Below are 129,382 nucleotides of genomic sequence, written 5' to 3'. Positions count from 1 at the left end.
AATATGGAAATGTGACACATTTAGAGCATAATTTCACTTTTAACAACTTCTCACAGTTTAAATTTACATAAAAATGGAAATACATTTTCTGGGATGGAAGGCAATGTTTTTCTTATCACAACTCAAAACTCTGGTCAGAGGGTGACAAAAAATGCTATAGGGACGTCATAAACAAATTTGTGGAATGAAGTGAAGGTAACAATCTCCTAAAATGCTCATAGACCCACGGAGGGAAAAAAAAGCAGCCCATGATATTATCTTAATGAAAGGTAGGGCCATCGACCATATAAGTATCTCTGTGTCGTAATCAATGATAAGCTAGAATGGACGGTGAACAATTACATGGCACTCAAAAGAAGCTTCCTCTAGAATGTACTTCCTCAGGAAACTTAAATCATTCAACTTCTGCAACAAAATCCTAAAACAGTTCTACAGATCTACCATCGTAAGTATTATATGCGATGCCATTATCTACTGGGGAGGTTCAATCATAAAAAGGAATGGAACAGGAAAATCACCAAAAGGTCACAAAGCATTATGGGAGATAGTCTGAGCCCATTGCAGAAAATGCATTACTCCCATTGCACCGAATACTACTCCAACAACTGAGCACAAGCAAAGACTGGTATATCCGGATCTGCTGCCGGACAACGAGGTTTCAGATCATCTTTATACCAAAAGCCATCGATTTCTACAATAAATGCACCCAAGGATCAGCCAAATCAACTCAATTACCACTCCCCCCCCCCCTCACCAGCCATAATATAGTCTTATTTCCTGTGTTGTGTCTGTGTTCCTATATATGTCTGTGATTGTTTTCTACACTACATGCCAGAGCTATGTACACCACAATTTCCTCAAGGTTCAATAAAGCTTTGTTGTATTGTATCATTATATTGCATCCTGGAAAACATATATGCATATTTCCCAGAATCCCCCAGTGGAGCACCAATGACTGTAGGTCTCCACAGGCCTGCAAGGTGGCCTTTATTGACAAAGTATCTGTAAGGAGAACTATCAGGCGGCTGTGTCGCTGCTGATTACATCATAGTGTGCGCTGGCCAGCAGAATGCATGACGCACCTCTGCCAGCTGTTACAGCAGAGAGAAGAAAGAAGAAGAGCCATGGAGACTGGAGCATTTGGGACTGCCAGACGGTGAGTATGTAAGCTTACTTTTTTATGTGCTGGGCCAACTGTGGGCTGGCTATATACTAAAGGGGGCTGGATATATACTACAGGGGCTGGCAGGCTATACACAAAAAGGGGCTTGCTGTATACTACAGGGGACTGGCTTGCTTCATACTAAAGGAGGTTGGCTATATACTACAGGGGACTGACTGGCTATATACTAAAGGGGGCTGTCTGGCTATATACTAAATTGAGCTGTCTGGTTATATACTACAGAGAGGTGGCTAGCTATATGCTACTGGGGGCTGGCTGGCTATATACTACAGGGGACTGGATGGCTATACACAACACGGGGCTGGTATGCTATATACTACTGGGGGCTGGCTGTATACTATAGGGGGCTGGCTATATACTACAGCGGACCGGCTGCCTATACACAACACAGGGCTGGCTGTATACTACAAGGGGGCTGGCTGGCTGTATACTATGGCAGAGGGCTGGCTGGCTATATACTGGGAGGTGACCAATGCATTTCCCACCCTCGGCTTATACTCAAATCAATGGGTTTTCCCAGTTTTTGGTGTTAAAAATAGGGGTCTTGGCTAATACTTAAGTATATACAGTATAATACGATGTGATGATTCTACAGTTTACCATCCCCCGATGACTTGTTAGTTGCGTGACTCACACTGAGAGCTCCAGTTATGGAATGTGTAATCTGTCAATAAAGGTCAGACCAGCTGGTAACAATGGATCAGTCTCTACAACAGGAAAGGAGTTTCAACCGATCACATGAAGTATCCATAAGAATCTAATATTGTGGCTTTTGTTCCTTACAAAACCATATATCACACATTTAAAGATTTTATATATTAAATATATAACAGGATAAAACTTCACAGGACTTTATTATATTTTTTAGACATTCTTACTTTTCAATTGTTAGGGTAGGATTCAAGACATCCTCTTTTAGTGTGCGTTGGCTGCGTGTTTCTAATCAATAAGCATGTGTGCATGCTGACACATTTGCTGATTTAAATCTCACTCATGCGATCTGCACTGCTAGAGCTTTATTTGGTTTCACAAAACTATATAGAAATTATGAAGGAAGCAGAAGGGGGCGGAGAATTCCCAGCTCATGTGGTCTCTTGATTGGAGAACTCCCTTTGACGTCAGGATTGAAGTCTTGTTGACATTCCTTTAGCTTCAATTGTTTTCGTTAGGATCACGATGCCGGCGCCATCTTATAATGAAGTCTCAGTCACAATGCTTTTAGGAAAATAGAACAAGTAGAAATGACAGGATTTGATCTATCAGCAGGATTACCTTAACAGTCCCCCCTAAATCCTGGAATTTCTCTTCGCTACTCTTAGTCTAGAAGGACCTACAGATTTGCCCATATGTGCTTCGCTCTCCTCTTCACCAGTTGGATGACAGCAGACCCCTGTTGGGTGTGCTCCCATTTAGTGGACTTTCACATATGGGAATCAAATCTCTACTCTACCGTTCCCTACTCCGGGGGGCTGCTTGATATGTTTCAGGGGTGGTTGATCTTAGAGGGATATCTTGATTATGCAAATTTAGGTAACTTGAGTAAGGGGTCTTTGGCTTTTCTAACTCCTGATACTTGGTGGACTTGATGAGGGGGACCACATAACACGCAATAAATGACAAGAGCAAAATCACAATCCCCAATGTCACCCCCACTTAAAGGAAACCCTTCCAATCCCCCAGCCACAAAGTGAAGGATACAGCGTCCACTTCCAAGTTTCTCTTGGGTTTCCTGGACAGTCCTTCAATCTCTTCAAGTGCATGGGTAATGGATCGATCCATAGGGGGCAATGTCATCCAGGGATGTAACAAGCCACTCCCACCATCTTACAGACTCCTCCCTTCTCAGCAAGGATCATGTCCAAAGCCATGCGGTTCTGGGAAGCATCTCCGATATAATTCACAAATCTCTGTTGACTACAATAAAAACAGTTAACCCAATCAACATCTTTGCTCATAGCTATCTGGGGAATAATGGACTCTAGACCTGCCCCTATCTGATTATGGGCCTTGAACTCATCTGGGACCCCCCTTGGTGTTCCCACTGTATCCATATAAACGTTGTCATCTAGGTGCTTCTCTCGGACCTTCAGAATCCTTTGGGATTCTCTACCTTTCCTTATGTGTCTGATCAACCTTATCACTGGGGATCACACTCACCTTCCCAGCCTCTAGGCCTGACCTGACTCTCCTATCCCCACAAATCCTGTACACATCAGACACTGCTAATACAGGGTTACCTGTGCTGTCAATGTTAAAGAAGGTCATTGTCTTGTTGCACCAACCGTAGGTAAAGTCTGCTATCCTTGGGACATCCTGGTCACCCCTATAGATACAGTGATAGTCATGGTTGGGGTGTCCCTGAGCATACAATCAGTCAGAAGAGACCAGATAGCAAGAAGAATAAGTAAGCATGGAATAGAAAGCGTGGAAGTGTGCTGACTTCCCTCTAGCTTCACAGACATGGCACTGGTCAGCAGGACCATCGTAGCGAGGCTCCAGACTCTCTCTCTGGTGTCTCTTTACCACCACGTAGTCTCCAGGCTTCAGGTTATGCGTACTGAGGTCTCTGTCTGCATCTGAAAAAGGAATCAGAAACACTTTTGCCGACCTTTTTCAAGGCCTGGCTCAATAGTGTGGCATGTTCCACCTGGTTTCCTGCCATCATCTCTAGGGTCTGTGGGAAGTAGGGGCCTAGTCTGGGTGCACAGCCAAAAAGTACTTCAAAGGGGGACAATCCCATCTTTCTGTTGGGTGTGGTCCTAACTGAAAGGTGGGCAGCAAGAAAGCACTTGTGCCATGGTATCCCTGTCACTTCCATGGCCTTCTGGATCTCTAACTTAAGAGTGCCGCTTAGTCTTTTAATCCCACCACTAACTTGGGAAGGGCAAGGGGTGTACAGGGCCTGTTCTACACCCAGGAGGGACCAGGTTTCAGGTCTTTACCTGTCCAGTGAAGTGGGTTCTGCCACCGGACTCTATGGTTTCTGGAAGTCCAAACCTGCAGAAAAAACTCACCAACTTCTTGGCCTCAGCTCTGGCAATAGCCTTGGTCATGGGAGAAGCTTCTGGCCACCCTGGAAAGAGATCAATGCACACAAGCACGTACTCCTACGTGCAGTCTTTGGAAGGGATACAGCAGCTTGGGTGTCACCTTCTGTGGGGTCTTTACCACCTTACCCGGGTTGTGGCAGGCACAGACTATAAAGGCTTTCACTAGTCTAGTGACAGGGGTAGTAATGCCGGGGCAAACCACTGGTGGTTTATGAGCATTAGCATGGCCATTTTGGATAAGTGTGTGTTCGTGGGCTACTTGACTTACTGTCGGGTGCAGGGCTCTGGGCAGGCACACCCTCTCTCTCAGCATCCAGGTCCCATCGGCATCTGGGCCCCAGCTTTCCTCCACACTTCCTTCACTTCTGATGACTCTCGGGCCACCAGGGACTGGAGCACCTGTGGATCAAACTTTTAGCTCAGAACTCACCGCTGAGACTTCAGGACAGTCTCTGGGTTCCATCTGTGCAGCTACCTTTGCCATCCCGTCAGCCACATACTTGCCCTTGGCTTGTGGAGTTACCAAATTGTGTGTGCTTTTACTTTTACTATTCCCACCTCTTGTGGAAGTAAGAGAGCATCCATGAGCTCATTAACCAGCGTGCCATGCTTAAAGGGGGTCCCTGTAGAGGTGAGGAAATCTCTAGCCTTCCATATGGGTTCATAGTCGTGTTTAGACCCCAGAACTATACCTTGAGTATAGATGTTTGCCCTTTTACATTCCACCAGCTGTAGCGCTTCCCTGAGTGCCATCACTTCACCTCCTGCTGTGCTGACCTGTGTGGAGGGAGTGGTTCTGCTTGTACTGCCTCATGTGCGCCACTGACCACTGTATATCCAGTGTAGAACCGTCTGTCTTCTCCTGCAGACCTGGAGCCATCTATGAGAAAAAAACTCAACATCTGGGTTACTCACCCTTCTCCCCCCCCCTCTGAATCCTGGAAGACTGGTGACAGAACGGCAGGATTCAGAGCTGTGCACCTTATCAGTGTATCCTGGGGCATCAGGAGTGCACACTGGAGTCTGAGCTGTCTGGCCTTTGCTCAGATGCTTGGGCTGTACTTGGGCTGTACCTGTGCAAGGTATGTGGGGTTTGCACAGTAACTGAGTGATCTAGGATCTGGGATCAACTCCCTGGCCCTGCTGAGCAGATTGCTGGCTGCAGCTACTGACACATGAGGGGCTCCCTCACGACTGAGTCTAACCGGGCCTAATAATGGGCCAATGGGGAGGCCACCACGTTCCTGGGCTAGGATACCTGTGGCCTAGATACTCGATGCAAAATAAAATAAAAGGTCTTGTTCAGTGGCATGTGCCTAGGGCCGGGGCATACAGGATTTGCCAGCTTAAGGCTATAGAATGCATCAATTGCCTCCTGACTAAGGGCAAAGAAGTCCTAGAAACATGTGAAGAGGCTTTTAGGGCCTCAGAACAGGGGCACATTCTGGACTGCCAGCTTTCTTTCCTCTGTCAGGTGTCTGCCTGTGGCTGAGAAGCAGTGGCCTAGGAAGACCACCTTCTCCTGGCAGTTCTGGAGTTTGTCTCCGGAAACTTTGCAACCCTTTTGGAACAGAAAACACATAATGTCAATACATGCATTCCGGCTAATCTGTAAAAATGGAAGGACAGAAACAGTAGGTCATCCGCATACTGTAAAAGGACATCATCCAGTTAGGGGCTAGTCTAGCAGTCTACTCCCTGTAGGGCTGTGGGGTACTGGCTGGGTGAGTTTTACCCCCCCCTACATCAGGTATACTGGAATACAGAACTGGTAAAGGCAAATAGATACTGGCAATCTTCATGTAGCGGCACAGAGAGGAAAACATTTGCCAAATCAATAACAGTGAATAATATGTCACTCTCAAAGACTGCTGCCAGTTTGGGCTAGGGACCACTGGGCTTCAGTACACTCATTGGCAGCTTGGAGGTCATAGACCATCCTATATGTATCCGGCTGTCCTTTCTGGGTCTTTTTCTTGACTGGAAATGGGTTAAAATCATCATCGGACTAGCAGGGGAGAGTCACACATCAATTCTTGTGCGTTCTCATTCGTTACCACTAGAGATGAGCGAACATGCTCGTCCGAGCTTGATGCTCGGTCGAGCATTAGGGTACTCGAAACTGCTCGTTACTCGGACGAATACTTCGCCCGCTCGAGAAAATGGCAGCTCCCGCCGTTTTGCTTTTTGGCGGCCAGAAACAGAGCCAATCACAAGCCAGGAGACTCTGCACTCCACCCAGCATGACGTGGTACCCTTACACGTCGATAGCAGTGGTTGGCTGGCCAGATCAGGTGACCCTGGGATAGACTAGCCGCTGGCCGCGCTGCTCGGATCATTCTGTCTCTGGATGCCGCTAGGGAGAGAGCTGCTGCTGGTCAGGGAAAGCGTTAGGGTGTTCTATTAGCTTACTGTTAGGCAGGAGTGATTCTCAAAGAACCCAACAGCCCTTCTTAGGGCTACAATAACGTTCTACTTTTTTTATTTTAATTTGCATCTTTTACCATTTTGTGAGGAATTAGCAGGGGGACTTGCTACCGTTGTGTTTAGCTCTTAGTGGCACACATATCCATAGCAAAGACCGAAGTGGGAAAATTCAGTAGGGGTTGGATTTCTATTAGGCAATAACTCAGTGTCATCTCATCTGGCATAGTAGTGTGCTTCCTTTGATACTTGGCTAGAAAATAGCCATAGGAGAATACAAACAGCTTCTTGAAGCCTACAGTAGCGTTCTATATATTTGATTTCTGGTTGATCTGCTGGTGGCTGTAGTTTCTGCAGTGCATGTACTTGCCAATTCTGAGCAATTTGTAGTGAGACTTGCGACCGCTGTGTTCTGCGCTTAGTGGCGCACATATCCATAGCAAAGGCCGAAGTGGCAAAATTCAGTAGGGGTTGGATTTCTATTAGGCAATAACTCAGTGTCATCTCATCTGGCATAGTAGTGTGCTTCCTTTGATACTTGGCTAGAAAATAGCCATAGGAGAATACAAACAGCTTCTTGAAGCCTACAGTAGCGTTCTATATATTTGATTTCTGGTTGATCTGCTGGTGGCTGTAGTTTCTGCAGTGCATGTACTTGCCAATTCTGAGCAATTTGTAGTGAGACTTGCGACCGCTGTGTTCTGCGCTTAGTGGCGCACATATCCATAGCAAAGGCCGAAGTGGCAAAATTCAGTAGGGGTTGGATTTCTATTAGGCAATAACTCAGTGTCATCTCATCTGGCATAGTAGTGTGCTTCCTTTGATACTTGGCTAGAAAATAGCCAGAGGAGAATACAAACAGCTTCTTGAAGCCTACAGTAGCGTTCTATATATTTGATTTCTGGTTGATCTGCTGGTGGCTGTAGTTTCTGCAGTGCATGTACTTGCCAATTCTGAGCAATTTGTAGTGAGACTTACGACCGCTGTGTTCTGCGCTTAGTGGCGCACATATCCATAGCAAAGGCCGAAGTGGCAAAATTCAGTAGGGGTTGGATTTCTATTAGGCAATAACTCAGTGTCATCTCATCTGGCATAGTAGTGTGCTTCCTTTGATACTTGGCTAGAAAATAGCCAGAGGAGAATACAAACAGCTTCTTGAAGCCTACAGTAGCGTTCTATATATTTGATTTCTGGTTGATCTGCTGGTGGCTGTAGTTTCTGCAGTGCATGTACTTGCCAATTCTGAGCAATTTGTAGTGAGACTTGCGACCGCTGTGTTCTGCGCTTAGTGGCGCACATATCCATAGCAAAGGCCGAAGTGGCAAAATTCAGTAGGGGTTGGATTTCTATTAGGCAATAACTCAGTGTCATCTCATCTGGCATAGTAGTGTGCTTCCTTTGATACTTGGCTAGAAAATAGCCAGAGGAGAATACAAACAGCTTCTTGAAGCCTACAGTAGCGTTCTATATATTTGATTTCTGGTTGATCTGCTGGTGGCTGTAGTTTCTGCAGTGCATGTACTTGCCAATTCTGAGCAATTTGTAGTGAGACTTGCGACCGCTGTGTTCTGCGCTTAGTGGCGCACATATCCATAGCAAAGGCCGAAGTGGGAAAATTCAGTAGGGGTTGGATTTCTATTAGGCAATAACTCAGTGTCATCTCATCTGGCATAGTAGTGTGCTTCCTTTGATACTTGGCTAGAAAATAGCCATAGCAATAGGATAGGATTGTTTGGTTTTAAAAACTCAAAAAAAAACAAAAAACACAAAAAAACACCAAAAAAAACAAAAAGAAGTAAAAAAAAAAAAAAAGTTATAACTCTCATTTTAAAAATGTTTAACCCGAGGGCTAGGGGTAGAGGACGAGGGCGGGGACGTGGGCGTCCAACTACTGCAGGGGTCAGAGGCCGTGGTCCTGGGCGGGGTGAGACACCACCTGCTGATGAGGGAGCAGGGGAACGCCGCAGAGCTACACTCCCTAGGTTCATGTCTGAAGTTACTGGGACTCGTGGTAGAGCACTGTTGAGGCCAGAACAGTGCGAACAGGTGATGTCGTGGATTGCTGACAATGCTTCGAGCAATTTGTCCACCACCAGTCAGTCTTCCACGCAGTCCACCCATGTCACCGAAATCCCCACTCCTCCAGCTCCTGCACCTCAGCCTCCTCCCCCCCAGTCTGCCCCCTCCCAGGAAAATTTGGCATTTGAACCGGCATACTCTGAGGAACTGTTTTCTGGACCCTTCCCACAGTCACAAACCACTTGTCCGGTTGCTGCTGAGCAATTTTCCGATGCCCAGGTTTTCCACCAGTCACAGTCTGTGGGTGATGATGACCTTCTTGACGTAGTGGAAGTGTGTAAAGAGGTGTCCGACGATGAGGAGACACGGTTGTCAGACAGTGGGGAAGTTGTTGTCAGGGCAGGAAGTCCGAGGGGGGAGCAGACTGAGGGATCGGAGGATGATGAGGTGACAGACCCAAGCTGGGTTGAGAGGCCGGGTGAACACAGTGCTTCTGAGACGGAGGAGAGTCCTCGACCTGAACAGGTTGGAAGAGGCAGTGGTGGGGCCAGACGGAGAGGCAGGGCCAGAGCTGGTGCATCAGCGCCACTGTCAACTAGTGAAGCTCCCGTGGTGAGGGCTCTTGCGGCGAGGGCTAGATCTTCAGAAGTGTGGAGGTTCTTTAAGGAAACACCGGATGACCGACGGACTGTGGTGTGCAACATTTGCCAAACCAGGCTCAGCAGGGGTTCCACCACTACTAGCTTAACTACCACCAGTATGCGCAGGCATATGAATGCTAAGCACCCCACTCAGTGGCAACAAGCCCGTTCACCTCCGGCCGTGCACACCACTGCTCCTTCCCCTGTGTCAGCTGCTAGTCAGCCCCCTGCCCAGGACCCTGGCACAAAAACCCCATCGTCGCCTCCACGATCCTCCACAGCATCCACCAGCGTTCAGCTCTCCATACCCCAGACGCTGGAGCGGAAACGCAAATATAGTGCAACCCACCCGCACGCCCAAGCCCTTAATGTGCACATCTCCAGATTGCTTAGCCTGGAGATGCTGCCCTATAGGCTAGTAGAGACCGAGGCCTTTCGCAACCTCATGGCGGCGGCCGCCCCTCGGTATTCGGTCCCCAGCCGCCACTACTTTTCCCGATGTGCCGTCCCAGCCCTGCACCAGCACGTGTCAGACAACATCATCCGTGCCCTGACCAACGCCGTTTCTGACAAGGTCCACCTGACCACGGACACGTGGACGAGTGCTGCCGGGCAGGGCCACTATATATCGCTGACGGCACATTGGGTTAACTTGGTGGAGGCTGGGACCGAGTCTGACCCTGGGGCTGCTCATATACTGCCGACGCCGAGGATTGCGGGGCCTACCTCGGTCCAGGTGTTTCAGGCCTACTATGCCTCCTCCTCCTCCCACCCCTCCTCCACCTCCTCCTCCGAACTACCATCCGTGGGCACGGCGCCATCAGTCGGTAGCTCTAGGCACAGCAGCAGTGCCGTCGCTAAGCGACAGCAGGCGGTGCTCAAACTGCTGAGCCTAGGCGACAAAAGGCACACCGCCCAAGAGCTATTACAGGGCATCACGGCGCAGACTGATCTGTGGCTGGCACCGCTGAACCTCAAGCCGGGAATGGTTGTGTGTGACAACGGCCGTAACCTGGTGGCGGCTCTGCAACTCGGCAGACTGACACATGTGCCATGCCTGGCCCATGTGTTAAATCTGATAGTGCAGCGTTTCCTCAAGACATACCCCAATCTGTCTGATTTGCTCACGAAGGTGCGCCGCATCTGTGCGCATTTCAGGAAGTCCAGCCCAGATGCTGCCACTCTCAGGGCAGCGCAGCGCCGCCTCCAACTGCCCGCTCACCGACTGTTGTGCGACGTGCCCACGAGGTGGAATTCAACACTGACCATGTTATCCAGAGTTTACCAGCAGCGCAGAGCGATTGTAGACTGCCAGATGTCAACTTCCACCAGAACTGGTAGTCAGGTCAGTCAGCTTCCTCAAGTCTACAATGAGGAGTGGACGTGGATGTCTGATATCTGTCAGGTGCTGAGTAACTTTGAGGAGTCAACACAGATGGTCAGTGGCGATGCCGCCATCATCAGCCTCACCATCCCGCTGCTTGGCCTGTTGAAAAACTCTCTGGTCAGCATGAAGTCGGAAGCTTTGCGCTCGTCACAAGAGACGGGGGAAGAATATTCCCTTGTTGATAGCCAAAGCACCCTGAGGTCTGTTTCTCAGCGCATATCGGAGGAGGTGGAGGTGGAGGAGGATGAGGAGGAAGAGGAGGAGAATGTTGGCGAGACACAAGAGGGGACCATTGTTGAGTCCTTCACTGTTCAGCGTGTATGGGCAGAAGAAGAGGAGTTGGAGGAGTTGGAGGAGGAGGAAATGGACAGTCAGGCCAGTGAGGGGAGTGAATTCTTACGCGTTGGTACTCTGGCGCATATGGCAGATTTCATGCTAGGCTGCCTATCCCGTGACCCTCGCGTTCAAAGAATTTATTCCAGCACCGATTACTGGGTGTTCACTCTCCTGGACCCACGGTACAAGCAAAATCTTCCCACTCTCATCCCTGGAGAGGAAAGGAGTGTGAGAATGCATGAATACCAGCAGGCCCTGGTGCACAAGCTGAAACAGTATTTCCCTTCTGACAGCGCTAGCGGCAGAGTGCGTAGTTCTGCGGGACAAGTAGCGAGGGAGAGTAGGCGAGCAGGCAGCTTGTCCAGCACTGGCAAGGGTACGCTTTACAAGGCTTTTGCCAGCTTTATGTCACCCCAGCAAGACACTGTCACCTGTCCCCAGTCTCGGCAGAGTAGGGCTGATCTTTACAGAAAGATGGTGAGGGAGTACGTAGCTGACCATACCATCGTCCTAAATGATCACACAGCTCCCTACAACTACTGGGTTTCAAAGCTGGACATGTGGCACGAACTGGCGCTGTACGCCTTGGAGGTTCTTGCCTGCCCTGCCGCTAGCGTCTTGTCCGAGCGGGTTTTCAGTGCAGCTGGTGGCATCATCACCGATAAGCGTACACGCCTGTCGACTGACAGCGCTGACAGGCTGACGCTTATTAAAATGAATAAAGGCTGGATTTCTCAGAATTTCCAATCTCCACCAGGTGAAGGAAGCTCAACCTGAATAATTGATCCACTCCTCCTCCTCCTCCTCATTTTCCTCCTTCTCCTCCTCTTTGTACAGTAAAGCAGAGGAAAATGGCTATTTTTTGACAGGGCCCACTGGCTCTTGCTATAGTACTTCATGCATTTAATTTTTCTGGAGGGCCACCTACCCGGTCCTCTGTTTGAAACAATTTTTGTGAGTGCCACATACAGGCACTCAATCTATTCCATTTTTCTGGAGGGCCACCTACCCGGTCCTCTGTTTTAAAAAATTTTTGGGACTGCCACATACAGGCACTCAATCTATTCCATTTTACTGCAGGGCCACCTACCTGCTCCTCTGGTTTGAACAATTTTTGGGACTGCCACATACAGGCACTCAATCTATTCCATTTTACTGGAGGGCCACCTACCTGCTCCTCTGGTTTGAAACATTTTTGGGACTGCCACATACAGGCACTCAATCTATTCCATTTTACTGCAGGGCCACCTACCTGCTCCTCTGGTTTGAACAATTTTTGGGACTGCCACATACAGGCACTCAATCTATTCCATTTTACTGCAGGGCCACCTACCTGCTCCTCTGGTTTGAACAATTTTTGGGACTGCCACATACAGGCACTCAATCTATTCCATTTTACTGGAGGGCCACCTACCTGCTCCTCTGGTTTGAAACATTTTTGGGACTGCCACATACAGGCACTCAATCTATCCCATTTTACTGGAGGGCCACCTACCTGCTCCTCTGGTTTGAAAAATGTTTGGGACTGCCACATACAGGCACTATCCAAATTAAATTGTCTCCATAGCAGCCTCCACACGTTGTCTCCATTGCTACCTCCAAAAGTCGTCCATATAGCTGCCTCCATACATCGTCCCTTTATCAAACGAGGTGTGTCAGGCAGAAATTTGGGTTGTTTTCATGGATTCCACATCAAAGTTGTTAACTTTGTCGCCACCCTGCTGTGTTATCCACAAAATATACTGGCAAACTTTTACCATTTAGGGATATTATTTCAGCGCTTCTTGCGCATCTGTTTACATTCCCCTCACCCGGCATATCCTAAACTTATAAGAACGCTACTACACTTGATCTTATACAAAAGGTTCTTAGAAGTGCTGTTTGGGGAGTAGCCTAGAGACAGGGGCTTGGATTGGCGAAAGCTCGCCTGGCAGCGGAACGCCAGCTCCATGCGCATCATGCGCTTCTTGCGCATCTGTTTACATTCCCCTCACCCGCCATATCCCAAACTTATAAGAACGCTACTACACTTAACTTGGTGCAGGCTGGGACCGAGTCTGACCCTGGGGCTGGTCATATACTGCCGACGCAGAGAATTGCGGGGCCTACCTCGGTCCAGGTCTCAAAGGCCTACTATACCTCCTCCCACCCCTCCTCCACCTCCTCCTCCTCCGAATTACCATCCGTGGGCATGGCGCCATCAGTCGGTAGCTCTAGGCACAGCAGCAGTGCCGTCGCTAAGCGACAGCAGGCGGTGCTGAAACTGCTGAGCCTAGGCGATAAAAGGCACACCGCCCAAGAGCTATTACAGGGCATTCCACATCAAAGTTGTTAACTTTGTCGCCACCCTGCTGTGTAATCCCCAAAATATACTTGCAAACTTTTACCATTTAGGGATATTATTTCAGCGCTTCTTGCGCATCTGTTTACATTCCCCTCACCCGCCATATCCTAAACTTATAAGAACGCTACTACACTTGATCTTATACAAAAGGTTCTTAGAAGTGCTGTTTGGGGAGTAGCCTATAGACAGGGGCTTGGATTGGCGAAAGCTCGCCTGGCAGCGGAGCGCCAGCTCCATGCCAAGATCCAACTAACATAGTTTTAACTGCAGCACCTTTAATCTACTACTAGTTCACTGCCTCCATACATGGTCCCCTTATCAAACGAGCTGTGTCAGGCAGAATTTTGGGTTGTTTTCATGGCTTCCATGTTAACTTTGTCGCCACCCTGCTGTGTAATCCACAAAATATACTGGCAAACTTTTATCATGTACCGATATTATTTGAGCGCTTCTTGCTCACCTCCTTTGGTTCCTCTCTGCCACCCATTGGTTTGAAGCCTGAGTCCATTTAGGGTATGTCGCCATGACACTCTCTAGCCTGCTGCCGCTGCCTCTGCATGCCGTCCCCTATAGTGTCAGGGTCAATTATTGGATGTTTTAGATGCTATCTAGCTTCATTCTGTCACTCTGTCATGGCCATGCTGTTGCCCATAATTTTGGCATAATGGTGCGATTATGCAGCCTCAGAGGCATCCATGCATGCTGCCCCTGCTGTTTCCTGTCCATTTCCGTGGTGTTTCCATCCTTTTCTGAGGTTCCCAGGTGTTTGGCCAAGCTTCCCTGTGCAGAGCCTTGGTCCCCTTGAAAAATGCTCGAGTCTCCCATTGACTTCAATGGGGTTCGTTATTCGAGACGAGCACTCGAGCATCGGGAAAAGTTCGTCTCGAATAACGAGTACCCGAGCATTTTAGTGTTCGCTCATCTCTAGTTACCACCCCCCCTATTAGAATATGGCCACTCACTTTAGTCACCTCAGTCGCATCATCTCCCCACAGTCGAAAACACGCCCACTTGGGTCGTTCGGTTGAGACTTCCGGAAATGTTGTCAGTGTCACTTTGCCGTGGTCTGTGGAACTGGTCTCTGTTTCCCACAATCTTATCAGTCCCTGTATATGCAAGTCTGGTAGAGATGTCTCCAGTCCGTTAACACCTTTGGTAACAACCCATTACAAAACAGATGTACACTACACTCTCAGGTCATCATCCCATGTGTCCCAAAGCTGCAACCTGTTGCCATGGAACTCTTCTATTACCATGTGCGTCTCCGCTTTATCTCAGCCAGACATATAGGATTCTCTTAACTATCTATAAACTTTTGGCCAGACTCCAACATCTCAACAAAATCCAGGTACACTTATGTTGGTTTTTAATCAAAAAGGAACAAAAGTCAGTCATAGACTCTGTAATACAGTCGGGGGGCTCATTCTTGCTTAGTCTGTTCATGGGGGTACACAGGAGGACATCATATCATACTGTATTCTTGTTCCACAACCAAATAAATTCCTTCAAGTCTTTTTTTTTGATTGTCAGGGAGAACTCTAAATGCAGCGATCTACCCCTCCCAATTGAAAATATTAGCAGTAGCCTGTGAACCATGAGATAACAGAACACAGATTCCAAGCATCTCAATATGGAGAAATTCAGTTTTCCGCGAACGTCAAGGTCACTGTCGTCTCTCTCGTAGATAAGACAGACACAGCATTCAGGAAAAGCCTTAGACATGTCAGTTCTTCACAAAACAAAACGAATCTCCAACAGCCCCCACCCTTTTGTTAACCCCTTAAATGCCAGAAAGCAGGTACCAGAGACATTGCAACACTTTTTCATAGTAATTTTTCTCTAATTGTCGGGATCAAATAAACTTTAATAATACTGAAACAAACCAACATCCCACACTCCAAGACCCTTAACAGACGCCCGAAACGGTGAAATATCACCAGCCGGCATTTTTTTTTTTTTCAAACGTCTGGCAGGACGCCTCAAGCATGGTCAGCTGTTATCCTACAAAGCCCCACCACCAGCCTTTATGGCTGCCAATAGAGTAGAGTCATAGGCAATTAATTTTCAGGGACTTGAAGGGAATATAACTTAAGATGGCCGCCACTGAAAAATAAACTGTCTTAAGATGGCCCCCACTGAAGGCTGGTAGGGCGTGTCATCTTCTCTAACCACCAGATACAGGGGTGGAGTCTGGATTACAGGGGCCATTTTTCACTCCAAGGAAAATATAATTGAATCTCTTTTTCTCAAATTCTTTCCACATCAAAAACTTTGAAATGTCCCTTATCACCTGTCTCTTTCTTAAACGGGCACTCTGAAGAATCCCTGTGACTCTGTCTTGGTCCGTCAGTCAAAGTCAGAGGCTCTCAGAGTCTGTTTGCGAATCTGATCAAGTTTTCTCACTTGTACAATCATCAGATCCTCTAACACATCCCAAAACTCTCAAACCTTCATTATTACTTTTCATTTCACAGCAAACCTACCAGTGCTTCTGTTCCATTATATCAAATTGCACTTTTCCAACAGTCCTACCTAATTCATCCTACTTGACTCAACAACCTTCTCTCTACTTACATCAAGCCAATCTTCTGTCTACTTCATCTTTCCCTTCTTTGCACTGACCTATCGCTAGCGCACCAATGTTTCGCTCCGGGAGGACGTCATTTCTATTCCGAAACCGCAGCATAATTTTTCCGAGACCCTTACCGTGCAGCTACTCACGGCTTAAGGGCTGACCTTCAAGCTCCCCGATCACCAGTTATAGAGACTTAGCTCGCCGCGTGTCAGTTACAGAGGTTTATCAGAAGGTCCCCGCTTAATGATCTCCCTTTTTCTCCTAATTCCTGTCAAAATCCCCAGACACCCGTTCTTTACCCGTTCTCCTATTCTGGCGGCCTATGTTTGGCGGGCAAACATCCGTCCTTTTGCTCCTTATTCTGGCGGTCTATGTCTGATGTGCAGACATCCGTCCTTTTTCTCCTAATTCTAACGGCCCATATGTCTGATCTTCACAGCGGCTTCGCTATACTCCTCTCTATATGAACTTCAAACGTCCTCCCCCTCACTTTCTGTTCACGCTCAGAAAAGCGCATACACACAGCAGCCAAGGCACTTCTCATACAGAGCTAAATAACAATTCAGACCCCGATGCAGGACACCAGGTGGCTATACATATTTACCCTCCAATCCCAGCTGTCTACAGCCACAGGTATCACCACTCCCCGAATCACAGGCAAGTCACAGGTTAACATATGTAATCCGAAACTTACCGTGATCATGGGCTGATCAGACCCCATCGGGAAGTGGTCACCCCGAGGCTGCAAACGGTGCTGGAACGAGGGGGCGTCCTGGTCATCCTGATCACGAAATCTCAGCAGTGCCTCCAATGTTAGGGTAGGATTCAAGACATCCTCTTTTAGTGTGCGTTGGCTGCGTGTTTCTAATCAATAAGCATGCATGCACATCATAAAAAATTAATTCAGACACATTTGCTGATTTAAATCTCACTCATGCGATCATGGCCATGGCAAATCTGTACTGCCATAGCTTTATTTGGTTTCACAAAACTATATAGAAATTATGAAGGAAGCAGAAGGGGGCGGAGAATTCCCAGCTCATGTGGTCTCTTGATTGGAGTACTCCCTTTGACGTCAGGATTGAAGTCTTGTTGACATTCCTTTAGCTTCAATTGTTTTCGTTAGGATCACGATGCCGGCGCCATCTTATAATGAAGTCTCTGTCATAATGCTTTTAGGAAAATAGAACAAGTAGAAATGACAGGATTTGATCTATCAGCAGGTTTACCTTAACACAATGTACAGTAACTTTTCTTAGGAAACCTACTGTATAGCAGCATATTATGTACAGTTTCCTTAGGTCCCACTCACACAAAAAATTAACAACTGATACCGCAGGCAATTAAAGGGAACCTGTTACCACATTTTTCACAAATACAGATAGTTGTCACTAACTGTTACCCGGCTTTAAGCTAAAAATTTCCCACAGATCCACATGAAATCTATTTTATAACCTTGCCTGGTATTCAGGAATATCTATAGCAAGTCAAAGTGAGGGCGTGTCCTTCTCCGGCTGAATCCAGAAGCTCCTCCCCATGCCTTCTCAGCATCAGCAAAAATGTCATGTGACCAGGGTGACATCATCTATGGACCTTAAGGCTCCCTGCCAACATTTAGAATACTGTACCTCATGCATATCTCTGATCACAGCAGCCTGCATGGACTTATATTCCTCCCCATCCTCCGAGCCCCAAGATCACTGTGGCTGAGCTCCAGAGATGCAGTAAGGAGATGGGAAAAGGTTCTACAAAGTCAACTATCACTCCAGCCCTCCACTACTCAGGGGTTTATGGCAGAATTTGCTGACAGAAGCCTTTCCTTAGTGGAAGACATGAAAGCTGCATACACATGAAGGGCTCCCAGATTATGAGAAACAACATCCTCTGGTTTGATGAGACAAAAGATAAAACTTTTTGGAGTTAATTCTAAGTGGTATGTATGGAGACATCACCCGCCAAATACAATCCCAACAGTGACACATGGTGGTAGCAGCATCATGCTATGGGGGTGTTTTTCAGCTGCAGGGACCGGACAACAGGTTGTAATTGAAAGATAGAAGAATGCAGTAAAGAGATATCCTGCATGAAAACCTCTTCCACTCTGGATCTCCGACTGAGCCAAAGTTTCACCTTCCAACAAGACAATGATCTAAGCACACAGCTAAATAACTAAGCAGTGGCTTCAGGACAACTATGTGACTATTCCTGACTGGCCCAGCCCAAGCCCTGACCTATACCCAATTGAGCATCTCTAGAGAGACTTGAAAATGGCCTCCACCAACATTCACCATCCAACCTGAGGGAACTGGAGAGGATCTGCAAGGAAGAGGCCGAGGATCCCCAAATCCAGGTGTGAGAAACTTGCTGCATCATTCCCAAGAAGACTCATGGTTGTACTAGCCCAAAAGGTGCTTCTACCTAATATTGGGTCCGAATACTTATCACCATGTGATATTTCAGTTTTTCTTGTTTAATAAATTAGCAAAAATATGCAGAGTGCAAATTAATAGAACTTTTCTGATCTTACCAGTTGCCTGCAGTGAAATATTTTGAAGTGGAAAATTTAAAGGGGTCTGAATAATTTCTGTACCCACGGTAAGTTTCCTTTTGGTCCTCAGGAAACTAATATTGACACAGTTGTTTAAGACAGTTTTCAGGAATTTTCTTTTGTGTAAAGGACTTTTCTATATACCTGCCCTGTACATGTATCCAAGCGGATGACCCCTAGTTAAAGAAGGACCTCTCTGACCACTGTGACCTCTGGTGAAGATCTCTGGATGTTACTATAGTCCCAGGCTGCAATGATCAGATGTAAGGGTTCTGATATGAAGTTTTATTGATAATCCTTGGTCCAATTACAGCAAAAGATTTTTAAACTCCAATTGCTACTGGGGCAAAAAAATTTTTTGTTTGGATCTACAAAATATACAGTTTTGACTTGCATACAGATTCGACTTAAGAAGAAAACCATGGAACCCATCTTTGTATGTAACCCGGGGACTGCCTGTAAAGGGTTTTTAGATACTTCAACAATTCATATGACAAAAGTTTGGTATGGTTTCTCGGAAAAGGTTAGGCAAATGCAGCAAAATTTGACTGCTTGCTTGTTTCTGGTTAAAAATAATCCAACTTATAGAAGGTGCAAAGTTAGACTGGAGAGTCTTCAACTATTCAAGATGAATCCTTTAGACACGGTGATTGATGGAAACTTTCTAACTATGCTATATATTATACTATCTAACTCATGTTTTATTTTTAGACACCTTTGATAAATCATTTACACCTTCCTATGAGGCTTATGTTGAGGTTTTTTCTATTAAGAATCAATTACTAGTCACTAGTACAGCCACTGGTACTAAGTGTCATGCAAACTACTGTACTGGGGCTGCATCTCCCCGTAGAAATTGTAAGATCATGGCCCCATAGTGATCTCAATGAAGCACGACGAGTGGGGAGGCCACACCACAAAGTATTGTGCGGTTCCTATTCCTTCCTCGATTTGCGATGTGACCACTCAGCTCCCTATGGAGAGGGGAGGGGTAAGGGGCGCTGCCAGGATTAATATCGGTCATGTGAATGGAGCCTAAGACTGGTGAGGACCCACAAATGAAACTGTCAATGAGAAAGCTCTTGTTAGCTACCGATATGCCTTGATGTTTAATGATCTAGAGCAGTGATGGTGAACCTGGCAGCCGAGTGCCCAAACTGCAACCCAAAACCGCCCTTATTTATCGCAAGGTGCCAACAAAGAATTAAAGCAGTAACTTATTGCTCCCTGTTCTTTAACAACTTTCGATCATATTGGCCTCCTGAGGACAAGATGGAAAATTTGCATCACTTTAGCTTCTTTCCAGTGTCCCTCTGTACACAGAGAATCGTGGGGCCAGCAGAAGGTCCTCAAAAGATAATTTGTCACTCATTCTCCCTCTTCCTACAGTCCCAAGCAGTGAAATAAGTATCACTTTAATATATGACCGAAAGCAGCATCTTTTAAGTTGCTTGGAACTGCAGGAAGAGTCTTTGAATCCTATGTGATGCGCTGGGGTGATGGCCCTGGTGCCCACAGAAAGGGCTCTGAGTGCCGCCTCTGGCACCCATGCCCATAGGTTCGCCACCACTGAGCTAGAGTCTGGTATACAGAATTAAGAAGCAATGATAGGTTTTGTTCATACCTCATTGTTTTAGCAAAGACTATGGCAGTGTCAGGATTGGTAAAGAGCGGTGTAAATCACTGTCAGAAGCGACAATTAACTGTAATGACGACTTCCACCACTAGGTGGCTCACTCCCACTATAAACCCAATTGTTATTTGAGCAACGCAGTTCGCAACTCGTCCTTCAGTCTCTATTTTATTTTAGGCCACAAAAAAAAAAAAAAAGACTCCTGATGTCACTAATGCAGAATGATTATTTCCCGGTCTCATTCAGACGGGTGTTTTGACATCACTATGCTATCCGTTTTTTTGTGGATAGTATAATAATGACCCATTGTGTTCACATGTCCTTTTATTTATTGAATCAATGTGTATATTGTGAGAAAAAAAATTGCAGCATGCAATATTTTTTTCTCACATGCAGACCAAGGACCTCCATAGAAGTCAATGGATCTGCATAAAACAAACAATGGCACACGGATGGCATCGGTATGGGGTCCGTTTTTTCTCAAATGTTGTTAGATAACCAACTGGGCAGGGCAGAAAAAAACATTAGTAATCCATTCATGAAAAAAATGTATGTGGATACAATACGGACAGCAGGGGCGTAACTACAGTGGTATCAGCGTTAGCAGCTGCTATGGGGTCCACAGTGTCAAGGGGCCCTAGCATCTGGGGTTTTGGGTGTGTATATGTATATGATACACACACACACATCACACACGTGTGTGTATATAAGGTAGTGCATGTATTATATATACTGTATGTATATACTATATGTACACTCACTGGCCACTTTATTAGGTACACCTGTCCAACTGCTCGTTAACACTTAATTTCTAATCAGCCAATCACATGGCGGCATTTAGGCATGTAGACATGGTCAAGACAATCTCCTGCAGTTCAAACCGAGCATCAGTATGGGGAAGAAAGGTGATTTGAGTGCCTTTGAACGTGGCATGGTTGTTGGTGCCAGAAGGGCTGGTCTGAGTATTTCAGAAAGTGCTGATCTACTGGGATTTTCACGCACAACCATCTCTAGGGTTTACAGAGAATGTTCCGAAAAAGAAAAAACATCCAGTGAGCAGCAGTTCTGTGGGCGGAAATGCCTTGTTGATGTCAGAGGAGAATGGGCAGACTGGTTCGAGCTGATAGAAAGGCAACAGTGACTCAAATCGCCACCCGTTACAACCAAGGTAGGCAGAAGAGCATCTCTGAACGCACAGTACGTCGAACTTTGAGGCAGATGGGCTACAGCAGCAGAAGACCACACCGGGTGCCACTCCTTTCAGCTAAGAACAGGAAACTGAGGCTACAATTTGCACAAGCTCATCGAAATTGGACAGTAGAAGATTGGAAAAACGTTGCCTGGTCTGATGAGTCTCGATTTCTGCTGCGACATTCGGATGGTAGGGTCAGAATTTGGCGTCAACAACATGAAAGCATGGATCCATCCTGCCTTGTATCAACGGTTCAGGCTGGTGGTGGTGGTGTCATGGTGTGGGGAATATTTTCTTGGCACTCTTTGGGCCCCTTGGTACCAATTGAGCATCGTTGCAACGCCACAGCCTACCTGAGTATTGTTGCTGACCATGTCCATCCCTTTATGACCACAATGGACCCAACATCTGATGGCTACTTTCAGCAGGATAATGCGCCATGTCATAAAGCTGGAATCATCTCAGACTGGTTTCTTGAACATGACAATGAGGTCACTGTACTCAAATGGCCTCCACAGTCACCAGATCTCAATCCAATAGAGCATCTTTGGGATGTGGTGGAACGGGAGATTCGCATCATGGATGTGCAGCCGACAAAACTGTGTGATGCCATCATGTCAATATGGACCCAAATCTCTGAGGAATGCTTCCAGCACCTTGTTGAATCTATGCCACGAAGAACTGAGGCAGTTCTGAAGGCAAAAGGGGGTCCAACCCGTTACTAGCATGGTGTACCTAATAAAGTGGCCGATGAGTGTATGTTTATGCTGTATCTGTGTATGATGTATGTATGTACATGTGTGATTGTAACCCACATATGTGAGCACACAAATATTTCTATTTTTTAAGGGGCCCCATTTAGAAGTTTGCTATGGGGCCCTACAGCTCATAGTTACGTCGCTGATGGACTATACACAGATATAAACTGTCCACATTTTTCGGAAATGTGCAATGGACAGGTTTGTCTAAATGAGCCTTAAACCTTTCAGAAGCCAATTATTTTATCAATCCACCACTTTTTTTGGCAACATAGCCATACGAGGGCTGTGTTTTGTAGGGCAGCATTTAATAGTAGTACAGAACAGTTAATAAACTTTTGGGGGTTGAAATTCTACCACAGTTTCCTGCATTTAGTGTTTACTTTTAATTATTGGTAAAATTTACATGTTAACTGTTAGGTAGCCACTGAAGCCCCTCATGTTTTCCAGCCTCTTAGTATATCTGACCCACAGCTGAATTCAGCTATAACCTGCACAAGGATTGCAGGTACATTCAGCAGGCAGGGTGTCCCCATGCCTTCACTTTTCTAAAGAGTCGCAAGAGAGTTAAAAAAGTGGCCAATCAGGGATGTGCTCCAGCCAACTGCAGGACCTATTCCTGTCAGAGTTTGCGGCTCGGACAGCCTACGCTTCTGTCATTGGCATGGATCTCAAACGCCATTGACAGGAGGGAAGACTGTTAGAGCACAAAACTCTGACAGGAATCTGCTTGTAGACCAGCGCTACACAGTCTGCAAACAATGGACCTTGCCCCTATGAATGGACACGTCTGTCTGCAGAAGGACTTAAACCAAGAGTCCACCATGTACCAGAAAAACCAGTCAGATTTCTCCACACAAAAGTTGTTTAACACCTTCTAAAAGCTTTTCCTTTTCCAGAATGACTTTTCTTCATGTTGGGAAACAACAAAAATAAGTTATTGCGTCAGTTGACAGGTATTCTACAGCGCGGTGTTTATATAGGACTCTACAATAATAGTTATATAAAGAGAGACTGGGATATACACTACTCACATACAGTTAGGGATCTGCCTGGAGGGTGACATTTCTGGATGAACCTGAAATGCAATGATCTTTACAGGTGACATTATTGTGATCTTCTCTAAAATTTTGAATGTACGTATAAATCTGTTCAATGTTTCCTTACTTTTTGCACAGCTTTCAGTTCTCTAACAAGGAGCATAACAGAAAAATGCACAACAGGTGCTGGATCCATAAAATGCACCCAAGATTTTCTGGTTCACTTAGATTTGGAATTTTAAAAGTCCTCCTCATCATGCTGATCACATTTTGACATAATGAGATCAAGTTGGCACTTTAGAATTGATCATCAGTTCCTCATCATTGCGCGGATTCAAGCAGGACGTTCACAGATGAAAGTGGTCACTGAGCTTTAGGGGTCACAGGGTATCATCAGCAGGTTGTAACAGAGAGACTGTAAGAGTCACAGAAATGCAAAGAAGTGGGTGATCTTTAGTCACATCCCACCCTGATAGCCAATTTATCGTGAACAATATGGATCCAGATGATGAACGTCAGTCACATTTAAATGAGGCGAGAGGCACCCAAGTATCGCGTCCAGGGGAGGATTAAGACCGTCATGGGCCCTGGGCTGTATGAGTACTATAGCCCCTATAAGTCTTTAAAAACCATTAACATCAGCAAGGTCTGTGTGCTAGACGACCTGCAAGGCTACCCGAGCACCAGGCACAAGTGTACACATGGAGCATGTACGCTGGGACCAGGGACCGGTGGGCCTCAGCGCTGTTCACTGAGCAGAAATAATAGACCCCAGTTTTTTCATACTAGTTGGGAAAGTAATGAAAAACTGTAAAACCCTTTATAAAAGACCTAGCTAATTCCATAGTCTCGCTTTTATTCTCCAATATTTTGGGCCAGATAGCTTGATTGATCTCCCCCATTGTGCACCAATCTAAATAATCAGTGTTGAAACCAAATTGAAATGTATGCCAATTCTGGATTCAGCTATATCCTCTCTCCAGAAAAGACGAAGCATACAGTGGGGAAATATTTCATACAATGACAATTTTTTTTTCCACTTACAAAGAATGGAGATGTCTATTTTATCGTAGGTGCACTTTAACTGTGAGCAGTCCTGTTTCTTCCACCAGATAGGTCGGGTAACAGCCCCGTGTGCAAGGCAGTTGAAGAAATTGAGAGCGCTAGCAGCCGCCCCCTGCCCCCAGTGAAAAAAAAACATAAAAAAAAAAAATCTATAAATAAACTAAGTACCTTCCAGGCTCTTCAGCAGAAAACACAACATAAACACCACGTTAACGCATGCGTTAACATCACATTTACTATGCGTTTTGTAAATGCAAATGTTAACAGTAATGTAATTAGGCAATTTACCTCTCCTCCGCTGTTGTAATGTAGTGCTTCAAAATGCAATGTGTGACTGCAGCCTCATATGTTGTCATCTCCCAGGGGTGTGACTAGAGGGCTTTAAAATGCAGGACACTGCCTCAAATCCAAAATTTCCAGTAGTGCCTGCTCCTGTATATAACCCTCCACACATGGCTTGTGTCCTCTCCTGTATATAACCCTCCACACGTGGCTTGTGTCCTCTCCTGTATATAACCCTCCACACGTGGCTTGTGTCCTCTCCTGTATATAACCCTCCACACGTGGCTTGTGTCCTCTCCTGTATATAACCCTCCACACGTGGCTTGTGTCCTCTCCTGTATATAACCCCCCACACGTGGCTTGTGTCCTCTCCTGTATATAACCCCCCACACGTGGCTTGTGTCCTCTCCTGTATATAACCCCCCCACACGTGGCTTGTGTCCTCTCCTGTATATAACCCCCCACACGTGGCTTGTGTCCTCTCCTGTATATAATCCCCACACGTGGCTTGTGTCCTCTCCTGTATATAATCCCCTCACGTGGCTTGTGTCCTCTCCTGTATATAACCCCCTCACGTGGCTTGTGTCCTCTCCTGTATATAACCCCCTCACGTGGCTAGTGTCCTCTCCTGCATATAACCCCCTCACGTGGCTAGTGTCCTCTCCTGCATATAACCCCCTCACGTGGCTAGTGTCCTCTCCTGCATATAACCCCCTCACGTGGCTAGTGTCCTCTCCTGCATATAACCCCCTCACGTGGCTAGTGTCCTCTCCTGTATATAACCCCCTCACGTGGCTAGTGTCCTCTCCTGCATATAACCCCCTCACGTGGCTAGTGTCCTCTCCTGCATATAACCCCCTCACGTGGCTAGTGTCCTCTCCTGCATATAACCCCCTCACGTGCCTAGTGTCCTCTCCTGCATATAACCCCCTCACGTGGCTTGTGTCCTCTCCTGCATATAACCCCCTCACGTGGCTTGTGTCCTCTCCTGTCTATAACCCCCTCACGTGGCTTGTGTCCTCTCCTGTCTATAACCCCCTCACGTGGCTTGTGTCCTCTCCTGCATATAACCCCCTCACGTGCCTAGGGTCCTCTCCTGTATATAACCCCCTCACGTGGCTTGTGTCCTCTCCTGTATATAACCCCCTCACGTGGCTTGTGTCCTCTCCTGTCTATAACCCCCTTCACGTGGCTTGTATCCTGTCCTGTCTGTCTATAACCCCCTCACGTGGCTTGTATCCTGTCCTGTCTATAACCCCCTCAAGTGGCTTGTATCCTCTCCTGTCTATAACCCCCTCACATGCCTAGTGTCCTCTCCTGTCTATAACCCCCTCAAGTGGCTTGTATCCTCTCCTGTCTATAACCCCCTCACATGCCTAGTGTCCTCTCCTGTCTATAACCCCCTCACATGCCTAGTGTCCTCTCCTGTCTATAACCCCCTCACGTGGCTTGTGTCCATGTGGATTTGAGACATTTGCAACAAAAAGTCTCAAAAAGAAGCCAAAATTTGCGCCTCTCTAGATAGGAAAAAAAGCTATGATCATACAGGCGCAAAAAAAACTTCCAAACGTCTCAAAAATTCACCTAAGAAAAAAAAAACTGATACATGTCCCCCCCATTGTGATCTTACGTGGATCTTTATTTTCTCAGAGTTGTTCCTCTTTATTATGTGGTTTTAGATCTGTTCTCCAATAAATGTATGCTTTTATTTACAATATAAATTGTGTGCTTTGTCTTGGATTTCTTTGGTCAGGTACATTATTTGGAAACTCTGATTTATGGATGCATGACAACAAAAGCTTAGTGCAAAATACAGCATAGCACATCTTATTTTATGAATGGAACCAGGCATTATATGCGTCTATTGAATTTTCACAAAAGGTTTCCATAGCCTTTACAAGGGATTGTCTTGTAACTATATATTTTTTCCACACCATTCTATCAAAAGTCCATAGGCGTAAATAAGGTCAAACTTACTTAGCAGGTGCAGATCTGTGCAATTTCTGAACATTTGTGGGCAAAGGATGTAAAACTCTATTGGACTCCACACGCTGCTCCACTATCTGCAATATTTTGCCATGTTTCCAAACGGTCTGCTGAGCACAGTGCAAATACATTATATAGTGGTAGGGATTGGTATTGCAGGTTGGCCTTAAATCACTTAAAGGGTTAACCGCATTTCGGCAAATTAATGTCATTGTTTGTATGATGAAAAGTTATACAATTTTCCAATATACTTTCTGTATCAATTCCTTACAGTTCTCTAGATCTCTGCTTGCTGTCCTTCTATATAAAGCTTCTATGATTATTTCTGGTGAACAGAAACCTGACCATGGTCACACAGGTGAGTGATCACAGCTTTGGGTTATTACGAGCCGTGCACCAGTGTTCACTAGATGTAAACAATGAAACTTTCTATAGAAGGAAAGCAAGCAGAGATGTAGAAAACTGAGGAATTGATACAGAAAGTATATTGGAAAATCGTATAACTTTTCATTATACAAAATATAACATTTATTTGCTGAAATGGGAACAAATGGACAAGGGCCTCTTCACATTGCATCATGGTCCTGTGTTGTGAAGGCTTCATATAGTGGATCTTTGGGGGTGCCAGCTGTCAGCATCAAGCCATTCTGATAATGGATGACCTATCCCAAGGATTGGTGAATAAATATAAAGTCCTGAAATACCCATTTAATCTCATGTGCGTAGACACCATAGTATCCTTATAGAACCAGGCAGAGAATGACCTTGTATTATATACTAACAGATAACACATTGGTTATTAACTGCAGATTTATTGGTGGAAAGGCACAAATGCAATCACAGATGTTAAAGCATTTTCTCTTACACCTATTCAGAAGAAAGACCGAACCGGGTGGTGGTAACCAGTCAACTCAAAGCATATCTGTCACCCAAGGAGGCAGTTCTGTTTGCATAATGGAGAATTGTGTCTCATTGAGCTGAGGACATCAGAGGATGCGAGGCTCCATTATATACAAGTGAAGGATATACTTTAAGTCACAGCATCTGAAATGTGAAAATAAGAAACATGGCAGAGCCACCAATCTGTAGTGTGTCTACATTCGGTTAAGAAGCAATAGAGGGGTAACACATTAAAACATTGTTAAAACAAACAGAAATGAATGATAAAATGTCTCTATAGACTTGCAATGTTCTGAAGTTGTGGTTCTCTTCCAATGGACATGGCAGTGTAACTGGATGAACTTTGGTTCACAAGCTTAACATCTCAACCTCCCATGAGGCCAAAACAAAATATACAAGGAATACCAAAGCGAACACAAATTGTATAAAATAAAAAAATACATATCCTCTTGGTCAGAGCATCAGTGGTGAAGAATGACTACTCACAAAAGCTTTTGTACAACTACATGTAGACAAATGATGGGACTTGGTCTGTTTATAGACGTCATACATTTATAGAAACCATAAAACATACTATATCCCATTGACCCTGAGGGCTGTTAGCACCTAATAATGAATATTAAAGGGGTTGTCCTGAGGTTGAAAAACATGTCTGCCAACTCTGACCATTGGTAGTGCTAATATTGCAACTCCTCTGCATAGACATGAAGGGAGCTGAACTGCAACACCAACACAAACCATGGCCAGGAGGAAGAAAGCAGACATGTTTTTCAACCTCTGGACAACCCCTTTAGAAGAGGTTTTACACACAGTGGTTTGGGGGGAAAAACCACCACTGCACGCTAGAGAGAATCCTGAAATGGATAAAGTAGAAAGAAGTAGTAAAAGTCCTTCCGGTATATTCCCCACTCCTTTAGAATCCACTTTCAGATTTGGTTAACAAATGTTTTCTAAAAGAAAAATAACTGTGTAAAACCACCATAAAGAGGATCTGCAAGCTCTCCTGATACGTTTAAGATGCCAGGAAAGCACTTTTTTTTTTTAAGAGGTCTATGCATGAAAATGGCGCAATATTGTGTAGACCCTCACAGTGGCACTCATCTCACTTCCCTTATTCCCCCCAGGTCTCCTGTGCACATTCCAACCTCCTATTGAATACACAATTCCTTCAAACAACAAGTACAACATTTCCGCTTTACAGATTAACCCAACGATCCACACCATGATAATACATAGACCTATGTAGCAACATCTGGGAAACCAGCAGTCTACAAATGTGAATTGCAGATATTAAAAGAAAATTGGTGAGAAAAAAAAAATTAGGATTTCTCTTTGTATAACAAACGTTAGTTAAGGTGCCCTACACAATATATATATATTGCACATTTTAGTATGTCTTACATTTACAAACATGAACTCTTGCAGTGGACAATTCCTCGGATAGACAGTGACGAGGGTTGTCCGTGCATTTACATATGGCTTTGGATTTCTCTGGTTTACAATAAGGCTTTTCCAAGAATAACATCTGAAGTAGAATAAAAGCTATAAAATCGGCTTATCTTACCCGAAATTAAGATTGCATAAATAGGTTTCCTGTAATGTAGTCCTTTAAATTAATATTTCTGTGTCTAAAACCAAATCTGTAGCCGGTTATGCCTGCAAAGTGGACAAGGCCTCTGTGGTGTTAGGGTAAGAGACTAATAGTAATCTACCTTCCTCTTCCTCATATACGGAGGCTAGAGCCCACCACCTCAGTGGAGAAATCCCCCCCGATTCCTCCCGCAGAAACAGTATAAAGGAGAAGGGGAGGAGGGGCGCAACTGTGCAAAGCAAGTTAAAAAATAAAATAAAATATTTGACTTTCACAAATATATAAAATGATTTCTTTCCTTATTTTAAGCAGCGCAGGTCTTTGGTAACTATAAAATATAAAAAGCAGGTATTTTGTTCAACAAGTGGGGCGAGAAAGTGTAACGTGAAAATGTCAGTTTGGTTGTAGTCCAGATTCCTATTGAATTGTAATCTTCATCATCGGGAATTCAGCCGGGGAGCGACCTGTACAAAACAAAAAGAACATTTTACATGATTTATATTATATTTATACAGGTATCTGCATCTTAACAGTTGAATGAGACAAGTATTTATACTATGGAAGCCCCTCAGCGGAGCATAAAAAACAAGCCGATTCTAGAAGTCTTTGGCCTTTTATTTCACAGAACAAACAGACTATTTCCCTCTGCTTTTGATTGCCAGTTCTAGTACCTATCCCCATACCGTGGATACAGAAAGTATTCAAACACCTTTACATTTATCACTCGCTTTCCTTGCAGCCAATTGGTAAGATCAAAAAAAGTTTCTTTTTTGCTCATTAATGTACACTTTGCCCCCATCCTTACAGAGAAAATAACCAAAAATATCTACTTTTCAGTTTTATTTATTGAACAAGAAAATGAAATATCACATGGTCATAAGTATTAAGACCATTTTCTGTGACATTCATATTTAACTCACATGCTGTCCATTTTCTTCTGATCCTCCTTGAGATGGTTCTACTCTAATCAGTTTTGATTAAACACAGCCAGACTCTAATAGACTTGATTAGCAAAAGCATGCACCTGTATATACAAGATCTTATAGCTCACAGTAAATGTCAGAGCACATGAAAATCATAAGGTCTAAGGAACTGCCCAAGGAGCTTAGAGACTTGTGTAGAGAATTGTGGCAAGGCAAATATCTGGCCAATGTTACAAAATATTTTCTTCAACATTCAACCCCAAGAGCACAGTGGCCTCCATAATCCTTAAAGGAAACCTACCATTTCAAATGGTAGGTTTAAGCTGTAAACACCGAGCACCAGCTCAGGGTGAGCTGGTGCCGGTGCTTAGTTTCGTTTCGTTAGCGATACCGCGGTTTTAACACTTTTTAAACTTTATAGCAGAAGCCGCTTCGGCGCTGTGCGCGACTGTGCGCGACCGTGCGCGCGCAACGCCTGCGGCATTTCCTATGTAGGCGCGCGGACGATCGTGCGCACGCAGCGCCGAAGCAGTTTATGCTATAAAGTTTAAAAAGTGTTAAAACCGCGATACCGCGGTTTTAACACTAACGAAGCTAAGCACCGGCACCAGCTCACCCTGAGCTGGTGCTCGGTGTTTACAGCTTAAACCTACCATTTGAAATGGTAGGTTTCCTTTAAATAGAAGAAGTTTGGGGTGACACACCAACTCTTCCTCAACCTGGCTGTCAAGCCACATGAAGCAATTATAGGAGAAGGTACAAGATTCATTGGTCAGACGAGAGGAAGACTGAACCTTTTGGTGGTATGTGTGGAGAAAACAAGGCACTTTTCATCACCCGCTAAATACAATCCCAACAGTGACACATGGTGGTGGCAGCATCATTCTATGGGGGCGTTTTTCAGCTGCAGGGACCAGACAACTTGTTTCAGTTGAAGGAAAGATAACTGTGGACAAATACAGAGATATCCTAAAAGAAAATCCCTTCCAAAGTGCTCTGGACCTCAGACTGGGCTGAAGGTTCACCTTCCATTAAGATCCTAAGCAGTGGCTTCAGAACAACTCTGTAACCTAACCCCAAATGAGCATCTCAGGAGAGACTTGAAAATAGCTGTTCACAAAGTTCACCATCTAACCCGAGGGAACTGGAGAGGATCTGCAAGGAAGAGGATCCCCAAATCCCGATGTGAAAGACTTGTTGCATCATTCCCAAGACTCATATCTGTCCTAGGTAAAAACCCGCTTCTACTCAATACTGAGCAAAGGGTCTGAATACTTATGATCATGTGATATTTCAGTTCTTCTTAATAAATTAGCAAAAATATTTACATTTCTTTTTTTTCTGTAAAGATGGGGTGCAGAGTGCACATTAAAGAGCAAAAAAAAAAGAAAAAAAAGAATGAAAAGTGAAAAAATTGAAAAATTTTAAGGGGTCTATATAATATCCATACATACGGTATAACAGCAGAGGTGAGGTGTAAGGGAACATTTTGTTGCAACAACCCAGGTAACTTTAATTAAAGGTGTTGTACCAAAATAATATTGGGGGGGGGGGGTAGTCTTTAGAAAAATAAATAAATAAAGAACTTACACTTATCTCTATCCCCGCTCCCATGACTGGGGTATACAGCTTCTGTTTGAAGTCTGAGGTTTGGGTGAGGTGCTGCTACACCCACGCTTCTGCTACTGCAGTGAAACTTATTGAATACAAACAGAAGCTGGCAGTGATGGAAGGCAGGGCAGGAGAAAGGGAGAGGCGAACATAATAACCCCCTTCTCCAGCACCTAGTCCCTGGACAAACATACCCCCCTCTGTGTTTTCTCTGTCACACAAATAGAAAATGTTAAGTGTTACAGGCTATCCGGTATCTTCACAGGTTTGTTTATTTTGCTATGTGCCTTAAAACGGCTGCTTAAGAATATGGCAAAATGATATTTCAAAGAAAACCTGGTCATAAATAAAGTATTTCAATTTCTGGTCAACGAATCTGTGTATCAGCCTCCGATATGCCTGGGGTGTTGAGCACCAAAGATTTCGAAGTTGGGGCGCGAAGAAAATTAGACAATTGGGCCAGCATTTGGGCCAGAATTTCATAATGGTGTTTAATATTGTTGGATTTGTTAATTCATGCTGGTACATATGCTGGGCAGATCTTCTCCTTAGGAGACCCATGGAAGATAATATAAAATAATTAGGAAATATGTCCCTAACTTTCACCCTTTATTCAGGTCTAGCCACGCCCCTCTAACATAACTAATTGAGCGGATTACGTGGTTATACAAGACAACATGCCAGCATACAATCAGGGTGAGTTGCAAGGAGATACAACTAGTTTTGTAGAACTGTCCAGGGTTTAAACTGTTCTCCCCGGAGATCTCAACACCAATCTAATTCTAAAGAGGACAGTTTTTCTTTTACGGTTTTTATTTTTTATGTTTGTCTGTTTATTTCAACATTTTTGTAACCTACAAGCATTGTACCTTTTTGCATATTAAATGGTCTTTTAATAAGTTTTTTCTTGTGCTCTATACGTTCCCATAACTCTGGAGAGGTGAACTACCGCTAAGACCGAGAGTGTGTGCTAACAGTAGCTATAGACCGTGTGGGTCCAGGTGAACTATACGGCACCTAGAAGTGTGTATCTAGGGTGTGTGTGGGGTCCTGGTGTAGGTGCCTCGTAAGCCATAATTGCGAATGGTGGCAGCAAAGAAGTGTATGGAATAAATGAGTGACTGTATCGGGGAGTAGAGTGACTCTGTGCAGTAACATCCCATAAGCACATAAGTGGCAGGGGGGTACATAGAGTGGTTGTGTGCCCTCTGGACTGTGCCTGCGTGGTGTGTAGTGTCTGCATTTGGTTTCCCTGACAGAATTAGTTGCTGTGTGCTAGAGGAGTAGAAATAGTGTAAGTACGCCATTTTGCATAAGTGGGCGGAGCTCAAGGACCGATTTGCGAGGCTGCCTAGTGTAGGCACACTGTGATTGAACTTGAGAGTGGGGGTTCATCACACTGGACAACCCCTTTAAGGACAGTGGCATAATGAGGATTTAATCTATAACCTAAGGCTAAAAGCACAGGGTCATTGTGACAGATTAGACAAGGGCTCCCCTCAAACATGGTTTTGATAGAAGTGTAAATAACCCAGAGATCATTTGTGTATGTCACTGAAAAGGGCAAGCAAAATATTTTACACCAATTGGTTACACCCAGTGGTTACAACATATGTACATTCATGCAAAGCTCGTCATAATCTGCATCAATCATGAATATTACAGGCAGTTTTATCAAAACGTGAAGAGTCCTTACCACAGACAAATGTCCATTTTTGGCTTTTGCTATCAGCAGTTCTGAGCCTGCTGTAAAGTCGATGATTCCTTCTTTACCTTGACCTACAGTAAACTTGATGCTGCGAAAGAAAAAAAAACAACCATAAATATATTATACATTAACAGTGTAGCCAATAAAAGATACATAAAATACAAGTCCTCCAACTCTGAATACTGTGTATGACTGGCACCTTTGCTTCTGAGAGAGAAGGCAGTCACCAGTCAGTACAGAGTTCCAGGACACTTAACAATGACATTCACAAAGAAACTAACCTTGACAATGGAAATGAATAGATCAGTGGTAGCTCCATTGCCCCAAACAGGATAGTATTAGTGAACATTTGCATCTTTTCTGATGTGTCAACTTGTCAGTGAGAGGGTGTGATTGCCCTCCTGTAAGGGCGGCTACGGACAAACGTATACAGCCCATGGAAACTGCCCCTTATGCTGGTCCAATTTCACAGACTAAAAACATTGCACAGGATGGGAGAACTTGCAGTGCTGCAGTTCCTTGCATTATATTCCTGTATATGATGTCATATATTTATATTCCTGTCCTGTCTATGTGTTTAGTCTGTGGGATTGGAACAACACGGTTTCCATGAGCTGAACACGTTCATGGCCTTCGGCTGCATTCACAAAACCGCGGGGGGACGTATATACGAACGCAAGCCTGCGGCCATACATAAGTCCCCCATAGACCGGCAATGGGCGCACAGAGCTATACGGTATCGCCATACATTGCTATGGAAGGGGAAGGGGTCACCACCACTCCTCTCCATTGCGAGCATATGTCCGCATATGTTCCTGAGAATGCAGCATTGGGCACAGTTCACACCTACATCTGGGCTTTACATTACTCTCCCCATTTAAGGAGCAAATATTGAAAACTAAATACAGAAGGGTAATAGGGTAATAATAATCTATTCACTTTTTGTCCCCCATAGAATTAACCATCTGTTTCAATTCTGTTATTAATAGTGGAAATTGCTGAGCACAGGTATGCCGAGAACAGGGCATGGAAACCAGGGATGGCTTTGTATCCAAGTATATAGAATAAAGTAATGTCTAATAAAAGGCAAATCAGTGGTTGTGAAACCATCTATAGTGGTGCATGTGCATCCAACCAAGCATGCATTTATAGTCTGTAGGAGCCTTCCATTTCTGATATGAGGAGAGTGTGCAACATTGGAGCTTCGGAAAGCATAAAATACCTGCAAAACTAAGAATTTTATATAGTAATATCAAATATCTGCTGTAGAAAGAAAAAAAAATTAAACATAAATGCAGTTTTTGCAGTCAACATGTGGGAACAGACGACATAAGACAATATCTTAAGTGAAATAAATCTGCAGTGACGCATGTGATCCACGTACCTGCCCTGATTAATGTTGATATTGTTGAATTTCTCGGCTACTATGGCAAGTTTTGTTAGTGTCTCGATCACGTGATCGCTCTGCAGCACCACATCTCCCTGGAGACAGAAATCCTAATTATAAAAGCATACTTCACACACACATCGCTTCCACAAAGCTTATCACAGATCGGCTTTATGCTTTTCTATGTGGACATAGACTGAAACCATTAAAAGACAGACATTAAGGGGAGAGCGTTACGGAGGCGATGGCTGCAGAGGTCCCCTGGGACTGCACTATCTTCGGTCATGACGCATTTATGTGTTTTACAAACCAGTATAAAATCACATTGCACATTCTGTTCTTTTATGGTAAAATGTCAATTCCCCAGGTCCCTTTTTAACCATATTATACTGAACTATTAGGTCACCATTTATACAACATATTACAGCAAAACTTATAACAGATTGGAAATTCTGGTCACAAATAAATTAAATTTTGACGCAAAATAAATTCAAGCAACTTCATAAAACTTCATAGCAGAGGGTAAGAACATGTATCTAGACCGTACAAAGTCACAAGCGCCATCGGCTGCCCAAGCACTTCTTTTCAATGACATTGGTCTGATTTTTCATTTATTTTTTAGTAATGTCCCTAAATGTAATATAAATTCCACCATGTGGTGACCAGTGGCTGGGCAGGGACATTTTATACTACTGACTCAATGAAAACCATTGTGCAAGGAGTATAGGATGTCATTTGTCACCCTGTAAATGTTATTTGTAGAGTTATTTGTATGCATATAAGTTACATATAACTGAACAGGTATAAAAGGAGGATACCGAATCAATACATAATAACAGTCCTCTACCTTTTGCTTGTTGTCTTCACATTTAACATGGAGAACAAAGAGGTTGTCACTCAGACTGCTGACAGAGATTCCTGAAACACAAACATTCAGAAACAAAGTGTGAGCTCTTCGGACTAGTCACTAAACACAGTGAAATGGTTATTGGTGATGATACACAATATTCCTGTATCCACATAGACCAGGAGTGTACTTGGTGAATACAACATTACAGCATTGAGCAGAAGGAAAGACATCCAGAGCTGGCGTGTTACAGGTTACACGATGAAGGGTCATCTCCACTTTTTATGGCTTGGGCAGAGATACACGGGACTGTGTTCTTGAGACTAACAAATAGCACATGGATAAAAATAAAATTCCTTTGCATGGTGGTTCAACTTGAATGTTTTGATTTCATGCTACCAATGCAGAGACTGTAAAAGGGAATATCTAGGTACAATCCTGCTAGACCTTTCCTTCTCGCTTAGAAACATTGTGACTTGCCGATTGCACTTGGGTTCGTCTTTAATTAGATTATTTTCAAGCAGATAAAAGATGGTTGTCAATGTTCCCATGAGTGGACTCCTCAATGAAATCATCTCAAGGTCAGACAATGCTCAGAGAGCTACATCTCAGACTCTACAACTATAATGCTGTAGCCACTAACTATAAAAAAAAAAAAAAATAACTTTTTTGTTATAGTCTCTTCCGCTTTTCCGGCGTAGACTATAGTAAACCTGGCAGGCCAGGCCTTTATGCTCCAGCAAAGCCTCTACGCTCTGGATAGCTTTCCTCATCCGCTCTCCACCATGACATCCCCAAATGGACACGCGGCCCGGAGAAGACAAAACCTCCCAGGGAGGCAGAGTAAGTCACCCCCTGATATATTAGTCAAGTGATTTGTTGAAAATTATTAAGGATACATTGAGAATATGAAAACTTAATAGTATGATTGAAATGCTAGATTAAGGCACATGGCAGTACATTTCCAAGAAGTAATCAAAGGACCATTACTCCTAAGCACTCAATTCACTTGTTCTGCAGAGAAAACCTTAGCCACTAATCTGATCACACTGAACCCTAGCAGATGGGAAAAGCAAGCGCTTCCCAGCGACTATAAAACAATAGAACAGACCGTCTCCTGGAAAGCCCTCACCTTTAAATATGCCAAAAAAAAAAAAAAGAAAAGCTAAACGTTTCGTGATTGGAAACAGTAACAAACTGACTCATTATGATCACGGCTCATTGGAGAACAGATAATTAACACAGGAAAATATAATGCTCCACATTTAGACATGAGAGACTTCAGCACAAAAGGACAAATCATTGTTCTTGATAATATGTCAACTAATGATCCAAATCTTCCAGACATTTGAGGTGCGCCAATTCCAATTAAAGTACAATTAACTAGATTACCAATTAGCAGCTGGGGAATAATACAGGGATGGTTTGTAATGAACGTTATGCAACCAACTTGTCAAAACTCCTCTGAGAAAATTATTAACGTAGGAATGGCTGGTGCAGACCAGTGGCCCGTTACAGATGTTCTGTATACTGTGTGCGGATCTCACAATAGATATACACAACAAAGCACACTGCTTAATATTCTTCCCTTCCCATAACTTTAATGCTTAATAATTTAGTTCTGTCCATAGGGTTCTCATGCCATGAACAAACTGGGTAATCACTGGCCAACACTTGGAGCATGTCATGCCAAGTGACCTGGGCAGTACCAGACCACTATGACAGTAAACTGAGCAAAATCAAACCTGTCAAATTGGCATAATCAATCCTCTGCTTTAATTTGGCTTCTTCTATAAGGTAAGCAGCGTTCTGAGAGAGCAGGAGTTGTCTCCTCCGGGGCTTGTAACCTTTTCTGTCATATTTGACCACAGGAACTGCATACTGTAAAGACATGTGTGTTCTAGTTAGTGCAATTAAAATTTAAATGAGGAAACTATTGTATTGATAAAAAGCAAAAAATAAATGAAAAAAAAAAATACTCTGAACAAGGAGTGCAATACCGTTAATGCTTGGTTTTCTAATTGTTGAAGTATCTTTGTGTTGATCTCATCATTGCCTGGAAAGAAATATAAATTAAGAGGGTAGAAGGATTAAAGTAGCATAACGTGTGTGTCACTTTTCCTCCTCGGTCACCCCTTCTGCAATGTAGATTGTAGACTTGTGTGAGCACGGACTTGTTGCTATTGTTTCAAGTGATAAAATAAGAACCAGAGTAATAATGGTTCTCTGTATATGTTCCCCATAATCTGTAAAGCGCTGAACAATAGGATTGCACTCTCTCTCCCTGGAATATTAATTGGGATTTTGTAGAGAATAAGTGTGTATGTATGTGTGCATGTGTGTATGTGTGTGTAAATATACACACACACACACTTATTCTCTACAGAATAATTCCATATTCCAGGTATGTAAAATCCACAGCATCTCTCTTCAAGACATCCCTTTTATGAAGCAAAGAAAATGAACAGTTTAAAGAAAAGTCTTGGGTTTTGTTCACATTGGCATAACATGTCATTTTGCACTACAATACACCAAAAATCTGGAGAATAAGGGGCAGGAGTTGGCACTCCACTACTAGATCTGTATCTGCACATATAAATCACTCACCAAGTCGAGTGTTTAGGAAAAGCCTTGGAACGCTCTGAGGATAATTGTCTTTTTTGTCCTTGAAGATTTCACTTGCAACAACTTTCTGTTCAAGCTGCGATAATTAAAACAGACACATACACATATTAACGTACAAGTGTATCAATTATTATTATAGTTTTCCGCTAAATTTACAATTTTAACTTCACATTTTACAGACAAAGCTCGTTCATTGACTGCTGAAAGAAAGTTCATTAAAAGATTTACATGATTTCATTTTGGTTTTTATGACATTTATGTTATAAATGAAATTCTAAAATCCTGCAGATTTCACACTGACCAGAAACCAGAACCTATATACACCTTTTAACATGGAGATAACACAGGATCACACCATTAACAATAGGCGATGATCAGAGCTTACGCAGGATGATGCAAGATAATGATACCATTGCAGTCTCTCTCATACAACACAGGTGATACATTCTCGTTCCGTCTGTTTTTATGAAGTTGTACCTGTTGCTTCCATTCAGGGCTGATTCTTCGGCAGTACTTCCACACCATGTTCTTCATGCACATTTCTCTCAGGAGCTCAGAAGCCTAAAGAAACAATAAAATACAAAGACGGTCTGTGCAATATTCCAGCTTTAATACATTTGGTCACAATACAAATCCAAAATAGTAATTCATTCAGTGCACAGTATATATACATATGAGTGAAGGATGAAGTTCAGAAATACCCCAAAACTTAAAAGGTCTAAATAGTTTTGTGAAGGTCATTCGTAATAAGAGAGATTTCAAATAACAGGGACCTTTATGTGCAGAATGGCATTACTTTTTAAATCCGTAAATAAATAGGGAGCAGTTTCTCAAGCGGTACCAAGGTACAGATTCCATTATATGAAGATTATTATTGTTAATATTAACTGTTCACAAAAACTGTACAGAATTTACTAAAAATGTTTAAAGAGCTCTTTAAAAACTTTAAGAGTCTCGTGAGAAAGTACAGGTTTTTACCTGTTTTATACCCGCTACTTTGATTACTGGGTGCTGCTACAGAAAGGGTTACTTGCACTTTTAAAGACTTGATCATAGCCAAGAGAAAAAGTGTAGACCATTTTTTTCTGTACATTTCTCTTTGGTTTTCATTCTGTTGAAGTTTCTAACTCTAAGAAGGTATCAGGTATTTCTGCCATATATTCTACACAAACTCCACGGAAGGAAGCAGCACTCCAAGATAAATAGTGAATATTTATTCCACCAGTGGTAAGTGCTACGTTTTGGCTGACTCTATGCAGCCATTCTCATGCTTGAGTCAGCTAGAGTCAGCCGAAACGTAGCACTTACCACTGGTGGAATAAATATTCACTATTTATCTTGGAGTGCTGCTTCCTTCCGTGGAGTTTGTATGCATATGGGATCCCGAGTCAGTTCCTTGAAGGCTGCACCCACATTGGATTTAATCCGGTTATCCACAGTGCTGCTCCTTCTACCTATTTATCTGCCATATATTCTAGATATGTGACAAACTTTAGATCAGTTTCTAAACCATCTGCTTACCTCTCGTAGGGATGGCGGAGGAACAGGCCAAGATTTGTCTAAGACACTTTTTGGCATGTTACGATGAAGGGTCATCAGGAATGAGTAACGGATGTAGTCCAGGAAGTATTCATTCTCTGGGCAACGGGGCTGATTGCGGTAAATAAAACCTTTGACAAATCTACACAAAATAAAAAGGGCAAAAACATAAAATTTTTATAACCAGTATTCTGAAAGCAATCGTTACCTCTTATATCTTTGTCAGGTTAAGATTTATTCCCAACTTTAATCGGAAAGGGATCACAACAACTATACGACATTAGCTTATCCTCAGTTTTTTTTCACAGCCCATTATCAAGCTGTTTTTTTGGCTGTAATTGTACAGTTTTGTTTTCCAGTGACATGCTGTGGATCCATATGTATGGAGCCATTGTTTTTACACGTCATCCATATATCATCTGCAAAAAGACAGGCTGTTAAGTGAAATGATTGTGTTACCTAGCAACTGATCCATAAATACGGTCAGCACACGAATGTCACCAGTGTTGCATTGTTATTTTTTTCACGTTCCCATACACTTCTACGGGAGCGTGAAGCCGCAAATACGGCCAAGAGTAGGAGATGGGGATCCATAAAAACACCGGCCACGTGAGGACATAGAGATACATGTGGCCGTATCATAGCCAAAACACTACCTAGGACATGGACTTAAAGGGAATCTGTCACCACATTTTTCACAAATACAGCTAGCAACAGGATCCCTTCGAGCCCTATTAATTTTTAGCTAAAAGAAGGGTGGCATTTAGTTGTTTAACCCCCTTAACGCCGCAGCCCTTTTTCGTTTTTGCGTTTTCATTTTTCACTCCCCACCTTCAAAAATCTATAACTTATAACAGAGTTGTGTGAGGGCTTATTTTCTGCGTAACAAATTACACTTCAAAATGGTGGTGTTTAATATTCCATGCCGTGTACTGGGAAGCGGGAAAAAAATTCAAAATGCAGTGAAATTGGTAAAAACGCATTTGTGCCACACTCTTGTCATTTGGGGCGTACAGTGAAATCCGTAAAATCCAAGTCTACATGTCTACTTTATTCTTTGGGTTGGTACGATTACGGGGATACCAAATTAATGTTTTCATACGTTTACAAAAATTAAAAAATCACCTGTACAAAATTTTTTGGGGGATTTTGCCGTCTTCTGGCTCTAATAACTTTTTTATACTTGTGTACGGATCTTTGGGAGGTGTCTTTTTTAGCGGCTTTTGATGACGTTTACAATGTTATTATTTTTGATCACTTTTTAGAGAATTTTTTTTTTTTTTTTTGGGGGGTGATTTTCCGTTACGGGGTTAAACGCAGTGAAAAACCGTTCTATATTTTGATAGATCGGGCATTTTCGGACGTGGCAATCCCTATTGTGTTTATGATTTTACTGTTTATTTATATCTGTTCTAGGGAAAGGGGGCTGATTTGAGTTTTTAGGGGTTTTTTTATTAAATTTTTTTTTTTTTTTTTTAAACCCCTTTTTTTTATTAGAATATGTATATGGGGATTTTACTCCCCATTCATTACAATGTGCTGATTGTAATGATTGGGTTAATCCGAATCAGACCCGAGGCTTCCATGGCAACGGATCGCCGCTCCCCAATGACGTCACGGGGAGCAACGATCCTCTTTTTGAAGCCGGCGATCAGCGGGAAAACACCCCCGATCGGTGCAGACACAGATCACGGGTGTTACCGCTAAGCCTTTGCTGCAATATGCAGCAAAGACTTACCGGCTAGGGAGAGGGTTCTGCCTGTGACCCCTCTCCATGCGCCCGCATGTGACATAGTATTATGTCACATGTTGGTAAGGGGCTAAACTTGTCATGTCACCAGGGTAATGTCATCTAAGGTCCTTTAACCACTTACATTTTCAAAATCTATTTCATGTATTTATCTGATCACATGAAATCACAGCAGCCTCCATGGAGGCATGGGGAGGAGTAGAAGTCCATGGAAGCATGCTGAATAACAGATAACACAAGGATGCTATCTATAAGGACATGTCCACCTACATGAAGTAGATTGTAGTGATGTTGTATGCACTCTGCATATCTGTATTGTATCCTTGGGTTATCATTTTAACAATAGTTTACAGTTTGTTAAAGTAAATCTATAATCAAAAGCAAGCATGGCAAGTCTCTGTCACAGCATAATTTAAATAGTTCATTTTAGAAGGAAGGAGGCCATGGATAACAAATATAAGATAACCACAGTCAGGGGGTGCATGGATCCATCAGTAAGTGATCCCTTGCTAATATAATGCTTGTTTTTGGATGGTAGAAAACCAAGCTCATACATCAAGCTCCACTGCCAGAAGTGAAGTGGTTGTCTAAACATGAAGGTGGACGTTATTTACAGACATTTCTTGTGCAGTGATAAACTTCTTCCCATGTTATCTTGGAGCATTCTGTACTTTGACAAAACATAAAACGGGGGTCACTTCCTTTTGTAGGAAGTTCAAGTCCTCCCAAGAAATATTTATAGCCATTCCAAATATAAAAGTACAAGCCTTCCATCTGCTCTAGCGTCTTCCTAATTTCCTGTTGGACAGAAAACATTTAAGAATATTGAAGCTACTGGAAATAAAACCATCTTTTAGATTTAGAAACTATATGTTGTGCCACATTGAGGGAACCATTAAAAGGGCATTCTGATCAGAACAAGTTATCCCCCATCCAAAACAGGGGTAGAGGGGTCCATTTCCTTTAAATGAATGGAGCAATCGGTGAAGCACACCGGAAGCTCATCCACTCAATGTTGTGAGCTCCTCTCGGCCATCTAAGTGGATGTCTTGCAGGAAAGATGCAATATAGTCCACAATTTAGGAATGGATTACTTACGCTGTGCCCGTATCGACTTCTCACCAAAAGGGTCTGTGCCGCAAGGTTATTCATAGTATTACTGCACCTAAACCTGACTGAAAACCATAGTTTATATGTCTACAATTGCCACTACTGGAGATATTGTAAATGTAATTTGTATAGAAATCTATATCCTAGACAACAATTGCTCTTCCCTGTTAAACCTCATATTGGTATCTGAAGGACAATAGTATTCAAAGGATATTTCAGACAAGACCTCTCTTATTAAAATGATGGTTGACACAAATGCCCAGTTATTATAAGATACAAAAGGGGCATATGGTGCATTTAATGGCAAAAAAAAAAAAATCATGACCAGTGATTTCATGTAACAACAATTTCTACAATGATATATTCTCAGATTATGCATTGTTATTCATAGACTAATTCTATACAATATTCCTAGGATCCAGGTTCTTAACGGTGTTCTTTTTATGTTCCAGTTTGACCCCGGAGGTAAGAAGTTAATCTCCATTACATCATACATGTGCACACTCCATAATCTATCCAAAGACGGACGCCTAGGATTACTCACGCGTGAACACAATTCAATCAATGTGGAAGTTGAGTAATGAAACATTTGCTGAGGATTCACACACTAATTCATATGAACCCCTTTAAGACCTGGGCATTTTTTGTTTTTGCAATTCTTTTTTTACTCCTCATCTTCAAAAATGTATAACTTCTATTTTTCTATTTTCTGCGTAACAAATTGAACTTCATAGTGACAGTATTCAATATTCCATGCTGTGTACTGAGAAAAGAATTCTGAATGCAGTGAAATTGGTAAAAATGTGGGCTTGGATTTTATGGATTTCACAGTACTCCCCAAATTACAAGTCTACTTTATTCTTTGGGTCAGTGCAATCACAGGGATATCAAATTCGCATAGGTTTTATAATGTTTTCATACATTTACAAAAATGAAAACCTGCTGTACAAATGTTTTAATTTTCTTTTTGCCATCTTCTGGAGCCAATAGCTTTTTCATACTTTTGTGTACAGAGCTGTGGGTGATGTCATTTTTTGGAACTTTTGAAGACATTTTCAATGCATCTATTTAAGGACTGTGCGGCCTTTTGATCCCTTTTTATTGAATTTTTTTTAGTTTTCAAAATGGCAAAAAAAGTGGGCAGTAGTAGGACCTGCTCAGGCAGTCTGTTCACACACGAGACCCTGGAAACCGCAGTTGTGTGTGAGCCCATAGAAATGCATAGGGCTGTTGTAGTACACTGCCAGGAACAATGTATGCATGTATCCTGACTACTGAAAGCTGCTCTTTAGCCTTGTCTCCTCTAACTGCGGTGTCATAAAGCTATAAACATTCAGAGTTGTATAAAAAAAAAAGAATCGCCTTCAATATGGTACAATACGATACTGACCTTCGAACGACTTCCACAGCCCACTTCCTTTGTGCGGCCTTTCGACGACCTACTGTTCCACGCCACCAGGACTGGATTTGTATGGCTGCACAAAAAAGGATTTTTTATATAACTACAAATAAAAAAAACGACTACTCATATTAAACACAGGCTGCATAACCCATGACTTAGTGCCAGCAAGAGAAAATGAAAGTTTGTGTATATGAATGACAGTTCCATACATACACAAACCACATGAAACATCATAGCAGCGGTTCCCAACCTGGGGTTGCGATTCTATTCCGTTTTTGCCGCGAGTATAGAACTGTGGACTGCAGGAGGGAGGGGGGGGGGGCAGTATTATAGTAGTTATATCCTTGTACATAGGGCGCAGTATTATAGTAGTTATATCCTTGTACATAGGGCGCAGTATTATAGTAGTTATATCCTTGTACATAGGGTCAGTATTATAGTAGTTATATCCTTGTACATAGGGTCAGTATTATAGTAGTTATATAGTAGTTATATCCTTGTACATAGGGAGCAGTATTATAGTAGATATATCCTTGTTCATAGGGGCAGTATTATAGTAGTTATATAGTAGTTATATCCTTGTACATAGGGGCAGTATTATAGTAGTTATATAGTAGTTATATCCTTGTACATAGGGAGCAGTATTATAGTAGTTATATCCTTGTACATAGGGAGCAGTATTATAGTAGTTATATAGTAGTTATATCCTTGTACATAGGGAGCAGTATTATAGTAGTTATATCCTTGTACATAGGGGGCAGTATTATAGTAGTTATATCCTTGTACATAGGGAGCAGTATTATAGTAGATATATCCTTGTACATAGGGGCAGTATTATAGTAGTTATATAGTAGTTATATCCTTGTACATAGGGAGCAGTATTATAGTAGTTATATCCTTGTACATAGGGGCAGTATTATAGTAGTTATATAGTAGTTATATCCTTGTACATAGGGAGCAGTATTATAGTAGTTATATCCTTGTACATAGGGGGCAGTATTATAGTAGTTATATCCTTGTACATAGGGAGCAGTATTATAGTAGATATATCCTTGTACATAGGGGCAGTATTATAGTAGTTATATAGTAGTTATATCCTTGTACATAGGGAGCAGTATTATAGTAGTTCTATCCTTGTACATAGGGGGCAGTATTATAGTAGTTACATTCTTGTACATAGGGGGCAGTATTATAGTAGTTACATTCTTGTACATAGGGAGCAGTATTATATTAGTTATATTCTTGTACACAGGGGCATTATTATAATAGTTTTATTCTTGTACATGGTTTGGGGTCACCGCAACACGAGGAACTGTATTGCAGGGTCAAAGCATTAGAATGGTTGAGAACCACTGCATCATAGGCAGTCTGCTCCCAACAAGAGATGTGCAGCCTCCAGAGGCTTAAAGGGGTTGCTGCTGGGATCAAAAAAGTCTGAGAATGTACCTAGCAGTCCACGAGAATGGGTTCAGTTCTCACTAAATGATGGAGCAGCAGATCAAGCATGCAATCCAACTGCTCCATTCAGTGTTTATGATGTGGTGGAGATAGCCAGGCATTGTACTTTTTCGGGGACTATCTTAACACTCAATTGTGCGGGAGAATGCACACCGCTGCATCATTTAGTGAGAACAGAACGCTTGTTCTGGTGGACTGCAGGGGTCCAAACAGACAGACCACCTTAATCCATGGATAGGGTATTACAATGAAACTTGGGACAACTGCTTTAACAGCAGTAATATACCCAACAAACCTGTTTCCATAACACAGTGGTTCTCAACCTGTGGGTCGGGACCCCAGCTGGGGTTGAACGACCCAAACCGGGGGTCGCCTAAAGCCATCAGAGCCGCAATTTTACTGTGTTTTTACTGCGAGTTGCATGGTTTGGGGTCACCACAGCATGAGGAACTGTATTGTGGGGTCACAGCATTAGAAAGGTTGAGAACCACTAGATTACAATAAATATGCAATTTCTTCTGCTGTAATATAAATGTATACTCACCGGAATGTTTCATGTGTAGGAATTTTTGTCGTTGATGATATCCTCTCCACCTGGACTGGAGGAAGGTGGCTAGAATAAAAAAAATCCAAGGTTATTCTCAGTTATATCTTGGTTTTTGTTTCATGGAAAGACAACTGGAATTCCAGGGACCAAATTGGACACTGGTGCTACAGCAATAGGAAATAATAATAGAATACATGGCTTGATATAGGACACATGAAAATTATCAACTAAAATGTGTTCAAGCACAAGATGTGGCATAGAACAGTACACGCAAAATGACACAAGCAAGTAATCTAAGAAAATCCAAGTGTAATAAGATAAATGAACACACCTATGCTCTGCTTCCTCACTTCTAAGGCATCCTCTGTAGCAAACAAGGTTTTTGGAAAGCGAATAAAAATTTTTGTCCTACAGAAAAAAAAAAAAAGATTGAGAACATAAGTTACTCAAGTCGTAAGTTAGAAACCAGAGCTTTTCTGAACAGAACAGATAAGATGTTTTCTATACTGTTACTAATGATAAGGTAAAGTTAAAAAAGGTAAAAGAAATTTTGTGAATAGAAAAAAAAATGCAGATAGAAAGCTCCCAGGCGTTTGTCAATATGAGAAAATTTTGGCATATACTTGAGCACCAGAGAAGTGTACAGATACTATGATCCTTGACATATTGCAGGTTATTATGAATGAATGAAGGCGCTTACCTGCCCATTTTATACTCCTCAGGTTTATAACCAAGGCTCTTGACAAGAACTGCCACTCCGTCCATTGCCCGCCCATCCCAATTTGGCCAGGTTTCAGGGCAAAGAGATTTGTACCTGGGAAGATAAAAATCAGGTTGTGAGCATGTACACGTTGCAAATGACAAATGTGAAACCTACATTTATTTTAATACCTTTGTAAAAAGATCTCATATTTTCGCCTGTATGCAAATCCAGCACGCCTTACTCGGACATTCTCAATAAGCCCCAAATATTTCACTTGGTGTCTGATGAGAACCTCATCAAAACGAGCTAGAAGATGGCCAGAGTCAATAAAAACAGGTTACAACCATAAAAGATCACCATCACAGCACACACAAAAAAAAAAAAAAAAAATCACACACAAAATTGTATTCAAGTATTCTTTTCAAGGGGTTTTTAAAAGGCTATGTACACTTTTGCAAAGTTTTATTCCTATGAGACACCTCGTGCTTCCCTCCCCCAGGCACACCACGCCATGTGCAACACTCACTGCTCAGTTTTTCCTCTCCCACGTCTAGCATTGAAAATAGATAAAAGACAAAAGCTTGTGATCAATATCTTTCTCTCAGTTTCTGTGCATCAGGATGCAGGGGAAAGAGACTTGTGCATAATCTATTGACATAGCAGCTAGGACTAAAGAAAGCTCAGTGCAAAAAAAACCCATTTCACTTGAATTACTGATAAAGGACTTAACGTTAGGCAACCTTTAATTATTTAGCTAAATATATGGTGACCCTTTTCATCAAAAAGGTAGCGGATTCATACAAACCTGCTTGTTTGGCATCATTTGGCTTTATGCAGCGCACATAAGAAGGCTCCTTGGACATGAGGATTTCCATCAATTGTGCCAAGCTGTTTTTAAACTGTGTTGCAGCCTAAAAATGCAATAATACTTTAAGTATAATGATTTACAACACAAAATATAAACTTTTCTTCATACTGAAGATTGTGATCAGCAGTGCTGGCGCCAACACTGGCCATGCCTGGGCCCAGAGCTGCTAGGGGGACCCACATAAGGCTGTACATAATGAATCCATAGGGGGCGAGGAGGGTTTTATATAATTAACCATGATGGGGCTTTTTGGGATGATAAACTAGGGAATAAGACTGTTTTGGCTTCAATGCAGCCAAGCGAGTTCACTGTAAAAGGGGCCCACTGAGGTTCTGTTGCCCAGAAGCCTAACTGAAGCCTGACCCTGGAAATATTCTTTTAACAGTGAAAGCAGGGGCTCATACACGTGAAACATTTTACTAATAGACGCCTCAGCTTGGGACGGCTGTGGGAACTTACAATACATGATGGCAGGGAGGCTTCCACTACTACATTCATAATATACTTCTCATTACATAAGTAACAGTCAATATTAATCTTTTAGTATATTAATCATTAATTTATAAATAATAACATTTTTCATCCATCCCATTCTAAAAATTAAATTTTAAAGAGGACCTTTCTCCACCTCACACATAGTAACATACATTTTTGTAGGGGGCTGCTACGAAGATTCTGGGGCACTTTTAATCTTCCTGCTAGCCCCCATGGCTGCCGAGGTATCTGACCGTTGTAATACTCTCCACTGTTAAAGAGGAGGTGCCTTTACTCCAGTACCTCCTCTCTAACAGGGGAGATGATTACAATGGTCAGATACCAATAATGATATCTCAGCATCAGTAGAGAAGATTATCATAACACACTCCTTCACTCCAGCTCCTCCGCTCTGACAGGGGAGAGGATTACAATGGTCCGATACAAAGTCTGATATATCAGCATCAGTAGAGAAGATTATCATAACACACTCCTTCACTCCAGCTCCTCCGCTCTGACAGGGGAAAGGATTACAATGGTCCGATACAAAGTCTGATATCTCAGCATCAGTAGGGGCTAGAAACTAAAATTCCCTCTGAATCGGATTTGTAGTCCCTACTATATAGTGTGTTAATCTAACAATGTGTGAGGGTGGTGCAAGGTCCTCTTTAAGTATAAATAGATCAATGGTGTATGGCCAACTATTCATTCCAAATCAAAAGGAGAATGTGAGAGCGTTAGTTGCAGTTGATAGACATCCCAGACCTCCCTTCTTTACATCTATGTTGTTTGCTTGTATTATCCTGGGTGATGTCATCTACAGATTTGCATAAGGAACAGTAAAGTAATCTTTCACAACAAATTTTTCAAAAAAAAAAAAAATCATCAAGTGCAAAACGTTGCGTACAGTAGATGATATGGATTCCCATTACTTTAGGAATGGTCAACACACTGCCTTATACAACAGCTCATACCGTCTCTGGCCTTTTCTTGTCTGTCAGCTCAGATCGGTCAAAGCATTGATGAACAATTGGATTCCCTGAGTCGCACATAACCTACGATACAACAGAAGAACATGTATAAGTGTTCAGCAGCTGCTTCCCAAAACTTATTATTCCAGAACCTAAAAACCAAAAGTAAAAACGCATGAATATTCTATAACCTCCCACACAGAACAAATCATTTACTTACTTCTTTCAGATTTCTAAACAGCAGATCATTGTTTTTATCCAAAAATCCTAAAGACAGTTGAGAGAACAGTTTTAGAAGGTTGCCCTTATTTACTAAAGCCCAACAATTAGGTTATTAATCTTATTTTATTTTCTTTCCTTTTAATGAATATCTGTCACACCGTCTAACTACAGGTGGTCCCCTACTTAAGAACACTCGACTTACACACGACCCCTAGTTACAAACGGACCTCTGGATAATGGTAATTTATTGTAGTTTAGTCCTAGGCTACAATAAAGAGCTATAGCAGTTATCACAGGTGTCTGTAATGAAGCTTTAGTGTTAATCCTGATTCTTATGACAACCCAACATTTTTAAAATGCAATTGTCACAGAGACCAAAAAAGTTCTGGCTGGGATTACAATGATAAAATACACAGTTCCGACTTGCATACAAACTCAACTTAAGAACAAACCTACAGACCCTATCTTGTATGTAACCCGGGGACTGCCTGTATTACATTGTAGTAAATAGTTGCATTTCACAAAAAAACTAAAAATCAAGCATCTAGTCCAATCACTTTATAAGGGGGACGCTGCTGCAGTGGCAATTTCCAGGTGCTATAATGACCAACTTCTTCGGGCTCTGGGCGCAGTGTATGTAGCACAAAACAGCTCTCATGAAAGTCCATCAATAGTCATTTTTGGAAAACTAGAAAGGAATGCAAATCACCTTTTACACTGTAGTTTACTTCTCCCGCATAGTGGAGCAGGCGAAACTCTTCTCTTCCCAGACACTTTCTAGTTTTCTGGTCTCCAAGCTTGTGTCTACATAGAAAAACAAGGCCAAACAATTCTCAGTATCCAGTATTCTGCACATAGAATTGTATTCATATTCACAATGTACAAAAGTAAAGTAGCCACAGATAGACCCTGAATGTTGTAACTTCTGGAAACATTAATGTTGAATTTTTTTTTACTGTTTTTCTATGTTTATGAGGGGAGCTTCTTCCCCCACCCCTTATGGCACGGATTAATTTCTGGCTTGCAGTTTATGTAATACACAGCAGCCAGTCAAAAAATGATGTGAGAGGGGAGAGACTGAAATCACTCAACTACACAATTAGGAGAAATCTGAGACACTTTTACACTTATTAGTCAGACTGCAAAATTCTGGATGTTTACAATAGAAGCTGCTGTAAAGCACATCACCAAGTGCTGTTAAAACAGTAGATGATGGCAGCTCATAATCATGCATATAAAAAGGCAGAAAATCTAGATTAGAAAGAGTGATAAATACTATTTATTTCATACACCAACATAAATGAGGATTGAAGTGGAGCACTGGTGTCCAGATTTATGGTCTACACTCACGTAACAAAGTGTGGATGGTTTTTCACAGTATCTTCCAACTTCTCCAGGAATGTCCAATCTGTGGCCTCTCCAGGACGTAGACATTCTTCATCCTACACAGCGGGAAAAAAAACTGAGATTATCAACCAAGTCATCAATATTGGCACCAAACAAAGCACAACCCATGCGAGCATCCTGTTTGCGAAGCAGCTAGCTAGAAAATAAACAGACTTACCAAGATGGAAATGATGCCTTTATACTTTTCTTCAACAAGATCACAGATTATTTTGTTATTAAAATACTGCACAGGCTCCCACTAAAATGGAAAGAAAAATGTTGAAATTATGACACACACACAGTTTTATGTAAAATGCTTGAAAAAATAAATAAAAAATATTACCACCTTTTTAAAAATACTTGAAGCTTTTATTTTATTTCTAAGACACAATTGATATTTAAATACAAATTCTTGGGCTAGAGTGACATCTCTTCCTAGTAAGGATGTTGTGAAGATCATACAGTGGGATATATGCTCCTGTGCAGCCCCACCCCCTGGGGCTAACCCTGGTGCTGTAACATATATTACAGAGAGCCACATATGGACAGTTACAGCACCAGGGAAACATCCACGGCGTACACTCAGCTTAGGCCAGGAATGTAAACCATACAGTTGCATCTGTCACCCATAGCCTTGAATGCCCTCTGCTGAGTGAATACTGTGCCCTCCATTGGGATAAAAAAAAAAAAAAAAAGACTTTGAGAAAAAGGAGCAAAAAGAAGGAGTCTAATAAAACATTCATGTAAGTGATGTTACAATACATAAACACAAAACTACATCAAAAAGGGAAGAAAGAATTTGTGTCGAAGTACAAGTATCTGTTCCACCAAAACGGTTGAGTATACAGAAAGATACGTGGTTGGCTAAGGAAGTGTTAAAAACGCAAGCAGCAGAGCAGACACTGAATATAAAAGCGAGAGGGTGTAACTTACTGCAATCCCTTCAGATTCATACTCCTCCTGTTCTGACTTCAGTGTCAGCTCAATAAACAACTGCTGGAGCTTTTCGTTGCAGTAATTGATGCAGAACTGTTCAAAACTACAAAGAAGAAGAAGTTAAGCATGCCAATAAATGTCATAGGAAATCTACCATCAAAATCCATCATGATAAACCATGGACACTTACTCATAGATCCAGACACCATGACTGTGGTAATCTTCTTATCATGGCCTCCTTCCTTCTAAAACCAACTTTTAAAATTATGCTTACGATACAAGAGGGCTCTAGTAATGCTCCTCAGAGCCCTCTTGTGCCATTAGCAGAATTTTAAAAGTTGGTTTTAGAAGGAAGGAGGCCATGATAACAAATAAAAGAAGATTACCACAGTCATGGTGCCTCACAGGCTGTTACACTGTGTAGGAGCACTTCCCTCTCCAACTGTGTGGCGAAATCTCTATGGCAGTGAGACTACACCAATAAGAAGGAGGAGTGAGAAAGGAGCTGAGAGGGCAAGACAGTGTTACAGCCTGTGAAGCCACAGCATGGAGGGGCTCTGATAAAGCCCCCTGGAATCCTTCGACTTATTAGCATGGTTTTAAAAGTAGATTTTAGAATAAAGAAGGCCATGGATAACAAATATAAGAAGATTACCACAGTCAAGGTGCCTGGATCTATGAGTAAGTGCCCCTGGTTTATCATGATGGGTTTTGTTGGTAGATTTATACACATGTGTAGTTGTATTGACCAAATGCTGATTATAGATCAGTATCATTTGTATAACATCATATTCCCCTTAGCAATTATGACTTTTTTAACTCCTTGAATTATTTACATCTTGGCTTTTCCATATAAGGACAAGTTGGGTGGATTCCTGAAGTGTCATCACAACATGTGGACTTCTCATACGGATGGACATACAGTGGGATACGTCGCAAGGTGCCTCCTCCTCTCCCCTGAATGTGTGGGGAGGAGTGAAAATCACAGCAGTCAGTGACTGGTTGCTGCTAATGTTCAGGGTGTTTCCCCAGTGAAGTCAGGGCGGACCTCCCCGAAACACATACACATCAGCATATACAAATAAAAAAAAAAAGTGGTGTGAACTTAGCCTTATTCCTACACTATCCTAATAAATGAACCTGCAGCAGTCTACACAAAACGTATAAAAAGATAAAATCTGCTAAACATTTTCCCATGTTAAAAATGTAAACACAAACAAAAAGAATATTACCTGTTATGTTGAAAAACTTCAAAACCATAAATGTCCAGAAGTCCTATGACAGATGCATTTCCCAGACTGTGCATATCCGCGCCCTGTAAAAGGCACACAGTGAGTTACAATTGCAGTGTCAGAGTAATCCTACTTATCCTGTTTATACTCCCAACTAGTGACCCCACTGCTGTATATGGTCACAATGCAATTGCAGAACTCAAGGAAGGTTTCCAGGTTTTCAAATGTGAAACAATAATACCATAAATGACAATATTTGCATAACCGCTTTTATACCTTATATGAGAGCGATTTGTTAATCTTGCGGACAAGCCAGGAAAAGGTGCGACCATAAATTGCTTTAGCCAAGGCATCCCGGGCATAAGCTGCTTGCTCCTGGTTCAAAGGACTATTTAACTAAAGAGGAAAAGAATAAAAAAAGCAAAAAAAGTAAAAGAATTAAAACCACATGACGTCAAAGTTTGCCCTCGTTGTCTTCCATAACTATCGTTCTGTATATATCGTTATAAAAAAAATGTTAAAAAACACAAAATCACACTTGGTAACAGGAGTTCACTAATCTAAAAGATTGAACAGTTCAACGCAGGGGAGCCTCACTGTTCACCAGTATCAGAACCAAAACAGAAAATGGAGCCAGAAGCAAAAGGAACCCAATAATATGTTCCCATGGATAGTCTACTTTAATCTCAGAGCTGCAAGTAAAAGATCATCTTGGTATAGAAAATTACTTTTCAGCCCATCTGCTGTGTACGAGGACCTTTAATTACACTGCTCGCAGCAGGAGAAAGGAGCAGAAAAAGGTACAGAGAAATATATCGCACCTTTTAACATCAAGCCTTGCAAAAAAAAAAAATCAATGCTTTCATTTGGTGGATGTTTATAATACATTCTACAGGTTGAGGGTGGAAGTTTTTACCTCTTCTCCTTTAGCGATGATTTTTTTGTGAATGAGAGATTCCCGGAGTACAGTACTATCTACAGAAAGAAGCTGCAAAACAAGACATATTTATTAGATCCTAAGTAATACTCATCTTTCAATGTTTTATTTTTTTTTTTTTATAGAATTCCCTCTGTGGTGTGACAATCAGGGCTCATTCACACGACCGTACTGGTGGCAGTGATCATGGCCATAATAATAATAGTTCTTTATTTATATAGCGTACACAGATTACGCAGCGCTGCACAAAGCATGACAAATAGGTCCCTGTCCCTTCAATCTAATCAACCTACCAGTATGTTTTGGAGTGTGGGAGGAAACCCAAGCAAACACGGAGATAACATGCAAACTGTTTGCAGATGTTGACCTGGGTGGAATTTGAACCCAGAACCCCAGCGCTGCAAGGCAGAAGTGCTACCCACTCAGCCACCGTGCTGCCCCACCTTAGACTTATGGCACACGTTCCCGGTAAGCATAGGGGGCTCATTTACTAAGGGTCACTTTCGTCGGACTGTTCGCCTTTTTAGGGGATTGCGCGGCTTGGACAGGTATTTAACAGGTGTCTGCGTTGGGATTTGGCCGCACTTTATCCTTTTTTGGCGCAGCTGCGCTGGCATCCATGCAACGCAAATTGGGGGGCATGTCGTCGACTGAGTCGGACTAAGCGCAAGATTTAACTTTCAAATTGTGTCGCAAGCCCAATCACTTACATGCACCAATAAAAAGATGGTAAACTCTTTTGGACCCTACCGGGGAAGCAGGATATGGGGCGCACAATCTTGGTGAATTGCGGCACAATGCATTATCGTTGGACAATGTGCTTTTAGGTGAACTACAGCGGGAATGTAAGTAAATGAGCCCCACTGTGTCACCACACCGTGACAGCATCGAACACACGGCCGTGTGAATGAGGCCTAAGAGTAGACACACTGGCATGTGTTTTGCATGTTTTTTTTTCCCCTTGCCTTCCATGAAAAAAAAAAAAAAAAAAAAAAAAAAGATAAAAAGCCTTCAGTGAAAATCACAGACGTGTGTACGTGTGTACGTGTGTGTGTGTACGTGTGTGTGTGTACGTGTGTGTGTACGTGTGTGTGTGTGTGTGTACGTGTGTGTGTACGTGTGTGTGTGTGTGTGTACGTGTGTGTGTGTACGTGTGTGTGTGTACGTGTGTGTACGTGTGTGTGTGTGTACGTGTGTGTGTGTGTGTGTGTGTACGTGTGTGTGTGTGTGTGTGTGAATAAAACCCCGCCATTGTGAGACACTCTCTACTTTGGGATTGTGGTCAAGGCACAACAATTACGTGAGTAGCAGAATGATTTACATTGTGGGTTTAGAATCTGCAACATGTCAAATACATGATTCTAATTGCGGAGATCAATGCATAGACTGTAAGCTCTAGTGAGCAGGGCCCTCATTCCTGATGTGTCATCTGACAATATTATTGCTCTGTAATTATTGAAATTGCAGCAGATATTACACTGAGATTCTACGTCGTGTCTCCCCTGCCCCAAGCCATCCTTTTTACAGAAGGTATACAAAAGCCTTACCCTGGCAAGATACTTAATCTGGTTTTCCGTCGTGACCTGAGCATTCCCTTGCTCGTCTTTGGCAAATTGCACATTTCCCAAGTGCAAGACGCTGGCTACGATACTCAGCAATTCCTATTTATGAAAAATAAATAAAAAATTGTAAATCCCAATATACGAATGAATTTTTCAGAAAGCGATTTTGTCCTTGCACCTACCTCCACATCATCATCATTGAAGTTAATCACGGATAAAGCTTTTCTAACAATCTTCCACTCGCTTTTATCATTGATGGAGCTAACCCTGGCACATTGACCCTGGTTGAGGGAGCAACAAAAAAAAAAAAAATTATATACAGCAGATAATGGCATGTATGAGACAAAGCAATATGAATAGAGAGAAGCGGACCAGAACTTTCCATTAAGGGTTAAGGTGCGACCCAGACATATTGCCGGATTGGCGGTTGAATTGATTGGTAGCAAATTGCTGCCCCTGGCCAATTAGCCATGGGTGTAATTGGCCAGAGGACGTCCCAATTCTCCAATTCTTAGCAGAACAAATATAGAACCCTATGTTTATTTAAGTGCCATTCACCTACCTTGACAAGGTATTGGTAGTTTTGTGCATTTCTCTCTAAGCCCAACCTGCGAAGAAGATCCTCTTCCCCACCTTCGAGGAGTTGATAAAATATATGGAAATTCCTCTCCCCATGGTTCTGATGCACCACACGGGACTTTTCCAGGAGATAGTTTAGGATGTGCCCTCCAACTGGAGCTCCCTTCAAACCAAATGAAAGGATTATTAGCGCAGGCAAATTAATAACCATCTGTATAGCTGGAGAAGAACAGGAAGTAGAAAACTGCAAGGAATTGATATAGAAAGCATATTGGAAAACTTTACACAAACAATATCAATTATTTGCTGAAAGTGGACAACCCCTTTAAGGAAAAATACCATCAAATTCAAACATGACACTTACCATGTTAACCATGCCATCCTTTTAAAATAAAAAAAATAAAAATAGGGTAATGAGCCAGAAGTGCTCATGGGAGTGTTACCGGAGCACCCTGATGCTGTAGTTTCACAGCCTGTTACGTTATGCAAGGAACTCCACCTCGTACTTTGTACTTCATCCTCTGCACTAAGTTTACATCAGCCAGAGGAGCAGAGGGGGCGAGTGTGAAACAGTGTTACAGCCTGTGAAGCTACGGACAAGAGCTGGTAATGCCTTCTGGCTTATTAGCATAATTTAAAAAGTTAAATTTCAGAAGCATTGAGGCCATAAATAAATATGAGAAGATTACTACAGACACTGTCTGGATCTATGAGTAAGCGTCTCAGGTTTATCATTCTGGATTTTGATGGGGGGGGGGGGGGAGGCGATTTTCAGCTATCTAAACTGTTAATTATTCACACCCCCTACGTGACGTCACCCTCTTTCCAACATGGGAAAAGGAGGCATCCATCACACAAGAGGGGTGAATTCATGCCTCTCGCTTGAAGGTCACCTCCCTCTCCCAGCATGGGAATAATTAGCAGCCCGGATTGCCGGACATTGCGCTCCGGGATGCTTTTTGTAAGTCTTTTTTTTCTAGGTGATCTTTAGCATGTCAAGACTAGAGAAGACAAGTGTGGGGATCGGGATGAAGAGGATGACAGGTTACTATATATGGGGTTTGTACATTTTTGTGAGTGGTAGATTTCCTTTAAAGGACTTTTTTCAATTTTCATTATGCAATTTACATTATTATAGAATAAGACATCATACACTTTTCTGATACTTTTTTTTTCAGATCATAATGTCAGAAAAAAAAAAATGGTACAGTCCATTCTTAGATCTCCTATGGGTGCGTTTGGACTATCACTCTTCAGAACTAATAGAAATATATATCAGGGTAGTTGTAACAAAAGAGAAATAAAACAACAAGGTAACAATACTAACCTTATAATCAAACTGCACATCCATATATTTGCCGAAGCGGCTGGAATTGTCATTTCGTAAGGTTTTTGCATTTCCAAAGGCCTGTAAATAGAACAGAGAATGAGAGACTGAATAACCTACTAAATGATAAGGATTTTCTAATATTACTCTATTACTAAACAAAGCTAGCCTGTCCTTGATACAATAACTGCCTGGGTTCCCATGACACTTTGAAAACATGTACAGATACGCCTTTCATTAGCACCTAGAACATATTTGCTCTGTCACCTTATAGGAAGTTTGCTCAACTTCTCCTATTGTAGATAACAGTAACCAGTAGATAGAAATTAAAGGGAACCTATCACATTTTCACAAATCTAGCTCATGACAGGTTCCCAAAGAGCCCCATTAACTAAATGCCTTCCTTCTTTTAGCTATAGAGTTTCCCCTTACATCCCTATAAAATCGACTTTATCTTACCCAACATACAGCCAGATCCTGCGGTAGTCAGAGGGGGCATGTCCTTCATTCCGACTCATTTCTACTCCTTCCGGCGCTTCATCATTCAGTTCATGTCATGTGACCAGGGTGATGTCATCCAAGCTCCTTTAAATACTAACCTTTGCAAAATCTACCCTATGTTTGTATCTGATCACATGAAATAATAGCCTCCATAGAGGCATGGGGAGGAAAAGTCATCCATGGAGGCATGCGGGGATTTCATGTGATCAGATACATATACGGGGTAGATTTTGCAAAGGTTACTGGGTAAAGGACCTTCAATGACATCAAATGACACAAAGAGCTGAATGGAGCATGGGGAGGAGTAGAAAAGAGTGAGAACAGGACGTCACACCCAAAAAATGATTTTATGGGGAGGACAGGGAAATATTTTTCAGCTAAGGGTGGCATATAGTTAATATCGAACTATTGGAACCTGTCACTAGCTGTAATTGTGAAAAATGTGGTGACAAGTTCTCTTTAAGTGGCCATGCACTAAACATACATATCAGCTGTACATGCTAACTTTAACACAGCTAACAAATATTTGCAGGGCTGTCCAGAAACTACCAAAGGATAGTGGGATGAAACATGTGATAGATAAACCACTAACAAAAGGCATCTGGCAATGGCTTATATCCCTTTGTACAATAAACCTGCATAGACATGGATGATTTTGTATAGCAGCTCCCGAGTATGGCTTAAATGTGCCTAATGGTGCAGTTGGACAACCCTCATCTTCATGAGACAACCCTTTTGATGAGTAAAGTCGCTTTTGAACAAACTTTGGTAGCAGGCAATAATTTGCTGCTGATGTTCAGAGTACCTCCATATGTAAACAGTTATTACTGACAGATTCAGTGAAGGTCGGGTATGGATGCTATACAGTGGCATCTGTCCCCCATGGCCTCTGCTGCTGAAAGTATACTTTTCAAGCATGAAGCAGAATGATATTAAGCAGTCTGCTGGATGCCAATTATACTGAGCAGACAGAGGCCAAAAGAGGCCGCTGCCCACCAGTATTCGTATATGGGCATGTTCAGGATGTAGAACGGCAAGTTTTCTGATGCACACGCTGAATGTGTCCAATAAACATGTTCTTAAAGTAGTCTAACATTAATTTTTACCTCGAGGACAGGATTGGACTGCAGAAGACGGTCTTTCACAGTTTCCACTTGCTCACTGGCAGGACAGGTCACAGCGTAGTACTGCAGGATCTTCTTACTAGCTTCAGTCTTTCCTGCTCCGCTTTCACCAGATATAAGGATACACTGGTCTTTTCTTTCTGTTCGCAGGGAACGGTAGGAGTTGTCCGCTATAGCATAGCTTTTAAAAAAAAACAAAAAAAACAAAAAAAAAAAAAAACTGATCTTTTGATTTGCACTAGAATTACTTACTACTTTTTAGTATTTCCCAAAAATGGACATCAAAAACATCACACAAGGTTATGCCCATACACATCTAACACACCTTGATTGAAAAATAAAAATAAATTAAAATTAGAGATTATTATAACAGAATGGTCCTGCGTTTGCTCCATTAGTCTGATGGAGAGGCGAGGGGTACGACAGACCCCTCTTTTTCGTGATCTGTGGAGGTCTCAGCACAGACCTCCACTGATCAGAAAATTAGGCCCTGCCCCGTGGGAAACCCCTTTAATGCTCTTGCTCTTTAATGTTATTGTTAAACACATTAGTAAGTTGGGGTGATAGAACACATTGCTTTGCTATCCACTGGCTAATACATGTATACAAGTCACAGAGAACTGGGACAATGATCCCATTGAGTCCATAACCCGCACACAGAGTATGTAAGGCATGCATTTGTCTTATGGGCCTTACTCTTAGCAAAGTTTTGTGTGCAGGGCATTCAGCCCGATGTGTAGCAGTGACACAAGTAGAACGTCCTGGTACTGGTCACATGCTTCATTTATCACATACACTGGATCCACTCACATTCCCAAAATATATATGCAGCTGCTGCCGCCGACACAAAGAAGCGGCTATGGAATCCTATATTAAAGGAAGTTATCAAAATCAAGGATTATTAACCAGGGGCGCACCTACTCATAGATCCAGACACTGACTTTCCAGACTGTCTCCCCCTCAGCCCAATGTGATCTAACTACAGCAGAAGAAGTAGCAGCACAGTGTGAGTTGGGGGGGGGGGGGGGGAATTTCCTGTGCACAGTGTAACAGCCTGTAACCTTCAGACTCATTAGCATAATAATAAAGAGGCCATGGATAATAAATAGAAGATTGTCGCTGTGCCTGAATTTGAGTAAGTAGTGTCCCTAGTTTAACGGAAATCTACCATTAAAATCCATAATGATAAAGGAAACCTACCATTTGTTTTCATGCATTGTGAACCAAAACAGACCTTGAGAATGCTGTAGCTACACTGATGCAGAAACATATCTCATTTAATCCCTGAATTGAGTGGTTTTACTGAAAAAAAAAAAACTATTATAAAATTATGATAATGAGGCTCTGTCACTCCTGTGCCTGGATCAGTCCTTCTCTTCTTTCACTGCTCCAGAGAATGCTGTAATCACCGTGTTGTCCCGGACATCCAGAAGTAATCGATCGCTGCACCGTCTCCCAGCTGCTGTGTTTGAGTCATCCAGCTCAGCTTGATTAATCCTGTCTGAACAGTTCAGGAAGCTCTGTGTTTATGAACAGCAGCCAGCATGCAACCCAGCTTTCCCAAGGTCCTGAATTTTATAATAGTTTGAGGAAAACCACTTGGATCAGAGATTAAACAAGATATGTTTCTGCATCAGTTTGTCTACAGCATTCTCATGGTATGTTTGGTTTACAATGTACAAAAACAAAATGGTAGATTTCCTTTAAGTTTAGAGGCTGCAGGGGGAGTTCCCATTAAACTGCTTGCCCATGAGTGACTTCAGTCTGAGAAGTCTGTGGGATTTCATAGAGTTAACATAGAACTGCTGAACTGAACTCGTCTGTTCTGTTGTTCTAGCTTCGGTCTGGGAAATTCAGCAAGTGCACGGAGCGAGTTTCTCAAACCGAACCAGCCTTGGGCTGCATTCACACGATCATATGCCCCTTCCCCTCTCCATAGCAATGCATAGCGCACAGCGCCGTAACACAGGGTAAGAGGAGATGTCCAATCTTTTCTCTGTATACGGAGCGGTATGATGCCGCATGTATGCTGCACCGTATCACTCCATGCACCCATTGACGTCTGGGGCAAACTTGCGGCCGTACATACGTCCCGACATTCGTGTGAATGCAGCCTTAAACTAATATCCATTTCTCAGTTAAAAATATTGTTTCTCAAGTATTTAGCTTCTCAGCAACTATAATATGAGAAAAATCACTAAAGCCCCAAAACTGAATGCTGGGAAACTGTGGGAGAAATTTCTGTTTTCTATATAAATAAAAAAAATTCTTTGGTGCTTTACGTCCAGTGTAACCAAGCAACAAAAGAAATAGCAGGGAAACACTGGTCAAAAATAACACATGATGAGGTTGTGGTATGAAAAGAATAGGCCAGCTCAGAAAGGAGACAGAAAAAAAAAAAAAAAAACTTTCCAAGTTTCATGAGGAAAAATTCCACTAAGACTAACTGTTCTGGAATTTTTCCTGTGAACTATTTGTTTTGACTAATCTTTGAGGGCAGAATCTACCTTTCTGCAAACAGATGATGCCACCCTGCAACCCCGACACTAAATATAGGAAAGGGTTACAGATCCACAAGATATTCCAATGCTACAGGAAAACAGATGTGAGGGGAAACTCCTTTCTGAACAGGTTTGAGAAAATTTCACAGCATAAACCTACAGAATATGATGAGAAACTACTAAATACTTGGCTCAGCTTGTACTGATTTTAGGTTGCATCATTCTTTCTCACATCTAAAACCGGCCTGCAATCCTGCTGGTTTCCTTTTCCCAGAGTGCAGTGCATTGTGGGGGCTCAGTATAGCTCCCCAGCTACAAATAACATGCGGCGGCAGTAAATTTATATATAAACACACACATAGATATATTATATATAACCACTTTCTGTTTCTAAAAAGCAACCAACAAGTATACTGAAAGTGGCTTTGGAAAAAAGAATTAAAAATTAAAAACATCCATGCCCACAGTGAGTGGAAAGGAGGGGGGGGGGGGGGTATACAAGCAGGGCGCCCAGAATGGTAGTGCACTGAATTCTTTCAGGAATCCCACCAGAAGTGGTGAAGTAATATGCAGGTGCAGACTTATATACAGTCATAGCAGTGTTGTGGGAACAATTTCAAGATGCAGGTCCAGTGTTTGGGACTCAGAAATGTATCCTAGACATAGAACACAAGTGTCCAAAATAGGGATAATGAGACATGCACCAGCTTGGGAGGGGGCAGCCATCCTTACAAAACGTTCTTATCTCCTTCCAGTTATGGTTAAACCTCTGTGGATAACGGTGTATAGGCTTGCCCTTCCAGAATAGTAGCAGAACTGAACCCATCATGATTTGATAAAAGAAATCAGATACAGGCAGTCCCCAGGTTACGTACAAGATCAGTTCTTTAGGTTTGTTCTTAAGTTGAATTTGTATGCAAGTCGGAACTGTATATTTTATTATTGTAACACCAGCCAAAGTTTTTTTGGTCTCTGTAACAATTGGATTTTAAAAATGTTGGGTTGTCATAAGAATCAGGATTAACAATAAAGCTTCATTACAGACACCTGTGATAACTGTTATAGATGTTAAGTTAATTACCAAAATCCAGAGGTCCGTTTGCAACTAGGGGTCGTATGTAAGTCGGGTGTTCTTAAGTAGGGCCTGTATCGGGTTTATCTGTCTAAAGGACAAGACAGTGTGCAAATTTACTTACATGTGAGGAGATACTTCATAGAAACTGACCCCACGATATCTTTCCATGTGCTGTTTGCTGTAAATCTCCAGCTCTTTGTAAGGGTTAACCGATACCAACACAGATCCAATATAGGTCTAAAGAGAAATGAATAAAAACATTACATTTTCTTACGACATATCAAGGGATTGATGCATGATATAATTAAATAAGAAACATAATATTGTATCTTATTTCAGTAAATGCAATGCAGACTTTAAACACACAAATCAGCAGAGAAAAAAAAGTTAACATTAATTGACGCATAGGTTATCTCACTAAAATGACATTTAAAATGTACAATGTTGAATCATCTGTGCTCAACTTGTGTCACACAGATCCACTACTGAACTGAACATACAACATTCTTGTCAAATCACAAAAACATCCAGGAAAATTAAAAAAAATAAATGCTTTTCTAGATCTCTGCTTGCTGTCATTTTAGGAGGCTTCATTGATAAAAAAAACGGTCCCTGGTCATGTGATATCACACAGTTGCACAGCTCTGATAGTAACAAGCAATGCACCCGTATGACATCACATGACCAGGAAGTGGTTCTCATCCACAGGAAGTAAACAATGAAGCTTCCTGCTAGCAGCAAGCAGAGATCTAGAAAACTGAAGATGCAAAAAGTAATTTTGATAATTGTACAACTTAATAACATAACAATATCAATTATTTGCTGAAATTGCACAATATAAGAAACAATGGCTGCTTTGTGCAGCTTAAAAGGTCACATACACACAATGCCTGTCCAATATAGTGTCTGATACAAAATGTGTAAAGAATCCTTCCAACCTTGTAATCATTTACTATGTAGCCTTCTGGTAGTGGCTAATGGCATAGAAGATTCAGATAGGAGCCAGGTGCCAACAATCATAAAAGAGCAACTGCGCCTATAAATACTTTGCAGATACATGGGAACAGACTATAAAAAAATAGTTGTGTAGTCAGATCCTGAAGACATACTACCGTCTATCGGTTACCTGCTGCTTCCTGACCCGACCTAATGCAAATTACCAAAATGCAGGTGGGAAGTGAAAGGGTCTGACTGCAAAAGCAAACCATGTTCCTGGAAGCTGGATATTTAGGACTATACACATACTTTGCCATCTCTACACATCCGTATTTATGAACATACCCTTAAGGCTACAAAGCAAACAACAGTCATGAATGATCACAAAAATAAAACTGCACACAGGATAATTCATGTGAACACAGCGACAGCTTCCTGTAAGAACATCGGTCACACAAGGGCCTCCACCCTAAGGCTACAGAATGGGTGGTGTCGGGCGATGGGGTTTCGATACATTCACAGATCTGGGAAGCAGTTTTTCCGTATAACAGCATCTCACGGTTTAATTTGTGAGTGTTACATTGCCTTATTAAGGAAAAGCTGTGATTCAGGGCTTCAATAAAAGCTTTTATTACGGAATTATATAGACAGAAATCTGCAGTATTATACCATTTGTAGGTTTCCAAGAAGGAAACACATTGGGGCTCATTTACTAAGGGTCCCGTGGACCGCACTTTCATCGGACATCCAGATGATTTCCGTTTTGCGACGCTGGGATTTAAAAGAGGGTTTTGGCGCACGTGCACCGGCTTTCATGCGACACAAATCAGGGGGATTTGGCGGATTCGGACAAACCGCAGGATTTAACTTCAAAATTGGGTCGCAAGCCAAGAACTTACATGCACCGGGAAGAAGGTGAACTCTGGAGGACCTGAGCGGGAAAGAGACACATATGTAGGATATCGGGCGCACAATCTTCATGAATCACGGCAGAGTTCATCCTTGTCAGACAGTCCGGATCGGGGATCGCGCAGGGACCGGGTGAGTAAATGTGCCCCATTGTGTTTTGCCTAGCAGATCATTCTACACCAGTCTATGTCCTGATGGGTTGCAGGATGGCCTGAGTCTGCAATGTGTGTAGTGTATACAGGTGATATGTATAAATATATATGAGCCAGAGGTAACCAGAGCCTCACCAGAGTAGGGTGCAAGCTGTCATTAGCCTTGTGCATCTACTTCAGGGACACATTGTGTATAACTTGTTTTACAGCTCTTGAAAAAAACTTGCATACAAAAGCTTAATGGCAGTCATTAAATGGTTACTTCATATTTCTTTTTTAATAGTGTTTATAAAGTTCTGTTTATAGCCCAAAAATACATCCCCATGCACTACTTAAGTACAGAGCCATAGGTCAACAACCCTGGAGATTTGAAAGAATATCTTTGTTACAAATCACTTTTATTGTGTTATGGCACTTACTAAGACAAGTATATTTACAATAGAGTACATTACAGGTCCCTGTCTGCATTAAGGGATAACCTGCGCCTCATTGCTTGGAGGAGGAAAGATGCTTTCCTCTAACTAGTCCAACCTTCTTTGGGATGTTCACACTGGCTCATAAGAACTGAAGCATAAAATAACCAAAGTCAGGTGTAGAGACAACACAGAGCAAGTATCATGGAGATTTACGCCCATTCTGGGTTCCATTACTACTGGTTTGGGCTCAAAAGGCGGCCGGTGATACATACGACCATCATGGTTGGTCTGTCTGTTCCAGATCTTACGGACTGAATACAATGCAAAGCATGGGACGCGAGGAAGTTTTCACATTTAGGTGCTGCCGTTTTGTGGAAGAAAAGGGGCTCCTTGTATTACATTATGAAAAGGGGCTCCTTGGTACGGCCCATGAAATTCAGCCATCACAATGTCTGGGATTAACTGACTGCCCATTGGCTGTATGTGTCTGGCCTAACTAGTGCAAGAAATTGAAGAAATAACCGACTGCGGCGTGACCTGCTCCTTACCGCTATCAGAGAGTTTATGACAGTACTTTATATGACACCAATCATCAGGTCTCTGTCACCACTACTTGTTGGAGCAGCTCACAAGGATTCCATCCCAGTCTTCATCTAGTCAATTAATACATCATTCTACAGACATCTTTTCTTAATTATACAGATGTAGCTGGGCACATGGAGAGAGAATAAGCGTCACCCCAGCTCACGGCTGTGTGTAATACACAGTAAAGCATTGCTAGTGCTTTATCTGCTGCCTGTGAGAGACACAGACATCAGCTAGATGTCAGCTAGAGACACAGACAAGCACCCGACATACTCACTCTCCTCCTGTACACATGTTCTCCTATACACATGGCTTCAGGGCGCCCAGCAGCCAGGACCAGGATGCAAACAGAGGAGCCAGAACCAGGAATGTCACATCATAATACAGGCTGTCAGTCATATGTATAGGAGTATCTCATACACACACAGACTGCAGGGTGCGCCAGCACCAGGAAGCACATGGAGGAGACATTACACCATTATACCTCTCATCATTTATACTGGCTGTCAGTCATATGTATAGGAGTATCTCATTCTCACACAGGCTGCAGGGGACGCCAGCACCAGGAGCGTCACAAAACGGTACAGACATGTACAAGCAGTTTGCAATTTCTTTTCTAAAAAAAAAAAAAAAACTGCATAGTCCGCATAGAAGCCAAGACCCTCCCTGCAGCCTTTAAGGGCGTGTGTGGGTATGTGATACACACACACAAACACACATATATGGGGTGCCGTCACCATTTTGCCTTATGTCCAGGCAAGTAAATCTTAGGAGCAAGATTCAGAGTTCTGGATGCCTTCAGGTGCTGAACAATAGCTTAAGTTAAAGGAGACCTACCACTGCTGGCATGATAAAATCATGCGAGCAGACCACCCTGTAGGCTAATTAATGCGGATGCCGGCACATAGTTTAGTTAGGCTTGGCGAACTTTAGTTTAGCTAAAAAAAAAAAAAAAATACAAAAACAATTTTCTTACATATGTAAATGAGCCCTCCGGTGCTACCCTATATCATCTTCGGGCTGGCGATGGCTTCCGATGTTTATTTATTCTCGCCTCCTTCATATTAAACGTCCTCCTTCAGGTGCCGAGAGCTTGGTGACAGACCTCTGTGCCTACACTTACCTCTGGTGCTGTTCTATGGATGCTGGTAATTTACTGAACATCAGCCCCAAACTGCAATGATCAGCTCTAAAAGTTATTAAAGGTTTCCGCAATGATTCGTTATAGTTAATCCTTAATCTCATGACATTTCAAAAGTTTCAAAATTCTATTTTAACTGTTGTTATTATAATATATACCTGTACAAACTTGCATATAAATTCAACTTAAAGGCCCATGAAAGAAAATTCTCAAATTTTAATCCCCTATTGATGTGTAGACAATCCAGATACATTTTTAACCCCTCACTTTGCAATTTTAGTCCGTTTTATTGCCCCAACAATGCCAAGACTAGTCAGTGAAACATTCAGCAGTGAGCTGCCACTAGCTGATCAGATACTTCATGATTCATCTGTGCTCAAAGATGCTGTGTGCTGACAATGTGCTTAGATTATCAGGGTACAGGTTTATCTACAATTTCATCTTCTGAACATTGTACTAATATCTGACAGAGTCAGATCAGAGTCATGAGATGGATACAAGACACAACAACACTCAGCCCTGCTACCTCACCTATAAAACACACAGTCATCCCTGCTATGCTCCCCCCTCCCCTTGTATCCAGAGCTTATCTTGTCTATAGAGCTGCTGCAGTCTGCTCTACACACTGCTGATGAGCAGGAAGTGCCTGTGTGTAATGCTCTCTATCTCCTGCCCTTTCCTCTGCAGCATAAGAGAAGCTATTCATGTTGAGGAATCTACCCGACCATAGTCAGGAGTTTATGGTCGTATCTAGGGACAACCAAAATATAAAACATCAGGACAGATAGAGACAGGGTGAAATTATATCTGTGAAATGCAGTATTTTTGTTAATAACAATGAATTAGAGTATGTGTTATTTTGTTATCCTGAGTATATTTAAGAATCTTGTCAGCAGAGGATGAACTGGATGTTGGGGTTTATATAGGACAAAAAGATACATGAAGATTTCACTGGCCCTGACAAAGCAAAGAACCTATAGCAATACTAGTGGTCTACATCTAAAGTAGCCAAAACTCATATGCGTGCAGTAGTCAGGATTGACCATTTGATAAATGGACCAGGCTCGAGACACTGTGCAATGTTAATTACACAAAGCTTTCTCAAGCAGATGTGACAAATTCCCTATGGGTCTCCTATATGCGGCACAGTAGCACTTTTAGTGTATGTGGGACTTTTAATTAAGTGTTCACTTTTTTTTCTGCTTGCTCTCATTTTCAGCTGAGTCTGCATCCTGCTTGGCCTACTCCTCCCAAGTGACTTGCTGGCAGTGGACGCACCCGTACTAATGGAAAACATGAAGCATACAGATGTCCTTCCAAAAAAAATCTTTTACATTTCTCCAACTAAGGAAATACTGAAATGGAACTTTAGAATAGGATAAAAAAAAAATAAAAAAATAAACCCTCCCACCAAAAAGGTTAAAAAAAAAAAATAAAAAAAAAAAAACAGGGTAAAAACAGCAGACATGAGTATTTTATTTTCAAGGCGTGAGGTGCTGGATAATAAAGTAGAAGATCAATGGCCTTCTGTATTATCAGGACACAAATTCTTAGCCCTCCATATAGTTAAAGATCCTCCTACCTAATTAAAGGGGTATTGCCATGCAGACAAGTTTCTTATATGTACTCAGGATAACAAAATAACACATTCTCTAATTCACTGTTATTAACAAAAATGCAACATTTCACAGATACAAGTCCAACCTGTCTCTATCAGTCCTGGTGTATACAATTTCAGTTGCCCCTAGACATGACTCTGTAACTTATGACCTAGGGTCGGTTGGCTGTCAACTTGAATTTCTGTGTGAGATCATACAGATGAGATTTCTATCTCTCTATGCTGTGTGTCTGTAGTCCCACCCCCTGCACAGAGCTCAGAGACACCGAGCTGTCTTATGTCTTTTTCTAAGTGTCAGTACAATGTTAGTAACCAGAAGAAAGTGGATTTACACCCCTACCTTGACAATGTAACCACATTGTCACCCCACAAAACTAGATGGATTATAATGTGTCTGCTTAGAGAGAGTCCCCGCTCACACCCTGGGATTTTGCACTGAGCAGCCAAGGGAGTGATTGGAGCTAAAATGGCAATAAAACTGAGTAAAATTGTTAAGTAAGGGGTTAAAATTATCTTTATTTTGTTAACATCACTAGGTGATTGGGAAAACCCCTTTAAATGAAGCCACTGGTGGCTCATGTGTCCTGCAACTTCATTCAGTATTATGGAAGCAGGGAGACAATACCATAGTATTGAATGAAGCAACAAGATGCATGCTCAACATGTTGACAAATGTTTACATATAGGATCATACACATGGCCATGGTTTCTATGACCTTGTATGTGAACCAGGCAGTCATTGCAGTGTGCGCAGACCTCACGCGTCTGGGCTGCAAACAATGCTCTGCAGATCTGCTGTTTGCGGTCCGATAAAACAAACGTTCTTGTGCAGGTAGGTTACCTCAGGCATTTTCTTCAGGCTTCATATAATACCTCAGCCACAAATCTGCAAGGGTAAAAGTAACTTACATAGATGAGATTCTCCTTGAACCGTTTTCTCAGATTTTCTATGAAAGCTGCTTCACTTGTATAGTTTTCCAGCAGGACAAAGTCCTGGACACCAACCCGATCTCGGGCTGTTAAGGCACTCTCCATGGTTATCCGGATACCGTCAATAGCCGGAGCCTAAAGACACAAAGAAAGATGAAAATTAAAATGAATGGGGTATATTTTTAAAGATACAAAAACAACCAAAAGCAGAAGTTTTTTTAATTTGCCACAATAATGTAGCGTTTCATAATGGATTTCAGGGGAGATGGAATAACAGCCAAACATATATATGCAGTCCTGTAGTATTGTGACTTATACAAGGTTTTTCTAAGGCCATAGACTATGAACCACACACTATCAAGTCCAAGTGTACAGTATTAAGGGGGGGGGGGGGGAGAGAGGAAGTACATTGAGACATATGCAAGTAACCAAGTATATATTAACAACTTCTCAGTGGTTTTCGGAAACGCCCCATGGGCAAAGCTAACATCCGTGAGCAATGCATAGAAGGTGCAGCTTATAACTCCTCCGCTAAAGTCATCATGAAATGACGGAAGTGTCAGCACTGAGGAATGTAGCTGAGCTCAGAGCTCTGTGAGATCACCGCTCATACACTAGCCATGGGCTGGACTTACACATTATAGTATGTCAAAGAGAGATCCTGATGCTCCAGTTTGCTTGACATAAAACATTATAGACAGGAACTGTGGAACCTCCAAGTGTGCTCATACTAGAAACAGCGCCAGCCATCAGTGGTGGCAAATATTGCAACTTGGTTCCATGAAAATGAAGGGATCAGAAACGATAAATCATACATTACCAGCACAGCAGCCATATTTACAAAGTCCTAGAACCCCCTTTTAATTAACTACGTTAGCTCATTATTTTTTGTTACTGTAACATATTGTGGTCCATAGTGTTACATTATGCTTTCTACACCTTGGCAGCTCCTAGTCATATATATATTTATTCTTTTACAACACTGCAGAGGGATGTGTGTGGAGGTACAATGATTTCCCAGTGCTCAGTACTAGTGATGTACTATCGTTCTACTGTATGATGATACATCAATGCAAAATAAGTACAGCGGTAGAGCCCCAAAGTCCATGGGTTCTGCACATAAGCGTTGCAAGTAGATGTGACTTGGTGGATTCTTACAGGCTGCCATAAAAATAATTGGGATGTATTTTATACAATAGTCGACCATGCTAGGGCCAGAGCTTTGCAGTATAATTACATATTACAAAGTACCATGGAAGATTTGATACTAGTGGTAAACAAGAGATATTTAAAGATTGAGAATTATCTGCCTCGGGGCACTGGCCTGATTTGTTTTGTTTTTTTCACACAAGTGAATAGGAGAAAAAAAAAAAAAGAAGTGAAAGTTTTTGCAGATGATTTGGGTGTGGTGCTATATTACTGTTACATACTGCACTATAAGACACGGCAGAGACCATCTCTTACTACAATTCTGCAGCTATTGGATTCATCACCTTTGTTCCAGAGGATTTGAGGGCTTTGCCCTGGGGGCAAGGCAAAAAAGAAAAAAAAATTAAAAAAAAACCTAAAAACCATCACAGCTAAAAATAGATTTTATCCTCTGATGTCACAGCTTTTTTCAGATGTTCTATTTATGTGCACATTCTTTCACTTCCCATCTTGAAGACCTCACAAAACCCGCTGCTTTGCTTATAAAGCCAATCCATGAAGCATTTCCAAATGAGAATTTACATAGAAAAAAATCCAAAATTTCCCCAATTCATTTTAGCAACAACCACCCAGGAACAGCGCACGGTAACTAGTGTGAAAACTATCCCTTATGCGGGGTCTCACATTGTTTCCATGGGCAGTCTCATCTGAAAGGCTGCCATGTAATACTGCTTCTGAAAGATGGCCGCCTCTCAGCTGATCCACCAAGAGTCTGCATGATATAGGCAACCGCAGCAATACCAAAAAGTTTTAGCTGCACCATTGACCAGACAACTTATTGATTCTGCTTTCAAACTTTACTTGGTCATTATAAAGTTTAGAAAAACTTATAAAAGTATATAGTGTACACCAATCTTCCAATACATTTAACAAAAAAAAAAGTTGAAATAAAAATCTCATTTACATAAAACCCACAAACAAAACAAGAGAGACAACAAAAATACAATGATATCTGCCTAGAAGTTTGGTAAGAAGCACAATAAACTAAGCATCATACAATACAAATCTAAGTCTAAAAAAGGCTGTAAATAAACATCTGACTAAAAAAATATGCTAAAATCTGCAGGTGAGGCTTATTACTCAAGGGAAAGAAGGAACAATAATTTCGTGACGCTATACATTGAGAACGCTACTAATATATACACTATAGAGGGGTGTACAAGAACAATGCAATCCATGGGATAGACAAAAAGGATCATTATGGATCTCTCAACACTTTGTGCTAATTAAGGAAATATATTTTGTGATGATTCCTAAGTGTCAATAAAAACTTTGAGAAGGCAACCATAAAATATTGTAAGGAGGACAACAAGTAAAGGATGAAGGGCTGGGAAGGGGGGGGGGGGTAAAATTATTTTAGATGGCAATGTGTAACCCCAGACCAGTATATTTGAATATATCCATAGAATACCTCAGGCTCCATAGTGACGATCACCTCTATCTTGGTTCCGGATGGAGAACCTGCCATGTCTTCCTCATTCTCAGATGAGGGTGAGGAGGAGGAGGAGGACTTATCTTCATGCTCAGACAAGTGATACCCTTTCGGAATCAAGGAAGCTTTTTTTTCCTGCACCAGTGCCCAAAACCCCTTGGCATCCATTCTGTACAGTAACCTTTCCTTAGAAGCCTTCTGTCATCTATTACAATGTGAGCAGCGCAACACTTGGAAAGGGAGGTTAAACCTTCCCTGGAGGCCATTACAAGCGACCAGTGCAACCTCAGTCTTCATCCCCAAGGGCTCGGAGCTCTTTCATCAGACACTGGAAATACTGCCCCAAGTCATCGAGCCTGTGTATCATGTGAGAAACGCCAAGCGGATACCTTTTTGTATGTGTAGGGTTGGGTTATTTATTGTTGACTTTTTAATCTAAAAAACTTAAATTCAAAATTTCTTGTATTCATTTACCTGGTTTAGAAAAAAATATTTTCGAATAAAGAAATTGTAATGCTGCTGCAATTAAAAAAAAAAAAAAAAAAAAAGCCAAATCTAAAATTCACATATTTGCCAAAATCTGATTTTTTTATGGTTTCCATCCCTACAGAGGTGTGAATGATACATGCAGGGGGCGTGACAGAGGAGAAAACGGGTGTTGCACCGTGATTCAGATCAGATAAGGAACACCCAGCTGACCCAACTTACAGGTGTAAAATGCAGACTGGAGGGGGGGGGGGGGTCATTTTACAATTCACATGAGCCACTGACTCACTTCAATATCATATCATCATGCAGAGGAACCTACTACAGGAAATGAGGAAGGTACTTGGGTATGTGCGGCATAGATACGCCTGGCAGGTTCCCTTTAATATATACATCAGTATATTTGATGCAAACATATTCTCTCTACTATACACCACCTCCACACTTCTCTTTGGACAACCCTCCTTTGCACTTAAGTAAAAAAAAACCTCGCTCTATGAACAAAATAATACGCGTTTTGTATATGTACCAAAATTCTAGCAAATGTGTCCCAATGTAATCTCTATGGGACACACTCTTGCACATACTATGGGAATAAAACCAGCTTCACAAACTTTCAGACAGGCTTTTCTTAATATCCTTTGTAGACAAGCTGACAATATACAAGTCAATGCAAAATGTATACTAATAGATGAATCAGACAATGACTCTCAGTTGTAAAAACTGTTCATTTCAGACAGTCACCCAGGGAGCAAAGCTATCAAGTGGCAAGCTGGCAGTGGTACTGGGGTTAGGAAGGGGCACTGCCAAGCACATATTGTTGTATGAACTATGGCTCTTACACTCAATAACAAATATAGCATGTGTGAATGCAAGAGAGTATAAAAAAGCACTTTAATACTAACAACTAGTACGGAGCATATTTTTGGCTCTATATTCCATTCCGCTATTATCATAAACAGGATCACATCACATTCCCTGCTCCTAAAGCAGTGATGGCGGACCTATGGCACAGATGCCAGAGGTGACACTCGAAGCCCTTTCTGTGGGCACCCAGGATGTCACCACAGGACAAAGTTCACCAGACAGGACTTGAATCTTCCTGCAGTTCTAGACAACTTGATATCCTGCTTTCAATGCTCTATTAAGGTGACACATCCTTCACTGATTGGAACTGAAGGAAGAGTATGAAGGTGTGAACAGGGCCAGAATATCTTTTGAGGTCCCTTGTTGGCCCCATGATTCTTCCTGTACAAAGAGAATCTGGCAAGAAGCTACAATGATGTCTAAATTTGCCCTTCAGCTTTCAACTTTATTGGTGTCCTCAGGGGGCCAATACGATTGAATTTTGTGGAATAACAGGGAGAAATAATTTACTGTTTAAATTGCCATGTTGTCACTTGATGGTAAATAATTAGGTTTTGGTTGTTACTTGGGCACCCGGTCTCCAAAAGGTTCGCCATCACTGTCCTAAAGCTTGTGTGTTCAGGTATGACGGTCCCCTTTACACTGCGTCACGTTACGCTCCTACGTCTAAATGGATCATGGAGATGTTATCAACAAGTAACCAAAGTATAATGTTGACTATAATGTGGTTTATTTGGCTCCTGTTTGGGTGCATGTCATTTTGCAGGATGAGAAAGTCCTAAATTCAGAAATACTACAACAGGAACTAAGTGGAGACTCACGACACAAATGTCAACTTGGCCTTTGAGACCAGACTGCCTTTCTTATCTAACTTTATATGCAGTACTTGCACGATGCACATCTTTTGATGGACATAATGCATGGCTAGATACAGAATTATGTATCCACCAGAAGTAGGTGCCCAGGCTCTCTAGCCACGTCAGGCTACACTAACTTAGACCATGCCATTTCTAAGTTGAACTCGGGATCTAATGAACTCAGGATCTTCCCATCTTGTTATTTTTTCTGTCCATTTTTGCAGTGGTATTCCATCTGTATGAGATCCAAAAAATCCCATACGGCACAGAGCCTAAAGTTATGGGAGAAAATCCAAGTAACTATGGAAAATGCACTAATGAGGGCAGAGAAGAACGAGGTTCAACCAAGAACAAAGTTTCGGTAGGCAACACGCATGAGGTTTTGTCCTTGTGCTTAGTCGTCTTGTATGGACTTTCACAAGCTAAATGAAGACATGTAGTGCTGGAGGAACAGATCTTCCTCAGAAGTAGACACTGTTCCTTAGGTTTAGAGTCGGGACTCTTCTCTACAACCCACAATAAGAAAGATACACCACTTCCTTCCACATCCACCTCAAAAACATTGCTCAAAGCCACACTTCAACCTTAGGACACCACCGATGCCAATGCTTTTCAACTCCTACCTAGACTATAGCAATATTCTGTGGTAACGCACCACTCCAAATTCTCAATTCTGTCACCCATGTATTCTCCCTCACCGTTCCACCAATGTCCAGTGAACCAAGGTCAAAATATTAACCATTTAAAAGTCAGTTTACACCCAGTCCCTTGAATACATCATTGGCCAAATCTTGGGTCCTCAGACGACCTCTTACTGTCCCCTCAACAAACATCTCCATGTTTTCGCTCATCTTCTAGAACCTGCTGCCCAAACACATTAATTTTTAAGCATAACCCAAACCATCAGTAGCAACCAGACAATCTCACAGCAAAGCCTACAACCTGGAATATCCTTTTTGCAACTACACCACCCTATGAGCTGCTCCTTATCCTAAGCTACACTCTCCTTCCAACTTATAGCTTGCAAGCCCTCATGGGCAGGGACTTCTCCGCTTCCATACTAGCCTGAAACGTATGGTTTGCTTTACTGGTTTTATTATTATGTTGCGTAAATTACCCTGAAAATAATATAGATGAATGATTATAACATAATGAGCCTTGCAAATAATCATTCAGACAGAGGATTAACACCACAAAGCCCTGGGTCCTATTTAATAAAGTTAAGAAAAAGCAAACACAAAACAAATACAAGATTATAGCTCTACACTACAACCTATGACTACAAATGATTATAAATAATTCTTATAACTTGCATCGTGAGGCGTTACAGTCTGCAGACAGGGAAATAAAGGTAATCACTGAAGTTTAGACCTTAGACAGATGAAGAACCTTACCCAGCACATCCCCATAACTATACTTTGCAATTGTACAGCATATAAAAGGAAGTTTTGCACCAACAATTCTTTTACAAAAGAAATCCACAGAAATCCATAAAATTCCCCCAAAACCAGCTCACCGCTGCTCTGTACTTCATTGCTACTGTCAGATGACAGCAATCTCCAGATAAAAAGTCTGAACTACTGCAGCCGGCGGCTTCCAGGTGACTTTTAAATCCTCAAATCCTGCGAGGCAACATCAGTCGAAGCAGAAGATCCAGCCTTAGTGATCCAAGGAGAGACGGTCATAACATATTAATCCAGCTTCAGGAGTTAAGGCATTTCCAGAGCATAAAAACCCCAGCACTGCCGGCAGCTTATGAGACTAGAGACTGAGCAGACACAAGGAGCATTACAGCCGCGAGAGAGAGAGAGAGGAGGAAAAACTTAGAATCTGCTCCCAGACCGAGTTCAGGCGTCACTGGCTGAGAAAGACAGGAATGAAAAGAAGGAATTAAAAAAAAAAAAAAAAAATTAGGGCTGGGAATCTTGGGCTGAAGCCCAAACCTAATAAACGCAGCGCACAAAACAGGGGAATGAGAGCATATGATTGGTGGGCCTCACACTCCTCCAGTCCCAGCATGCTCCTCAGCATTTCTCATTGCTGTGAAGTGCACGGGCTAACCCACATCCAAGAAGAGCCCTACAGGTGAGATGCTTAACTTTCTATTTACGCCCTTATATTGGAAGCATGAGCTGACAATCTAATTTCTATGTTATTTCACTGGGAAATACTTTCAGAAGTGCCTGGCAGCAGCTTATAGCCTCGAAATAAGCATTAATACTCATCCGCTTCTCCACGTTCATGAAGAAGTCTTGAGAACAAGGTCATGGTTCATTTTTGGGAGATGCAAACTAGGCTCTGAGCCCATCATTACTAGAAATAATCTTCAGGTGGCTCATTGCACATGAAGAACTAAAAATCTGTATTAAAAAAAAGGAATGAAACGAAATTTACCATCAAAATCAAGGATAAACCAGTGACCCTTACCAAAATCCAGGCACTGTGACTATGGTAATCTCATATTTGTTATCCATGGCCTTACTAAAATCAATTTTTAAAATTATGCTGAGCCAGAAGGGCTTCTGGGAGTGTTACCAGATTCCCTCTGTGCTGCAGCTTCACAGGCCGTTAGACTGTCATTTTCCCCTCCCGCTGTCTGATATAAGAAGTTTAGAGGAAGTTTGAGATAGAAAGAGGAGAAGCGAGACAGAAATTCTCCTGTTCAGTGCAACAGCCTGTGAAGCTACAGCACAGAGGGGCCACAACCCCCCCCCCCCCCCCAAGCTCTTCTGGTTCATAAGTATAATTTTAAAAGTTGACTTTATGGATAACATAAAGGCCATGGATAACATAAGAAGATTACCACAGTCATAGTGCCAAGATCTATGAGCAAGTGTCCCTGGATTTTTGGTACTTGGTTTTGAAAGAATTGCTCGGCAACTCAAGTAACTAAAATGGGAACCTTTTTAATTTCCTTATACAATGTCTCTGCACGTGAGACCAGAGCTCATTGCACTGGCCTAGTTATCTTTACAGAATGAAAAGTATATAGCCGCTCGCTGTATGTGAGCGCAGCTCAACCCTCCCCATAGTGAGGCATGGGGGGTGGGGGGGGGGGTTTCATCATCACATGAGGCCATATTGTGGCAGACACCATAGGCACCGATATACGGCCATAAATTGTGCGTCCGGATATCGGTTCCTTCCAAGTCCATGTGAAAGAGGCCTTACTCAGAGGGAGTTTCATTTCTGAAAGCAAACCGGCTTGTATTTCCCCAAACCACAAGGATTTTTTAAATTATATTTTGACTTTTGTGTCGTTTGTCACCACGACCATGCAATCCAATTTGCAGAAAAGCATGTTATAAAGCAGGAGGAGCTGTGCAGATGGTACATAATTTCCTATATACAGGCAGCATCTGATAGAGCAGGGGGAGTGAGCAGTGGGGTCCTGGAATTTTGGCGCACACGTTCGGATTTTGGCGTATTGCCACCTGCTTGCACGCAACAGAAATCTGTGGGGGGGGGGGGCATGGCCATTGCACAACCCGACGGTTTCGGACAACGCGCGGGATTTAACATTTAGAAATGTGTCGCAAGACACGCACTTACAAGCACCGGGAAGAAGAAGGTAAACTCTGGCGGACCTCGGCGCAGAAGCGATGGATGCAGGAACTCAGGCGCACAATCTTAGTGAATCAAGGCAGACCCGAATGCTCGGCCGGGCAACGCACCATGGGATCGCGACAGGACCAGGTAAGTAAATCTGCCCCATTGTGTCTATCTGTGGGACTATATGCACTCAAAACAGGCATTAATCAGAGGACACGGATAGCTGTGGCCTTAGCTTCCAGCTGGAGAATAAGCAGAAATTTGAATATACATATATAACACTGCTGGTGGCAACAGCCCCTAGATGCCTGGACTCTGTGGGAGGAATTTATAATTGCAGATTCATCAGTTTTCTGGACAAAATTTATCATGTGAATCACACGAAGACCCAGGTTATGACACTAAGACCCAGGTACCATGATGTTTGTAATCTTATGTATGTTTTTCATGGCCTCCTACCTTTTAAAATGAACTTTTAAAATTCTGCTAAAGAGCCAGGGTGGGACAGTGTGTTACCAGATCCCCTCTGTGCTGCAGCTTTACAGGCTGTAACGCTGTGCAAGGTTACATCACGCAGAGGGAAGGGGAAAATGTGTGAAAGCAGGGGGGAGACCATGTAACAGCCTGTGAAGCTACAGCATAGAGGGTTTCTAGTTACATGGCAAAGAGCTCTTCTGGCTCCTAGTAGGGACAGAAAAAAAAAATTGGCATGAAGTTACAATTATAAAATTTACTGGTTCTAACTTGCATACAAATTCAACTTAAGAACACACCTAAAGAACCTGCAGACGGAACGTATACTAAATCGGGATAAAAGCATCACTTTTACAAGCATGAAATGAACAAATCCACATCTTCATAACCAGTACGCCAGCAAATGACCAAATTTTGCTGACGCAGGACATTGAGCTCATGAATATTAATAGATGCATTGGTATAAGGCGAGCTGTAGGAGTCACTCGGGAAGCAGTCTCTTCTGTCCGCTCTGCACGGCACCTCTACTGCCTTTTATGGAGAAAATATGTTTGCACTGGAAAAAGTGAGTGCAGATGGGACTGCGGCTATAGCAGAGGAGTGAGTGGAAACATTTGCATCAAGCCTGAGCTGTTGTTATTGAAGCCATGCTGATCCTAACATACATTTAGTTTGCATAAAGGACAAAACAAAAATACAAACAAACAAAAAAATAAAAACCTAGGAAACCCTATTTCGCCTGTTTTTTCTCTCATTAAAACCCATCAAAATTCTGCCATCAAGGGGCAAACTGTTGGTCAGCTGTACTTTCTCCGATATACCAGCTTTGAATATGTAGATTTTCTTGTCGCTTAAAACCAAGCTCTCTCAGATTAGAGGATTAAAGGGGATTTCTGGGATAGGCCATCAATATCTGATGCATGGCGGCTGACCTGTGACACCCCGTACTGATTTGTTTGAAAGGCAAACAGCCATCCGCCCCAGCTTTCTATCTCTGACAGTCTGACTATGTGCCATAGGATGAAACTGCAATATTCTGCATCACTCTTCTAGGTAGAAGAATTACAGACCGACTGCAAAGGTCACTGCTCCCAGCTGATTGGCAAGGGCGCCCCCTATGGTAGTGATGAGATATTTATCATCAGCAGTCCAAATCCAGAAAGTTCTTTAAAACCTCATTAAAAGGGAATGTTTCATCATAAAATGACATTTTTAAACCAATTTTCAGGTTACAATTTATGTATATTTAATACTAATTATATATATATATATATATATATATTATATATATATATATATATATATATATATATATATATATATATATATATATATTGCACTTGTTATTTTTGTCCTATTACTTCAACAGCACATTAGGATGGGACAAACTAAACAATCAGAACGATACAGAGTTAAAAGAGCAACAGAGATCATTAGTTTGGTAGATTGTATTATTTATGACTTATTACCCAAGCTGTGTAATTTAAGACTAGCTAGCTTGCCAGCTGATAGAGAGATACTGCAGAGATCAACTCTGCTTGTGACCTTAATAGACTTCTCAGGCCCCATAAGGGACGATGCAGGATAAACTGGCATCACAAAGGTTAAAAGAAGAGATGCCCTTATAACAAATGCAGCTCAATTCCTGCTCCAAAGCTGGAGGAAACAGGATTTCCTCCCTCCCCTTGTGAACACAATTCCAGGGGATGGTATCTAATCATGGGAAATTACTATATAAGGCCAGGTCAGGCAAAAACTCTGCAATCTGATTGTGAACAAATATTTAGGATATTAAATAACTACCAAAGTATATTTGCATTCTTTGATTTTATAGTGTCTTGTTAATGTAGTGCACCTGCCATCCTGTATACAGGTATATACAGGTTGTCCATCTCCGTGCACTGGAGGGATTTCCGGCACCGAACCTCACATCCCTGGCACGCATGCGTTTACAAATGCATCAGAACAGATGAGAAGAGGAGATTTGTCCGATTACATAGCATGTTAACGCAGTTTATTAACACTGTTGGCACAAGCATTAACATAGTGTTAATGCATACATTTTGTAAACGCAATGTAACAGCTACGTAATTACGCAAATCTCCTCTTCGCCGTTGTTCGGATGCATTACTGCACCCTTCTCGAACCAAACTCACTTGTGGGTCACAGGTCAAAATGTGTAAATTGTGGCGAGTATATTAGCCATGAACACAGACGGGACTAAAAACAATAACTTTACCCCAATGGTACCGCCAAGATCATGACACTGACCTTATCCAGTATATTTCTGAATTACTTATCCCTCACATGAATATCTGATTTCTCTTGCAGCAGGTGCTGACATAGCAGTCACAGACACAATAGTCTCCTGACAAAGACTGCAGGGGGAATGAGGATCTACACAGCACCAGCGCTACCGGACCTGTATACAGCACCCAGCAGTCCCCAGCACACAGCTTCCCTCTCCTGTAAGGTCACAATTCCCATGCGCTGTACAGTCTAAGGCCAAGTTCACACATATGTTCAGAGATTACATTAATAATGGAAAAAATTGCAACTCTTAATGCCTGCATAATAGTAGCCCTTTATAGTCTATGGGAAAAGGAATAACCATCTGTTAACTTTCTATTTTCAGTTCCCATCACACACTACTAAAACATAGGTGTGAACTGGACTTTAGACATATAGATGTGGACTCCAATGAATTATCATTCAGCAAATGCTACAAAATAATAAAACTACCTCAACTGGTCCTACATGGTCACTTCCAGTTCTCCTGCCAGTCTTTGCACCATTTTTAGGTCTGAAAATATTGATGATTTATCTATTGAACATAAGATTCATGGGAGGTGTAGTACCCAGAAGTCATATTAACCAGTTGTTCTCAAAACCTGATAAACCACACAGGGAACAAGAGAACCTTTGGCCCCTTACACACAAGAGTGCGATGCTTCCAACTTGCATCACACTCGCGGCGTTTTTTGACTGAACTGTCTGGCCCAAATGTTGCCAACTTTAACTGAACTGGCATGTAGTTCTGGATGCACGGTGGCTCAGTGGTTAGCACTACAGCCATGCAGTGCTGGGGCCCTGGGTTAAAGTCCAATCCAACATCTGCAAAGAGTTTGTATGTTCTCTCCTCTCCGGTTTCCTCCCACACCCCAAAAACATACTGGTAGGTTGTCTATATTGTGAGCCCCATGGGGACAGGGACTGATTTGGCAAGCTCTGTGTAGCGCTATATTAATAAAGGAATTATTATTACATTATTATTTTGCAAGCAGGACACAATCGCACTCAGTTGCATGTAAGGGGCCTCCATTTCCAGCGTAGTGGTCAGACCAGGTAACTGCATGCCATGAACGGGAGCTAGGATGCAGTGACGCAATTCAGCCACTACACAAAGAATGGAGCCGTATGCTTTATGTTTCATCCAATTTGCTGCTGAGAACATCTAATCTGTGGTAATACAGAATCCCCAGACCACTCTAATATTGAGGAACAGTTTTGTAGATATGTAATGAATATATTTAGCCTAGAAAACTTATAACCAACAGGCCAAAATAAATTATTACATACTATTGTGACTGCTCAACTATTCCATGGTTACATGAGGTTTCTGCTATCTATTTCACTAAATGGCCAGCAATGTGTAAGCCACAGGAAAATCTTGCAGTGTGCTTCCTTTGAGAGCTATCAGCTCGGCTCCAAATGTTTGGCATATGCTCCCATTTTCCTGGCTGGCTGGGGCAACTGGAATTTCTGGAGTCCTCAGCTGCAACAACAAACCCCAGCCTCAAGAACCAGAGGCTCTCTCCCTTCTAGGTATGGGGGGCGCCCTGGGAGTTCTGCATTATTCTTTCATCCCCACAGAATATGGAAAATATTTGTACTTCCCACAAAATATATTCTTAACAATAGAAAGGGCCACAGCCAGGCATTAAAGAAGGAAAAATAGGTCATTAAGTAACGCTGTATACACAAGTGTTCTTAGGGGAAAAAAAAAATGAACACTTTCCGTGAGGGTGTAATACACCAAGTGCTAAAACAATGGTATTTGTAGGATTATGATCAGTAGGGTCCCAGGAATAAGCGTGCAAGCCTCACACTTATAATTTTTTTTCTATGAATATACAAGCCAGGAGTGATACAGAAACATAATATATAATACCGTATTTTTCGGCCTATAAGGCGCACCAAAAATCCATTCATTTTCTCAGAAATCATAGGTGCGCCTTATAGGCCAGTGCGCCTTATACATGAACTTATACAGAAATGTACTACAGACAAGATGTACTGTACATTTACCAGTGTTTAATAGCTCCATCCTGCACCTTCCCACACTGTACACAGGGTCCCTAGCTCCTGAAGTGCCCTGGCACCACAACTAACATTGTGCCCATCCTGCCCTCCCCTAGCACGGAGAGACCGGAGCTGCCATAGTGCCGACCAATCCCCCATACCTGCCAGCCCTGTAACAGGGGAAAGAGAAGGAACCACAGGGAACCCCACAGGAATAACACCCTGGCTGAGGAGGGAAGGAGAAGGGGCAGAGGGAGACCGCTTAACCCCTGCTGCATCACCCTGCATTAACCCCCAGCAGCCCATACGTCTGAGATCGGAGCTCTCTGACACGCTGAAGACAAGTTTCCCGGGAAGTGTAGCTGGCTAGAACTGTGCACAGGTCTGCCACCTGCTGGTCATTTTTAGGTACTGCATTTGATCCTGCGCCTTATACTCCAGTGCGCCTTATATATGAACCTAGATGTCTTAGCAGGCATTTATTAGAGGTGCGCCTTATAGTCCGGTGCGCCTTATAGGCCGAAAAATACGGTAATTGTATAATAAAGGGCTTGTGAGTCCTCTAGATTTTAAGGGGATAGATATACTGGAAATATAGGTCTGCTTTCAGCTACACTGTATGGAGCATAATCAGATACCAAAAAGTAACTTGTTGGCACAGTTTTTAAGTCTGCCACACACCGAGCCAGATAAAATGCAATCTGACCGCCGAAAACCGGACAAACTAATGGGACCACCTGGTGGCAATAAAATACGTCAGTGTTATGTTAGAACATTTGGGGGGACTCCTTCCTTGCTATTAAAAAAGCCCTATTTTTCAAGCCAGGCCTGCTCATTTAGGGAGCCAAGGTTACTATTGCCCCTTCCAAACTTCCAGGTAGTAGGAGAGCCTGCTCCGCTCATTCATTGGTTTTGTCGGCGTAAACACATGCAGTAATGCATTTGTTATCACTATGTTTACACATGTTTTGTAAACACAATGTTAACAACTGTGTAATTAGGAAAACCTCTTCTCAGCTGCATTTGAAAACACATGTTACTGCCCTGCACAGTCCGGGTCTTATGGCCACATTTTCCTAACCATATTATAACCTTAACTATACTGAAGAAACCTGCAAGAAGTGTCCTTAAGAAAAACTGAAGGTGTAACATTCCTTTGCAAACATCAAACCTGGATTTTCAGGCCGGTGGCACACGTGCCGTTTTGAACCCGTTTTTGGGCCATTTTTAAGCAGTCCGTAAAAAAAAGCATCCGTTTTTGACCGGTTTTACCAATTATCTTAATTAAAACGGGTAAAACCAATTAATTCCCAATTATCTTTTTACACAAACCTATAGAGTTCTATTGCCTTTCCGTGATCTGAATCAGTTTGAAAAAAAAAAAATATTAAACAGGTCCTATCATTTTTTACATTTATTTATTTTTAGGTACAACGATCAGTGACAAGCCAATGTGAAAACACCCATAGAAATTAACGGCTGAGTGAAGCATCCATGAAAATTTTCATGAAGTCGCAGACGTCCAAATAGACAAGTATTTCTAGGAGCCTGATGGAATAACATTTCAGGACACCGGCGCTCCGTCATCTGACTGACAAGTTATTATGCCCACAATAATATTAGATTAATATAAATTCCACAGGGGTCAATAAAACACAGCCCTCCTCTGCCTAAACACATCCAGCAGGCTGACACTTCTCTATCCTAAGAAGACAACTAATTAATTTGAGCAAAACAACAGCCTCCAGAACAATGAACAGATTGAAGGCCAATAAGCGGACCCTTGTGTATAAAAGGCAAGTTTATACAACTCACAATCCGCAGCAGCAGGAGTCAGCCCGCTGCATTCCACATGCAGTTGTTATGTAGCGAGTCCATAGAGACTATCTAATGACTTGTTATGTTCATGCCCCGATCTCTACACCTTCACTAGCTAAGATGGAAGAGTCTACCATTATCTAAGCGCTTTTCTCATACTAGATTAAAAAATTTCTGGTGGAAATTTCAGCATTAAAGTTTTACGTGTCACTAGATCAAACATGCATTTAACGGACTGCTTAAAAACGGACCAAAAACGGGTTCAAAACGCCACGTGTGCCGCCGGCTTTAGGATGAGAAAGTGTCCTACTGTTACATTCAAAATAGTATGATTGACGTTCTCAGCAATTTCTGACACCTTGAATTGGTCCTTCGGTCATGATCGGTGGGGGTCCAACAGCCGGACCCTTACTGATCATCTCATGATGAGGGATAACTTGAAAACGTGCTGCAACCCCTTTAATGATGAAAGTGAGGAGTAAGAGCCAAGCTCTTCTGTCTGACCTAACAAATATGCTACAGTAGCACAAAAACAATAGAAAGTGATATATTTTTGCTTCATACAGAGATGGAGAAGAGGAGACATTAGGAGAATTCTGACATACTATTTACACCCTGCATTACAAAATAATCTGCACACCATGGAGACTATCCAGATCGTCTAGATATATAGATATATAAATGCTCAGCTGTCTTGGTGTTTGTGCATTGTCTTTTACAGTCTATATGAAGACTACGGCTATTTTTGTTGCTGTAGGAGCATCATATGTTTATGTGCTGCAGCTGTTTTCTTATTCTCTCACAAGCAAAAACACCAATTTTACCGATTAAAAATTGTTTGTTTAAGAACTTCCCTTAGATACTAAAAGCCCCGTGTTGGGTTAGTCACATAAGCAGGAGATATTTTCTATGGGAAAACGTTAGACCAGAGCTTCATTTATGTATTAAATTTACAACCTCATTGTTTTAGTGCAGCTTTAATCACTGATCCCTAAGGGAAGATGCCACCTTTTACTGGAAGGAAACCTGGCATGGCCATAGGGCTGTGTACAGCATAGTGAGGATGACTCAATAGTGCAGCTCAATAGACAATACACGATGAATATCTAACCCATCCCTCCCCAATCTGTATACAGCTAGATTTTGTCAGAACTATGTTCTGCGCCAAATTTAGCAAGGGTTTAAAGGCCGCCGGCACATGTGGCTTTTTGAACCCGCTTTTGGGCCTTTTTAAAGCAGTCCGTTAAAAACCACATGCGTTTTAAAAACTTATTTGTTTTTGAAAACAAATGCATTTTTTCAGTTTTAGTCAGTTTTTACCAATTACCACAATTAGCATAATCAGGGAAAAACAGACAAAAACGCATGCGTTTAACGGACTGCTTAAAGACGGCCCAAAAATTCGTTTAAAATGCCACGTATGCCACTGGCCCAAGGCCATTTTCAGGCACCTTCAGGGTGCAGCCACAGGTTCAGTTTTCCAGATGCAGTTTTTGAAGACAAAAGCAGGCGTGGATCATTATGTGCTACTCCAACACTATTTTCCCTCCACTCCTGGTTTGGGCATCAAAAACAGCATCTGAAAAACTGAACGTGTTCACGCAACCTCAGGGTATGTTCACACGTTTCGTTTTCAATGTCCAAAGCAGGAGTGAAGTAAAACTAGGGAGGCATAGCACCTCTCAAAGACATGTTCCCACCCTTTATGATCCAGATGGGTTTTTGGCTTTGAAAACTACATCTTAAAATTGAACATCTAAAAGGTGCTACACCAGTCACTGCCAACTTCTGTTTGTATACAGAGGTTTGGTGATAACATCACATTGACATTGAACACATCGCTACAGCAGCAGTTACAGGCTGTAGTAGGCACGTGGCTGTCAATAAACCTTCGGGTGCGTTTGGGAGGACATAAGCACTTCATAGCGCACAGTCCTAATGAAAATAATTTTCCTCCTTATTCCAACTCCACGCCAAGTGGACATGTAGGAGTATGACATGGATCGTGCTGGGCGTTTGAGTGGGGCCTCAGCCTGCCGTAGAATTGTCCGACAGCGCAACCTCCTGATATATCCAGTGTGGAGGAAAGTCAGGGTTTACATCAAAGCAAGTATGTGGCAACATCAAATGAAATATGTGGCAACGTGTGATAAATCCCCCTGTGGCTTTCAAAGTTTGGTTAAGCTTTAAGCCTAAGGATACATTAGTATAAAATGTAAATTACATGAGTATGTATGAGCATGAGTATATATAATTTATACACACAGTATGCAAAATAAAGGAAACATTGCACGTACAAAGCAGATTTACTGAAAGGAAAAGAGCACAATCCTATATAGTACAAAGGTGTACAATCCTATATAGTACAAGTTTAGATATGTGTTCCTTCTAAGAAGATTTTAATTATTCAGAGTCTCTCATTGTAGTTAAAAGAAATACTTAGGGAAAACCTAATTAATTATTAAATTGACACTTGGGAACTGTATAATGACTTAAAGTAATAGGCTTTGTTGGATGGATGTTCAGTCAGCCAGTCCGACATCCCTGACCTCTGCACAATGCAAATAAAAACAAAACAGAGGAGCAAGTCAACTTACAGTGAACAAAATCCCACAAAATAAGTGGGTGTCTATGAATACCAGAGAGTCTATGTCATTCAGGAAAACACTGAGGTCATGTAATGAATGCGCCCATTTATTTTCATTTGGTCTCATGCTCGGATTATGATCTTATGCACAAATAGTAAACTAATACTTTACTAAGCAATGATAACTTGTAGTAAGGCTCTATTCATGCCGACAAAGACATGTTGTTTTGTTATATTGGCCTATCTTTGGGTTTATATTCATTAGATTTCACCAGCTGAGTTTTTATAATCTCTCAGAAGAGACTCCCTGTCATTGGCAACACAAACGGCGTGTGCGGAGAAAACCAAATATATGTGCGCGGCTCTTAAAGGGTTACCCGGCGGATGAAAAACATGGCTGCTTTCTTCCAAAAACAGTGCCACACCGTGATTTGTGCTGCTCTATATTAATATACAGAGGGGAGGGATTTATCAGGACCCACCCACGAAGGCCCACTCTGCCATGGTCCCCTTCACGCTTACTTGGCGTGGATTTGGCACTTGGTCATGCGCCAGGAAAGCTGTTGTACAAGCCCTGATATACTATTGCTGTACAAACGTGTATACAGATCAACTATAGCATTATTATTTATACAGAATACCTCCATTATTTACATCCAAACACAGAAAGAAAAAAACAAAGTCTAATGAGTTAAATAATATGACATTAATGCATTTTTAAAAAATATTTTATGTAATCGATTGTTACCTCCCGTCACTCACATAGTCTACAGCGGCGCACAGGACAGGAAAAAAAACCCCTGTAGAGGGGAGGGGGGACCTTGACCGCTGTACTGGCCTTCCTTTAGGCATACTAAGGGAGGTAACGCTTCATCATGTGTGTAGTGGAGGTGTATGTACCTACTTACAGTGACTGCATGTGTCTGTCTTTGAGACTTAATATTATGTGCAGTGATCTTATAGATCCTATAGATTTTCCCCTTGCATGGCTGAAATTAGATGATCTCATAGCGGAAGCCATAGATGGTGGACTCTTTCCGCTCCTTTCTGAGTGCAGGAACAGCCTGGCGATGTGGGACTAGTCTTTCTCTGGTCATCGCCCAATGCATAGGGTCTTATGGCCATTATCAGATGGCGGGTGGTCAGGTCGTCCCATACTCTATATCCCATTTGGTGGAACAGCGGGCTGCGTGCAAAGAGAAATTGTTCTTTCTTCAGAACCCAGGAGCATCCTAAGGCCCAGGAGTAGATCTCTCTGCGTGCCACACGTCTTCCTCCTCAAACTGGCGGGCTAGGAAAAGTGCTGGGAACAAGTTGTGTCTGTATTCCACAATGTGTAGTCCAGCTTTCCTGAAGAACATCATTGCCAGCAGATATTTGTCAGATAACTTGCGGCAGCTGTCACAGGCAATGAAGAGTCGGATGTGTCTTTCTAGGAGGTTGAGGAAAGGCGCCATGTCCTCAATCTGCAGGATCAGGTCATCCTTCTTCCTCTTCTTGTAGGCAGGCTCTTGGTGGCAAGATGGTGAATTCTCCACCTGTCTCTTCATCTTCAGGACAGGTTGTCCTCGCTCAGGTACGCCAAGATCGTGCACCCGCACAGTTGCGACAAAAACCTATTGTGTGCAACACAATCCCAGCGCAGACACCTGTTAAGTAGCTGTCAAAGTCGTGCTATCCCCAAAAACGGCAAACAGTCTGACGAACGTGCGATCTGCGACCCTTAGTAAATGAGCCCCAATGTTTTTCCTTCTATTTTGACTCCTAGTCAGCGTTAGATCTATCTTAGATCTGGTGATGTAGGTTGGGGTTTAGCAGAAATGAACAATTCCTAAAATCCCTACATAGGTAAAATGCTTATTTCCATAAGATCTGCTGGATCTAACGACACAAATTATTATAACTATGAAAAGTCCATGTCTCAAGTATATGATTGTGTTCCTTTAGCTATAGTTAATATCTGATCTATCCATACAAACTGTTAGAAACAAGTCTATTCTAGCTCCGAAGGAAGGAATGGGTGCCAGATCCAAAAATATCACTGATAGGCTGTGCCCTTTTTCAAACAAACATCTGAAATTCCACATTCCTGTAACATGGGGAAGGGCAGAGAGGAGTCGAGTTTACCCCATAACTTATCATTTTTACGGTTAGGAAACTTCCACTCCCTAAGTAATATATGATGAAATGCAAAAAAATGCTTTAGTAATGAGCAATCCATCTGTTCAGAGGGTAATCTCCGAAAATACCAGGAGGGTGCGAATCACAGTCACACTGCACAGAGGGCCCTTGGCATTGCAGGCATTCCTGACACACTGCGAGCCGACTGCCTGGGCGTGAGATGACGAAATGCAAATTCCACACTGAGGAAAAGCCAGCAAGAAAGAAGAGAGATCAACGCACCAACAACAAAACCGCAACACTATTTCACACAAGTGGCAATGAACAAGTAATACCGCTAAGCACCCAGCACAACACAATCTAAGCCACTATAAAATACACTCTACATAAAACACTATTGTCCTATTTAGAAAAGAAAATAGGTAAATGTTTGACCTTGTGAACATAACTTTCTTCTGAAGTCCTAGGATGCACTTTTTAGGGCAAATGAATGGGACGTGATCCGACTACAAGCTAAGCTGGTACCATGCCAAAAAATTATCTGGAACATCCATCGCCTTAAGCAACTATTTCCAACACAACTTAGCGCTCACCTCATGAACTTGTGACGGTGCTGACGTACAGTTTGCATTCACCTTTGACTTGTTCCTGTGTGTGTGACCTGCAGAGCACGGGTGATAATGCCGAATCTTACCAGTAATAAGAATCAGGAAGGAAAGCTTGCAAAAAGTTCTACAATAGTTTTATAATAGATTGTTCTGCTTTTTCTTTGCACAAATAAATGTAAGTATTAAGATATTAAGTATAAGAAACAATGTATCTGAGTACACTATAGACTTTCCCAGTCGTATAGACAATGGGGAAAATGACAACCCCTCCCCCCCACTGCCCAATTTTTTTTTTCCAGTAAATGGTCTGACAATTATATACAAATACTTCATATCCTAATTGTTATGAAAAATAGGAAAAAATGTTATGATACGTAAACTTATTTTAAGATATTTTTAAGATATTTTAATTCCTATTGGCTGGTGGTTTAGTGTCACCTTTATACTTGCCTAGGAATGAGTCCAATGACATACAATGGACCCATCTCTTGCATTCCCTGCACCTGTGCAGTTCTTCAATGAAGCCAGAGCCATACATCAAAGTAATCAGAGTGTATGCACCGTAACGCCGCAGTGGAGTACTCATGTGCAGGGAGAAGAAGAATATGGCAAGCATAAACATTTTTTATTTTAATAGTGGCAAATAGGGACACTAAACCATTGGTCCATGACGCACATGGCATTTTATATAGCTGGGTATAGCCAAAAAAACTTGTTTAATTTACTTCAGGGGCTACTGGGGCTTCACAATAACTGAGCTCCGGGAGCCAAGGCTATTACTTGCCCCCAGTAGACCCCACAGAGATGCCCCCTGCACTGATAGTGACAGGCTTGCATAGTGCCTTCCGTTTTTCCGCAGCCTTCGGAGAAGCTTTGCGTGTGTGAGTGCTTCCCTGAAGCTTCAAATTAGCATATTATTTAAGAAAGTTTTGGGGCACTACCAATACCCAGTTACTATATAAAACACGAAATCTGCATCCTGCCGCACTGGGGAATCTCACTGCTATAAGTAGTTCCCAGGTGGTATGTGGTATGACCTGGACATTTGAGTACCAATGATTCTTGGTCACGAAAAGGGTCAACTTGAACTTAAACAACAGAAAGTCTTCCTGCCACTTGAATATAAGGGAACTCCCAAAGCCATCATCTAGATACTTACTGTAGGCCTTCCCAAAGCACCAAACATTAAACCAACTTAACATTCCGAAATATTGGGAAATAATGTAACGTTCAACATTTACTTCTGGATGTGATGTTAGTCTTGGCCCTAATATTCTCTTGCCTCCGTATAACAAAGCTAGTGGCCCACCTTCTGATCTAGAAAAGGAACCACTAAGGTTTCGCTCATAGACACAGCACACTGAGAAACCAACCAGCGTTATAGTGTAGGCAAATAGCATTCAAACACATGTACTAGAGCCTTACCTATGGCCGAGCTCATGGCAAGGGTTAATCCGCTTTGCATTAAGCAAGACACACTGCAAATAGTTGTTGGACTCACATGTACCATCTGATAGAACTAATGTGACAGGCACCGATCATACATTATTACAAACTGGAAATCAATAATAAACAATTGACAGGGTAATATCCATGTGGTTATAGAGTTGGAACTATAGAAAAGCACAGCAGTACCTTATGAATAATTGAGGCTCATGACAACAACAGGTCTGTTTCATGCGGCACACTGTATTCAGCCCAGGGCAGCTGCCGCCTTAGCAACACTAGGAAATCGCATGCAATTGTTGCACTTACCTTCTGCATACTGCCTGGATACCTGCAGCTGAATGGACCAGAAACAAAGGTTAGGGGACAGCTAGGAATCTGAGTTTCACTCACACTAATGAAAGCAGAGAAGAGTGTCCGAGAAACAAACTCAGGCAGTAACAGGACACGCTGCAAAATTTGCAGTACTGGCAAATAGTCTCATTCACGAGGCAGTGGAAACCAGGACATGTAGTGCAGTTTGGGACACCAAATTCGATGTATGACTTATGGTGGCTCTTTGCTCTCCACTGACTTAGGCACATTACACACAAACGTGAGATATAGGATAAGTACTATATTTTCCTGTATCTTGGTGCTGGCCGCTTGTTTTCAATGGAGAGGGAAGGGGCGAGGAGCACATTCCCCCTCCTATCTTTCCTACACATGGCATAAGCGAGTATATGTACATTTACAAGGGGCCATACAGAGGCTGTACTGAGCATCAATCCACTCCATGGTGTCCATAAGTCCTGCACTGGTATAACAAATTGCCCTCAAGCCTTCCCCATAGACATTAGCAATTTTTTGGAAAAGTCCCACTAATAGCTACCAGAGGAATATATTGAAAGCCATAAAAGCGGCCCATCTGAAGAGGATGTTAAATGCTACATAAACTGGCATCTAAATCTGTGCTGTTCTGCCAAAATATTTTTGCATTTCAGGATCTTCAGAGATAGGTGATAACTTAATGGGCACTATAATGGCAGTCAATCATAGGTGTGCCGAAAAATCAAGAACCCAAATTCATCTAAACGGATGAGTTCTACTAGTGATATGATCCAGAGTCAAACATTTTGCACCCCTACATTTAGTCAATAGCGCCGGGAATGAGGATGGGTGGATGTGGCCGGCCACAAGCTGAACTCAGCGTAGCTTCCGTGCCCCCGTATACAAACGGACCAGAGATACAGCAGCACAGGACACCGGGTAGGCCTGTGGAGGTAAATACAGGTATATTTTTTTAAGCAGCCCCCTCCCGGTCACATACAAGTTTTTGAAAAGTCTTGGACAACCCCTTTAAGGAGAGCCATGTGTCACCCGTGACATGTGCTTCAACTTCATGTAAGATGAGGAACTGTAATACAAACGGGAGACAGAGGGCAAATAGATAGAATGAGGCCAAATAAGCAGAAACCTACAATTGAAGATTACGTTAATGGGTTTTTTTGCCAAAGCATAAGATGCACTGCAAAAAGGTGTAATATTATCTATATGTACACAAAAACACTACATATAGGTTCAGTAACTTCTGGACATTAGAAAGCAAACAGAATCCAATTTCCTCCTTAAAGTTCAGGCAACGGGTGCTACTTTATACGATTCTCATTACAGACACTGACATAGCGGGTGCCTCACAGGGCCCAGTATCAGTGCACGCAGCGGGTCAGTTTCATCTCCATCATCAGCTCATTGTGCGGAGTGTAATGAACAGACTATCCTCAAGTGTCAGCTGCACAGATGACCTTTGGTATGTGGCACCCTCAGATCGCTCCTCTATATAACCAACACTTCATTGCTTCACCTCATAAGATTGAAAAAGTACTTAAGTGGTATTCGAGGAACTCCCTTCTAGCTTGAAGACCAGACCACACATTATTGTGGGTTTTTTTCTTCACACTTTTTTTTATAACGGTTCTCAGATAAGAAACACATCAGTAAAAGAAAAGCTATAAAAGGCATTGTCATCCTATACTCTCCTACCATACCTTATGTTTAGCATCAGGCAACAAAAAGTTCGGACAGCAAGCAAATCAATAAAAATCCTCAGTTTAAATACATTTTTTTTTAAAGTTTCAAGTTTAGTCAAACATTTTTCAAAAACTGGAGGTTCTGCCAAATATTCCAGATGCTAAACTTCAATGCCCATATTATCTGCCCTTTCACATACTTGGAGAAGGACTAAAAATACTGTAATCTGTGCAAGAAACTACCCACAGCTCAACCATTATTATTATTGGTCTTTATCCAAAAGATGTCAGAGTACACCATCCTATCCACGGAGAACCTAAAATACAAGACCTCAGTATGGTAAAATGTATGGTATCCATAACTATATTCCTACAGGAATGAGAATATTAGACTAATCCATAAATAACCCCTTAAAGACTAGAACACTATGTAAAAGTAGCCAAAAACATGACAGATACCAACGAATATTGATATCTGCAATTTTTTTTCGCTAGTTTTTAGGTGCCAAAGACAAAAAGTTGTTCAACCAAACAACTGATTTATATGGCATCAATGAAAGCCTTAACTAAGCCACAGATGATGGCAGGGATCCACTGGACTTTTTCTGTTTGAAATGTTATTTTAGGAAATGGAATTATGATCTATGACAAGAACTTTCATAGATTCATCTCTTGCCTGAAATCCATGGGCCACTGACGACTGTATAATCTATATAATCTTGTGCTTTGATGAAAGGCAAATAGATTGAAAGCTAAATGCATAGGTCAGAGTTAGGCCCCTTTCACACTTGCGTTTTCTGCGCGTGCTTTTGATGTGCAGAACTTGCATTGTACTCTGACCCATTGTAATCAATGGGTCTTTTCAGACTTGCATTTTTTTTTCACGCACACACGAGCGTTTTTTTAAATGCGCGTTTAAATCTCGACATGCTCTACTTTTGCAAGTCACGAACGTGAAAAACGTACCATACAAGTCTATGGAGACGCATCAAAAACGCATTGCACTCTGAGACACACGCAAGTCCAATGCGTTTTTTACGCATCAATTGCCAAAGAAAAGATAGAGCTCAGTCCTGAGTCCATTTCACGCACATTTTCTGCGCGTGAAAAACGCATTGAAATTGCCTCAAAAACGTGCGTGAAAAACTGAGAAACTGAACAAACTCTGACTGACAACTGATTGCACACGTGCAAAATGTGCGTTTTTCACTGACCAAACTCTGATCGCACCTTGATCAGACTCTGACGTGATCTGCAACGCAAGTGTGGAAGGGGCCTTATGATGTGTGTATTGAGATGGGAACATCTACAGCCACCTGACACTGGTCTTTGGCCTATTTTAAGGCCAACAATCTTGTCTTAGTTCTTCCCATTCCAGTAAACTTGGGATGTCAAGGCACTTTGCGCGGTCCAAAGAATTTCACACTCGCCTATGACTTAATGGCTAAAAATATAACAAAGCATGTAACCAAAAAATTTTAATGAAATATTGTAAGTTTGGCAAATTTTTTTGCATTTACTATAACCCCTGGTAATCACAGAGTAAAAGGCTTAGAATAAAAATCCCTCTGATACACAGGAACGCAGCCAGCAAGGTATCCGAGACACGACTTTTACCGGATCCAGAGAGGGATCACTCACATACAGCTCTGTATAAATCACTATGTGGATTGAAAACCAAAGAGTTCAGAGATCAGGGATTATACTTCTGCGCCACAAGTACTATCATACTAGTACTAGCCACAAGTCTTTACACTACAGTGTTGGTCACAACCTCATTACTAGAGCAAGCAATATCAGAGAAGACGCCCTGCACATGCTCTGATCACCAATTATGTCCGATCAGGAGATATTAATAAGAAGCTTCCGGGGGTGCAAAGAGTTTATCCAAAGACGGAAGAAGCTATAAGCTGGAAGCAGGACACCCTGCACATGATGGGTTTTCCACATGTTTTGTGTACTTTTTCAGGAACTACCGACATAGTTTGTTGCTGATAATGACTCATAGACCTCAGGTAGGAAGGATCTAGGTGGAGCAGCCAAATTCCCTGGAATAAAGCCCAGATCAATGGGGAGAGATTACAGAGAGTGAAAGTTTAAGAGGCAACATGGTAAAAGTTCATTACTAAATACAGCCATATACAGCTGCTGTGACAGGATTATCAGATTTTCACCTCAAGGGGTTGGGTCAATAAAAATAACCTAATAAAAACTCTTAAATGGAAGCACCATTGTCAGAAATTTACTCAATGTTATTGAAGAAATCGCTCCCTTTTCTGTTAAAGTATACGGAGTCTGATAAGTCAAACCATTCTTTGTTCTAACCTTAGTTCTCCCAGTAACTTCTTAAAACGTATAACTTTGCAGTGAAATGTTTTGTACAAATATGTGTGACTTGACCATATGGGTAGGGTTTTGGCCAAGTACAGTTCCTACATCGGGTATTCATAACTCAAGGCCAAAATTATACAACTTTTGTGTTTACAATATTTTTTTTTGCAGCAGTTTTGCCTCTAAGGGACTTACGTGAATAAACAATAAGAGATTCATGATTAAGCCCCAAAAACAACGTTTTATTATACTCTTATAACGTACATCACCAACAAGCGACCTCTTAGGATTTGCCTAACTGAACAAGTAGCATTTCATTTCAATTCACTTCAGCACTTCAATTCAGAAGTTGAGCGCCGCTCAACAATATTAGGTATAAGCAAGCATAATTTTTCAAGCAAAATTCCCAATTATAGGAAACAGGGGGGAGGGGGGAGTTGGGGGAATGAGATGTTATCTGAAGTGATAGAAAGGTGATAAAAAAAGAGGATAAGCAATCAGTATTTTCATTACCAACAATGGTAACAAAGGCAAATCCATCATGGACACAGTTGCCATTTCAGCTGTTCTTAAACTATGTGTTGCAAAATATTCAGCTGCTGGATGAATCATGTCAAGCAAGATACCTACCATACATCAAATATACTAGCAAGGGTCACAAATTTTATTACATCTATAAGAAAGAAGACATTGCTTTTGTTATACTGCCCAGTGATAGTCTAAGACACTGCTCCTGCTCGTGGAGGAGACGGTCCCACAATACCAAAGCACAAACTATCCTAACCGTATCCTATATGTGTTACATGCATATATACGACAATAACCATTAATTATTAAATTCTTAATGTGAAACCGCGAAATTAAGACATGTTTAGTCGTGGCCTGGCATTGCCCTTGATGAACAATAGTCTGAAGAACACAAGTATCATGTTCTGCCTATACTGTAATTCAATAAAACAGATGACTCAAACTATTAAGCCGAGGATATCAGTGCAACAATTATAGTCATTGATGATTGTAATTAATATTCTGCTTAATGACCACATTGCATGACAAGTACAAAACAAACAAAGGTTCAGTAAGGTCAGGACAAAACACCTCCCACTATCTTAATATCAGCATTTATAGAAGGAAACTGGATGGTCATTTGGGCCTTCCAATATCAGTGTGTCATGCAAAATGAAGGAGAAAACTAGAATTATACACAGAAGTGCACAAATATCAATGCTTTATGTAATAAAATGGAGGATATAGACCTACAGGTTCTCCCTATTAGGTCACTTTTACAAATACTGATGCAAAATACAGACCTAAAAGTTTCATTCCCATGGTTTAGGATTCACATCCGGGTGGTAGAACACCCTAAAATTTTTTAGGCTATCCGACAGTGATTGAGGCTGGAAGCCCCAGAGCGAGTGTGAGCCAAAACAAACTCCTTGTATCACAGAGCTGACATGCCGAGTTCAGTCCAGTGATACAAGGTTCAGTCCGGATAATCCCTCTAGCGCACAGAGCTTCTTTTCTCGGACTGAAACCACTTGTGCGCAGCCGGCCTTACAATGACAACACAGTCCAAAGGATTCCACCCATATGATGAATATAAAGGATGCTGTGTAAAAATCAATGGTTGAACTTTGGACTCTGAAATTCAGCTGAAATCAGCACTTTTCAGTTGATTTTTGAGCCTTCTGGAGAAGGAGCGACAGACATTAAACAGAATCTTCATACAGTCTGTCCCAGACTTAGGGGGGTAAACTTAAAAAGCCATATGTGTGCCAAAGATGTTTGCAATAGTGGATGCATTTCGAGAATTGCACGTCCCCTACAGTAGTACAGAGAGCCCTTACCACATTTGTTTTGCATCAAGTCAGAAATTGTTTGCACATTTGATTTCTCATAATTATTCAATTAGGAAGAAAAAGTTTCACATGATCCTCCCTCCAACCACCGAAATATTAGAACCTTACAGCACCTACCAAGAAAGCAGGCAACTGCACCAACGCCCATCTATCTGTAGTACTCTCTCCTTACAACACACTGGCACATGAGCTCATACACCAGCCTCAATAAATTCCCATGAGGGCACAAGATACGATGCCACGCTGCACCGTCTGCTAACAAGCATGTCCAGTACAGAGATCGCCCCCCTCTATGACACAACAGCAGCTGCTGGACTATTTCTGGAAGTCAAAATAACAGCAGAGGCCGACATAGGCCTGGCTGCATACCACCGCCACCTCCATGCCCTGTGCCAGGGTGGGAGGCGAGGAAGATACAAACAACAAAGCAGCATGCCCCCCAGTCCACAGGCACAGATTAAACAAAAGATGCCATAACCTGCGGAAAGTCTTACCCTGCCCCTATAGCTGGTGAACAAGTGATATGGCGCAGGCAGCAGCTGGAGCTCTTGCCGCACATCCAGTATCTGTGTTTGCATACTTGGCGGACACACCTTACTTTCTTCTGTTAATAAGCAACTAGCAGGATATTCCTAAATTCCACGCAGGGATGGTTGCCTTTTAGAAAAATGAAGATCTAAGCACATAAAAACTTGTTACTACTACCATACATGCTGACAGCAAGTAATTCTCACACATGACTTTCCTGTCTGTTCAGCACATGGCATGTCACTTTCACTAGGCAGGGCGGCATCTGTAGAAAGCGCAGCCCTGGGCACTACGGGTGGCATGGATTGATACCATTAGAATAATTGCTGCCGTATTATGGAGCGGGTCTGTAGAGTACATTTTGCTTTTGAGACGTGACCAGAATATGATCCGGAATATTTCGGTGGTAATATTATGTGGGAGAACACTGGAATTGCTGAATATAGCTTCAGCAAAGTGTATACTATTACTTTCCTACTCTTTCCACACTATATACATGTGGTCCCCTACTTAAGACGACCCCTAGTTACAGACATACCCCTCTACCCCCTATGACCTCTGGTGAAGCTCTCCGAATGCTTTACTATAGTCCCAGGCTGTAATAATCAGCTGTAAGGTGTCTGTAATGAAGCTTTATTGATTATCCTTGGTCCCATTACAGCAAAAAACTTTGAAACTCCAATGGTCACTGGGGCAAAAAAAAATGTTTGCATGGATCTACAATTATAAATATACAGTTTCAACTTACATACAAATCAACTTAAGAACTGCCTGTATATATCTAAATCTTTTTTCTTTTAATTACAATTTTATACATATTTCTCGAGACTTTAAACCCACAATAAATCAGCTCTTTATGCACATTATTACCCATTGCAGTACTGGCAGACGGACCTCTGGATGCCGGTAATGTACTGACTGCAGTGAACAGCTGTAAGAGTTATCAAAGTTGTCGGCAATGACGCTTTATTGTAAATCCGTTCCTCAAGACAAATCACAATTAAGAAAATCAAACTGTTAAAAAGCTCCAACCCCCCCCCCCCCCCATCCAAAATTACACATAGAAAGTAAACATGTCCCGACTTGCGTACAAATTCAACTTAAGTAAAAGACCCAAGGACCTATCCTGTCCTTAACCCAGGGACTGAGTGTAATCCATAACAAAATCTGCAGCTACACCTTTATTTTAACTGGGGACTGACAGTAATTGTTACAAAATCTGCACCAGATTTGATTCCATCCCAAACGGATTGACAATAATCTGGGCGGCTATCACACCACACCCTTATTACTAACCCATCACCCAAGTCCTGGTGCGCAGGTTTACAATGGAAATTTACACTGCAACTAAAAACTCATTTGCACAAAAATCAAATTGCCTCCTATAATTCATAGACTATAGGAAGGGAGGTTCCTATTTCTCACACTGACCATATTCTCCATGTGAACAGGGTCCTAGGATGGGTACAAGGTTCTGCTATACATGGGGGGCACAGAACATGGTGAGGTATGGGAGACGTGCAGATACATTGTTACATGTCATAGACACAGAATCTCAGAACACACAGGATTAGTACACAGTGTATGAGCTAAGTGCTGAGCGGTCATGCTGGAGCTTGTAGTGCAGCTGCTACATTACACAAGCCATGCACATGGATAGAGACAGGTCCACAGCCGCCCCTCACAATGACTGCTCACCATAGCTCCCGGCACCCGGCCACCGTGCCCCCAGTTCCCCGGCATCTCACCTGAGTACAGGTCACTATGAGGCTCCGCCGGGAGAACACAACTCTTTCTGTGGGACAGTCCCGGCCTCTCAGTTACGGAGCATGCGCAGTTCCGAGGCGCTTCCAAGTGGACGGGGGCGTGGCGTGACTTATCTCCTCCCACTGTGACCCCTGGCATAACACTGACTGCATGGAGAGCCCTCCGTGTATTACACACAATGCACCCACGTGCCGCTGCCTGCTCCTCAGCCGCTGAGGGCGACATGCCTCATTAGCAGGCATTAACCCTCTGCGGGGTGTAGCAGGGCACCATGCCAGGCGGCCCCCACATGTTTCCTGGGCACGGTCCAGCAAGTGCAGGAAGGACGAATCACTTGTTTTTTGTGACCTTGTAAATAACACCCTGAATTTTTTCACTCACCCCCCGCCCAACAGAGAATTTTTAATGTGTTTTATTCTACTTTAATTTGTGATGGAGCAACTTATGTGTTGAAATAAAATATGACATCTAATTCATAGATCATATGTGGTTGTGTTGTTTTAGTGTAGAAATGCATTCAAAAAATGTTGTTTGCAGGAGTGTATCCAGCTGTAACCAAAGGCCGGTGCCACGCGTGGCGTTTTTTTTTTGCATCTTTGAAAACCGTATCATATTTGCATATTGGCTTTTTCAATGGGTTTTAGTTTAAACTGTCTTAACTTGGCGTTTTCTCCCCTGCGTTTTTTTGTCTGCATTTTCGGTGTGTGTTTTCACTGCAGTTTTTAAAACGCATGCGTTTGTGGTCTGCGTGTTGAAACTCATGTGATTACATGCACAAGCAGCATGTTCCAAATTCAAATTCCAAGAGACTGCTGCATGCAATTAACGCACATCAAGCATTGCGGTTTTTTTAAACGCAAGCAAACTTTGAAAAACGCATGTGTTTTCAATGCGCTCGAAATTGCAGCAGAAATGCAACAAAAACGCCATAAGTGTCACCGGCCTAAAATGCCTGCAAAGCCAAACTATACAATGGCGTATCGCTTTGCTCCATCCAGTAGCAATATATCAGGTTATTTTTTTTAATAAATTAATTCTCCATGCAGTGTCTCCTTCCAGTGCTGACATCAGATGTAAAGAAACATTGGGGCACATTTACTTACCCTTCCCGTCGCGATCCCCGAGGTGCGTTATCCGACGAGGATTCGAAGCTGCTGCGACTCACCAAGATCGTGCGTCCAATTTCCTTCATGTGTTGCTTCTCCGCTGAGTTCTACTGGAGTTCACCTTCGTTTCTTCACAGTGTATGTAAGTGCATGGCTTGCGACAATTTCGAATACTAAATCCTGCGCTTTGTCCGAATCAGTCGGGTTGTCCGATGGCCACACCCCCGATTTGTGTCGCATTAAAGTCGGTGCAGTTGCGCCAAAATTCGATTGCTTGCGCCAAAAACCCCAGTTAAATGCGGCGCAAGACAGAAAAAGTCGGGAAACCCGACGAAAATTCGGTCCACGGACCCTTAGTAAATGTGCCCCCTTATTTTTAATTGTCAGGTCCAGCTTTGTAGCAGGTGACTGCACCCCTGACTCTGCCCGCATCTTGTTGCAGGTGGTGTTGCCTGAGGCAAGAGGCTCAACTCTCCTCATGGGTGGTGCACCCCTAAGTGAAATGATTGCAGCATTTATCCCAGTAGTAATTCTGCAGGCATCAGAAACCACACTGTGGATTTACAGCACAGCATGTCCTATGCACTTTGCTGGCACTGCATAATTGTAGCTAGCCACTGCCAATTCCACTGCGGCTAAGGGCCCCTGCAAACAGCGTCCTCAGTTTGTGGAAACTCACCCGTTTGTTGGTTAGAATCCACAGACCGAGTGCAGTGCATCATAGGGAAATATAATGGACAGGAGTCCCTGTGTGACGGCCAAAACAGCAGTGCTGATACTGTAACAACGTATTCCTTTATGATGCAAGGACTCCCATCCACTGCTCTGTGCTTAATCTGTGGGATCTGACCAGCACCCAGGTGCGTTTTCACAAACGGGGTCTTACTCTTTATACCATTGATCAAGTGAGTATTCTGCGACTTAACATATATTTAATTCTTATAAATACTGTTGTGTAGCACATGGAAAACCCCAATAGCTACAAAAATATCCAGTGTCAAATAATTTATGCTCCAGTTTTAGGTCGGTTGCCCACAAGTTAATTTGGTCTGAAAAAAAAAAGCTCCATGCACTGTGGGGATTTGCCAGACAGAACCTCATATTACTGGACAGAAAAGGAGGCTAAGGTCCACTGGTACTAGCTTCAGTTGGGAAATCGCTTCTAAGGCTGGTGCCACAAGCACCGCTTTGTCTGCGTTTGAAACGCCTGCTATCGGAAACGAGCCGCCGGTGTTTTGCGTTAATTTAATGCAAAACACCGGCGGCTCGTTCCTGATCGCAGGCGTTTCCATAGAAACACCGATGCAATAGTGCTGCGGCCTGCCCCGGTGGGTGCGGCTTTGTCTGCCTTTGCATTTTCAAACGCAGACAAAGCGGTGCGTGTGGCACCAGCCTTAGGCCTCTTTCTGATGACCATATAAGGCAGCGGTATGCTACCTATATGAACAGCAGCTAGCATACGGCCATAATTGTGCACAGCCCGGTACATTGAACACAGATGTGTGTCACCATATCATGCCATACATATGGCCCGGCATCATGGCTTCCTATTAGGAGGGGAGGGTGAAAAGCACTCATCCATTTGCCTCTTCGGTTGAACGTATGCTACACTTGGGTCCCGGCCCAGCTTAGCCTTTGTTCATGTAGCCTTAGGGTGATGGCACACGTGGCGTTTTTAACGCATTTTTGGCCCGTTTTTAAGCAGTCCGCCTGGAATAAGCCCACGCCTGGAATGAAACTTCAGCAACATAGATCTAAAGGGGGGCTGAATATGCCAAATATCTTTCCATATGTTCTCTCCGTGTTTGCATGGGTTTCCTCCGAGTCCTCCGGTTTCCTCCCACACTCCAAAACATACTGGTAGGTTGATAAGATTGTGAGCCCCATTGGGGACAGGGACTGATTTGGTAAGCTCTGTGCAGCGCTGCGCAATCTGTGTGTGCTATATAAATAAAGGAATTATTATTACATAGCCTGGCTGTAAATATATGTGATGTCTTTTGTGAAGTTTACCGCACTTTGCTAATACTCACTTTGAAGTGAAATTTTAGGTCCAAACTTTTTAGTATATTTGGCGTAAATCGCAATGTGAAAAACCTTAATTCCTCCCACTGTGTTTATAATCTTTCCCACGGTCAACCATCATTGCGGCACTCCACCAATTTGGGCTTTATGGCCCAAAAAGAAGCCCCCATTCCATTAAGGAACTGTAATGGTTATCTGGAGTTTGCAAAAGTTGCAGATTGTGAGTCTTTAACATAACAAAATGTGCATTACATATTACATTGTGTACTGTACATTATGTGCTGGGATGTACTTAATGTATTGTAGGGCAAGTGTTTAATCCTATTACTGCTGACTCTAGGTTATTTCCCCACAGGTTTACCATTTTACAATGATCACCATTTATGTAGTACAGGTAACCCACGGGTTATGTAGAAGATAGGTTCTTTAGGTTTGTTCTTAAAGGGGTATTCTAAATGATATTATATTGTATTATAAAAAGTTATACAATTTTCCAATATACTTTCTGTATCAACCCCTTACAGATTTCTAGATCTCTGCTTGCTGTCATGCTATAGAAAGTTTCTATGTTTACTACCAGTGGACAGACATACAGTATGACCATGGTCATACAGGTGCACGACTCGTTATAACACACAGCTCTGACTACTCTCTGTGGTTATTACGAGCCGTGCACCTCTGGGACTATGGTCAGATTTCTGTCCACTGGAAGTAACATTTTTATCATTTTAACTCCAGACAATTTTTTTTGTCCCTGTAACAAATTGAATTTTACAATTTTGTGCAGTCATGGGAACAAGGATTATCAATAAAGTTTCATTACAGACACCTAATAGCTGATCATTGCAGCCTGGAACTTCAGATCCAGAGAGCTTCACTAGAAGTTGCATTGAGCAGAGAGGTCCTTCTGTAACTAGGGGTTGTCTGTAATTTGAGCGTCCTTAAGTCAGGGGCCGCTTGTACTATTATTTCCAGGAGCATTACGTGATGACTTCATTTTCTGTGTATTGGCTATACAGGTTTGACTCAGTGGGAGCTGAGCTGCAGTACAGTGCACAACCACAACATAAAGACTGGAGCCATCCGCTTCTTTTACTACAGTATGTTATGCTGGGCCCAAACAACTGATTAGTGGGGAGAGAAATTGTTGGCCTATCTTTGAGATAGACTATCAATTAAAAAATAACGGAGAAATCCTTTAAGTTTACTTCTTTTTTTTCACTATTATGGTGATGACTAAAGACGTGCCAAACCCACTTTAGTGACATAACCATGAACTGATACTAGACTGCTTTAGCTGTTGTCCAGGGAGTCAGAAGAGGTTGTGTTGTGTACAAATTACCGTTCCCTGAGGAAACCTTTGATTCTGTAAAAACAATTTTATTCAAGCAGAACTGCTGCTGTTGAGCAAAATTACTGCACAGCCAAAAGGAAAGACAAAAAGCATCTTGTGTTCTGCCAAGTGGTAGAAGCGCAGCTAAAATTACAGGATGTGGAACTTCTCGACAATGTCTACTGGAAAATAACTGTCCCAATACAGAAAAAAAGTCCAGGATTTTAACCAAAATCTTATCTGATGATGATGTTTGATGCTCCTGTGAAGCTCTAGAGCCTTATAGGAGACCCCTATTACAAACTGAAGCACGAATATTACATGAAACTCAAAGAGTTCATATGTAATTTAAGGAATATGACCCAAGACATGAGAGGTTATGAAATCGAGTTAGTTAAAGTAACCACTTCGTAAGAAAATCCAGCTCTAGACTGTACAAGGGGAAGAAGATAAGATCTTTACCAATAATAAAGTCATGGAAAAGACATAATGGTTGCCAGCAATGAATACAATAGGGTAGATTACTCTAGGAAAGCAACATATGAATATGGATGAATAATACTAAAGGCTATAAGCATATGGAGGGAATTTAAAATAATATTACATTGGAACCAACTACAGATGTTATGTGTAAGGCCTGCTTAATAGTTGTAAAAGTGATGAATGGAGTTTAAATGGGACCTGGGTACTTAGATCTGGATAGATATGTATAGGTAGTTATGTGGAAAGGATTTGATGTACATTTGGTAACGAGTTACTTTTTAATTAATTTATTTGGAAAGCAGTTTTTAGAATTATCAACACATTTTGCTCTTAATATGAAGTTGCTGTCTTAGGACTTTTAGTGTCTAAATAACGGCTGTAGGATTATAGGCTGGAATTGATGGACTTATCAACTTACTATATTATATATAATATATATAGCTATACTATATTACTATACTTCACTATTTTGTTAGCAATACATTACAAAAAAAATGGGATTGGGGCATAGAATCTAAATGTATTCCTTAAATCAATAGTCTTTGACCTGTAACTTTACCGCTATTGAAAAAAGTTTATGACAGGTTACATTTAGTGTAAATATTAAACTGAAATAGAATTATCTCTACATTTGACTTTGTATAAACTGATATTATTCATATTAACAATGTGAAGTACTATGTTCTAAACTACACCCCAACAAGGACATGAGCATGTATGGATATACAATTGTTACTGGCTGTTTTCTTACATGTAAGATGACAAATATGCAGTCTTTAGTTCTCTCATAAGTGACATGTAGGTTGGATTTCTGTCTGACTGCGTCGTTTGGATAACACATTTCATAATCATTGTAATCTCTGCTAGTCAGACAGCATCAATAAGCGGAAGGTAAGATGATACAATAGCAGGAGCGTGTCACGGCTCGCCTCATAAAGGTGTGAGAGGAAAACAACGTACCCCACATTGCTTTTTAATTTATAGACAAAAAGAAGCAAAAATATGCAAGTAAATGTAAAAAAATACAACAGGTTAAAATATACTGTACATTCCTGTTACAAAAACAAGCAAAGATATCAAAAGAAATATCAACAATCTTACGTTTTTGCAGTTGGGGCACATAGTGTCTCCATCATGGTTGACCACCCGAATGATCTCTCCAGTCGGTATACACTCTATCTTGAGCTCCATCTTTTCAAGAATGGAATTGAAGACTTCGCACTATCCAAAAAATAGGACTGCTGTGCAAAAACTATATCCAAGTTACACATGTACTGTTCTCCTGTCAATGTACAAACCAACTGTGGCGTCTAGTCTATTGCCGGCGAGTTTTAGGGAAGTTAAGGAAGGACTGGAAACCTCATTTCTCTGAGAACGTTATTTTAAGTGGATAATCCGGAATTATATGTTTATACAAAGCCAAGGTGAGAATGCTGACAATGAAAGTTCATGTGCGCTTTCCAGGAGGTCACAGATGATTCTTCTGAGTGTCAAGACTTTCAGAAGCTTCTAATTTATTCCCCTGTTGAATATACTGAACTTAATGAAAGGTCAAACTCTCCTTAGAGACACCTCAGGAGGTCAAACTACATTGGACAGACTTGGCATGTGTCCACATATAGATATTGTTAGTTAGGCACAGTATACATCCATTCTACATGCAAGTTTGTAAAAGGAAAGGCAAAAAGTTCAGTTTTACAGGTCAGGAAAAAGGTGCTCTTAGCCCTTGAACTAACTATATATAGCATTATATAAAGTTACATGCCTATATTTGATGTTCAGTTACAAACACTGTGATTAGTACTTAGTTTCCTGCAAGCACTTTTCATTTATATTTGCCTTGTATGACATCTATGTGCATAATGCTTTTGGAAAGTTGGGTTTAAAGTGCCAATTTAATGACACATTGTTTAAACGTAACACTGCATTATCTTTGTTGAAGTAAAGAACACAATACGTGATAGATAAATTCATATTTGACAAACATTCACAGACTTTTATAAGGATGTAAAAAAATATATTTTGTCTAGAAAGCTGCAAAACAGAGGGATTGGGTGTTCCTTCCATAAGGATGTTAGAGGATGGACAAGTCAAGGGGCACTAGGAAAACTTCCTCCAAGAATTAGCTTGGAATCCACTACAAAAACATTATTATTGTGTCATGTACCTCTATACGGAAAACACACCCAATCATAATGGATGAATTTGTGATGTCAATGAAGATATTACGACTATTAAAAATAATGCATTTTTAGGGATTAAAAATAACATTTTTTGCGAGTCCATGTTCTGAGTCCATGCTGTTAAAGAGACAGTGGCCCACATTTATCAAAAACTGTGCAAACTGTACTAGGTGCAGTTTGCCTGTGCATGGGGTGCCAGATTAAGGAATTGTGGCGCACGTTCTTCACGAATCTGTCACACCCTGCACTGCTCCGACAGAGTGGACCAACTTTTTAACATAGAACATGCCATACAATTCTGTCGGACACTGCCTAATCAGTTTGGTGCACGGTCCGAAAGCACAGCGGAACACCCGTTATAGTGCAGAATTTTGTGTCATGTTGGTTATACTGCAGCCACAACACAAATGTGTCACGGACACTTAGTAAACATGTGCAAGCAGTTTGCATTGAAAAAAACAACAGAAAACTTGTACAGGGGCTTTAATAAATGTGGGTCATTGTTACCAGATTTTACCCCATCAAACTACCATCCCCACTGGTATGGAATTTTGTCTTTTATGTGAAATCTCACCTGTTTGTCCATATAAAAAGTTCATCCAAAGACATGTGAAAACTAGCAGAGAAAAGACATATTTTGCTTAAAATGAGTCAAGTTTAGAGATTGCATGGAAGTATATCTTAGACATCTTTATTATGGGTTCTACAGTAGCTAGAACCCTTGCATCAGATTAAAGAATAGTCATACCATAGTTGGAAATGCACAAAGCAGTGCCTATTTAACCTGACCATGTCTCTTCTTGGGTTCTAGCAACTATAAAAAAAACCCAAGATGATGGGGCATCAACGCCGGCTTTCACGCGACACAAATCGGGGGGGGGGGGGGGGGGGTTGGACGATCCGACATATTTGGACAACATGCAGGATTTAACATTCAAAATTGTGTCGCAAGCCGAGCACTTACATGCACCGGGAAGAAGAAGGTGAACTCCGGCGGACCTGAGCGGGTAAGCGACACATGCAGAAAATTGGACACACGATCTTAGTGAATCACAGCAGCTCCGAATCCTCGTCGGACAACGCACCTCGGGGATCACGACGGGATGGGTAAGTAAATGTGCCCCATTGACATCTAAAGTGATGCTCATTATTCAGCCTCTCAGGGTTACTCTGCTCTGGGAAATGACTTTAGAGGAGATCTTTTATATATAAACTGGTGAGATTTCACATAAATGAGGGAATTCTAAAAAGGTCATTTTATACCCTACCCTAGGGTATTATTAGTTTAATGGGGTAAAATTTGGTGACAGTGTTCCCATAAGTTTCTGATCACTGGGGTTGTAACCAATAACTTAAGACCCATGTGAATTAAGAGGGTTAGTGTATATGTGTCACCCCCACACTATTCACATTTTTGGGACTCTCATACCATGCAAGTTAATGGAGAAGAAGAGATGTGCACCCATGTCCACCAGTACATACAGTTGCACAATCTGATCCTTAGATGTGAATTAAGCAGTGCTCTTACGCTGCCCATTTTTTTGATCGGTGGAGGTTCTATCCTATGGAAGAGTGAACATTTCCTTACACCACTTCTTGTTCATGCTAGCATCCTTCTCTATTCTCTCCAATAGCAAAAAGTAATACTAGACGGACCTATTATAAGTTCTGAATTGGCACTGATTATATAGAGCCTATTGAAGTGAAATTATTATTTCTGTATGGACAAAGCTTTACTGTGCATTTTGACTATAAACAGTTGTTAGCCTATTTATGAGTGGGAGGCAGAGCCACACACCCAGTGCTTGACTGACAGCCTGTATAATGATGTGAGGTATACTGGTGTAATTTCTCCTCCATGTGCTTCCTGAGGCTGGAGCCCCCTGCAGCCTGTGTGTATGAGATACTTCTATACACATAACTGACAGCCTGTATAATGATGTGAGGTATAATGGTGTAATGGCTCCTCCATGTGCTTCCTGGTGTTGGCGCCCCCTGCAGCCTGTGTGTACGATATACTCCTATACACATGACTGACAGCCTGTATAATGATGTGAGGTATAATGGTGTAATGTATCCTCCATGTGCTTCCTTGTTCTGATGCCCCCTGCAGCCTGTGTGTGTGTATGAGATGCTCCTATACACATGACTGACAGCCTGTATAATGGTGTGAGGTATAATGGTGTAATGTCTCCTCCATGCGCTTACTGGTGCTGGCGCCCCCTGCAGCCTGTGTGTATGAGATACTCCTATACACATGACTGACAGCCTGTATAATGATGTGAGGTATAATGGTGTAATTTCTCCTCCATGTGCTTCCTGGTGTTGGCGCCCCCTGCAGCCTGTGTGTATGAGATACTCCTATACACATGACTGACAGCCTGTATAATGATGTGAGGTATAATGGTGTAATGTATCCTCCATGTGCTTCCTTGTTCTGGTGCCCCATGCAGCCTGTGTGTGTGTGTATGAGATACTCCTATACACATGACTGACAGCCTGTATAATGATGTGAGGTATAATGGTGTAATGGCTCCTCCATGTGCTTCCTGGTGCTGGCAGCCCCTGCAGCCTGTGTGTGTATGAGATACTCCTATACACATGACTGACAGCCTGTATAATGATGTGAGGTATAATGGTGTAATGTTTGCTCCATGTGCTTCCTGGTGCTGGCGCCCCCTGCAGCCTGAGTGTATGAGATACTCCTATACACGTGACTGTGCATGTCAGTAGATAAAGTGCAGACACTACCAATGCATACCTCCCAACATTTCCGGTAGAGAAAGAGGGACAAATTGGCGGCACACCCCAAATTACAACTAATCAACTCCATAATAATAATCATCTCCTTAATAATAATATTTATATTATTATTATTATTGAGAAGATTATTAATAACTAATTAATAATAATAACAATAATTGTCTCCATAATAATAAATACATTTTAGCCAAACCCAGGATTTGAACCCACAATCACCTGCAATAGAGATAGAAAACCTCTATCCATTAGGCTATCTGTTGTGTGTGACGATTATTATTATTATTTTTATTATTATTATCATGGAGACAATCATCATTATTATTATTTTTGTAACAATAACCATTTCCATCATGATAATTGTAATAATAATCAAAATAATAATAATAGTCCTCTCAATAATTACAATAATAATCTCTGAAAAGATGTATCTGTTGTGGGGATTTGGCCCAGTAGAGACCGCGGTAGCGGGGTGCTAGGATGCAGTTCAAGACAGGGACACCAGGGTACAGTCCAAACAGGTCTCGCCTGCGTTTATTGCAGCAAAATAAAACCAGCCTTTACATACAGGTATTTGAATAAACAAAAGAAAACCTACCCGTCAGGGTGCTAACTATACAATGAGTCCACTAACTCACGCTAAACAAAAATCACGTGGCTGCTCCAGACACACAGGTCAGAGCTGTGTCCTCTCAGCCTCCTTCCACAGAGAGACAACCCACTCAACTCTGCTGAGTCATTTTATCCAGGCTAATTAGGCTGTTCCCATCACCTGTGTCCAAGGTGCTGGACAAACCCACCTCAGCACTAAGGCCTTGCATAGAAGCAAAACCTAGGGGAAACATACCGCCCATCCACAGTTAACCCCTTCAGTGTCTCACATACCCTCCCCCTCTGTTTGACCCTGTGGGGACGAACACTTTTGGCCATCAGACAGTGGGTACGGGATAGGGCATCGGCATTCCCATGCAGCTTTCCTGCTCGATGTTCCACCGTGAATTTAAAATTCTGGAGCATTAGGAACCACCTTGTGACCCTGGCGTTCCTCTCCTTGGCCTGACTCATCCAGGTTAGGGGAGAGTGATCGGTCACCAGTGTAAACTGCCGCCCTACCAAATAATACCTCAGGGATTCCAGAGCCCATTTGATCGCCAAGCACTCCCTCTCAACTATACTGTAGTTCTTCTCAGGAGGTGTGAGCTTGCGGCTCAGGAATGTTACAGGATGTTCCTCACCCTCCACTACTTGGGACAGGACAGTCCCCAAGCCCACGTCAGAAGCGTCAGTCTGCACAATAAAGGTCTTGGTGAAGTTAGGGGTGATCAGTATCGGTCCCTCACACAAAACCGTCTTAAGTCGCTGAAACGCCCCCTCAGCCTCTTCACTCCACTTTACCATCACCGCCCTGCTACCCTTAGTCAGGTCAGTCAGAGGTGCCGCTATTGTCGCAAAATCGGGGATAAATCGGCGATAATAGCCCACTATGCCCAAAAAAGCCCTCACTTGCTTCTTGCTCATAGGTCGTGGCCACTGCTGGATCGCCTCTACTTTGTTTACTTGGGGTTTGATGACCCCTCGCCCAATACGGTACCCCAGGTAACGGGCCTCTTCCAGACCCAGTGCACACTTTTGGGGGTTCGCTGTCAGCCCTGCTGCCCTCAGGGAGTCTACCACTGCTTGTACTTTGGCTAGATGACTCTCCCAGTCGTTACTATAGACTATAATATCATCTAAGTAGGCCGAGGCATAACTCCGGTGAGGTTTTAGCACGAGATCCATTAACCTCTGGAATGTGGCGGGAGCCCCATGTAGCCCAAAGGGGAGTACCACGTACTGAAAAAGCCCATCAGGGGTAACAAAAGCGGTCTTCTCTTTAGCCCTGTCAGTCAGGGGTACCTGCCAATACCCTTTCGTCAGGTCAAGGGTGGAGAAGAACCTAGCCTGTCCAAGTCGTTCTATCAACTCGTCAACCCTGGGCATGGGATAGGAATCAAATTTGGACACCTCGTTCAACTTCCTAAAATCATTGCAGAACCGTAGGGAACCATCCGGTTTGGGAATCAACACAATAGGACTCGACCAGTCACTTTTAGACTCCTCGATAACCCCCAGGTCTAACATCTGCCTGACTTCTTCGGATATGGCAAGCCGGCGCGCTTCAGGGACCCGGTAAGGTTTTTGGTGTACCCGGATGTGGGGTTCGGTTATGATGTCATGCTTGATGACTGAAGTACGTCCCGGTAACTTAGAGAACACATCCATATTTCGGAGCACAAACTCCTTCGCTTCCTGAATCTGGGCCCTGGAGAGGGACTCCGAGATCCGTACTTCAGGCACCTTGGCAACGGGTACACCTACCTCCGGTGTCCCCTTCTTGGAGACAGACGCCTTCTCTACTCCCATGGCCATCAGGGACTCTCTTTCCCTCCATGGCTTTAGGAGGTTCACGTGGTATATCTGTTCGGGTTTCCTCCTCCCCGGCTGAGATACCCTGTAGGTTACCTTCCCCACTCTCTCCATGACCTCATATGGCCCTTGCCATTTGGCCAAGAACTTGCTCTCCACGGTGGGCACTAGAACTAGCACTCTGTCGCCTGGGTTAAAGGTCCTGAGTCTGGCTGACCTATTGTAGACCCTAGACTGGGCCTCTTGTGCCCTTGTCATGTGCTCCTTTACCAGGGGCATTACCGCCGCTATGCGGTCCTGCATAAGGGAGACGTGTCCTATCACACTACGGTGGGGGGTCCTCTCCTGCTCCCAGGTCTCCTTGGCTACATCCAAAAGCCCACGTGGAGAACGGCCATATAACAGCTCAAAGGGTGAGAAACCCGTGGAGGACTGGGGAACTTCACGTATGGCAAACATCAAATAGGGCAACAAACAATCCCAGTCCTTCCCATCTTTGCTGACCACCCTCTTAAGCATCCCCTTCAAGGTCTTATTAAACCTCTCGACCAGGCCATCTGTCTGAGGATGATACACAGAGGTGCGGAGCTGTTTTACCTGTAGTAACTTGCACATCTCCTTCATTACCCTAGACATGAATGGGGTACCCTGGTCAGTCAAGATTTCCTTGGGGAGGCCTGTGCGTGAGAACACCTGGAACAGCTCCCTAGCAATATTTTTGGAGGAGGTGTTCCTAAGTGGAACCGCCTCGGGGTACCGCGTAGCGTAGTCCAGGATAACTAGGATGTATTGGTGCCCCCTGGAGGATTTGACTATGGGGCCAACCAGATCCATTGCAATCCGTTCAAAGGGCACTTCTATGATCGGTAGCGGGACCAAAGGACTCCTGAAGTGGGAGAGCGGGGCAGTAAGTTGACACTCAGGGCAGGAGCTACAATACCGGTTTACCTCCTCCCATACCCCGGGCCAGAAAAATCGCTGCAGGATCCTCTCTCGGGTCTTCTCAGCCCCTAAGTGCCCTCCCAGCACATGTTTGTGTGCCAACTCTAGCACCAGCCTACGGTGAGATTGGGGTACTACAAGTTGCTCAACCTCCTCACCCCGTATGTGGTCGACCCTGTACAACAGTTCCCCAATAATCGCCATTCGGGGGTATATTTTATCAGCCCCTGGTATTTGGAGTACCCCATTTATCACCTTGACATTCTCCCGTGCTTTAACCAAGGTAGGGTCCTGTAGCTGTGCAGCCCCAAAATTGTCACGGGAAATCTCAAGGTCCAGCACGTCGGCCACCTCCTCGTGGCCCTCGACCTCACCAGCTAGGACCTCTAGGGGAGAGAATTCATCACATGGGGTCACCCCTACTGCTGGTGTGGGTACATCGGCCTCAAAGGGTTCAGGGGCCAAGGCCGGACATACCTGTTGTCCATTATCTGCAACAGCACCTGAGGTGGGTCTTCGTCTCCAGAGGTCCCAAAACACCGGTAAGTCTCTGCCGATAATAGCCTCATGAAAAAGGGTCCCCACCACCCCCACTTCATGGGTAACAGAACCACAAGGGGTATGTAGGTTGATGACAGCAGTGGGATATTCGCGAGTGTCCCCATGTATACACAACACTCCCACTTTCCGCCCGCTGTACAGTCCAGGATCAACCAAAGTTCCCCGCATCAGGGTGACCAGACTCCCTGAGTCTAGCAAGGCTGCCACTGTGTGACCACCGATTGTGACCATGCATACTTGGGGTTCTGCATCCGTGACTGACTCTGCCGACAGAACTGGCCGGGCAAACAGTGACACTCGCCGGGTCTGGTTGCAGTCCATTGGCTCCACTGACAGTGGACAGTTGGCAGCAATATGGCCCATTTCATGGCACCGCCAGCACTGGATACGGCCATGACCTCTGTCACGAGCCTCACTGGGTTTCTGGGTATCCACGCCCCCCAATGAACCCCCTCCCAACCTGACATGTCTCCCCTTTTCCGCAGTAGCAGTCTTACCAGCTGGTTTGGTGACCCTGTCACTGGCACTGCTTCGTGTCGGAGAGGTAAGTAGAAGGTCCTCCGTAGCCCGATACCTCTCTACAAGGGACACAAGATCCTCAGCTTTTGTGGGAACGGCCTGTCCAACCCACCGCTGGAGCCGAGAGGGCAGAGAACGGGTGAATTTGTCGAGGACCACTCTCTCTACCATCTGTGCGGGGGTGCAGTCCTCTGGTTGCAGCCACTTCCGGACAAGATGGATCAGGTCATGCATTTGGGAGCGTGGGGGTAATTTTTCTGAGTAAGCCCACTGGTGGACCCGGCTGGAGCGAACCTGAACGGTGACCCCAAGACGAGCCAGAATCTCCGCCTTTAGCTGGGGGTACTCACGGGCCTCCGTTTCACTCAGGTCGTAGTAAGCCTTCTGCGACTCGCCGGTCAGGAACGGTGCCAGGACATCTGCCCACTGCTCAGCCGGTAACTCCTCTCGCTCAGCTACTCGTTCGAACACAGTGAGATACGCCTCCACGTCGTCGGTCGTCGCCATTTTTTGTAAAGCCTTTTGTACTGCAGCCCGTGCGGAATGCTGGACAACCGGGTATCCTTGCAGACCAGTACGGAACCCCTCAGTAGTCGTCGCTTGCGGTGCTGCCATCATGCCAGAAAACTTCTCCATCATCAGCTGGAACATGGCTCGGGATTCTTCCTGCTGCTGACGGGACCTCTCCTCCTGCAGCTGAAACATGGCTTGCTGCTGGCGGGACCTCTCCTCCTGCTGCTGGAGCATGGCTTGCTGCAGCTGCCGATTAGCCAGGGACTCTTCCTGCTGCTGCTGCCGATTAGCTCTGGCCTCCTCCTGCTGCTGGCGGGATCTCTCCTCCTGCTGCTGGAGCATGGCTTTAATAAAGTCCTCCATCTTGGCTGTATCCTGCAATTTGCCTGCTGCTTTCACCCAGGCCATGCAATGTTGCAGGATGTAGCGAGCCTTTCGGGTGTATGTCTTTTTGAACTGCCCGCAATCCGAAGCACCATATGTGGGGATTTGGCCCAGTAGAGACCGCGGTAGCGGGGTGCTAGGATGCAGTTCAAGACAGGGACACCAGGGTACAGTCCAAACAGGTCTCGCCTGCGTTTATTGCAGCAAAATAAAACCAGCCTTTACATACAGGTATTTGAATAAACAAAAGAAAACCTACCCGTCAGGGTGCTAACTATACAATTCGTCCACTAGCTCACACTAAACAAAGTTCACGTGGCTGCTCCAGACACACAGGTCAGAGCTGTGTCCTCTCAGCCTCCTTCCACAGAGAGACAACCCACTCAACTCTGCTGAGTCATTTTATCCAGGCTAATTAGGCTGTTCCCATCACCTGTGTCCAAGGTGCTGGACAAACCCACCTCAGCACTAAGGCCTTGCATAGAAGCAAAACCTAGGGGAAACATACCGCCCATCCACAGTTAACCCCTTCAGTGTCTCACACTGTATATACCAGTGCATAGAGCCTGTGTCACAGTGTAACAGTGAACCTCTTAGTGACATAAAAACCTCCCATAGTCCTCCCATTATCCTCTGCGGTAACCCAACACATCTCTCAAAAGGATTCCCTGCCTGATGTCTGTAATACTAATTCACTACTGCAAGTTCTGGCTTTGAATGTATACTAGGCGGGACACAGAGTCGGGGCAACCCCAGCCAATGCGGGACCTGGAGGGAATGTCAGGGAAATCTCCCAGCTGCCCGTTACGGTGGGACAGAGGTGAAAAACCGGGACTGTCCCTCCAAATCCGGGAAGGTTGGGAGCTATGCCAATGCTTTACTACACATTACATACAGACATGAGCAGGGGGAGGAGAGGGGAGGGGTAACAAGGGTGACATCGCTGAAAAAAAGTGAAAAAAAAGGAAAAAAAATGCATTGGTTATTAAAGTAATTATATTTCTTGTATCATTTAAGTAGTAAGTTGGAGCCTGGTGAGCTTTTTATCCAAAGGTAAGAAGTAAGAAGAAGAATCACTCGCATTTACAAAAAGGGCTATAGAGGCCTTCTGGTTAGATAATACAGTCCAATGCATAAATCTTTCTTACAGCACATGGGAACTTCCAAAATGTTCAAAGTCAAACACACATTAAGGTTATGGTTACCCAATTTCATGGCTTATGCATAACACTGCCTGCAGCTTATCTTGGTTAGAACTGCTAATAGATTCAAGTTAAGACCCTAAATAGGATAATTACTAATGGGTTGAAGTACCCCATAAAACCTGTTTAAAAACAGTAATAATCACTACTGTGTCACATAAGATCCCAGCACATGCCATTCTCTGGATAGTCAGCAATGTGTCTTTGTCATACCACAAACTAAGGCTCACCAGAACAATAATCCAGGGAACTATGTAATTCATTTGTAAGACTCATGCATTGAGGAAATATCATAAGAACAGGTGAGTTGCCAAAATGACCTGTATGACAGAGGTATTCTTATTATTTGCAGTATTTGAAACTAACCAAACAACTTTTGGTATCTTTATGTTTATTGGTATGTTGGGAATATAAGGATTTCAAAATTCATGACTAAAGATTGGGAGAGAAGCTTTAACCCCTTAAGGACGCAGGGTCACGTGCGTCACGTTCTTGTGAGCTCAGTTTTTACGACTTTCACTCTTCGCTCCAAATAACATGCCTACTGTATTCTTTGGTTCGGTGCGATCACGGTGATACCAAATTTATATAGGTTTTATTGTGTTTTAATACATTTTCAAAAATTAAACGAATGTGTACAAAAAAAAATTTTGCCATCTTCTGACGCTAATAACTTTTTCATACTTTGGCGCACGGAGATGTGTGAGGGGTCATTTTTTGCGAAATGAGGCGACGTTTTCATTGCTACCATTTTGAGGTCTGTGCAACATTTTGATCATTTTTTATTTCATTTTTTATGTTATGTAAAAAGGTGTAAAAGTCGCATTTCGGACATTTGGGCGCCATTTCCCGCCTTGGAGGTCGTAACCGTTTTTATATTTTGATAGATCGGGCATTTTTGGACGCGGTGATACCTAATATGTTTGTGATTTTTACTGTTTATTATGTTTTATATCCGTTCTAGGGAAAGGGGGGTGATTTGAACTTTTAATATTTTATACATTTTTTTTATTTTTTAAACTTTTTTTTCTTTTTTTTTTCACTATTTTTTAGACCATCTAGGGTACATTAACCCTAGATGGTCAGATCGCTCCTACCATATACTGCAATACTACAGTATTGCAATATATGGCATTTTTGCAGGTCATACATTACAATGAGCCACTGGCTCATTGTAACGAACCTGCATAAGCCATGTAGCCTCGTGTCAAAAGAAGACCCGAGGCTACCATGGTAACCGATCGCCGCCCCCCGATGACGTTCGGGGGCGTGGCGATCGGAAAAAAGATGGCGGCGGGGTACAGTGTAATTGTCGGACAGCTCGCAAAGCTGTCCGACGTATTCATGAGGGGGCGGGGTTGGGACAGGGTCGGGGTGTGGCTAGTGGGGGGGTTGCTGCCGCCTGGCGCGCGGCAGTCACTGCCGGCCTATGGAGCGAGCGGGGCGGTCCGGGGAAGTGGCAGCCCCTTGGACCGCCCCCTCATGAATACATCGAGCGGTCCGATGATTACACTGTACCCCGCCACAGTGTTTGATAGCGTTACCGGAGGTTTCCGGTAACGCTATCACTCTAACACTGGGGCGTTTGTTCAAGCACTAGGAGCTGCGCACTTTAGTAAGCAGCTCCTAGTGCCGAAAATGTGGGTGACAGGTCCTCTTTAAAACATTTATATCTGTTGGGAACTTAGACTGAGTGGTCCCTGACATTAGACCTTATATAATTTTAAGAAGACTTTTCACTACCTAATATATATTTTGAGGATTATACCATAGCTCCCAACCTTTGCAGATTTGACAGGATAGTCCCGATTTTTTAGAGCTGTCCCGCCATCCTGGATGGTTGGGTGTTTGTCCTAATTTGCCTTTCTGTGCCCCCCGCATCTCCTCTGCAGGACACTGCTGTTACCTGCCTCCCTCAGTGCTCAACTTCACATCTGCCCCCCTCCTCCCTGAGACTCACTCTGACAGCTGCTGGCGGGGCAAGGGGAGCTGTGGAGGGCACACTATGTAGGGCAATTGCTGGGAGGAGGGGGGCATAGGCTAGAGAAGAGCTGCTGGGGGGCACACTATGATGTGGAGCTGCTTGGGTAGGTGGGCACAATATGAAGGGGAGCTGCTAGAGAAAGGGGTCCAGTATGAAAGGGTAGCAGAGGTGGGGGCCACACTCTCATGGGGAGAGAGACACAGTATGAAGGGGAGCTGCTGGGGGAAGAAGGCACAGTATGGAAAAGAGCTGCTAGTGGGGCACAGTATAAAGGGGAGCTGCTGTTGAAGGGCCACAGTATGAAGGGGAGCTGCTGGGGGAGAGGGACACAGCATGAAGGGAGCTGCTGTGGGAAGGGGGGTTATTTCTATCCATTATTTTCAAGGTATTTTCAGACAACCTTTTATACTAATACAGGGCAGTTTGTGTAATTCAGCTCCTGGTGCACTGATATTTCTGCCCCATGCTTCTCACAAGACATGACTGCAAGGAAAAATATAAGACATGGCCTATATTTTGCCACAATACACCTTCGGCTGCTCAGCTTTTAAGGAGAAGGGAGTGGTGAGGAGCCCCAGGGCTGGCGTTAAGGGGAGGCAAACTGGGTATTTGCCCAGGACTCCCTGTCCTAAAAGGGCCCCTTGCATGTGGACTTTTGTGGCCAGAGTATGTAAAGCTCTTTTAATATCCCTTGGTTGAATGCCCGGGTGAAGATGCTTCTCGTATATCTCCTGTCTATGTGTCAATTTGTCTAGTTATCGATCTCCTATAATTTGTCTATCTTATATCTATTTATCTATCTAACCATTTATCTATCTAGCTTTTTGTTTATTTATCAATATATCTTCTATCCACCCATATATCTCCAACCTATTATCTAGCCAGTTATTGATTGATTTTCAATCTCTCTTCTACTGTTTCTATAACTCTCTTATCTATCATCTATAATCTTTCATATTTATCTTCTATCATCAATCTTCCTATCATCTGTCTATCCCCTATAAAATCCTCCCTCCATATTACACATTGCCTTACCTTACTACTGCTTGTAAACTACAAAGTGATATTATTATGGAGCCTCATACTGACTGTAATTGTTCATAAAATAGTTTTATTTTGGGGCCCCACTTTTAGTTTTGCCCAATGCCCCACTTTGTTTAAAACATGCCATGAGGAGAGCTCACTCCTCCTATCTCCTACAACCGGCTTTATGTTTGTCTGCGCCCTAACCTGAAGCCAATAGATAGGACTGTACATACATGCACATCAAAACTGGCTCCTTTTTTAATAGAATATAAAGAAAAAAAACTCCTGATGGTTATTATGTGTCAGGCATTGTAAACCTCTTTTGTCAAGATGATTTCTATCTTAACAAAAGGATTCAAAATAGAAATTTTATAGTATCCAGAAAATAGTTTATTATGGGAGCTGTCAGTTTATAGAGATTTTCATTGAAAATACAAGTTATAAGAAAACACATATTAAAATCAGCGGAATCTATTGTAATGCAAATATCTCTGGATAACAACAGTGATCGGCTTAAGAAGAGTCTTCATACAGTGACGTGGAGATGCGATCAATTTATCATATATGGATATAAGGAGAATACAGCTGAATGATGATTTCTAGAAACAAGCATTTCTAGGAACTCACGTACCGGGTTATTAGTGACAGAATTATATCCATTATTCTAGCAGAAAACATCAAATTCCAAGCATTTTATTCTTCAATGTGTTATTGTTGATTATCTCCTATAAGGATAAACAGAGATGTCACAATGACCTTTAGATGCAGGGTTTGTCTGTGGGAAGAATGGCCTGAATATTTCTGAGATTTGCTGTCTATAATATGAAGATGAATATAAATTGGTTTCATCCCTGTGTCACCATCAGGGCTGAACGAGGAAATGCTGGGGATGCAGACAATAGCTCTTATCTGACAGTTTTTTTAAGATTCCAAGCTATTTCCTGTTTATACCCCAGACCACAGAAATAACTGTTTATCACACGAGGAAAGATTATAAATGTCCTAAACTTAAGTTAAATAGGGAAAGTGGAAGCCAATGAAATGTTTGCGATAAAATGGCTTCCTATACTAATAGAAAATGACATAACACTTACGTCTTTCGGGCCACCATAACCCTTAAAGGAAAGCAACACCCAAGAAAATAGGTTAAATAGCATGATCTTTAACTAGTGTTTCCAAAAACACTACGGGGTCATTCATGAAACGGAAGGGCTTTGGTATATAGCAATGTGTTCTATGTAGGTCATGTGCACAATGAGGGATATTTATCATAGTATATGGCAGTGATGGCAAACTTTTTAGAGACTGAGTGCCCAAACTACAACCAAGACGCACTTATTTATCGCAAAGGGCCAACACAGAAATTTAATCAACCAATCATGCAGAAAATAGGAGAAATTTGGATGATCATTATAGCTTCCCTCCAAAAGGAAGAATTGTCAGGGCCGGAGCAGGATCTGTTCACAACTTCCCACACCCCCAGTGGTCACAGGTAGCGCTGTCACTTTAAAATAGCTCTGTGCACAACAAGTCCTGGGCTGTCTGGGGCTGCAGGACAATACCTGGAGTCCTCTCTGGTGATGGCCTGAGTGCCCACAGAAAGGGCTCCAAGTGCCACCTCTGGCACCAGTGCCATAGGTTCGCCACCACTGGTATATATCATACATATGATGCAATGCCAGTAAATGCAATGAAAACCGTTTACCACTTAGACTCCGGTCCCAGGTGTCGGCTTACATCATCGTCCGCGATGGTCCAGTGGGTCCACTTCCCCTGGTGTCTGACAGTTAAAGCTCAATTCTTGGGTAGACATAGAATTGTACTTCACATGTAGTTGCCCACCATCGCTGCAAATATGCTTGGACAAAAGCATGAACGAGAAAGACCTAAAATAAATAAGCAGCTTAATAATAATAATAATAATAATAATAATCTTTATTTATATAGCACCATCACATTCCATAGCACTTTACAAATCGTAGGGGACTTTTACAAATATAATATTACATTACAGAGTAGAAATAGTCATATGGAACAACAGTATTGAGGGCCCTGCTCACAAGAGCTTACAGACTATGAGGATGAAGGGGTGACACAAGAGGTATAAGAGCTTGTATAATGGTCCAACCATTTAATAAATATTCTTCTGCTAGAACCAGCCATCAGCCGCCATCTTATATACATTTCCATGGTGAAAGTGTCTGCGGAGAAGCCTGGAGCTTGGTATATATCTGGTGTTTTTCGGATAACAGACAGAAGGGGGACATAGGATGGGTTAGTAAAGGGAGAGTTGACATTTCATGTAATTAGCGAGTGTGATAAAGAGATGGATTTTAAGAGCAGATTTGAAACTTTGGAGGTTGGGTATTAGTCTGATAGTCGGGGAAGGTCATTCTAGAGAATTGGTGCTGCTCGGCAGAAGTCCTAGAGATGTGCATGAGAGGTTCAAATTATGGTAAAGATTAATCTAATATCACTGGCAGATCGAAGAGCATGGGTTGGACGATAGACTGAGATGAGAGGAGCGTTATTGAGGTGCTGCATTTTTCAGAGCTTTGAGGATGAGGTTATTATTTTAAAATGTATTCGGAAGGAGACAGGGGGCCAGTGCAAGTGACCTTCCAGATCATCTTCCTTTCGTGGCCAAACATGGGAGCATCATCAAGAAAATCAACCCTGAAGTGGCATGCAAATAAGGTGCATTAAATCATGGAGGTGAAAATTTAGCACTGAAGTCAAGCTCTCCCTGTCATGGAAAGCCATCTCTGCTGTCATAGACATTATGCACTTGAATTTAGGAGAACTGGTTAGTGATATCTTATAATAATATAATAATTATTATTATTTATTTATTTGTATAGCGCACACAGATTATGCAGCGCTGCACAGAGCATGTCAAATTGGTCCCTGTCCCAATGGGGCTCACAGTATGTTTTGGAGTGTGGGAGGAAACCCACGCAAACACAGAGAGAGAACATATAAACTCTTTGCAGATGTTGACCTGGGTGGGATTCACTCAGCCACTGTGCCGCCCATATGTCTTCAAACACAGTTGAATCGATTGCTGTGAATGGGTTATTTTGCGACAGGGAGAGCTTAACTTCAGCGCTGACCTGTCCTCCTCTGTGGTTTTATACAACCAATTTGCATGTCACTTCAAAATTGACTATTGTGATGATGCCATCAAGGTGTGCAATGAAAGAAAAGCAATCCTGAGTGTTTTTTGCTGCTTGAAAACAAAATGATGGTGGCTTATTAAGTAAATTGCTGCTGAAAGCTATCCTATAAATACAAGTCTGCACACAAGATAATAGCGTCAGTCATGCACTTATGGGTATTCTCCAGCTCTGTACTTGTTACTCTCTGCTATATAAGCAGCTCAGAGTGGAATACCCCTACATGTCTGGTCCGAAATGTTACTCCATTTCTATAATTATAACAATGTGATAAATTGGATCTGTATGCCCAACCTCTACTGAAATGGGTGTGTTTATATGAATGTACCTTTAACCTCTACCTTTAATGTCCTTGAGTTGGGCCATTACTAAACTAAATGCTAGAATTCTTGCCCCAGGGATCTTATAGGACTGATCACCCCATTGGCTTTCCCAAATCAAGGTAATTCAGATATTTAGGGCCTAATTCACACTCAGATCCCCTTTAGCTGCAGACAAACCCTCTAGTTAGGCTGCATCTCGCTACAACACTATCACCAAATAGTGGGAATAGGTAACTACAAGTGCATCATTTATATTATATGAATGTTTATAACCCAAAGGCTTATTATTATGTCTACACTAAGTGTATTTTCCTGAGGTCTAGCATGCATTCTAATTGGCTGCCAACCTAGAGTGTCTAGACAGAGCTAACATATAAATCCAGACACTGTCTGGTGCTCTCGGTCCTTTTGGGTTTAGTGCGAGTTTTTCATAGACACATCTTTGCCTAATTATAATGCTTTTCTATGCTTGCCAATAAAGGAACTGTGAGTTAAGAATCTTTCCTCCACTCTTGTGACTTTGGACTGCCGTTATCATCACAGGCTAAACTACCTAATACATTTTACATTCAGAAGGACCTTTACCCATAGAATCCTCATACATCTGTTACTCCTCCCAATACTATAATTAAGTAATGTACAGTTTTTGGAATAAACAATTTAAACTTACCAGAAGACTCTCTCCATAATAGCACCGTGCCAGCCTTTTTCTTAGTTTTCTAACCCCATTTTATACTGCTCCCAATACACATGGACACAAGAGCAATTTCAGGATCTTTGAAGGTCCTCCAAGGGTCCTAAAACCACAGATTGAAAGAAGGCTGAAGGACAAAGCCTCCATTTCCCAAAAAGCTTGATTCTAGTACCATAGGTAGGAAGTGAATTCCAGACTTGTAGGGGCTCTAAAATTCATATAGCCCAGTATTCATGGCAGTCTTAATCTGTCCCTGAACGGGAGTGCCCGAGGGGGAAACCTTGTCATCAGTGTAGTCTCCCCCTCTTCTTGCTTCTCCTTGCTGGCCCAGATGTGGGCCCAGATGTGTGTGGATAAGGCCTATTCTGGGACCCAGCCGCCATATTGCCAGCCACTCAGGCTTCCAGTCTCCTGTTGTCCTTGCATGCTGTTGGCCCCGGTGGGGGATGCTGCATACCCACTTATGACTTGAAGCATACCCCCTGTGCCTTTTATGTAAATAGAAAACTTTTAGCTTACCTGGAAAAAAAACCTTATATTTATTTATCAATGACTAATTTCACCACTTTTTTTCTTACAGTTTTATTGATTAATATCCATACAAAAAACTTTGGTTTAGATGGGCCTTCACACTATGGCACAAAGTAGATATTTCGATTGTTGACTGTCCCCTCCTCCCATGAGCAAACCTGGAAGTTCTCTGATTAACATACACTGAACTCATGCCAGGAAGAGAACAAATAGCGGTCACACAGGTCCCAGGTCTGCAATAAACAGCTAAAGAAGACTGCACACAAGGGAAGGGGGGTAGCTGGATTCAGCATAGCGACTTTGAACCTGATATGGCTCTGTTCCCAGGCTTTGTAAGTGGAGAAAACAGGCATATACAAAAAATCCTGGCAATAGCTAGTTGTCCTAAAAGCAACAAGCAAATCTTTCTCCGGCACACAAAGGACAGTTGGGAATTGGCATAAGTCCTGTATATTCAACAGCATCACTGAAACAATTACAAGTAGACAACTCAGTTTTCTTTCCACTGCTTGCATCCAAGGCATGTACCATGTGATGTACTGTAGCCCTGGAATACATTAACCGTGTGTTTGACAGTGAGAAGAAATAACCTTTTGCAATAAATCAATAGGATACCTGTGGATTCTTCTGCAGCGAGTAGGTTGCCAAATTTATAGTGGAGTAAAGGGGAATAAAAAAAATTTCAAACAACATAAGATAAGGTAAAGTAGAGACAATTATATAATATATTGGATTGGCTACTGTTGAAGTTTTAACCTTCCGACAACAATCTTGTTTGATTAGCTCCAGAATATATTAGAATAATCTTAGTGTGAACACTATTTTCCGACTAATTACTATATGTACTCGAGTATAAGCTGAGTTCTTTAGCACAAAAATCATGCTGAAAAAAACTAATTTGGTTTATACTCGAGTCTATAAAAAATTAACACTGTACTCACCTTTCCAACGCCCCCTGCAGGTTCTCTTCTTGCTTCTGATGCTCCAGTTCCTTTTTGTGTGCCGGCCAAGCGTGTGACCCGAAGAGGAAATGAAGGACCTGAAAAGGCATCGGAGCATCCGAAGCAAGAAGAGGATCTGCGGGGGGGTCGTCAGATTGGTGGCCGAACAACAAACCTGGAAATTGACGCTCCTAGCAACTAACCATGGCTATGATTGGCCAGGGGGCTTGTTGCTAGGGATGTCAATTTGTCGGATTGGCTGTTCGGCCACCAATCAGGCAAAATATGTTAGGGTCACATGGCCGATCCTGACCATGGGTACCGCTCATCTCTACTTGTAAGTGAAGTTCCATGTAACATAAGCATACCTTTCCTGAGAAAGCATGTATTTTTTTTAAATCCCAATCTTTATGGCAATAAAAAAATGTGTTTGGAATTTATGCTGCGAGATAAATCTGTGGTGAATTTCTCCAGGACATATGAAGATCATCATGAAAGAAAAAAAAAGACTGATTAAGTGATGAACTGACAGCAAGTGTTTCTGTACCAGGGAGAACTGCGATATCACTATATGGAATATTTACGCAGCCTTTGCTTAACATGTGGAACCCATCTCTGCCCACACAAACTTCTTAAAGGGGAAGGGCAAAGTGCAGATATAAAATAAATGCCAAAAGGTGTTATCTGAGCCAACTGAAAAACCTACGCAAGGCTAGGGCAGTGGTAACATTAAATAATGGATCCTCAGCGTGCTTCAGAGCCCTATTCCGTGCTGCAATGAAATTTTGGACACCCCTGGAATCAATAGTTAGCCTCAGCGGTCACATGAGCTACAACTGATGTCACTGGTCACATGACCACTGAGACCAGTGATTGCCCGCAGACCATGTTCACATTACTCGGACCACTATTGTGCTAAACACTGTAAGCATTTGGTGGTCTGTTGATCAGTATGCGCAGGCCCGTTTCCACCACTGGGCTGGGTGGGTGACAGCCCCAAGTGCAACCCGTTTAAAGAAAAGGGGGATGCCAGCAGCCGCCCATTGCCCTTAGTAAAAAAAAGTACTCACCTTCTGGTGCTCCCCATGGCTCCCTCTCTCCCCTCTTCTTCAGCAGTAGAATGACCCAGATTTGCCCTGAAAAAAATCTGCACGCGATCGCATTGTGTCGCATCGGCGCCGGCTTGCATGCGGCTCAAATCGGGGGGTGTGAACATCAGACAACCCGACTGATTCGGACAAACTGCGGAATTTAAAAAGCAAATTGTGTTGCAAGATCAGCACTTACATGAACCGGGAAGAAGAAGGTCAACTCCAGTGGACCTCAGCGGGGAAGTGACACATGCAGGAAATTGGACACACGGTCTTAGTGGCAGACCCGAATCCTTGTCGGACAACGCATGGCGGGGATCGAGACGGTTAAGTAAATGTGCCCCAGTGTGTGCGCTGGAAAAACGCACAGAAATGGGCTGCTCTACAGCTGAAGATAGAAAAGGGGAGAAGACGAGCGATGAAGAGCTTTGGAAGGTGAATACTTTGAGGGTTGCGTTGTGCTGGATACCTATATACTGTGGAGAGGGCTGCAGTGTTCTGGTTACCTATATACTGTGTGTTGGGTACCTATATACTGGGGGAACTGCAGCATGCTGGATACTTATATACTGGGGGTGGCTGCAGTGGATTGGCTACCTATATATTGGGAGGGCTGCAGTTTGCTGGCTACCTATATACTGGGAGGGCTGCAGTGTGCTGGCTACCTATATATTGGGAGGGATGCAGTGTGCTGGATATCTATACAGTGGTAGAGCTACAGTGTGCTGGATATCTATACACTGGGTGGCTGCAGTGTGCTGTATGTAGTATATATACAGTATATGCAAAGTATATATATCTATATCTAATGAAAAGACAATGGTATTTAATAGAGGGGGCACAGTATATAGCTAAATACAGGGTTACAGTATCTATATTAACCGTGGGCACAGTATGAATTAAAAGGGGGGCTGCACTAAGATCGTGCACCTGATATCCTGCACTTCCCCGCTCAGGTTCGCCGGAGTTCACCATCTTTTTAGTGGTGCTTGAAAGGGCGTGCAACAAAATGGCGTCCGATGGCCCGCCCCCCAATTTGTATCTCATGGAAGCCAGCTTAACTGCACCACAGAAAGGGTCGCACACGACACAATCCCAGCACACACACTACCTAAATACCTGTGCAAGCCGTTTTAACATTGAAGAACGGGTACAGTAAAGTGGCGCAAAGCCCTTAGTAAATGTGCCCCTGTGCATTTTAATAATATAGGGAGGGGGGGCATTTTTGGAGATTTTGTCTGAAAAACAAATCACCTAGAAACTGCCCCGAGTATGCCCCATAAAAGCCGGCAACGTGTCTGGTGCTTGTGCACAGGCGTCAGAATGAAGAGGAGTGCGCCAAAGATGTGCAACTAGGCGGCATTTGTAGGTCTTCCTTCTGGCCAGGCCAGCACACGCCCCAGTAGCCTCTGCAGGTACTTTGCATATTACTAAAATAATGTTTTTAACAAGCAAGGTGAGGTAACAAGATTATTGAATTACAGTTTAGGCCCGAGGCAGACAGGAGAAGCCTATCATGAGATCTACTTCTGATGGTAGATTCCTCATGGTAGGTTTTCTTTAAGTTTTATAACTTTGCCTTGAGCCAGTTGCCCACACGCAAGTTCGTTCTCAAATTTCTCTGGACTGACACACTGCACTGCACAGACATGACGAGCTCAGTCCAGTGATACGAGTTTTGTTCCGGGAAATCCCAGAAGTCCACAGAGCGAGTTTTTCGTACTGAACTTGCTTGTAGGCAACACAGTGGCAGATGCAAACATGTTTTAAAAACATAAGGAGGACCAACAGAAAGGGGCAGATTTACTTACCCGGTCCAGTCACGATCCACCGGCACGTTCTCTCATAAGGATTCGGGTTCTGCCGGGATTCACTAAGGTCGTGAGCCCGATGTCCACTAGGTGTCGCTGCTACGCTGAAGTCCGCAGGAGTTCACCTTTTCCGTCTCGGTGTATGTGAGTGCTAATTCTGCGAAATTTTTTTTTTAACATTCTGCGTTTTTTCCAAATCCATTGGGTTTTCGGACGGCCACGCCTCAGATTTCTGACGTGTGAAAGCCAGCACCGTTGCGCCACAATCTGATCGCGTGCAGCAAAATCCCGGGGCAATTCGGCGCAAATCGGAAAAATTCAGGCGGAAAAACGCGATTCGGATGCTTAGTAAATGTGCCCCAAAATTTTAAGAGTCATGGCACACCATATTTTCTTCTGTTTCCTATATTTGTGATTTGGTTTCCATGAACTATCTAGATACTCTACAGACGATGATACACCGATAGAAAAGATCTGCTTCTTATGATCTTTGTATGGACATCATTATTACTTGAAATGTTATGGTTTTGGTGCCTTTTATGCTATCAGCACACCAAGATTAAAGGGAACCATAGCACTCATCTCGGTGTAGGCCTCGTCTCCCTCAGATACATTGCATAATATTGCATGGTTTGCAAAGTTGAAAAGATGCTTTTTTTAATTTAATAGAATCTTTATTGAATTTTTACATAATAAAACAATTATACCAAACCACAGACCAATCGACAATTTCTAATTACAGTAGATGTACCGTTTCAGAGTATCACCTATACAATAGCATATAAAGTTTACTCATTAAGCTATCTTAAATATTAATCGTTTTTGGTCCTGTGAGGAATGTACCTTAAACCAAATGTCCCTCCCTCACCTACCCCCAGAGAGTCCGCTGGGTACCCTAACAAAAACAAAAAGAGAGAGAAAAAAAAAAAAAAAAAAAAAACAAAAAGAAGAGGAGAAAACAAGTAAAGAGGAAAGGGAAAAGAAGGAGAAAACAAAAAAAAAAAAAAAAAAAAAAAAAAGGGAAAGCCTCCATCCTTCCGTCCCTCCATCAACTCCCCCACCTCCCCCTCCCCCCCCCATCCCCGCCCCCTAGAGGTAAATTTCTCAGCACCACTTATCCCAATATTTATTTCTTCTGGACTCTCGCGGCAAGTTCTTAACGCGGATATCTTCATATTTTTTAATTTGACAAGAGAGATGGTACCAGTTTTCCATTTTGGGATTTTCATGAGAGCCCCATTTTCGGGCAATACAAATTAGTGCAATATTCATTAGTTTAATGATCAGATTTCCATGTTGTCTTTTTACTAACCCCTGATCCAGGAGACCGAAGATGGCAGTGGTAAGGGCTGGTTCAAGGGATATCTTAAGGATTGTCGAGATCTTCTTGAAGATCTCTTCCCAGTAAGTTCTGATGCCTGGACATAACCAGGCCAGATGAGTGAAGTCTGCCTCTGCGGCTTGACATTTCCAACAGTTCGAGTTCTCCCTAATCCCCATTTTGTGTAAATCCAGTGGTGTGTAATATAGTTGATGCAAAAAAAAAAATTGTATAAGCTTATGGTTCCAATTACTGGAGCCTCTCTTAGTGTTCCTATGTGTTTCTCTCCATTCATTTTCATTCATCTTCCCTATTACTTTTTCCCATTTATTACGTGAATTGTGTTTCATATGTGCTGAATAATCATTTCTTAGATGTTGATATATTTTAGAGATAATATTATTACGGTTGTTTGTGTTACGAATAAGCTCTAAACATTTGTGTGTTACTAAAGAGAGTTTACTATTTTGTGGTGAACTTTTTATTATATGTGATAATTGGTTGTAACGCAACCAGTCCCCTTCTTTTAAACCATATCTCGAACATAGTGCAGAGAAGGACTTTATTTGGCCGTCCATCATTATTTGAGAGAGGTATCTAATCCCTGATCTCCACCAAAAGATGTTATCTGGGAGTATCATTGGTTCTCTGAAAAACGAATTGGGCCACAATGGGGTTTCCTTTATGTATCCCTGGAGGCCAAGTATTTCCTTAAAGCCCTTCCAAGCCTTCACTAATGTCTTCATTACTGTCCAATTATTATAGGGTTCTTTTTTTAGAAGGGAACTTTCTAGTAGTTCAAGAATATTATCCACCTTCCCATCTGATAGTTGGATCATTTTTGTGAGTAAGGGGTTCTCTTTCCATC

General features: G+C 42.5%; 1 protein-coding gene and 1 long non-coding RNA gene across 7 annotated transcripts; one reads left to right on the top strand and one right to left on the bottom strand.

Moving 5' to 3' along the window:
* Nucleotides 1-27,255: 27,255 nt before the first annotated feature.
* Nucleotides 27,256-105,268, bottom strand: MYO1C (myosin IC). Of its 6 annotated transcripts, none has more exons than XM_072138145.1 (32): nt 105,248-105,268; nt 68,926-69,081; nt 62,381-62,496; nt 58,666-58,864; nt 57,059-57,139; nt 55,715-55,894; nt 55,335-55,433; nt 55,138-55,251; nt 53,570-53,641; nt 52,930-53,049; nt 52,654-52,736; nt 51,419-51,524; nt 50,664-50,744; nt 50,450-50,541; nt 49,809-49,903; nt 49,098-49,144; nt 48,881-48,961; nt 47,370-47,475; nt 46,753-46,870; nt 46,562-46,675; nt 46,193-46,269; nt 45,859-45,927; nt 43,845-43,929; nt 39,577-39,736; nt 38,533-38,616; nt 38,038-38,131; nt 37,431-37,486; nt 37,176-37,311; nt 35,431-35,501; nt 34,581-34,678; nt 33,185-33,284; nt 27,256-29,418 (listed from the first exon to the last, which is right to left on the bottom strand). In XM_072138145.1, exons 1-32 carry the CDS (start codon nt 105,266-105,268, stop codon nt 29,392-29,394), a joined length of 3,138 nt encoding a protein of 1,045 aa, XP_071994246.1. In that variant the 3' UTR covers nt 27,256-29,391. The 6 variants fall into 6 exon arrangements, with proteins under 6 accessions (XP_071994246.1, XP_071994251.1, XP_071994247.1 ...); XM_072138150.1 differs by lacking the exon at nt 105,248-105,268 and adding an exon at nt 99,181-99,319; XM_072138146.1 differs by lacking the exon at nt 105,248-105,268 and adding an exon at nt 99,131-99,268.
* LOC140119287 (uncharacterized) lies at nt 75,482-84,268 on the top strand. Its single transcript, XR_011853360.1, has 3 exons — nt 75,482-75,882; nt 80,155-80,291; nt 83,554-84,268. It is a non-coding gene; the product is annotated as an uncharacterized lncRNA (long non-coding RNA).
* Nucleotides 105,269-129,382: the final 24,114 nt, after the last annotated feature.

The sequence above is a fragment of the Engystomops pustulosus genome, chromosome 2 (assembly GCF_040894005.1).
Source record: "Engystomops pustulosus chromosome 2, aEngPut4.maternal, whole genome shotgun sequence".
Classification (NCBI taxonomy): Eukaryota; Metazoa; Chordata; class Amphibia; order Anura; family Leptodactylidae; genus Engystomops; species Engystomops pustulosus.
This window is presented reverse-complemented; position numbering and strand designations above follow the sequence as displayed.

Bases quoted from the DNA above. Each gene is read 5' to 3' on its own strand.
- MYO1C (XM_072138146.1), bottom strand. From the start codon at position 99,175: ATGCCGGGGAACTGGGGGCACGGTGGCCGGGTGCCGGGAGCTATG. The intron at 69,082-99,130 runs GTGAGCAGTCAT...TTGTGTCTTTAG, and splicing joins GCCGGGTGCCGGGAGCTATG to GCTCCGGCTATTGACGGTAT. The intron at 53,642-55,137 runs GTAAGGCTTTTG...CTTGTTTTGCAG, and splicing joins AGATTAAGTATCTTGCCAGG to CTTCTTTCTGTAGATAGTAC.